This window comes from Leptidea sinapis, chromosome 12, assembly GCF_905404315.1.
Source record: "Leptidea sinapis chromosome 12, ilLepSina1.1, whole genome shotgun sequence".
NCBI classification, from domain to species: Eukaryota; Metazoa; Arthropoda; class Insecta; order Lepidoptera; family Pieridae; genus Leptidea; species Leptidea sinapis.
The window spans coordinates 2,166,519-2,310,697 of record NC_066276.1 but is presented as its reverse complement, the minus strand read 5'-3'; the positions used below and the strand labels follow the sequence as shown (position 1 = coordinate 2,310,697).

At 38.1% G+C, this 144,179-nt stretch overlaps 1 protein-coding gene and 2 long non-coding RNA genes across 3 annotated transcripts; 2 read left to right on the top strand and 1 right to left on the bottom strand.

Moving 5' to 3' along the window:
* Window positions 1-45,566: 45,566 nt before the first annotated feature.
* LOC126967315 (protein takeout-like) lies at window positions 45,567-109,208 on the bottom strand. The gene is given in 7 exon segments (XM_050811778.1): window positions 45,567-45,654; window positions 50,791-50,956; window positions 52,741-52,836; window positions 52,839-52,873; window positions 105,994-106,141; window positions 107,910-107,994; window positions 109,197-109,208. Coding segments are annotated over 7 exon segments (630 nt in total).
* On the top strand, window positions 59,056-63,471 carry LOC126967115 (uncharacterized). Its single transcript, XR_007729930.1, has 2 exons — window positions 59,056-59,261; window positions 63,148-63,471. It is a non-coding gene; the product is annotated as an uncharacterized LOC126967115 (long non-coding RNA).
* Window positions 68,485-96,086, top strand: LOC126967118 (uncharacterized). The gene is made up of 2 exons (XR_007729933.1): window positions 68,485-68,594; window positions 95,762-96,086. It is a non-coding gene; the product is annotated as an uncharacterized LOC126967118 (long non-coding RNA).
* Window positions 109,209-144,179: the final 34,971 nt, after the last annotated feature.

Genomic DNA, 144,179 nt, shown 5'->3' with positions numbered 1-144,179 from the left:
TAAGATGGCCGCCGCACAAAATTATGATTTCAGCAATATGGATATCGTGTCCGAGATTCTCGAGGGTGCAGAGAATGGTTTCGGGATCATTTTTGAAATCCAAGATGGCCGCCGCGCAAATTTATGATGACAACATTATGGGTATCGTATTCGAGGTTCTCTAGGGTGCAGAGAACGATTTGGTGATCATTTTTCAAAGCCAAGATGGCCGCCGCACAAAATTATGATTTGCGCAATATGGATATCGTGTCCGAGGTTCTCGAGGGTGCAGAGAACAATTCTGTGGTCATTTTTGAAATCCCAGATGGCTGCCACACACAATTCAGCAAAATGAATATCGAGTCCGAGGTTCTCGAGGGTGCAGACAACGATTTTGGTATCATTTATGAAAACGAAGATGGCCACTGCACAAAATTATGATTACAAAAATATGGGTATCGTATCCGAGGTATTCGAGGGTGCAGAGAACGATTTTGTGATCATTTTTCAAATCCAAGATGGCTGCCGCTCAAAGGTGTGATAACTACAGTATGGGTATCGTATCCGAGGTTCTCGAGGGTGCAGAGATTGATTTTGTGATCATTTTCCAAATCCAAGATGGCCGCCGCACAAAATTTTGATTTCAACAATACGGATATCGTGTCCGAGGTTCTCAAGAGTGCAGAGAACAATTTTGTGATCATATTTGAAATCCAAGATGGTTGCCGCACAAAATTATGATTTCAGCAATATGGATATCGTACCCCAGGTTCTCGAGGGTGCAGAGAACGATTTTGGGATCTTTTTTGAAAACAAAGATGGCCACCACACAAAATTATGATAACAACATTTTGGGTATCGTATCCGAGATTCTCGAGGGTGCATAGAACGATTTTGTGATAATTTTTCAAACCTAAGATGGCTGCCGCACAAAATTATGATTTCACCAATATGGATATCGTGTCCGAGATTCTCGAGGGTGCAGAGAATGATTTCGGGATCATTTTTAAAATCCAAGATGGCCGCCGCGCAAAATTATGATGACACCATTATGGGTATCGTATTCGAGGTTCTCGAGGGTGCAGAGAACGATTTTGTGATCATATTTGAAACCCAAGAAGGCCGCCGCACAAAATTATGATTTCAGCAACATGGATATCGTACCCGAGGTTCTCGAGGGTGCAGAGAACGATTTTGTGATCATATTTGTAATCCTAGATGGCCGCCACACAAAATTATGATTTCAGCAATATGCATATTGTACCCCAGGTTCTCGAGGGTGCAGAGAACGATTTTGGGATCATTTTTGAAAACGAAGATGGTCACCGCACAAAATTATGATTACAACATTTTGGGTATCGTATCCGAGATTCTCGAGGGCGCAGAGAACGATTTTGTGATCATTTTTCAAACCTAAGATGGCCGCCGCACAAAATTATGATTTCAGCAATATGGATATCGTGTCCGAGATTCTCGAGGGTGCAGAGAATGATTTCGGGATCATTTTTGAAATCCAAGATGGCCGCCGCGCAAAATTATGATGAAAACATTATGGGTATCGTATTCCAGGTTCTCGAGGGTGCAGAGAACGATTTGGTGATCATTTTTCAAAGCCAAGATGGCCGCCGCACAAAATTATGATTTTAGCAATATGGATATCGTGTCCGAGGTTATCGAGGGTGCAGAGAACAATTCTGTGATCATTTCTGAAATCCAAGATGGCTGCCACACACAATTCAGCAAAATGAATATCGTACCCGAGGTACTCGAAGGTGCAGAGAACGTTTTGGTGATCATTTTTCAAATCCAAGATGGCCGCCGAACAAAATTATGATTTTAGCAGTATGGATATCGTGTCCGAGGTTATTGAGGGTGCAGAGAATAATTCTGTGATCATTTTTGAAATACAGGATGGCTGCCACACACAATTATGTTTTCAGCAAAATGAATATCGTGTCCGAGGTTCTCGAGGGTGCAGAGAACGATTTTGGTATCATTTTTGAAAACGAAGATGGCCACCGCACAAAATTATGATGACAACATTTTGGGTATCGTATCCGAGATTCTCGAGGGTGCATTGAACGATTTTGTGATCATTTTTCAAACCTAAGATGGCCGCCGCACAAAATTATGATTTCAGCAATATGGATATCGTGTCCGAGATTCTCGAGGGTGCAGAGAATGATTTCAGGATCATTTTTGAAATCCAAGATGGCCGCCGCGCAAAATGATGATGACAACATTATGGGTATCGTATTCGAGGTTCTGGAGTGTGCAGAGAACGATTTTGTGATCATATTTGAAACCCAAGATGGACGCCGCACAAAATTATGATTTTAGCAGTATGGATATCGTGTCCGAGGTTATTGAGGGTGCAGAGAATAATTCTGTGATCAATTTTGAAATATTCGATGGCTGCCACACACAATTATGTTTTCAGCAAAATGAATATCATGTCCGAGGTTCTCGAGGGTGCAGAGAACGATTTTGGTATCATTTTTGAAAACGAAGATGGCCACCGCACAAAATTATGATGACAACATTATGGGTATCGTATTCGAGGTTCTCGAGGGTGCAGAGAACGATTTTGGGATCATTTTTGAAAACGAAGATGGCCACCGCACAAAATTATGATGACAACATTATGGGTATCGTATTCGAGGTTCTCGATGGTGCAGAGAACGATTTTGGGATCATTTTTGAAAACGAAGATGGCCACCGCACAAAATTATGATAACAACATTTTGGGTATCGTATCCGAGATTCTCGAGGGTGCATTGAACGATTTTGTGATAATTTTTCAAACCTAAGATGGCCGCCGCACAAAATTATGATTTCAGCAATATGAATATCGTGTCCGAGATTCTCGTGGGTGCAGAGAATGATTTCAGGATCATTTTTGAAAGCCAAGATGGCCGCCGCGCAAAATGATGATGACAACATTATGGGTATCGTATTCGAGGTTCTCGAGTGTGCAGAGAACGATTTTGTGATCATATTTGAAACCCAAGATGGACGCCGCACAAAATTATGATTTCAGCAACATGGATATCGTACCCGAGGTTCTCGAAGGTGCAGAGAACGTTTTGGTGATCATTTTTGAAATCCAAGATGGCCACCGCACAAAATTATGATTTCAGCAACATGGATATCGTACCCGAGGTTCTCGAAGGTGCAGAGAACGTTTTGGTGATCATTTTTGAAATCCAAGATGGCCGCCGCACAAAATTATGATTTTAGCAGTATGGATATCGTGTCCGAGGTTATTGAGGGTGCAGAGAATAATTCTGTGATCATTTTTGAAATACAGGATGGCTGCCACACACAATTATGTTTTCAGCAAAATGAATATCGTGTCCGAGGTTCTCGAGGGTGCAGAGAACGATTTTGGCATCATTTTTGAAAACGAAGATGGCCACCGCACAAAATTATGATTACAACAATATGGATATCGTGTCCGATGTTCTCGAGGGTGCAGAGAACGATTTTGTGATCATTTTTCAAATCCAAGATGGCCGCCGCACAAAATTATGAATTCAGCAATATGGATATCGTGTCCGAGATTCTCGAGGGTGCAGAGAATGATTTCAGGATCATTTTTGAAATCCAAGATGGCCGCCGCGCAAAATGATGATGACAACATTATGGGTATCGTATTCGAGTTTCTCGAGGGTGCATTGAACGATTTTGTGATCATTTTTCAAAGCTAAGATGGCCGCCGCACAAAATTATGATTTCAGCAATATGGATATCGTGTCCGAGATTCTCGAGGGTGCAGAGAATGATTTCAGGATCATTTTTGAAATCCAAGATGGCCGCCGCACAAAATGATGATTACAACATTTTGGGTATCGTATCCGAGATTCTCGAGGGTGCAGAGAACGATTTTGTGATCATTTTTCAAACCTAAGATGGCCGCCGCACAAAATTATGATTTCAGCAATATGGATATCGTGTTCGAGATTCTCAAGGGTGCAGAGAATGATTTCGGGATCATTTTTGAAATCCAAGATGGCCGCCGCGCAAAATTATGATGACAACATTATGGGTATCGTATTCGAGGTTCTCGAGTGTGCAGAGAACGATTTGGTGATCATTTTTCAAAGCCAAGATGGCCGCCGCACAAAATTATGATTTTAGCAATATGGATATCGTGTCCAAGGTTATCGAGGGTGCAGAGAACAATTCTGTTGTCATTTTTGAAATCCAAGATGGCCGCCACACACAATTCAGCAAAATGAATATCGAGTCCGAGGTTCTCGAAGGTGCAGAGAACGATTTTGGGATCATTTTTGAAAACAAAGATGGCCACCACACAAAATTATGATAACAACATTTTGGGTATCGTATCCGAGATTCTCGAGGGTGCATAGAACGATTTTGTGATAATTTTTCAAACCTAAGATGGCTGCCGCACAAAATTATGATTTCACCAATATCGATATCGTGTCCGAGATTCTCGAGGGTGCAGAGAATGATTTCGGGATCATTTTTAAAATCCAAGATGGCCGCCGCGCAAAATTATGATGACACCATTATGGGTATCGTATTCGAGGTTCTCGAGGGTGCAGAGAACGATTTTGTGATCATATTTGTAATCCAAGATGGCCGCCACACAAAATTATGATTTCAGCAATATGCATATCGTACCCCAGGTTCTCGAGGGTGCAGAGAACGATTTTGGGATCATTTTTGAAAACGAAGATGGTCACCGCACAAAATTATGATTACAACATTTTGGGTATCGTATCCGAGTTTCTCGAGGGCGCAGAGAACGATTTTGTGATCATTTTTCAAACCTAAGATGGCCGCCGCACAAAATTATGATTTCAGCAATATGGATATCGTGTCCGAGATTCTCGAGGGTGCAGAGAATGATTTCGGGATCATTTTTGAAATCCAAGATGGCCGCCGCGCAAAATTATGATGAAAACATTATGGGTATCGTATTCGCGGTTCTCGAGGGTGCAGATAACGATTTGGTGATCATTTTTCAAAGCCAAGATGGCCGCCGCACAAAATTATGATTTTAGCAATATGGATATCGTGTCCGAGGTTATTAAGGGTGCAGAGAACAATTCTGTGATCATTTTTGAAATCCAAGATGGCTGCCACACACAATTCAGCAAAATGAATATCGAATCCGAGGTTCTCGATTTTGGTATCATTTATGAAAACGAAGATGGCCACTGCACAAAATTATGATTTCAGCAACATGGATATCGTACCCGAGGTTCTCGAGGGTGCAGAGAACGATTTTGTGATCATATTTGAAATCCAAGATGGTTGCCGCACAAAATTATGATTTCAGCAATATGGATATCGTACCCCAGGTTCTCGAGGGTGCAGAGAACGATTTTGGGATCATTTTTGAAAACAAAGATGGCCACCACACAAAATTATGATAACAACATTTTGGGTATCGTATCCGAGATTCTCGAGGGTGCATAGAACGATTTTGTGATAATTTTTCAAACCTAAGATGGCTGCCGCACAAAATTATGATTTCACCAATATGGATATCGTGTCCGAGATTCTCGAGGGTGCAGAGAATGATTTCGGGATCATTTTTAAAATCCAAGATGGCCGCCGCGCAAAATTATGATGACACCATTTTGGGTATCGTATTCGAGGTTCTCGAGGGTGCAGAGAACGATTTTGTGATCATATTTGAAACCCAAGATGGCCGCCGCACAAAATTATGATTTCAGCAACATGGATATCGTACCCGAGGTTCTCGAGGGTGCAGAGAACGATTTTGTGATCATATTTGTAATCCAAGATGGCCGCCACACAAAATTATGATTTCAGCAATATGCATATCGTACCCCAGGTTCTCGAGGGTGCAGAGAACGATTTTGGGATCATTTTTGAAAACGAAGATGGTCACCGCACAAAATTATGATTACAACATTTTGGGTATCGTATCCGAGATTCTCGAGGGCGCAGAGAACGATTTTGTGATCATTTTTCAAACCTAAGATGGCCGCCGCACAAAATTATGATTTCAGCAATATGGATATCGTGTCCGAGGTTATTAAGGGTGCAGAGAACAATTCTGTGATCATTTTTGAAATCCAAGATGGCCACCGCACAAAATTATGATTACAACATTTTGGGTATCGTATCCGAGATTCTCGAGGGCGCAGAGAACGATTTTGTGATCATTTTTCAAACCTAAGATGGCCGCCGCACAAAATTATGATTTCAGTAATATGGATATCGTGTCCGAGATTCTCGAGGGTGCAGAGAATGATTTCGGGATCATTTTTGAAATCCAAGATGGCCGCCGCGCAAAATTATGATGAAAACATTATGGGTATCGTATTCCAGGTTCTCGAGGGTGCACAATTCAGCAAAATGAATATCGAGTCCGAGGTTCTCGAGGGTGCAGAGAACGATTTTGGTATCATTTATGAAAACGAAGATGGCCACTGCACAAAATTATGATTTCAGCAACATGGATATCGTACCCGAGGTTCTCGAGGGTGCAGAGAACGATTTTGTGATCATATTTGTAATCCAAGATGGCCACCGCACAAAATTATGATTACAACATTTTGGGTATCGTATCCGAGATTCTCGAGGGCGCAGAGAACGATTTTGTGATCATTTTTCAAACCTAAGATGGCCGCCGCACAAAATTATGATTTCAGTAATATGGATATCGTGTCCGAGATTCTCGAGGGTGCAGAGAATGATTTCGGGATCATTTTTGAAATCCAAGATGGCCGCCGCGCAAAATTATGATGAAAACATTATGGGTATCGTATTCCAGGTTCTCGAGGGTGCAGAGAACGATTTGGTGATCATTTTTCAAAGCCAAGATGGCCGCCGCACAAAATTATGATTTTAGCAATATGGATATCGTGTCCGAGGTTATCGAGGGTGCAGAGAACAATTCTGTGATCATTTTTGAAATCCAAGATGGCTGCCACACACAATTCAGCAAAATGAATATCGTACCCGAGGTACTCGAAGGTGCAGAGAACGTTTTGGTGATCATTTTTCAAATCCAAGATGGCCGCCGAACAAAATTATGATTTTAGCAGTATGGATATCGTGTCCGAGGTTATTGAGGGTGCAGAGAATAATTCTGTGATCATTTTTGAAATACAGGATGGCTGCCACACACAATTATGTTTTCAGCAAAATGAATATCGTGTCCGAGGTTCTCGAGGGTGCAGAGAACGATTTTGGTATCATTTTTGAAAACGAAGATGGCCACCGCACAAAATTATGATGACAACATTTTGGGTATCGTATCCGAGATTCTCGAGGGTGCATTGAACGATTTTGTGATCATTTTTCAAACCTAAGATGGCCGCCGCACAAAATTATGATTTCAGCAATATGGATATCGTGTCCGAGATTCTCGAGGGTGCAGAGAATGATTTCAGGATCATTTTTGAAATCCAAGATGGCCGCCGCGCAAAATGATGATGACAACATTATGGGTATCGTATTCGAGGTTCTGGAGTGTGCAGAGAACGATTTTGTGATCATATTTGAAACCCAAGATGGACGCCGCACAAAATTATGATTTTAGCAGTATGGATATCGTGTCCGAGGTTATTGAGGGTGCAGAGAATAATTCTGTGATCAATTTTGAAATGTACGATGGCTGCCACACACAATTATGTTTTCAGCAAAATGAATATCATGTCCGAGGTTCTCGAGGGTGCAGAGAACGATTTTGGTATCATTTTTGAAAACGAAGATGGCCACCGCACAAAATTATGATGACAACATTATGGGTATCGTATTCGAGGTTCTCGAGGGTGCAGAGAACGATTTTGGGATCATTTTTGAAAACGAAGATGGCCACCGCACAAAATTATGATGACAACATTATGGGTATCGTATTCGAGGTTCTCGATGGTGCAGAGAACGATTTTGGGATCATTTTTGAAAACGAAGATGGCCACCGCACAAAATTATGATAACAACATTTTGGGTATCGTATCCGAGATTCTCGAGGGTGCATTGAACGATTTTGTGATAATTTTTCAAACCTAAGATGGCCGCCGCACAAAATTATGATTTCAGCAATATGAATATCGTGTCCGAGATTCTCGTGGGTGCAGAGAATGATTTCAGGATCATTTTTGAAAGCCAAGATGGACGCCGCACAAAATTATGATTTCAGCAACATGGATATCGTACCCGAGGTTCTCGAAGGTGCAGAGAACGTTTTGGTGATCATTTTTGAAATCCAAGATGGCCGCCGCACAAAATTATGATTTTAGCAGTATGGATATCGTGTCCGAGGTTATTGAGGGTGCAGAGAATAATTCTGTGATCAATTTTGAAATATACGATGGCTGCCACACACAATTATGTTTTCAGCAAAATGAATATCATGTCCGAGGTTCTCGAGGGTGCAGAGAACGATTTTGGTATCATTTTTGAAAACGAAGATGGCCACCGCACAAAATTATGATGACAACATTATGGGTATCGTATTCGAGGTTCTCGAGGGTGCAGAGAACGATTTTGGGATCATTTTTGAAAACGAAGATGGCCAACGCACAAAATTATGATTACAACATTTTGGGTATCGTATCCGAGATTCTCGAGGGTGCATTGAACGATTTTGTGATTATTTTTCAAACCTAAGATGGCCGCTGCACAAAATTATGATTTCAGCAATATGGATATCGTGTCCGAGATTCTCGAGGGTGCAGAGAATGATTTCGGGATCATTTTTAAAATCCAAGATGGCCGCCGCGCAAAATTGTGATGACAACATTATGGATATCGTACCCCAGGTTCTCGAGGGTGCAGAGAACGATTTTGGGATCATTTTTGAAAACGAAGATGGCCACCGCACAAAATTATGATTACAACATTTTGGGTATCGTATCCGAGATTCTCGAGGGTGCATTGAACGATTTTGTGATAATTTTTCAAACCTAAGATGGACGCCGCACAAAATTATGATTTCAGCAATATGGATATCGTGTCCGAGATTCTCGTGGGTGCAGACAATGATTTCAGGATCATTTTTGAAATCCAAGATGGCCGCCGCGCAAAATGATGATGACAACATTATGGGTATCGTATTCGAGGTTCTCGAGTGTGCAGAGAACGATTTTGTGATCATATTTGAAACCCAAGATGGACGCCGCACAAAATTATGATTTCAGCAACATGGATATCGTACCCGAGGTTCTCGAAGGTGCAGAGAACGTTTTGGTGATCATTTTTGAAATCCAAGATGGCCGCCGCACAAAATTATGATTTTAGCAGTATTGATATCGTGTCCGAGGTTATTGATGGTGCAGAGAATAATTCTGTGATCATTTTTGAAATACAGGATGGCTGCCACACACAAGTATGTTTTCAGCAAAATGAATATCGTGTCCGAGGTTCTCGAGGGTGCAGAGAACGATTTTGGTATCATTTTTGAAAACGAAGATGGCCACCGCACAAAATTATGATGACAACATTTTGGGTATCGTATCCGAGATTCTCGAGGGTGCATTGAACGATTCTGTGATAATTTTTCGAACCTAAGATGGCCGCCGCACATAATTATGATTTCAGCAATATGGATATCGTGTCCGAGATTCTCGAGGGTGCAGAGAATGATTTCAGGATCATTTTTGAAATCCAAGATGGCCGCCGCGCAAAATGATGATTTTAGCAATATGGATATTGTGTCCGAGGTTATCGAGGGTGCAGAGAACAATTCCATGATCATTTTTGAAATCCAAGATGGCTGCCACACACAATTATGTTTTCAGCAAAATGAATATCGAGTCCGAGTTTCTCGAGGGTGCAGAGAACGATTTTGGTATCATTTATGAAAACGAAGATGGTACTGCACAAAATTATGATTACAAAAATATGGGTATCGTATCCGAGGTTTTCGAGGGTGCAGAGAACGATTTTGTGATCATTTTTCAAATCCAAGATGGCCGCCGCTCAAAGGTATGATAACTACTATATGGGTATCGTATCCGAGGTTCTCGAGTGTGCAGAGAACGATTTTGTGATCATATTTGAAACCCAAGATGGACGCCGCACAAAATTATGATTTCAGCAACATGGATATCGTACCCGAGGTTCTCGAAGGTGCAGAGAACGTTTTGGTGATCATTTTTGAAATCCAAGATGGCCGCCGCACAAAATTATGATTTTAGCAGTATGGATATCGTGTCCGAGGTTATTGAGGGTGCAGAGAATAATTCTGTGATCATTTTTGAAATACAGGATGGCTGCCACACACAATTATGTTTTCAGCAAAATGAATATCGTGTCCGAGGTTCTCGAGGGTGCAGAGAACGATTTTGGTATCATTTATGAAAACGAAGATGGCCACTGCGCAAAATTATGATTACAAAAATATGGGTATCGTATCCGAGGTTTTCGAGGGTGCATTGAACGATTTTGTGATCATTTTTCAAACCTAAGATGGCCGCCGCACAAAATTATGATTTCAGCAATATGGATATCGTGTCCGAGATTCTCGAGGGTGCAGAGAATGATTTCAGGATCATTTTTGAAATCCAAGATGGCCGCCGCGCAAAATGATGATGACAACATTATGGGTATCGTATTCGAGGTTCTCGAGGGTGCATTGAACGATTTTGTGATCATTTTTCAAACCTAAGATGGCCGCCGCACAAAATTATGATTTCAGCAATATGGATATCGTGTCCGAGATTCTCGAGGGTGCAGAGAATGATTTCAGGATCATTTTTGAAATCCAAGATGGCCGCCGCGCAAAATGATGATTACAACATTTTGGGTATCGTATCCGAGATTCTCGAGGGTGCAGAGAACGATTTTGTGATCATTTTTCAAACCTAAGATGGCCGCCGCACAAAATTATGATTTCAGCAATATGGATATCGTGTTCGAGATTCTCAAGGGTGCAGAGAATGATTTCGGGATCATTTTTGAAATCCAAGATGGCCGCCGCGCAAAATTATGATGACAACATTATGGGTGTCGTATTCGAGGTTCTCGAGTGTGCAGAGAACGATTTGGTGATCATTTTTCAAAGCCAAGATGGCCGCCGCACAAAATTATGATTTTAGCAATATGGATATCGTGTCCGAGGTTATCGAGGGTGCAGAGAACAATTCTGTGGTCATTTTTGAAATCCAAGATGGCTGCCACACACAATTCAGCAAAATGAATATCGAGTCCGAGGTTCTCGAAGGTGCAGAGAACGATTTTGGTATCATTTATGAAAACGAAGATGGCCACTGCGCAAAATTATGATTACAAAAATATGGGTATCGTATCCGAGGTATTCGAGGGTGCAGAGAACGATTTTGTGGTCATTTTTCAAATCCAAGATGGCCGCCGCTCAAAGGTGTGATAACTACAGTATGGGTATCGTATCCGAGGTTCTCGAGGGTGCAGAGATTGATTTTGTGATCATTTTCCAAATCCAAGATGGCCGCCGCACAAAATTATGATTTCAACAATATGGATATCGTGTCCGAGGTTCTCAAGAGTGCAGAGAACAATTTTGTGATCATATTTGAAATCCAAGATGGTTGCCGCACAAAATTATGATTTCAGCAATATGGATATCGTACCCCAGGTTCTCGAGGGTGCAGAGAACGATTTTGGGATCATTTTTGAAAACAAAGATGGCCACCACACAAAATTATTATAACAACATTTTGGGTATCGTATCCGAGATTCTCGAGGGTGCATAGAACGATTTTGTGATAATTTTTCAAGCCTAAGATGGCTGCGCACAAAATTATGATTTCACCAATATGGATATCGTGTCCGAGATTCTCGAGGGTGCAGAGAATGATTTCTGGATCATTTTTGAAATCCAAGATGGCCGCCGCGCAAAATTATGATGACAACCTTATGGGTATCGTATTCGAGGTTCTCGAGGGTGCAGAGAACGATTTTGTGATCATATTTGAAACTCAAGATGGCCGCCGCACAAAATTATGATTTCAGCAACATGGATATCGTACCCGAGGTTCTCGAGGGTGCAGAGAACGATTTTTTGATCATATTTGAAATCCAAGATGGCCGCCGCACAAAATTATGATTTCAGCAATATGGATATCGTACCCCAGGTTCTCGAGGGTGCAGAGAACGATTTTGGGATCATTTTTAAAAACGAAGATGGCCACCGCACAAAATTATGATTACAACATTTTGGGTATCGTATCCGAGATTCTCGAGGGTGCATTGAACGATTTTGTGATAATTTTTCAAACCTAAGATGGCCGCCGCACAAAATTATGATTTCAGCAATATGGATATCGTGTCCGAGATTCTCGAGGGTGCAGAGAATGATTTCGGGATCATTTTTGAAATCCAAGATGGCCGCCGCGCAAAATTATGATGAAAACATTATGGGTATCGTATTCCAGGTTCTCGAGGGTGCAGAGAACGATTTGGTGATCATTTTTCAAAGCCAAGATGGCCGCCCCACAAAATTATGATTTTAGCAATATGGATATCGTGTCCGAGGTTATCGAGGGTGCAGAGAACAATTCTGTGATCATTTTTGAAATCCAAGATGGCTGCCACACTCAATTCAGCAAAATGAATATCGTACCCGAGGTACTCGAAGGTGCAGAGAACGTTTTGGTGATCATTTTTCAAATCCAAGATGGCCGCCGAACAAAATTATGATTTTAGCAGTATGGATATCGTGTCCGAGGTTATTGAGGGTGCAGAGAATAATTCTGTGATCATTTTTGAAATACAGGATGGCTGCCACACACAATTATGTTTTCAGCAAAATGAATATCGTGTCCGAGGTTCTCGAGGGTGCAGAGAACGATTTTGGTATCATTTTTGAAAACGAAGATGGCCACCGCACAAAATTATGATGACAACATTATGGGTATCGTATTCGAGGTTCTCGAGGGTGCAGAGAACGATTTTGGGATCATTTTTGAAAACGAAGATGGCCACCGCACAAAATTATGATAACAACATTTTGGGTATCGTATCCGAGATTCTCGAGGGTGCATTGAACGATTTTGTGATAATTTTTCAAACATAAGATGGCCGCCGCACAAAATTATGATTTCAGCAATATGGATATCGTGTCCGAGATTCTCGTGGGTGCAGAGAATGATTTCAGGATCATTTTTGAAATCCAAGATGGCCGCCGCGCAAAATGATGATGACAACATTATGAGTATCGTATTCGAGGTTCTCGAGTGTGCAGAGAACGATTTTGTGATCATATTTGAAACCCAAGATGGACGCCGCACAAAATTATGATTTCAGCAACATGGATATCGTACCCGAGGTTCTCGAAGGTGCAGAGAACGTTTTGGTGATCATTTTTGAAATCCAAGATGGCCGCCGCACAAAATTATGATTTTAGCAGTATGGATATCGTGTCCGAGGTTATTGAGGGTGCAGAGAATAATTCTGTGATCAATTTTGAAATATAGGATGGCTGCCACACACAATTATGTTTTCAGCAAAATGAATATCGTGTCCGAGGTTCTCGAGGGTGCAGAGAACGATTTTGGTATCATTTTTGAAAACGAAGATGGCCACCGCACAAAATTATGATGACAACATTATGGGTATCGTATTCGAGGTTCTCGAGGGTGCAGAGAACGATTTTGGGATCATTTTTGAAAACGAAGATGGCAAACGCACAAAATTTTGATTACAACATTTTGGGTATCGTATCCGAGATTCTCAAGGGTGCATAGAACGATTTTGTGATAATTTATCAAACCTCAGATGGCCGCCGCACAAAATTATGATTTCAGCAATATGGATATCGTGTCCGAGAGTCTCGAGGGTGCAGAGAATGATTTCGGGTTCATTTTTGAAATCCAAGATGGCCGCCGCGAAAAATTATGATGACAACATTATGGGTATCGTATTCGAGGTTCACGAGGGTGCAGAGAACGATTTGGTGATCATTTTTCAAAGCCAAGATGGCCGCCGCACAAAATTATGATTTTAGCAATATGGATATCGTGTCCGAGGTTATCGAGGGTGCAGAGAACAATTCCATGATCATTTTTGAAATCCAAGATGGCTGCCACACACAATTATGTTTTCAGCAAAATGAATATCGAGTCCGAGGTTCTCGAGGGTGCAGAGAACGATTTTGGTATCATTTATGAAAACGAAGATGGTACTGCACAAAATTATGATTACAAAAATATGGGTATCGTATCCGAGGTTTTCGAGGGTGCAGAGAACGATTTTGTGATCATTTTTCAAATCCAAGATGGCCGCCGCTCAAAGGTATGATAACTACTATATGGGTATCGTATCCGAGGTTCTCGAGGGTGCAGAGAATGATTTTGTGATCATTTTTCAAATCCAAGATGGCCGCCGAGCAAAATTATGGGTATCGTATTCGAGGTTCTCGAGGGTGCAGAGAATGATTTCAGGATCATTTTTGAAATCCAAGATGGCCGCCGCGCAAAATGATGATGACAACATTATGGGTATCGTATTCGAGGTTCTCGAGGGTGCAGAGAAAGATTTTGTGATCATATATGAAATCCATGATGGGCGCTGCCTAAAATTATGATTTCAGCAATATGGATATCGTACCCGAGGTTCTCGAGGGTGCAGAGAACGATTTTGTGATCATGTATGAAATCCAAGATGGCCGCCGCACAAAATTATGATTTCAGCAATACGGATATCGTGTCCGAGGTTCTTGAGGATGCAGAGAAAAATTCTGTGATCATTTTTGAAATCCAAGATGGCCGCCGCACAAAATTATGATTTCAGCAATATGGATATCGTACCCCAGGTTCTCGAGGGTGCAGAGAACGATTTTGGGATCATTTTTGAAAACGAAGATGGCCACCTCACAAAATTATGATTACAACATTTTGGGTATCGTATCCGAGATTCTCGAGGGTGCATAGAACGATTTTGTGATCATTTATCAAACCTCAGATGTCCGCCGCACAAAATTATGATTTCAGCAATATGGATATCGTGTCCGAGATTCTCGAGGGTGCAGAGAATGATTTCGGGATCATTTTTGAAATCCTAGATGGCCGCCGCTCAAAGGTATGATAACTACTATATGGGTATCGTATCCAAGGTTCTCGAGGGTGCAGAGAATTATTTTGTGATCAGTTTTCAAATCCAAGATGGCCGCCGCACAAAATTATGATTTCAGCAATATGGATATCGTGTCCGAGGTTCTCGAGGGTGCAGAGAACGATTTTGTGGTCATATATGAAAAACATGATGGCCGCTGCCTAAAATTATGATTTCAGCAATATGGATATCGTATTCGAGGTTCTCGAGGGTGCAGAGAACGATTTTGTGATCATATATGAAATCCATGATGGCCGCTGCCTAAAATTATGATTTCAGCAATATTGATATCGTACCCGAGGTTCTCGAGGGTGCAGAGAACGATTTTGTGATCATGTATAAAATCCAATATGGCCGCCGCACAAAATTATGATTTCAGCAATATGGATATCGTGTCCGAGGTTCTCGAAGGTGCAGAGAACGTTTTGGTGATCATTTTTGAAATCCAAGATGGCCGCCGCACAAAATTATGATTTTAGCAGTATGGATATCGTGTCCGAGGTTATTGAGGGTGCAGAGAATAATTCTGTGATCATTTTTGAAATACAGGATGGCTGCCACACACAATTATGTTTTCAGCAAAATGAATATCGTGTCCGAGGTTCTCGAGGGTGCAGAGAACGATTTTGGTATCATTTTTGAAAACGAAGATGGCCACCGCACAAAATTATGATGACAACATTTTGGGTATCGTATCCGAGATTCTCGAGGGTGCATTGAACGATTTTGTGATAATTTTTCAAACCTAAGATGGCCGCCGCACAAAATTATGATTTCAGCAATATGGATATCGTGTCCGAGATTCTCGAGGGTGCAGAGAATGATTTCAGGATCATTTTTGAATTCCAAGATGGCCGCCGCGCAAAATGATGATGACAACATTATGGGTATCGTATTCGAGGTTCTCGAGGGTGCAGAAAACGATTTTGTGATCATATATGAAATCCATGATGGCCGCTGCCTAAAATTATGATTTCAGCAATATGGATATCGTACCCGAGGTTCTCGAGGGTGCAGAGAACGATTTTGTGATCATGTATGAAATCCAAGATGGCCGCTGCACAAAATTATGATTTCAGCAATATGGATATCGTGTCCGGGGTTCTCGAGGGTGCATTGAACAATTCTGTGATCATTTTTGAAATCCAAGATGGCCGCCGCACAAAATTATGCTTTCAGCAATATGGATATCGTACCCGAGGTTCTCGAGGGTGCAGAGAACGATTTTGTGATCATGTATGAAATCCAAGATGGCCGCTGCACAAAATTATGATTTCAGCAATATGGATATCGTGTCCGGTGGTTCTCGAGGGTGCATTGAACAATTCTGTGATCATTTTTGAAATCCAAGATGGCCGCCGCACAAAATTATGATTTCAGCAATATGGATATCGTACCCCAGGTTCTCGAGGGTGCAAAGAACGATTTTGGGATCATTTTTGAAAACGAAGATGGCCACCTCACAAAATTATGATTACAACATTTTGGGTATCGTATCCGAGATTCTCAAGGGTGCATAGAACGATTTTGTGATAATTTATCAAACCTCAGATGGCCGCCGCACAAAATTATGATTTCAGCAATATGGATATCGTGTCCGAGAGTCTCGAGGGTGCAGAGAATGATTTCGGGATCATTTTTGAAATCCAAGATGGCCGCCGCGAAAAATTATGATGACAACATTATGGGTATCGTATTCGAGGTTCACGAGGGTGCAGAGAACGATTTGGTGATCATTTTTCAAAGCCAAGATGGCCGCCGCACAAAATTATGATTTTAGCAATATGGATATCGTGTCCGAGGTTATCGAGGGTGCAGAGAACAATTCCATGATCATTTTTGAAATCCAAGATGGCTGCCACACACAATTATGTTTTCAGCAAAATGAATATCGATTCCGAGATTCTCGAGGGTGCAGAGAACGATTTTGGTATCATTTATGAAAACGAAGATGGTACTGCACAAAATTATGATTACAAAAATATGGGTATCGTATCCGAGGTTTTCGAGGGTGCAGAGAACGATTTTGTGATCATTTTTCAAATACAAGATGGCCGCCGCTCAAAGGTATGATAACTACTATATGGGTATCGTATCCGAGGTTCTCGAGGGTGCAGAGAATGATTTTGTGATCATTTTTCAAATCCAAGATGGCCGCCGAGCAAAATTATGGGTATCGTATTCGAGGTTCTCGAGGGTGCAGAGAATGATTTCAGGATCATTTTTGAAATCCAAGATGGCCGCCGCGCAAAATGATGATGACAACATTATGGGTATCGTATTCGAGGTTCTCGAGGGTGCAGAGAACGATTTTGTGATCATATATGAAATCCATGATGGGCGCTGCCTTAAATTATGATTTCAGCAATATGGATATCGTACCCGAGGTTCTCGAGGGTGCAGAGAACGATTTTGTGATCATGTATGAAATCCAAGATGGCCGCCGCACAAAATTATGATTTCAGCAATATGGATATCATACCCGAGGTTCTCGAGGGTGCAGAGAACGATTTTGTGATCATGTATGAAATCCAAGATGGCCGCCGCACAAAATTATGATTTCAGCAATATGGATATCGTGTCCGAGGTTCTTGAGGATGCAGAGAACAATTCTGTGATCATTTTTGAAATCCAAGATGGCCGCCGCACAAATTTATGATTTCAGCAATATGGATATCGTGTCCGAGATTCTTGAGGGTGCAGAGAATGATTTTGTGATCATTTTTGTAATCCAAGATGGCCGCCGAGCAAAATTATGGGTATCGTATTCGAGGTTCTCGAGGGTGCAGAGAACAATTTTGTGATCATATTTGAAATCCAAGATCGCCGCCGCTCAAAGGTATGATAACTACTGTATGGGTATCGTGTCCGAGGTTCTCGAGGGTGCAGAGAACAATTCTGTTATCATTTTTGAAATCCAAGAGGGCTGCCGCACAAAATTATGATTTCAGCTATATGGATATCGTACTCCAGGTTCTCGAGGGTGCAGAGAACGATTTTGGGATCATTTTTGAAAACGAAGATGGCCACCGCACAAAATTATGATTACAACAATATGGATATCGTGTCCGAGGTTCTCGAGGGTGCAGAGAACGATTTTGTGATCATTTTTCAAATCCAAGATGGCCGCCGCACAAAATTATGAATTCAGCAATATGGATATCGTGTCCGAGATTCTTGAGGGTGCAGAGAATGATTTTGGGATCATTTTTGAAATCCAAGATGGCCGCCGAGCAAAATTATGATGACAACATTATGGGTATCGTATTCGAGGTTCTTGAGGGTGCAGAGAACAATTTTGTGATCATATTTGAAATCCAAGATGGCCGCCGCTCAAAGGTATGATAACTACTGTATGGGTATCGTGTCCGAGGTTCTCGAGGGTGCAGAGAACAATTCTGTTATCATTTTTGAAATCCAAGAGGGCTGCCGTAAGCAATTATGTTTTTAGCAATATGGATATCGTGTCCGAGTTTCTCAAGAGTGCAGAGAACGATTTTGTGATCATATTTGAAATCCAAGATGGCCGCCGCACAAAATTATGATTTCAGCAATATGGATATCGTGTCCGAGGTTCTTGAGGGTGCAGAGAACAATTCTGTGATCATTTTTGAAATCCAAGATGGCCGCCGCACAAAATTATGATTTCAGCAATATGGATATCGTACCCCAGGTTCTCGAGGGTGCAGAGAACGATTTTGGGATCATTTTTGAAAACGAAGATGGCCACCGCACAAAATTATGATAACAACATTTTGGGTATCGTTTCCGAGATTCTCGAGGGTGCATTGAACGATTTTGTGATAATTTTTCAAACCTAAGTTGGCCGCCGCACAAAATTATGATTTCAGCAATATGGATATCGTTTCCGAGATTCTCGAGGGTGCAGAGAATGATTTTGGGATCATTTTTGAAATCCAAGATGGCCGCCGCGCAAAATTATGATGACAACATTATGGGTATCGTATTCGAGGTTCTCGAGGGTGCAGAGAACGATTTTGTGATCATATATGAAAAACATGATGGCCGCTGCCTAAAATTATGATTTCAGCAATATGGATATCGTATTCGAGGTTCTCGAGGGTGCAGAGAACGATTTTGTGATCATATATGAAATCCATGATGGCCGCTGCCTAAAATTATGATTTCAGCAATATGGATATCATACCCGAGGTTCTCGAGGGTGCAGAGAACGATTTTGTGATCATGTATGAAATCCAAGATGGCCGCCGCACAAAATATATGATTTCAGCAATATGGATATCGTGTCCGAGGTTCTTGAGGATGCAGAGAACAATTCTGTGATCATTTTTGAAATCCAAGATGGCCGCCGCACAAATTTATGATTTCAGCAATATGGATATCGTGTCCGAGATTCTTGAGGGTGCAGAGAATGATTTTGGGATCATATTTGAAATCCAAGATGGCCGCCGAGCAAAATTATGGGTATCGTATTCGAGGTTCTCGAGGGTGCAGAGAACAATTTTGTGATCATATTTGAAATCCAAGATGGCCGCCGCTCAAAGGTATGATAACTACTGTATGGGTATCGTGTCCGAGGTTCTCGAGGGTGCAGAGAACAATTCTGTTATCATTTTTGAAATCCAAGAGGGCTGCCGTAAGCAATTATGTTTTTAGCAATATGGATATCGTGTCCGAGGTTCTCAAGAGTGCAGAGAACGATTTTGTGATCATATTTGAAATCCAAGATGGCCGCCGCACAAAATTATGATTTCAGCAATATGGATATCGTGTTCGAGGTTCTCGAGGGTGCAGAGAACGATTTTGTGATCATGTTTGAAATCCAAGATGGCCGCCGCACAAAATTATGAATTCAGCAATATGGATATCGTACCCCAGGTTCTCGAGGGTGCAGAGAACGATTTTGGGATCATTTTTAAAAACGAAGATGGCCACCGCACAAAATTATGATTACAACAATATGGATATCGTGTCCGATGTTCTCGAGGGTGCAGAGAACGATTTTGTGATCATTTTTCAAATCCAAGATGGCCGCCGCACAAAATTATGAATTCAGCAATATGGATATCGTGTCCGAGATTCTCGAGGGTGCAGAGAATGATTTCAGGATCATTTTTGAAATCCAAGATGGCCGCCGCGCAAAATGATGATGACAACATTATGGGTATCGTATTCGAAGTTCTCGAGGGTGCAGAGAACGATTTTGTGATCATATATGAAATCCATGATGGGCGCCGCCTAAAATTATGATTTCAGCAATATGGATATCGTACCCGAGGTTCTCGAGGGTGCAGAGAACGATTTTGTGATCATGTATGAAATCCAAGATGGCCGCCGCACAAAATTATGATTTCAGCAATATGGATATCGTGTCCGAGGTTCTTGAGGATGCAGAGAAAAATTCTGTGATCATTTTTGAAATCCAATATGGCCGCCGCACAAAATTATGATTTCAGCAATATGGATATCGTACCCCAGGTTCTCGAGGGTGCAGAGATTGATTTTGGGATCATTTTTGAAAACGAAGATGGCCACCGCACAAAATTATGATTACAACATTTTGGGTATCGTACCCCAGGTTCTCGAGGGTGCAGAGATTGATTTTGGGATCATTTTTGAAAACGAAGATGGCCACCGCACAAAATTATGATTACAACAATATGGATATCGTGTCCGAGGTTCTCGAGGGTGCAGAGAACGATTTTGTGATCATTTTTCAAATCCAAGATGGCCGCCGCACAAAATTATGAATTCAGCAATATGGATATCGTGTCCGAGGTTCTCAAGAGTGCAGAGAACGATTTTGTGATCATATTTGAAATCCAAGATGGCCGCCGCACAAAATTATGATTTCAGCAATATGGATATCGTGTTCGAGGTTCTTGAGGGTGCAGAGAACAATTCTGTGATCATTTTTGAAATCCAAGATGGCCACCGCACAAAATTATGATTTCAGCAATATGGATATCGTACCCAGGTTCTCGAGGGTGCATTGAACGATTTTGTGATAATTTTTCAAACCTAAGATGGCCGCCGCACAAAATTATGATTTCAGCAAGGTGGATATCGTGTCCGAGATTCTCGAGGGTGCAGTGAATGATTTTGGGATCATTATTGAAATCCAAGATGGCCGCCGCGCAAAATTATGATGACAACATTATGGGTATCGTATTCGAGGTTCTCGAGGGTGCAGAGAACGATTTTGTGATCATATATGAAAAACATGATGGCCGCTGCCTAAAATTATGATTTCAGCAATATGGATATCGTATTCGAGGTTCTCGAGGGTGCAGAGAACGATTTTGTGATCATATATGAAATCCATGATGGCCGCTGCCTAAAATTATGATTACAGCAATATGGATATCGTACCCGAGGTTCTCGAGGGTGCAGAGAACGATTTTGTGATCATGTATGAAATCCAAGATGGCCGCCGCACAAAATTATGATTTCAGCAATATGGATATCGTGTCCGAGGTTCTTGAGGATGCAGAGAACAATTCTGTGATCATTTTTGAATTCCAAGATGGCCGCCGCACAATATTATGATTTCAGCAATATGGATGTCGTACCCCAGGTTCTCGAGGGTGCAGAGAATGATTTTGGGATCATTTTTGAAAACGAAGATGGCCACCTCACAAAATTATCATAACAACATTTTGGGTATCGTATCCGAGATTCTCGAGGGTGCAGAGAACGATTTTGGGATCATTTTTGAAAACGAAGATGGCCACCGCACAAAATTATGATTACAACATTTTGGGTATCGTATCCGAGATTCTCGAGGGTGCATTGAACGATTTTGTGATAATTTTTCAAACCTTAGATGGCCGCCGCACAAAATTATGATTTCAGCAATATGGATATCGTGTCCGAGATTCTCGAGGGTGCAGAGAATGATTTCAGGATCATTTTTGAAATCCAAGATGGCCGCCGCGCAAAATGATGATGACGACATTATGGGTATCGTATTCGAGGTTCTCGAGGGTGCAGAGAACGATTTTGTGATCATATATGAAATCCATGATGGGCGCTGCCTAAAATTATGATTTCAGCAATATGGATATCGTACCCGAGGTTCTCGAGGGTGCAGAGAACGATTTTGTGATCATGTATGAAATCCAAGATGGCCGCCGCACAAAATTATGATTTCAGCAATATGGATATCGTGTCCGAGGTTCTTGAGGATGCAGAGAAAAATTCTGTGATCATTTTTGAAATCCAAGATGGCCGCCGCACAAAATTATGATTTCAGCAATATGGATATCGTACCCCAGGTTCTCGAGGGTGCAGAGAACGATTTTGTGATAATTTTTCAAACCTCAGATGGCCGCCGCACAAAATTATGATTTCAGCAATATGGATATCGTGTCCGAGATTCTCAAGGGTGCAGAGAATGATTTCGGGATCATTTTTGAAATCCAAGATGGCCGCCGCACAAAATTATGATTTTAGCAATATGGATATCGTGTCCGAGGTTCTTGAGGATGCAGAGAAAAATTCTGTGATCATTTTTGAAATCCAAGATGGCCGCCGCACAAAATTATGATTTCAGCAATATGGATATCGTACCCGAGGTTCTCGAGGGTGCAGAGAACGATTTTGTGATCATGTTTGAAATCCAAGATGGCCGCCGCACAAAATTATGATTTCAGCAATATGGATATCGTGTCCGAGGTTCTTGAGGATGCAGAGAACAATTCTGTGATCATTTTTGAATTCCAAGATGGCCGCCGCACAAAATTATGATTTCAGCAATATGGATATCGTACCCCAGGATCTCGAGGGTGCAGAGAACGATTTTGGGATCATTTTTGAAAACGAAGATGGCCACCTCACAAAATTATGATTACAACATTTTGGGTATCGTATCCGAGATTCTCGAGGGTGCATAGAACGATTTTGTGATAATTTTTCAAACCTCAGATGGCCGCCGCACAGAATTATGATTTCAGCAATATGGATATCGTGTCCGAGATTCTCGAGGGTGCAGAGAATGATTTCGGGATCATTTTTGAAATCCAAGATGGCCGCCGCTCAAAGGTATGATAACTACTATATGGGTATCGTATCCGAGGTTCTCGAGGGTGCAGAGAATGATTTTGTGATCATTTTTCAAATCCAAGATGGCCGCCGCACAAAATTATGATTTCACCAATATGGATATCGTGTCCGAGGTTCTCGAGGGTACAGAGAACAATTCTGTGATCATTTTTGAAAACGAAGATGGCCACCGCACAAAATTATTTCGAGAGAAGATGGGAAGCGTAAATGTGACATTGTGCTATTTTTGTTAAGAATAGAATATCAGCTATTTTGCGTCTTTCGTGGAGTGGTAATATATGATATCTCCTGCATCTTGAATCATAATCATTGTCGTATGTCTTGCACTTATATTCAAGGTATTTAACAAATCTGCGTTGGATTGATACCACTATTCAATGAATCCTAAAAAAACATAAATTCAAGTGCTATCGAAATGGACGTTTTGTTCAGGCCTAACATGCACGTGATGATGGCAGACGACTTGAATTTTGTCACTGGTTAAAAGAGCAGATAGATTCAGACAGAATTTTTTTAAGGTACGTAATATTTATTTTGTAAAAAACTGAAAAAAGGCGTAAACTAAGATTATGCATTGAGGTCAAACCTCTATGGTTTTTACAATGTATCCTATTTGTTCACATTTTGTAAAATATGCATTTTGATAAATGAAAAGAAAATCTGATGAGACACAATTTTCCAATAACGGGATGTACAACCGTAAAAATCATCACTATTGGTCTCGTCAAAACCCCTTACGAGTGCATGAAGGACGACGTCAAGTTAGATTTTCATTTAACTGCTGGGTTGGACTTCTTTACGATAAAGTTATGTTCTTTAAAATCTATGATGGGCGTTTGGACAGATTCAAGTACATCGAAATATTAGAAGATGTTTTAGATGTCACGAGAGAAATGTCGGTAGAAGAAAGAGAATGAGTGTATTTTCAAGAGGATGGAGCACCGGCACACAATAGTCGGATTGCCATAGATTTTTTAAATAATCATTTCCAACAAAAATGGATTGGAACAACCGGACCTATCAAATGGCCCTGGCCCGCGAGGTCACTCGATTTAACCCCACTAGATTATTTCTTGTGGGGTTACGTTAAATTTGAAGTCTACAAAACTAGCTACGACACCACTGAAGATCTAAGAATATCCATAGAGACTATTTTAACCCAAATTCACAACTACAAAGTACACTACGGCATAACAAAATTGTAACCTAAACGAGTTGACTATTGCATTCAAGAAAATGGTTGCCATTTTGAACATTTACTAAAATAATTAAAAAAATATTTAAAAAAATAATTTCTTTTAATTTAAGACACTAGGTTTCATAGCAACAATCACGCCTTACAACCTACACTATCAATATGGCCATAAAACAAAAATGTCTTTTTTTTTTCAAAATGACCAGGTTCGATTCCCGAGTCGTGTTTAATTTTTTTTTGAAAATCTATGAATGCAGTTTTTGTTTTCTCTAAAATCGATATCGTGGTTCTTATCTTCTTATATTCTTATATTCTTCTATCGCTAATATATTTTGAAATCCCCATACTGACCGGTTTGGGTGGGCCACCCTGTATATATCGTTAATGAATATAAAATTGTGTACAAAAACTTAACGAATTATATACTAAAATCTTTCTCGAGAACTACGCTATCCATTAGTGAATTTCGCATGACAGACGCGGCGGAGGACTTTGTTTTATAATATGTAGTGATAAATCGCCAAGATAATATTTTTTAATGGTATCACTGATAAAATATAATTTTTACCACTATAGAAAGATAATATCAATGCTAAGTTCCATGATTCTGAGTTTGATTTTAATCTTATTAATTTTAAAATTTTATACACTTCTATAATAAAGTCCCAGCTACTGTTCAGGCATTATCTATTTATTTAACCCCTATAGCCCAGTGGTTAGTGACCCTGCCTACTGAGCTAGAGCTCCCGGGTTTGAATGAAGGTGAAAAAATAAAGGTGCAATCATTTATATGATGAATATGAATGTTTGTTTCCGAGTCATGGATGTTTATATATATATGTGTATGTATGTAGTTTGGGGCAAGATAATTTGTGTAAAAGTGTGTCATTATTATTATTATTTATAGTATAGATAGTAGATTATGATTATTTTATAGCAATAGCAATAACACTACAATATTGTAAATTTTATTAAAAAGAGCGCTCAAGAGTTTCTTGCGCCGCTTATTCTCTCTCAGAGCGCCATTTGTTTCCAAAGTGATAGTAGTATCTAGTAAATTAGAAATGACATCAAAAATAATTCTAAAGGTATCAATTTTAAGAAAATAAATGCCTTTTATGCCGTTTAATATCTGGTTCAATATCAGGGCAGATGTAAAGTAAAAAAATAACCCTGTCGTATTGTTTTATAGAAGTAACAAGCGTATCAAATCCTCCATAATAAAGATTATTTTAGTTTTTTTTATAATTTGATCTTTGTTATGTGATTTGTGTATGTGACTAGACGCTTATATAGGATTTTATGAAATGAAAAGTATGTAAAGGAATCCGGTAAAAGTCAGTGTCTCTTAGAAAGTCACCGATATTCAATACCTTTACAATGTGGACATTTTTATGAAATAAAGGGACGAGAGAGAGAGAGAGCATGACGTTCAGCTGATGGTAATTGATACGCCCTGCCCATTACAATGCAGTGACGCTTAAGATTCTTGAAAAACTCAAAAATTCTGAGGGGCTCTATAATTGCGCTCGTCACCTTGAGACAAAAGATGTTCAGTCTCATTAGCACAGTAATTTCCCTAGCTATGGCGCCCTTCAGACCGAAACACAATAATGTTTACACATTACTGCTTCACGGCAGAAAATGGCGCCGTTGCGGTACACATAATATAGCCAGCATCCTGTGTAAAGGAGCCTCCCACTGGTAAAGCGTTAGATCGTTCGTGGTGAATGTTCTTAGTACATTATCGTTATTATTGGTAGATGTAACATTAGCGATATGGTTGAAATATCTTTGTAGTATTGTTAGAGTTTTATTTTCGGCTTTTTTATTCTTACACTTTCCCAGTAAGGAAAATTAGATGTGAATCTGTATTTTTATTTTAAAGTTGATATTATTTTCAATTACAAATAAACATTTAATTCCTTATTTTTTATGGTTTTTAGAGTGTACAAGGTGGATGGGGAAAGGTAAATTATGCGAATGATATGAGCCAGGTTAAAGATTCAGATTCAGATTCAACACCGACTACTGAACCATTCATCCATAGGAAAGCGTTCGACGGAGATGACGTTCCCGAACCAGCTGATGATGATAATGGTGATTTTAGTTCAATTCAAAAAAAACATATTAAAAGATCTCCACGTGATTATCCACGATCCAACTAATCAAGTCAAAAGAGAGATGACATAGAATGGGAACAGCATTAATGTAATTTTGTTTATTTCTCGTCGCAATATTATATAATAAAGCTTTTGAACATTTTAATGTATGTTTTATGATTTCTGAACCTTTATTATTTATTATTATTTGTAGAGGGTGGCTATTTGGCTAGTCCTAATGAGTCCAAGTAATACCGCGTCCAGAATTGAACTATTGTGTTCGCCACTCATACTTATAGCTCAGCGTCAAGCCCTGCCACATTTGCGAACCGTAGTATCTTCTTGACACGAGTATTGCGAACAGCATCTGGCAGTAGGGTATAGTCGCCAATGATTGTGTTACTATTATGCATTAGTGGGCCGCAATTGCAGAGGAGATAAAGAGGCGTTTCATCGGCCTCAAGGCAAAATATGCAAGTTATTTCGGTTTTATTCCGACCACACTGAGGTGCTTATTTAGGCGACAGTGTCCAGTTAGCATCCTGATGAGTATGCATAGGTTTTTCCTGCTTAATGATAGGACTTCATTCGCGTTTCTGTTATTGAATGCCTTTATCAGTGCTTTGGTTTAAGCCTGTTGATTTGCTCCAGCCTTTAAGTGTTCCTGAAAATTTAGCAGTTAGGAGCGGAAAACTTAACTCTTTATTTATTTATTCATTTGGAAACCCAACAATTACATGCACTACATAAACCACTTACAAAAAATATCTAATTGTGTAAGTAAGTAAGTGTATATATATGTATATATATATATATATATATATATATATATGTATATAAAACGTTCGTACAAAAGTGTATGTAGCTCAGCGTCCGGTGTTGCTTTGTTGGACTGCAAAATAAAAAGTTACTGCTACTGGTGATGATAAGAAGATTTACTAGGTCGACTAGAATTAGAGCCTGATAAGTGATATCTCTCCTCTGTATAAGTTAAATTTATAGTTAAAAAGCTGAAGAGGTTCAACACAGTACAATTGATCAGAGTTATGCTGATTTTAGAGAGGCGCAAGCGTATTATTGCCTAAAATTTTGGAATTATTAAAGTCATTGTTATACTCCCAAATCTCTACTACTGTACTATGTACGGTACTACTGTATGTTCGTAGTAAACTGGACTGTCAAAAGCGGAATATTCGGGGATAACCATAAATGTTGTTTATCAATATTACTCCTGATTGCCTAATAAATGATGATTCCACTGTGGAAGTAAAATCCAATATAACATTGAAAAAGTTAATACGAAAGATGGAATAGAAAATGAAATTACTGATTTTATTACACTTCACAAAAACATGTTCAAATTGAAAAGAATTCACGATTATTCTTTATCATTTTTCATTATCATCATCATCAGTCAGAAGACGTCCACAGCTGGACAAAGGCCTAATGTTTTATCATTTCAGTTATCACGTTTACACAGTCAAAATTCCAATAAATTATTTTATGGAGCCCTAAGGAAATAACTCTATGAAACTATATATAGAAAATATATATATACATTATCGGTTCATGAGTTAAACAATCATAGTCTAACTACTCAAAATTCTACTCCATGTCGCTGATGGAAGCACCTGTGATTAATCAAATACAAGTTCAATTTCGCCCAGCTCCGTGTCAGTGGAAACGCGCCCTTATACTTGAGGTTGAGTGTATAATTTATAACTACATGCTTGTCTATCCGTAGGTAACTTGCATTGATTTATTCTATATGAATTAATATAATGAATCATAAGTCACACACTACATACAATACATCTCACATTCAAATTATCCAGTAATAAATTTTACTAAATCGACAAGCAAACCCATAGTATCCGGGCGATACACTATATATTATGTGCATAACTCATAAGTTAAACTCCGGACTGGCCAACCAACGCCCCTCACCTCCAGCCTTCCCCCGAAGAGTGCGATAGGGAAAAATTCAGCTCAGACCGATTTTACCTACAAAATTTTCACTAAATAGAGGTTTCGTATACAACTGTTTTCCTCTACAATATTGAACCTACAAAAAAAAATTTAATGCAGTATTTTCAGAGAGAACGAGACTGTGTCGGTACGTTTTCCTTTTTTCTTAAAATCCTTTTAAAATTGTTACGTATTCATCTACACAGGGCGGTACTAAAATGGCATTTTGTACGATGTTTGAAGAGTCATATTTTCTTTTGTCGTAAGTTGATTGAAAAAACAAAACGTACCGACATACTATACATATACAGCTTTAGCATATCTTGGTTTTGTGACAAAAAATCTCCTCTTTAGAAGCATTATCCAGGGAGAAAAAAAGGGAATACGTTTGTATGGAATAACGCTGCTAGCGTCAATATACAACTTAATGTTCTTAAGATTGTAGGAAAAATAAGAGTTAAAAAAGATTATACGAAAATAATTGAACGAACCAGTCAATTCTAGAAGATTAATTAAGAAGGACCAAATGTCCAAATACTGAAGTACCGCATTGTCGTCTTTTTCTGCCGCCAAGCAGAATTAATGTACAAGCACTATTTTGTTTCGGTCTGAAGGGGGCCGTGACTATTTTCTTTTACATTCTAATTACTACATCTCATATTATACAATAAATAATGTTACACTCAAAGACTTAAAACGCTCCTTAAGCGAATAACTAGCTCATTGTCACTACAATAATTTTTATCATATGATAAAAATAAGTTCGTTTTCGCTTTAAGAAGGCTCAGACAAACTGTATCCTTTAATGCTGCACTTACTGCATACCACGGTTATATTGCGTCAGTTTTACGGTACGGGTTAATACTATGGGGAAACTCCACTAATATTTCAAATGTTTTTCTGGCACAAAAAATGTATAAGAGCTTTATGCAATGTCAGTCCTCAGCACCATCTGTTAACGCTTACTGGTCTATATATATTAGAAATTTGTATGTTCATTAAGAAACATGGTGAACTTTTTAAACCAGCAAAGGACTATTCCATATTAGGATTAAGAGATCCAACTCGCCTTCTGATACCATCCTGTAGAACAGCGCTTCATCAAAATAGCGCAAATATTATGTGTATTAGGGTCTTTAACCACCTTCCAAAGAATATTAGAGAGATGCCTAAAACATAAATGCATAAAAAATTTAAATTATGGCTAATAGATAAATGCTTTTATAGTTTAAAAGAATTCTTTAGCCAAAAATAATAGTATTTAAATGTAATTTTTTGAGAGGTACCTACAAACTAATGTTTATTTAATATTATATTATAATTAAAACTATGTAATGTTTATTAGCGACATATAAATATAAAAATTCCAATATTAACAATGAAATATTTGTATGCCGATATATTGGCGAATTGTGCTGTACAACAATTAATTGTTAACAACTATGTTACCACGATTCATACAAATAAACCATTTCATTTCAAAAGAAAATGTTTTTTGAAGCGAAACTTCATTAGAATCGCTGGCAGGATGATCCTGTAGCCGGAAACTGCCTCATGGTTTTAAATTAAAAATTGTATTTTTTTTATAATTGCTAATAAAATGGTCGCTGAATACCTTTATTTATTTACGGTGTGTATGGATTTGAGTATTATTGCTGCATCACTTTACATATATTGTAACTGAAATGATTTGTGAGTGAGAGATTGTCACAAAGAGTTTCTTGCCACTTCTTCTTATTAAAGCTCAACCCTCAAAGGAGGTGGATATAAAAAGAAAAGTCATTTCCTTGACCTGTCTGAATAAGGTGATTTTGATTTGATTAGAAAGAAGAAAGAAGAAAGAAAAAAAAAGGTTATTCATGACGATTATAGTAAAATAAAACATAAAACAAAATTGAGAAATATTATTTTCTATACGTCACAAAGTGGTCTCAACTCAGCATATTTGCTGGTTTGAAAACCAGCGCTGGTCTTCCGTTAGGCCATTTGGTGACGTCGCCTTATAGACAATTATATAGTAATTAATGCGTAGACTGAGTAGACAAGATAATATATTAGCTTGTCAATTTCTGAAGTTTCTAAAGTTCTGACTGACAAGTTGACTCTGTCAAATGTCAATCTGAGTTCGAAACTTTAAAGTAATAATATGTGATCACAGATCAGTTTACAATTTACAATTTACCCTAAAGGATTGAGCTTTTGATTACTGTTAGTAAAAATATAATATTAATTACAAGTTTAAGCAGACAACCCAAGTATGGACAACCCAAGATCCAAAAAGACCCCAAAACAAACTAATTCCCCGGCGGAGAAATCCACCGGGACCACACAGACCTCTGGAGCGTGTTCAGCACCTGCTGGCACCCAGAAATTACAGACCAAGAAGCCTAATAGGGAACCGTCTATAGGCACAGACGCCGCATCAGCAGTGTCTGTCCAATCAGTCAGTATACTGGAGGCAGGTTGGACCCTCGTATCTTACAAGGGCCGAAACCAAAACCAACCCCGAATAGGGGAGAGTCACTCGGCACATGACAACACAGATCGCCATCGACCCAACAGGAGGCAAAGGCGCATAGCAGCTCGCCTTCGCAAGGCCAACGCTCAGAAAGCTAGTGCCTCAATGCCCTCCTCTGAACGCGAACCGCAACCCAGCACCTCACGAGGTTCGGATATGCCGGTCAAGCAAGCCCGGTATGATCCTAGGAAGGCCCCAGACAACCGAAGGCCTCCTTCCAACAAAGCAGGCAGAGTAGCCCAACCCTCGACATCCACCAAACGCACTCGCTTGGATGACACCAACTCTCCGAGGGGTGACCACAAGAGGGCCAAATTGCTAAATCGGCCCAAACCGACATCATACGCCAACGCTGCGAAAACCGACCCTGTTGTGGCCATAACATCTACCACTACAGGGCATATTGACGCGAATATGGCACAGCTTATACAAAGCAAGCTTGAAGATAAGCTCATGACAGCCATGATGGCCGCTATGAATGAAGACAGAGAAGGGCCTGCGTTTCTGGGCAAACCCGTCTATGATGGGGGCATCCTAAAACTGTGGTGCTCTAATCTTAAAACATTGGAGTGGCTGAAAACAGCTGTCCCGGAAATCCAACTCCCTAACGGTGACACCCTGGCAGTAAAAAACATCTGGGAAATTCCCAACCGCGTCAGGTGTGGCATTCTACTACCAGGTGAATGGAAGGACACCAAAGCAATCGGCGGGATGCTACGGTTCCAAAACTCTTGGGCCAAAGTAGACAGCTGGTTGTTACACGCCCTTTATCACCACAACGACCACAGCTTCATCGTGGTAAGCATCCCGGAGGACCAAATCCCCAAAATCTTGGAGCATGAGCGCCGGCTATCATTCATGCTGGGCTCAGTATATCTGAAGTTCCAGGGGCCAGGAGGTAAATACCCTCTAAGGATACAAACGGTGAGGCATTGACAACAACAGGGAATAATATAGACGACAGTGATGCACTGCCGGAACCCATGGACGCTCAAACAATTGACCCAGCAGACGGCAACTGCGCCACTAGCTCTCCCTCGGAGGAAGTGCTCGACAGCCTAAAGGAGCTCGAAGAGCTTCTGGCGGCGGGCACCAAAGGCGATGCCGACTGCACCAAGGGCATTGAAGAGCTCTGCATCGGGGATGGCGAGGAGGGTGTGCTATCCAAAGATGGCATCCCCTTCTAAGTGCAGCACCATCCAAATAAACCTCCACCATAGCGAAACCGCAACGGCTCAACTTCGGAAATGGTTGGAGGTTAACCCTACAGCTCTCGCCCTAATCCAGGAGCCGTGGGTTAGGCGGGGCCGGATATGCCATCTCTCCAATATCGGAGGTAAGCTTATACATTACTCAGGACCAGAACACCCTAGAGCCTGTATCTACATTTCTAATAATCTACATGTGCAACCCCTAACAGATTTTTGTTACAGAGACTTATGCGCAATAAAAATACTGGACAGACACATCCTTTCAACTCACCGGAGAGCGATAGTGGTCGCCTCCGTCTATATGCCTGACGGGGAAGACCCACCGCCGGAAGAACTTGTCAAACTGGTGAACTACTGCGAGACAACCAAGAGCGAGCTTATTGTGGCTGCAGACTGCAATGCACATCACCCGCTCTGGGGCATGCAAACAACCAACAAAAGGGGTAAGCAACTCACTGAATACCTTTTTTCTACTAACCTTAATATTTTGAATGTAGGTTCAGAACCCACCTTTGTAAATAGAAGGAGCAAAACAATTATAGACATCACCTTAGCAACAGAGGGAATGTCTGATTATATATCCAATTGGCATGTGTCGAAAGAAGCATCCTGCTCAGACCACAGATGGATACTTTTTAACATGGAGGTAAACATCACTACACCGCCTCCCAAGAGGAAACCCCGCAGAACGAATCTTACTCAGTACAAGTTGCTGATGGAATCGCGTCTAAAGGACGAAACACTCCCAGCCAGGATAATCGGAGTAGATAACATCGAAAACCAAATAGCACAAATATACGAATTCATGACTGCCAGTTATCATGCTACATGTCTCCTCACCAGCCCTCAATCAGACAGACCAAGACCCCAGACCTGGTGGGGACCTGAATTAGAAAGGCTCAGGAAAAAAGTGAGGAGACATCTGAACCGCGCAATGAACACAGGCGATCAATACGACTGGGACATCTACAAAGAGTGTAAGTCTGAATACAAGAAACGCATCAGATACAGAAGATCAGAGGGCTGGCGTAAATTTTGCAGCAGCATCCAATGCCATAACCAGGCCAACAGGGCAAGGAAATTAATCTCTAACCAGCCCAGGCAAAAACTCGGATCCCTGCTGAAACCTGACATACCCCTACACCCCAACCAACACGCATACAGTCAGGGTAAAAGCACCGAATCTGCACTTCACGCTGTAGTGAACGTTATAGAGAGCGCACTTTCGGAAAAAACCTTTTGTCTAGGAACCTTCGTAGACATTGAAGGAGCCTTCGATAAGACAATATTTACAAAAATAAAAGAAGCATTACACCGCCATGGAGTATGTACAACTCTGTCATCATGGATTGAAAACATGCTCAAACACAGAGTGATATTACTAAATGAAAGTGAGACACAGAAAGCATTTGTAGCTAAAGGCTGCCCCCAAGGAGGAGTTATCTCACCTCTTTTATGGAACTTGGTAGTAAATGATCTAATTACCACTCTAAACGAAAATCACTACTTTACGGTAGGCTACGCAGACGACCTAACTATATTAATAAGCGGAAAGTTTGCCAGTACTATATGTGAAGTAACAAATGCAGCATTGAAAATCGTGGAAAGATGGTGCATAGATAACGACCTATCAGTCAACCCACATAAAACGGAATTGGTAATGTTCACAAACAAAAGAGTTCTGGGTAACTATAAACTGCCAAAACTGTTTAACACCGAACTCCAACTAAACAGCGAAGTGAAATACTTAGGAGTTATACTTGACAGCAAGTTAAACTGGGCGGCCCACTTGGAAACAAAAATAAATACAGCTACCGTAACCTTCTGGCAATGCCGTAGAATGTTAGGAAAGACATGGGGACTTGCCCCGAACATCGTACTATGGCTCTACACAGCTGTGATACGACCTATGATATGTTACGGCGCAGTTGTATGGTGGCCACGCACCAAGCTGAACACTACTTGTAATAAACTGCAACGATTCCAAAGACTAGCGTGTATGGCTATCACAGGATGTATGCGAACCACACCTACCGCGGCTGTAGAAGCTATGCTGAACCTTCCGGCACTACACCTCTATATAAAACAAGAGGCGGCCTGCGCCGCAGTAAGGTTGAAGACATTAAATCTTTGGAAAACCACTCAATCCCCACACCCAGAGGTTCTAAATGAGGTGATTGATAAGGAACCTCTGCTGTTGGCAGTAAGTGATAGATCTCCAAAGGAATACATATTCGATAAGAGATACAAAATACAGCTGTATGAAGAACTGAAAGAGGACCTCAGTACAAAAAACCTCAGGATTTTCACAGATGGCTCAAAGACAAGGTCGGGCACGGGATACGGAGTGTTCTCGGATGACCTAAATATAAGAATAGCTGCATCACTAGGAGCTCATAACACTGTCTTCCAAGCAGAATGTATGGGTATCATAGAAGCAGTCACTGCTACTTTGACTCGAAAGGTAAAAGACTACTCCATCCGCATCCTTTCAGATAGCAAATCAGTACTACAAGCCCTACAAAGCCACACTATCACCTCTAAGCTAATATACAACTGTCACCAATGTCTGAGGGAGTTATGCGAAAATAACAACCAAGTAACTCTTCAATGGATAAAGGGTCACAGTAACTCACGAGGGAATGATGCCGCTGATGAATTGGCCAGGAGAGGCTCAGCGATGACAGCAAAAGGACCAGAACCAACTATCCCTCTCCCGCCTAGCTGGCCTACGAAGGTAATACGCCAACACACCAAGGAATTACATAATAAGTGGTTGCGCGGAATATATGTATTTATATTATATATATTTATTTCTTATTATCCTACTCCTCCTTCAGTATCCTCTTTACCGCTTCTATATTCCATTTCCTAATGGCAGCGTACAAGGCCACAGAGATGGCGCTAGTGGTTCGCAAAAGCCTTCAAATCCGCTAATTACGCGAAGTGAATCGAAGGACGATCATTATTGCTTTCGAAGTGCCGCTGGGTGACACCGCTGCGCCGCCGCACGCATTATATTGAGATTCGCGCAATCACCGCACTACCTTTATAAATTAATTAAATACCTGTGTATGTGTCAAGTTTTAGTCATAGTGTTTCCTACTTGGAGATCAGCTGGAGACAGAACGAGCTCATCAAACAAGGTAGGTACGTTGCCTTCCTTCCGCCATATTACAATATAATCCTAATTTAAGTATATAGTTATTTCCTACCTCCTTAATTTGAACCAGCGCATACAGTCCACTAAATTCCGCAACACCATTTTTTTTCTGGTCCTTCGAGCCGGATCGTTACTTTATTAAATACTTAAATTCTCAAATGTAATAGGTTAATATATTGTTCGCGAGTGATCGGTATTTTAACCTACATAGTTGTTGAAACCCGCTATAATCGAATACTTAATTCGCTTCTCGTTTCGTAGGAATATAATCCGCTTTAATACAATAGGTATTTAATTCGCTTCTCGCTTAGTAAATATTTAACCCGCTTAATGTAAAAAGTATTAATTAAGACATCGTTTTCGTCTTAATATAACCGCATTGTCGAAGTAGGTATAAAGTCTCGCCACACGCTGTGAAATACCTACCTACACTCCGCTTCAACAAATAATTCTTTAATATTAAGTTTAAATCATAGCTAAGACACCTGTAGGCTTGGCCTGTAGGTAATTATATTGTCGTAATGTTCTTATCGCTAAGCAATCTACGATTGTTGAATGCATGACCAGTCTAGTACTGACCCGTAGCTTCGTATAGATATGCGACGTCGATAGATCATCTGTAAGTGGTCATTCGTTCTGACTTATACTGTAGGTACTTAGTTAACATTGAATATTAGTTAACGAGTTATGATAGATTGCTCATCCTTTATTGATTGATTTATAGTGTTTACTAAATTGTATTAAACTTTAATATTATTTAGTTTGTTCACTTACGCATTTGTATACATATATATACTTACAAATTTAAAATGGCTAGTGAAAATAAATTGTTGCTTTTACACGCTAAGAAGAATGTAATGTTTTCTCGAGTTCAACAATTAGCAGAGAGGGCTAAGGATTTATCAGCACAATCCGCGAAAGAATGTTTTTTAGCTGATATTGAAACCGTAGATCGTTTGCGATTGGATTTCGAGAACATTTTAGATGAAATTAATTTATTGGAAATGACTATAAACCCCAAGTACACAATTAACATACAACCATTGTGTGCTTTCGAAGATTTGTATAGTCGTGTCAAGCATACCGCGAGAATTATTTCATCGGAAATGCAAGACTTGTCGACAGTGTGTCGCGATCGCCCAAAATTACCGCCTATTCAGTTGTGTCAGTTTAATGGTGATGTTAAAAATTGGCCACTATTTTACTCTGCTTTCAAAAACACTGTCCATGATAACCGCACTCTCACTGACTCCGAGAAATTACATTACTTGTTAGGTAGATTAGATTCAAAAGTACTATCGGTGTTTGCTGGTGTGTCAGCCACTGCCGAGAATTATGGCATTATTCTACAAACTTTAATAGACAAATACGAAGACAAGCGTTCGCTCGCTTCCGCTTATTTAGATCAAATATTCGCATTTAAACCTTTAACTTCTGTTAGTATTACAGGTCTTGAACAATTTCTTGATATGTTCGCTACTTCTGTTTCGGCGTTAAATAACTTGAAGTTCAATCAACTCGCTGATTTTATATTTTTGTATACCGCATTGAAGAGACTCGATCCGGAGACCGCCCGCGCTTTCGAGGTACAACATCGTGGATCTGAAATTCCATCGTTTGAAAGCTTAGTTTCATTTGTTCGCGATCACGCTAAAATATTGCAGCGCACTTCAAACAGTGATTCATTAATTAAGAATCGCTCGCGTAGCGATGCGACTGTAAAACAAAATAAGACTACTCACACATATGTCAATACTAGTGATTCCTCATCGCGCGCTTGTTCACTGTGTAAGTCGTACCATGAACAATTGTACAAATGTACTAAGTTTCAAGAGATGAACCCCACGGAGCGATTTAAATTCGTAAAATTAAATTCTTTGTGTATAAACTGCTTGAGTTCACGTAACCTCGCTTTGAAATGTAACTCTGGATCGCTCTGTCGCAAGTGTCAAGGAAGACACCACACGCTGTTGCATTTCGAAACTAATCGTTATGTAGCTCCCGCGAAAGTCAGCCACACAGCGTCATCGTCATCAAACTTAGGCGTCGACCAATCGAACACACAACGCTCCAACGCTAAAGATGTGACATTGTGCACTTTTTTGAATAGTGTTCATTCCGCTCCGCGTACTCATAGTACAGTATTATTAGCTACCGCACGCGTCGTTGTATTTGACTCTCATGGCAGGGAACATAGTGCTCGCGCTTTACTCGATAGTGCTTCACAAAGCAATTTTATTAGTCGCAGTTTGTGTCAACGATTGGGTTTGAAACCAAACCAGAAGCCCAGGTGTTCCGTAGTCAAGGGAATTGGAGGTCTTACTAAATCGATAGACAGTTCAGTCATGATAAAATTCTTTTCCAGGTTCAATCTAGGTGTATGCTTCGATATGAACTCATTCGTAGTAGATAAGGTAACTGAACGCTTACCTACCGTGTCGGTTAATAATTTAGCCTTAATTAATTTTAATAATTTACCTCTGGCTGACGATAGTTACTCTATTCCAGGAGACATTGATTTGCTAGTTGGAGCTTCAGTCTTTCCTCACCTTCTTTTGTCCCACAAGGTTCAAGGTCAGCCTGATTCCCCTTCACCCGTCGCTCTAGAAACAGTTCTAGGTTATGTCATCGTCGGTTCTGCCCCTGCTTGTATTGATAATTGCTTGTCAGTATCGAATTGTTGCTCAGAAGATCCGCTTGATGCTGCCGTGCGGAAATTTTGGCAGATAGAAGAGATAGATGCTCCGCATCCAATGTGCCCAGATGACGCGGCATGTGAAGAAATTTATAGTAAAACTACTACCCGCCAGGCAGACGGTCGTTACGAAGTCGCACTACCATTCAAAGGAGATGTTTTGTCATTAGGGGATTCACTGCAAAAGGCAACAACGCGCTTCTATTGCTTAGAACGTAAAATGTTATCTTGGCCTAAGCTCAAGGAAGCTTACGATAGTGTCATACTCGAGTATTTAGAAAAGGGGTATATTTCGCCAGTACTTCCAGATACGGACGCAACACAGAGCTTACGGTCGTATACCATTTCGCATCATGGAGTTATAAGAGAGGACAAGGTTACGTCAAGGTTACGCGTTGTCTTAGACGCTAGTGCTAAAACTACTACACAAGTATCTCTCAATGATATTTTATACAGTGGTCAGAATCTTCAAGGAAACATATTTAATATTATGGTCAATTTCCGCCTATACCGCATCGCTTTTTCCGCTGACATACGTCAAATGTTCCTTTGTATTGGGATTCGGCCATGTGATCGCAGATTTCAACGTATTTTATATCGCTTTTCCCCGCAAGAACCTTTGAAGACATATGAATTCAACCGCGTTTGCTTCGGATTAACGTCTAGTCCATTCCACGCACTTCGTACTGTTAAGCAGCTACTTTCGGACGAAGGTGCGTCTTTCCCACGAGCAAAGGAGACTGTCGATACAGGTTTATATACAGATGACTTTGTGTATAGTGTCGATAGTGATGAAGAAGCTATTAGTACCGCAGCCGAAGTAATTGCTCTTTTTAAGGCAGGCCAGTTTGATCTCGTAAAATGGACATGCAACTCACAAAGGGTTTTAGACTCCATTCCGCCGTCTCATCGTCTCTCTTCAGTTAAGGAGTTCGATGATTCTGAACCACATAAAGTACTAGGCTTATGTTGGTCTCCCGCTACAGACTGCTTTGGTCTTAAAATTAGTACACCCGCAGAGTCTTGTACAAAGCGCACTATTTTGTCTTGTGTTGCTAGAATATGGGACGTTATGGGTTTCGTAGCTCCTGTAGTCCTATACGCAAAACTTCTCATTAAACAACTTTGGTTATGTGAATGTGATTGGGATGACATACCACCTGAACATATTCTCCAACAGTGGTATCGTTTCAAAGAGGAACTTCCTTTACTTAGCAAAATAAAGATTCCACGGCATGTAGGCATCTTTGCTGGTGACATTATAAACATAGTGGGATTTGCAGATGCAAGTGAAAAGGCCTATGGTGGCGTAGTTTACTTCCACGTTAGAGATAGTGTCGGTCTGCGTGAGAATGAATTTCATTTGATAATTGCTAAATCGAAAGTTTCGCCTCGTAAAGTCATATCACTCGCACGTTTAGAGCTTTGTGCAATCCTTGTATTAAGTAACTTGATTACCAAGGTAATGGAAGCTTGCAATAATCGCATAAATATTCATAGAATTTTCGCATTTTCGGACTCAACGGTTGCCTTGTGTTGGGTGCATTCTTCGCCCCATCGTTGGGATACCTTCGTGGCTAATCGTGTAACTAAAATACAAAATGACCTTCCCGTGAATACATTTTATCATGTATCAGGTATTGATAATCCCGCTGATTGCTTATCTAGAGGGCTCACCCCCGCACAAATAATCGATCATCCGCTTTGGTTCTGTGGTCCCGAATGGGTTAAATTGAATCCAGATCATTGGCCAGTTATCGCTTTTAACCCATCGACAGTGTCGCATCCACCTGAAGAAAGGAATCATGTTCATGTCACCGCTGAATTTATGGAAGAAAACTTGATCGTGTCGCTTGCAGATCGCTTTTCATCTTGGTCAAAGCTTCTACGCTGTGTAGTTTTTATATGTCGTTTTGCAAAGTTATTACCGCTTCGTGAAGCTATCGTTGCGTCAGATTTAAATTACGCTGAAAATTTAATATGGCGTCAAGTTCAACGCGCTCACTTCCCTAACGAAATAGCTAACTTACAGAAAGGAAAATGTTGTAGTCCGGCGTTTCAACGCCTCAAACCATTTACACAGGATAAACTCATTAGAGTCGGAGGTCGTTTAAGGAATTCTGATCTAAGTTTTGACAATAAGCACCCTATCATACTTCCGCGAAAGGGTCACATTGTAAACCTTTTAGTTGACTACAATCATAAGTTGAACTGCCACGCGGGCCCGGATCTTTTGATGTCTATACTACGCCAAAGATATTGGATTCTATCCGCTCGTAATTTGATTCGTAGTCGGGTGCACAAATGTTTACCCTGCTTTCGACTCAATGCTAAGCCGAGTTTTCCAGAAATGGCAGATCACCGCTCTTGTCGAGTTACGCCAGCTGTTAAGCCTTTTGTACATACGGGAACGGATTACGCAGGCCCTTTTAAGGTGACTATGTCACGCGGTCGTGGAATTCGTCCAACCAAGGCATACGTGTGCCTTTTCGTATGCTTAACCACTCGCGCAGTGCACATCGAATGTGCTACTGATTTAAGCACCGCCAGTTTTCTCGCGGCTTTTAAACGATTTTTATCACGCCGTGGTTTTGTTTCGCGTCTTTATTCTGATAATGGAGGAAACTACGTGTGTGCTAAACGTGTTCTTTCAGAATTACACGACTTTTTAATGTCAAAACATTTCAAGACTGAATTTGGTCATGTTTTAGCTGAGCATCGCATCCACTGGTCATTAAATGTCCCAACTGCCGGTCACTTTGGTGGTAACTGGGAAACCAATATTAAGAGCCTAAAAACTCACTTATATCGCGTAGTAGGCGACCAAATTTTAACGTTAGAAGAGTTTAGCACTGTACTTACCCAAATCGAGGCAGTAATGAACTCTAGGCCTTTGTGTCGCACGCTATCTAATGATCCTTCAGAACCGCTCGCGTTAACACCGGCTCACTTTTTAACGCTTACGCCTCTAAATTACCTACCGGCTAGAGAAATAGAGGAAGGGCCGTTACATTTGCTTTCGAGACAAGATTTTATTGATAAGCTTGTTCAGTCTTTCTGGAAGCGATGGAAATCTGACTACTTACATACCCTTCAAATGCGAAGCAAATGGAACAAGCCAACCAACCCTATCGAGGTAGGTGATGTCGTAATTATAAAGGTTGATAACGCACCGCCGCTTCACTGGCCATTAGGGCTAGTCGAGGAAGTATTTCCTGGATCAAACAATGTTACTCGAATTGTTCGCGTGCGCACTGCTATAGGTTCATATTTGCGTCCTGTAGTACGTCTTTGTCCGCTACCTAAATAATTTTGTTACTTTCGCTTAGTTTAGGATTAGGTTAAGATTTCGATTACTTTTGTTCGCATAATAGTTTTTGAAGGCAAGGCTTCAAGCCCGGGGGGAATGGTTGCGCGGAATATATGTATTTATATTATATATATTTATTTCTTATTATCCTACTCCTCCTTCAGTATCCTCTTTACCGCTTCTATATTCCATTTCCTAATGGCAGCGTACAAGGCCACAGAGATGGCGCTAGTGGTTCGCAAAAGCCTTCAAATCCGCTAATTACGCGAAGTGAATCGAAGGACGATCATTATTGCTTTCGAAGTGCCGCTGGGTGACACCGCTGCGCCGCCGCACGCATTATATTGAGATTCGCGCAATCACCGCACTAACTTTATAAATTAATTAAATACCTGTGTATGTGTCAAGTTTTAGTCATAGTGTTTCCTACTTGGAGATCAGCTGGAGACAGAACGAGCTCATCAAACAAGGTAGGTACGTTGCCTTCCTTCCGCCATATTACAATATAATCCTAATTTAAGTATATAGTTATTTCCTACCTCCTTAATTTGAACCAGCGCATACAGTCCACTAAATTCCGCAACACCAATAAGTACTGGATGAAAGTAAGTGGGTGTAGACAAGCAAAAGAAGCTCTACCTCAAATAGACCCCAAGCTCTCTCGCAAGCTAGTAAAACTTCCACGACCTAGGTTACGGAAAATAACTCATGTACTAACGGGTCACGGCCCTTTTAACAAGCATCTGTTCAATATAGGTGTCACCGACAGCCCACTGTGCAGAGCCTGCACGGAGGCGGACGAAACGGCCGCACACGTCATTTTGGAGTGTAGGAGTGTGGCCTCATACCGGGCCAAACACCTGGGGTCACCGAGGACTCTCCCCGAGGTCATGGGTGACATCAGAGGTTTGATACATTACCTTGAGGAACTGGGGTGGCAGGATTAGCCGCCCTCCTCACCACGCAAAATAGGCGCGCTGTAGTCGTCGAGTTGCGGATAATAGCCCGTGATAACCTATAACCTAAGTTTAAGCAGAATTGTCAAATTGTAAGTAGAGGTATTTGGTGAGTATTGCATGATAGTTGTTTGCTGAGTTCTCGTAACAGGTTTCGTCATGCTTGCTTAAATGTAACTGCTTGTGGCGGCGACGTGGGACGGGTCGTCCCCTTCCCTAAAATATGGTTGAAGGAGGCGATGGCTGGCTCATGCGTCATGCTCGTGAACGGGCGCTGCTTGCGGTGGCAGGATGATCCTGTTACCGGAGACTCGGTTTCAGATTCTTAAAAGTTATTGTGTGTATATCTATGTATGGATATATATATATATATTTATTTATTTATAATCGCTTATAAAATGCTCACAGAATACCTTTATTTATTTATGGTGTATGTGGATGATGTACAATCACTATCTTAGTTCCGGTCTGAATGGGAATTCCGTACCGTTTACTTTAACAGTATAATTATTGTTATTATTTTGCAAACAGGTAAAAATATGTGCTCATGGCGTCAGAATCTTATAGATTGCGCACGACGTATTACTACATAGACACCAGGAGAACATAAATATGGTAGCGATGATAGTAATGTCTTCATAGCGGTTGAAATCATTAGTAACCTAGCAACAAGTATCAGGAGTCAGGACTTCATATTATGCAGTTTAGAGGTTTAATGTAAATTTTGCCTAGGCATACAGCAATACCAGTTATTGAGGTTTGGTACAGGTTTTTTTTTTTTTACGTTTTAATTGTATATAATAATCTCACCTTGATTAAGATAACAAAAACATATACATACAAAAATATGAATATAACGACCTGATCGCATTATAAGTCCCTCGTGCGACCCCAACTAGAATATGCAAGCCCAATATGGAATCCTTTTTACTCTATCCTGTTCACCAGAAATAAAAATATTATCACGATTCATTTTAAGCTCGGCAATCAACAGCTGACTTCAGTTTCTACCATCAAAGATCTGGGTATTCATTTAGACCGCACACTAACCCTCGGCAACCATATAGACCATATTATAAATAGCTCTCTGCGCATGCTAGGCTTCATAACACGTATATCCAAGCAATTTAAAGACAAGTGTACTTACACATATCTTTATAAGTCCCTCGTGCGACCCCAACTAGAATATGCAAGTCAAATATGGAATCCTTTTTACTCGATCCACGAAAAAAGAGTCGAGACTGTTCAAAAAAGTTCTTACGCACATTAAATTATCGTGTAAAAGGAAACCGAGCCCACTATAATGATTTGTTGCTTGAATACAACTTTCTTCAGCTATGTCAGCGCCGCACAATAACAGACTGTGTAACTGTAAAGAAAATATGTACTGGTGAGCTGACATCTTCTGAACTCCTCAGTCTTTCACGTAGGCTTTCACGTCCCTGCCAGGTCCCTCCGCTCATGCATTACTTTTGAGCTATCGTCCCCAAGAACTAACATTGGGTTTCGCGCGCCATTACACTGAATGTGTAAATCTTATAACTATAGATTTCTTGACATCGACATATTTTCGTGCTCCCCTGCTGTGTTCAGACACAGTTTAGAATTAAAATTAAAATCGTTGTTATCATTGCCCCAAGTTTAGTTTTAATTAATTTCATTTGTCTACATCTTTTGTATCAATGCTCATAATCAAATTAGTTACTTCTGTGAATGTTTGCGTTTGTGACCTATAGAACCTTTGATTTTTATTTTTGTCATTATTGTATTTGTGAAATATGTGTTAGGACGCATCTATATTTATATTTTGTATCTCTTTCCTATATTGTTCAGTTCTTGTGATGTGTTTGTTATGTTTCCTTGTAATAATAAATAGATCATAATAATAGTAAATACTAATAACTATAACCAAGTAACACAGAAATTTAAACTCTACTCGTGTAAGTCGGATCCACGATTTAATTAACATTAAAATTGGAAGGAAATTGCTAGAATAAAGGAAATTGTTTTAAAATAATAATAAAAAATAAAGACAAAACAGTATATAAGTCGAATTCACGAAACCTACAATCATTATATTGCTGAACTTCAAGTTTATCGTCAGATATTATACGAGTACAGCTTATATTCGGAAAATACATAATGATTAAATATATTTGTAGCGCGTTACTTGTAACAATGTTTGTGGAAAATGTAAGTTGAATTCTATTCTTAAAATAACTTTTGTAACATTAAATTTTATATCTTTAATTAACATTTAGTAGCAGATTACTGCTAGTTGACTATAAACAGACGCTGTTCTGTCCATATAAAAAAATGTTCCTAAGTATTCTGGATTAAGGTAGTCTGAAGCCATAGGATTTAAATGATTTTATAATATGTAATAATAAAATGATAAGGAACAAGGAATAATAATTTGTGTAAACAACTTTTATATTACTGCTTTATAATTGCCAATTTCTTAAGTATTAAAATGGGTATAGTATATTATGCTTGTAAGATAGACATATGCCATTGGACTTTTCTGTAGAACTATCAATGATACACAATTCCCCCATACATTATTTTGTTTCATCTGAAAGGGTTAAGACAGCGTTTTCGTTGTCGTAAATATATTTATCGTTAATGTATACAAAATTTTGAAGAAAAACTTAACGAATTATAAACAAAAATCTTTCTCGAGAACTACGCTACGCTACGACAGACAGACGCAGCGGAGGACTTTGTTTTATAATAAATAGCCAAGATAATATTTTAGAATGGTGTCATTGATAAAATATATTTTTTACCTTCTTTTTTATGATAAAAGCGATGTTAAGTTCCATGATTCTAAGTTAGATTTTAATCTTATTAATTTTAATATTTATACACAAATAAAATTTGAAAAACAAAATTTTATGAACGATGCGGGATTCGAACCCACGACCTCCGGCGTTCCTTTTTATTCCGTTAGCTCAGTGGTTTAGAGCACCGGCACGGAACGACGGAGGTAATAAATTTTGTTTTTCAAATTTTATTTGTGTATTAATCCTAGAAGTGAGGGTTATCACTTTAAAAACATAACAAATTGTTAATATTTATACAGTTTTATTATAAAGTCTACTGTTCAGGCATTATCTATTGCCTGCCTCTTGAGATAGAGGTCCCGGGTTCGAATGAAGGTGAAAAAATAAAGATGCAATCATTTATATGATGAATATGAATGTTTGTTTCCGAGACATGGATGTATATGTATATTTATGTATGTAAGTAATTAAACATGTTATACACGATATATTCAATATAAAAATATTGTATTAAATATATCGTTGTCATGTACCCTTACTACAGGCTATGCCTAGTTTGGGGCAAGATAATTTGTGTTAAAGTGTGCCAGTATTATTATTATATGATGTATAAATAAATGCTCAGACTCTTCTCATAAGACTCTTTGAGCTCGTTGAAGACCAAGTCCGAGTTCTAGTTCAAGAATCTGTCCGAGAAAGATAATAATATTTTCAAATTACATTTTTAACATACGAAAATCATTTTCTTGAAGTTGTCAAACATAAATTTGTCTCTTGGAGTTCAACTGAACAATATTGGTTTCACCTCAATCTGTGACCCCATAAACACCAGCAGTATTTTCTTACCAACACCAATACTAATAAAAATGTTTCCTGAGTACTCAATAAACTCGTAAAAACGTAATCCTCATAAAGTACCTATAAATACAATAGGAGCAAATAATTCTTTAGCCAACTGTGTAATCTATATATCGCACACCTAGATAAAGAGTAGTACAACTCAAAATACCTCTTTTTTCAGGAACAGTAAAAAACGTTTTACTCAATTTCTATTTGACTTATTTACAAAATTGTTGTATGTTGTTGTACATTATTTTTTATGCTATTTTTTACCTAAATTTCTCACCTTTAAATGCAGATAATAACTGTTTTATTAAGTTTTTTCGTGTTATGTTAGTAATCGTGACTAAATAATTGTTAAATATTTTTATCAACTCAAAATGAGCACATATTTGTGAAACATTTTAAATTAATGTACTCTTCATCTGTATGTTTTTTTTCAAAATCATTTCAGGAAGAGTAGTGTATCTCAATAGTTTTTTTATTAATTGACTATAACTAATGAAATAAAACATTATGTTTTGGTTTACACATATATTTATTTTGTATTAAGAGGACAAACAAATAAAGGTTATCAAAAACACAGCACTTTTCTAGGAACAAAGTAGACTTTTTCTTATAATTTAGATAGTAACATCTCTTTATCAGTATTATAATCGTATAAGTCAATTAAATAATGACAAAATAGTCCGTAAGTATTTTTTTTTGTAACAAAACACAGCCTTTTATGGCTATTTTAGAAGTGACTTCGTCACAAAACAATTACATAGCTTATTTAAAATAACAGGCATGACAATGGAGGTACTACGTACCAACAATTATCTGTTGTCAGTTAACTTAAGTAATAAAAAAACATTATAAAAATGGTAACATGAATAAAGGCATCTACAAAACACTTAACTCTGTTATTATTATCAGACTCATCGGTAGGATTTTAAACTTATTAATTAAATCAGACATTTTTTTTTTTAACTTTTTATGGAGGCATCTAAACTATGTATAATGAAACTATTATTATCAGACTCAACAACAGTATTTTCAACTTTTTACTTAATTAGATCTGACTATATTATTTGAACTTTTTACTTAAATTGTATCATCATTAAACTTACTCAGTCTTTCAAAAGCTACAACGTAGGTCTTAACATTTTAAACTTTTTATTCCATATCTAGCGCATTTTTGTAATAAGAATCAACGTAACTCAGTGGAATAATTTTCTTATCAATTAATTCCGTAATATCTCGCTTTTTATTGACACCCAATGGTATTTTTTGCAAATACGCTTGTTTCAAACTTGGGGAAAATTGGTGTTCTTGTGTTCGCCTTTGATTTCTTACAAATGCTTTTTTATTATTTTTGTCTCTTCATAAGAAGTTTTATAAAAAAATGTCATTGGTTGCTGCTTTTCAACACGAAGTTGTTTGATATCGTGCCATTTTATTTGTTCTCTGTCAACATTAACAGTGAAATTGTTTCCCCATTCTTCTTGAAGGGCTTTTAGATCATAGAAATTTTTATGTGTAAGTTCTTCCACATGGTAAGCTTTTCCAGTCTTTTTAGCTGTTCTTATTAAAGTTGCGTATTGTTGTGGACAGTATATTGGGCCTGATTTAGTATATCTTTTGATTTGTTTTTCGATAACACTATGTACATTATCGCCCTCATTCTGCGAATGCCCACGAATCATAAATTTATGAGTAATTGAGTTTAAAATCATGGTTGCAACAGCAAATGCGTAGGCAGACAGCAGATATTTATTTTTTTGCTGACCACAGCAGTTGTCACTATAAGTATAATGTCCAGTTCGGTACCTGATGTATTTTTCTCAACCAGCATTTGTATATATTGCAATACGCAGGATCCGATTCCACAGCACCACGTTTGTCTTGGATTTCGTCCCAAAAGTAGCATATTACATCTTTTGCATACAAGTCACTAATCGTGAAATTCAGGCAATTAATCCTTGATTTATAAAAAAACAAGGATATTTGCCCTTAAGGCAATTGCATCACGGCTTGGAGATCGTAAACTGCAACAACTACGTCTTTCTTTTTCTTGTCAGCTTCCTTTTCTCATCTAGACAGCACTTTCTCTTTTAAATGTTGGTCATAAGCCTCACTCAGTTTTTGTTTTTCTTCTCCGTTAGCATTTTTGAATGTTTCGCAAAGATCACATGCATCTTTTTTCGGGATGTGAAAGGAAATATTAAACTGTGTATTAAAAATACGGTTAAAAGTTGATGACGAAATAAATGGTAATCGTTCATCTTCGCGTAGATCTTTATAATCTCGGTATAGATCTGTAAGTGACTTTTCGCTTGGAATGAATTCTCTCGTTGTTTGTGCTCGAAGGTAATGAGATTCTATTCTGGGGATAGACTTAATGAAAGCGACGACGCTTTCTTTTATATCATTATCTATGGTGGAGTGCTTGCCGTGCTTACCCCTCTGGCCATCTTCTATGAAACCGCCTTCTTGTCGTTTTGCAAGAGCTGTCCTAATGTACTGGTCACTTATGTTTAGGGTACCTTTGAAAAAAGTCTTGCAGACTCTAAAACGAATATCATCAACTTCAAAGTAAAATGCAGAAGTGAGTGACCTTAAATTTTGGGTACTGCTGTATCTGTATTTAGGCTTAATCTCTTGTGTGTGCCTTACAATGAACTCTTTGTCTTTGGAGGTCGCCTAGTCCCCAAAATTTGTCAAACAAAGATTTGCGTAATATTTCACTTATTTTAGATTTGCATTTCAATTTGCACTTATCTTGGCATGGAGGCTTGACTGTTCTTTCCGGGACGCTCTTATTAGTTGAACTTACGTAAGCCTTTCCGGTGTTTCGACGAGTTTTCTTAACATTTGTTGCCCAACCGGCAGGGTTTCTTGTCCTTTTTCTACCCTTTTGCTTTCAGGATCAGGAGGCTGGTTTGTAATCGGTTGAGAGGTGGAAACTTCAGCAGGTGGATTCTCGCTCAAGAGATTGGCAGGATTTGGCATGGTAGATGGCACAGAGTTACTATCTATGAAAACAAACAATAGCATTTGTTGTTTTGAATAATTTGAAGAACTCCCAAGAAAGAAGACCTGTTAAATCACGAATATCAACAGAACTCAAAATAATTTACGCTTGATTACTGAGGATAGCCACAAATAGAAAACTTAGTCGAAATAATTTAGTATTTGGGCGTATTGACAGCATCTTTCCCGACAGCTGACATGTTGTAACTGGTGATGCGTTACTGTTGTTGGTGGGGGGTATACGTGGTGCCACTCGGAAAGACTGACTTACAGCGCCATCAACATTTTATTTATGAAGATTTGTGCACAGGTGTCTTTGAAGTTAGTGTAATTTTTGACGCAGATTCCGATAGGCGCGAAAACTTGATTTTGGATTATTTCGAGTTGTGCCACCCATTATCTAGGTGTGCGATGTGTAAAAATGAATTGCTGACCGATTTGGCTAATTTTGGTCTTGAATTATTTGTGGAAGTCCAGAGAAGGTTAAAAAGGTGAATAAATACTCGGAATTAAATAAAAACAACAATTTTTTGTCGTTCAGGAGTCATCATCATCATGAACAACGAATAAGAATTTTCATATCTTCTCAGGAGGTAAAAAATAAGCTTAATTTTAGCTAACTATAGTCAGTAGATTAACTACAGTGGTAAACTATCTATCAGATTATTTTAATGTTGATTGATAAATCTTAAGTTTTGTCACAAATTACATTTTTGAACCTAACCATAATATTTGACATTTGACAACCAATATATCGATCCATCCTCTATGACGATTGATACCTTAGAGTTTAGACAAAGAGTGCATCCTTCTATCTTTGTGAGTGAGAGTGCTATCGCACTACGTACGATCCGCATCCTATCCGTACCCTTTAAAACATGTTCCGGAGTAGTCGTAGAACTATTTCTTTAGTAGTTTACGCACTAGATTCAGTTTCCCTCATCCAATTTCGTTCCTTTAACCGTTCCAAATAGTTCTAGACTACTCTGGAACGTGTTTTCACGGATACGGAGAGTGCGAAAGCGCTCTGACGATTACCGCTACGTACGTTAAGGGTATTTTATTATGACCCACCCCTAAATATATGTGTTTTTTTTTTTTTTTGGCAATTATTTTGTATTTTTGTATGATTCAGCTTTAAAAAATACATACCACTTCAAATTTTCACCCACCTACGATCAACACCTATTTTTGTATCGCGATTTTTATAGTATTTTTTTCCATCCACAGAAACCCTATGTCTGTGGATGGAACAGAATAATAATATGCAAGATGGCAATGGAATGTAATAATTTTTGTAGTACAATACATTTTATGTACGGTTTAATAATATTTGGTAGGTCTGTGAATCGGTTGTCATCTATTTTTTATACCCCAAAATTTTAATTATGTAATTTTTTCTTATTACTTTATATGGCAAAATTTTTATGCTGAAAACCAAGCCGGTTTATTTCAGCATTCTTGAATTAATGGGCTTGGTTTACTTAGATGGTACTATTGTGTTAAGATTTAATAGTAATAATATTGGCACATTTTTACACAAATTATCTCGCCCCAAACTAGGCATAGCCTGTACTATGGGTACAAGACAACGATATATTTAATACAATATACTTACTTAAACATACATAGATACATATAAACATCCATGACTCGGAAACAAACATCCATATTCATCATTTAAATGATTGCACCTACCGGGATTCGAACCCGGGACCTCTAGCTTAGTAGTTAGGGTCACTAACCATTCGGCTATATGGGTCGACATCAATCTCAGGATATGCAACAACACTTTCCAAATATATATCGGATTGTTGTTATGTCTAAAGAACAGCTGTAGCTTAACTTTCTTAACCCTCGAGACTTGAGGGACAAAACAATCTGATATTTGAGCCGCCATTAATTTTAACCATTTTGAATCAATTTCCGACAAGCCCCTTACGAAGTATTGAAACCGTAACACTCACAGGTTCATCTGATCCCCCAACCGTTTGTCTCCGTTGAACAGGTTGGAGAAGTGTAGCAGCACTCTCTTGGGCACAAACTTGACTCTGTAGTCCCGCATCCGCATGTACGTGTGTCCATCACGCTCCACTGGCTCGCCGATCAGCTCGTGTTTCACGACCAAGTTTACTGCAAACGTTCACATAGTGTCTCCTCAAAAATTCACAAATTCGCGAATGGCAATTCCAAATGATACAATAAACAACAGCAAATATGATTAACCCATTGAAGTTTTATACATGTTAGTATAAAACTACAAGTATGTATTTTAATACTTTATATATATCAAAAAAACATTTAAATCGAATAGATATATATAAGGATGCAACGAAACTATCATACTATAATTATTTTTGAATTGAGTTTCAAATAAGCAGCGCTTAATTGCATTGAATTTGAAGTTGATGTTATCAAAACATTAAAGACTATTGGACTAGGTATTTGTTATCAATTAGCCTTGATATTTCCACGTGCTGTAGGAGAATAAAATAAATACATAATATATTTTAACTAACTATCTAACTCTTTAAATGCATTTTGCTGAAAAGGTGCGGTTAATCCTTTCTAAAAGGCCGGCAAAGCTCCTGTGATTGCTATTATATTGCAAGAGAGTGTATTCAAATAACTGGATTGTTGTATGCTGAAATTAGGGTTTAGGTCTATGAATTTTTCTTCCAATTGTTTGTTAAGGTCTCTCTGATCTATCTCTATCTGACAACTGGAGCAAATTAAAGTAGAAGAAAAATATTAAAACGACTTCGAATAAAGAAAGAAATGAGAAATAATTTAAAGCAAAAAGGGGCGGATACTGAAAGATTCCGATCCGTGTGTTTTATTAATATTTGTGATAATTTACATGAAATAATTACAATACATTAGAAATAATGTATCGAAATATATCCGTTTATGGGTACTTGATTGGATTTTGGGGAGATCTAGACTGGGAGGGAAAATGCCATATTTGGATGATATTTCTTAACATAAAAATCGCGTCCCAATATCGATCAATTAAAATAACTAGGTTTAACCCATTTTTTTTCCTTATTGAATCGGCAATAAAATGATTAAATTAAAGGGCAGATTTGTATTCTTTATATTGTGGCTTTTGCAGAAAGGTCACCACAATTGTCATGGTGAGGTAAGCTAACAAGTTAAAAATAACACCGTATGTTGAAAAGCATTCCATTTTTAGCGGTAATGACCAGTTATTATATGCAACAGTTTTATTATTTTACTTGAGATTCTGAAACAAAAAGCAAGCTGTTATTTATTATAAAATGACTCAAAGAACATGCGCATAGATGATTGCTAACAAAGAGAATGTAAAGACTACGCAATAAGAGGCGGGACTGCCTAAGTAAAGGTTGAAATTTAGTTTAGTATGAAACGTGCAGTGAGATTTTACATAAGTTAGAAACAGTAATTACAATTGAGCGACGAAGTATATTCCGGCAAAGATTGAAAGCGAACAGTTGCTTAAAACGCAGTGGATTTTGGCTATCTCCGTTTTTTACAAGTTTAGCCGTTATCTGACAATCTATCAATAAATGCACGTTTTCGGTATACAATCGAGTGATTGGCTTTTTTCTTAGAGAGTTTCTCTAGGCTAGATACTAGGTAACGTTAGTGATAGGAGTGATATTTAAAGCTTAATCATATTTTTACAAAAAAATTATACAAATTGAGCAAGAACCAAGAAAATGAGATACTTCAAGGATGTAGGACGGAGAATTCATGAGGTATCAAATATTTATTCAGCACTTTAAATGCCAAACTCACAATCGTTCAAGTTGTTTTACTTAGTTAGATTTTGGTCTCGAAGCGTTTCTGTTTATTAGTCATACCGCCAGGCTTCCTGGATTTATATGGAATTGAATATACCTGCTACCCATCACTTTCTCTATTTAAGTTACCCATAGTAATATTGGCGACGCCCTTCCCGTGGATCGGCAGCACCAGAATACGGCCCTTCATCACGTAGTCTGTGATGAACTCCATTTTGGGCGTAGGGACTCTGTGCGTAGTCTGTAGTGCTTCAGGTCAGCCCTTCAAATAAAAAGTCACATTTTATGTCTTTGTCATTTATCGAAGAAAAAAGTCACTTTAAAATCGAAATTAAAATAATGTTATTTGCCATTGTTTAACATTTTTCCGTTATAAAAACATAAGAAGATAGATAGTCTGTATGTTGCTAAATATTTTCATTAAAAGAATAGCCCTGGGACACCAAGTGAAATTTCGATTACAACTATGGGGTACACCCTCCAACTCAAATATTGAAATACTTCAACGGCTATAATCCAAAATGCTTCGAATGATAGCTAATACTCCATGGTTTATTAAAAACGAACGTCTGCATCGAGAATTAAATATAAAAATTATAATAAAGGAAGTAGCAGACTCACTATAATCTTATCAGAAGCGTATGCAAAATTCCCCAATTCAACTTGCAAGATCTGATGGATAGTTAATAATATTTGAGTAAATCACTAGATTCTGCTCCAAACACGACCCCGACTACAAATACTTAATATGCAGCTAAATGTTTTTAAGATTGTAGGAAAAATAAGAGTTCAAAAAAATATACAAAAATAATTGAACGAGACACTCAATTCAAGAATAGGCTGGATATCCACGCCAATCTGTCCTTCTGTTATTAACTAGCGTAGAGATATGAAGTTGTGATTAATATCCAACGCTTACGTCTGTATTTTCTGAGGATTGTTTATCCCTCCAAACTTCAAGAGTTCTAAAATTGAAATTAAATAAAGTTTTCATTAGCAATGTTTCTAACTGGCCAATTCTAAACATTTTCAGTGTTACCCACCCAATTAGTACCTACATATGACGTGTTTTTGCTTTGATGTTAATTGACTTATTTTCAACCAGGATGCCGCAAAAAGTTAATTGAACCAAGAGCGGAAATTAATAAAATGCCAATTTTTTTATTTAAATTACACATTTCTCCACAGTGATAGTTAAATAAGTTAACTAGGACATTCTTACACGGTACGATAAGGATTATGTATTATTAAGAAGGACTAAGTGTCCAAATAATGAAGTACCACAGTGTCGTGTTTTTCTACCAGCAAGCAGAATTAATTTACAAGCACCATATTGTTTCGGTCTGAAGGGAGCCTTGACAAAAGTCAAGAGTAAATATACATTATAATTACTACTACTCGTATATAATAAATAATGTTACACTCAAAGACTTAAAACGCTCCTTCAGCGAATAACCAGATCATTCTACCTGCAATAATTTATATCGTAAAATTCGTGTTTTTGCTCTCATGAAAACGCTGACCAGACGAAAGCAGATTCGCAGTGAAATTCTCGTCGTGGTGATTATTTTTTTATCATCAATATTTCATATATTTGACATTAATATAAACTTAACAATTAAAAATGTACAAAGGGAACGTTGTTATATAGAATAGGTAACACTAAAACAGTCCATAATTTTCATTCATGCAAAGCATCCACAAAGTAATGATGAAAAGCCCGCATTAGAATACTACACGCAGTCACTGGCGAAATACGTTCTACAGTACGATGCGAGGGTCCAACTACGTAAAAGCTCTTAGAAATTCAAAAAAATGATTTAACTAGCCAGGTCTTAGTTTTATTATATCTTTTCCGAATAATATTAACGTCAATACATCGCTGCAACCGATGGAACCACCGAGAAAAGCACTTTGCCCCCTTGTACTCATCAACAAAACTAGGCGTTTTGTGTATGAGTATCTACACAGATTTTTTTACGTTTTAATTATACTTATGTATACTTACTTCACCTTAATTAAAGTTTACACTTTACTATTATTTTCTTTATTAGAATCTCATCTTATTTAAATTTCACAAAAACAGAATAGCTGTTGCATTATCATATTATATAAATAACTCAACCAAAAATTTGGTTAGCCTGACTGCCTCTTTTCGGCAACATACTAGTAGTAGTTTACAGACATGTATGGAAAATTGTCCAACTAATGATTGCCAAATTGCCTCTATTGGGCAAGCAAATAGTTTTAAGACTTTGGAAAGCATTCCAAACATTTTTTTTAGATAAGTGTACAATAGAGAATGCCTCTAGCTCAGACTTTTTGTTAAATACTTATTCTTGTAAACATTCAAATGTTAAACGAAATACAAAAAATGTTAAACTTATAAACTTAGTACACCAAAATATACAGGGTATGCTAGGTAAAGATTTGGAAATAGAGTTATTCATGAACTGCGACAACATAGATATACTGTGCATTAGAGAACATTGGCTAAAATGTCATCAGTTAATTTTTAATTTAAATAGTCACCAGATTGGTAGTTCATTCAGTAGAGAACAAGCCATACATGGTGGCTCTTTAATACTGATCAGTAATGAACTGAAATATAAGGAGCGGAAAGAAAATAAATTGAAATAGCCTGTGTTGAATTGGAGCAATTAATTATTATGAGCATATACAGACCACCCTCGGCACCATATGACAGTTTTGAAAATGTAATGGAGAAAGCTCTATCAATGATTTGTAATAAAAACAAAAAAGACTATTTTTATAAATAAAAGGCCATGCTTTAGTGACTGGGCTACCGTAGGCATCCATAAAAGTAGAAAACGACTGTATGAATTATATAATGAGAAAAAATTTAACACAAGTGTTAAATTCATTAGTTATGTTAAAAAATATTCCAAAATATTTAAAATTGTATGTAGAACAGCTAAATCTCGTTTTTTAAGTGAAAAGATTAAGAATAGCAATGATAAAATAAAAACCACATGGAGCATTATTAATGCTGAGACAGGAAAGTCTAAATCACATAAGACTGATTATTGCCTACAATATAACGGGAAAACGGTTAAATCAGAAACTGAAATAGCTTCATTATTTGACAATTTCTTTTTGAATATCCCAATCTCAACAAATGAGTCCCTAAATTCTTCACCTCTACAAGCTGAAACTATGTTGAAAGAAAATGTCGAAGAATGTTCTAAATATTTTAAATTTCAATATGTGCACTATACCGAGGTCGTAAAAGTATTTAACTCTTTAAAATTAAAAAATACAATTGACCTCTGGGGTCATTCTGTCAGTTTAATTAAAACTATAATCTCTGTCATAGCTCCACAATTAGCAATAATATTTAATAAATGTATTGACTGTGGTACCTTTCCTGATCTGATGAAATACAGTAAGACAATACCTGTTTTTAAATCAGGTAATACTAGTGATCTCTCAAATTTTAGACCTATATCTGTATTGCCTGTTTTCAGTAAAATCTTTGAAAAACTTATTTTAAATCAAATGCAGACACACTTTAGTACTTTGCTGACGTGTAAACAGTTTGGATTTACGAAAGGTCGCTCAACAACTGATGCGGGTGTTGAGCTTATTCATCATATCTATGATGCCTGGGAGGATTCAATGGATGCGCTCGGTGTTTTTTGTGATCTATCTAAGGCATTCGATTGCGTCCAACACGAGACTCTTAACAGGGAATTACAACACTATGGCATCAGGAACAATGCGCTGACACTTATTAGTTCTTATTTAGAAAATAGAATTCAGACTGTTCATAAAAATGGAAAGCGCGCCCCTGGATCAACCATTAAAATGGGTGTCCCACAGGGTTCAATTCTTGGTCCATTTCTATTCTTTATCTATATAAATGATTTGCCATATGTTGTTAAAGGTAATCATGAAATTGTTCTATTCGCTGATGACACATCCCTTTTATTTAAGATTAAAAGACGTGAATCAGTCTTGGATGATATAAACAATGCTTTGTTCAAAATTGTTCATTGGTTCAATGCTAATAATTTGCTTTGGAATAGTAAGAAAACTAAATGTATTAAATTCATAACCCCAAATGTCAGTCAGGTGAATTCAAATGTACTTGTGAACGGGGAGTACTTGGAACTTGTAGACACCACAGTTTTTTTGGGTATTACTTTAGACGCAAAACTCCAATGGCGTCCACATATAGCTGGTTTGGCAAATAGACTTATTTCTGCAGCATTTGCTGTAAGGAAAATTCGCCAGCTCACAAACGAAGACACGGCACGTGTCGTATAATTTAGTTATTTCCATACTGCTATGTCTTACGGTATATTACTGTGGGGACACGTTAGTGATATTCAAACGATTTTTGTGCTGCAGAAAAGTGCTGTTCGAGCAGTCTACAATCTGTCCACTAGACATTCGTTGAGAGATAAATTTAAGGAGATCAACATATTAACAGTACCATGTCAATACATATTTGAAAACCTAATATTTGGGCATAAAAATATAGATCGTTTTAAAAAAAAACAGTGACATTCATAACTGCAACACTAGAAATAAACATAATCTTGCTCTGATTCACACAAGGCTAACGAAAATAGACAAATCATTCAGAGGACAATGTGTCCGTTTTTATAATAAAATCCCTGAAGAAATTTGCAAACTACAATTAAAAAAGTTTAAAATATTTGTTAAACAGAAACTTTTAAAAAAAGCTTATTATACAATTAAAGATTATATAACAGATAAAAGTGCATGGGATTAAAGCAATGTAAATAATATTATAATAATTTAGCAGTAGGACTGTATTATTCTATTATTTGTATATTTTCTTGACGTCAAAAAGTGATACGGTTATCCTATTTTGAGAAATAAACTATTTGAATTTGAATTTGAATTTCCTACATTTATATATATAAAATATTTATAAAAAACAATGTCCGTTTGATCCAAAAAAAGGAGACTGTTTGGATCCGGCAAAATACATGCCTTTTGCCTCCCCACTCTCCAAACTCATGGAGAGCATAATTAACCGCCAGGTCTTGGTATACCCACAAGGTAACCAGTTGATCAACGGCTGACAGTACGGCTTCCGCCATGGTCAGTCGGCAGGCGATCTTCTGGTATACCTAACACAAAGATGGGCGGCGGCTATCGAAAGCAAGGGGGAAGCCTTGGCAGTTAGCCTGGATGTAGCGAAGGCCTTTGATCATGTATTTGCACGAGGCGCTTCTCACAAAACCTAAAGCATTTGGGCTTCCCGAGTGCTTTTGCAAGTGGACCTCCAGTTTCCATTCCACTGGGCGCAGCAAACAGGTCGTTGTCGACGCTTATTGCTCGAACCCGAAGCCCGTGAACGCTGGAGTGCCCCACGGCTGGATGCTAACACCTACACTGTTTTTTCTGCATATCAATGATATGTTGGACACCGCCAATATACATTACTATATAGACGACAGCATTAGTGGTGCCGTATACACGGGCCATGCAGGTCTCTCTCCGGCAATCGACGACCAGTGCAGGGAGAAACTTGCGTCTACTATCGAGTCCTCTCTTGAGAATTGTCGCGGGATGGGGTAAATTGATCCTTATACAATTTAACCCCCAGAAGACCCAAGTTTGTGTACTAAAAAAAACCATTTGTCGTATTATCGCCGTCAGTATCCAATCACGTGCAACGCAGAGCAGCTCGAATTATCGGGTACCCAGTGCTCTGTGATCGGCTGGATCACTTGGCGTTGCTTAGACACGTTGCTTCATTTGTTAGTCTTCTACCGCATTTATCACAGGAAGTGTCACATCTAATTCCGGCCGCCACAAATTAGGATATCACCACCACCATATGGATGTGTAGCGGTCCTTTACATGCGGTACCAAGGAGTTTTCTTCCACGTACTACAAAACTGAGGAGTGAGCCTCCTTGTTCGGTGTTTCCCACACGATAAGACAGGGGTGCTTTCAAAAAAGCGCCTAGACATCCTTAAAGACCGGCAACGCTCCTGTGATTCACCTGTCTGTGATCACTTAGCACCAGGTGACCCGTGCGCTCGTTTGTCCTCCTTTTCCATAAAAAATAAAAAACAATATTACGTATATAAATATAAAAATTTAGAGTCCAATCGGCGTTGGTTTACTACAATTCCGCCGATGGTTATGGTGACAGACTGAGAAACTTCCGTACCCAAAACAGATGCTTTCTGTAACTTACCCTTAATCCAGTTATTAAGGAACTGGAGACTGGAATTCGGAAACATCTAGATTGGGAGCATTCTGTAGAAATTATCATATTGGATGAAATTATTATTATTATTTATATAATATAAACAAAAACGCATACATACAAATGTAACAATATAATAACCAGATCATAATATTAATAAATACTAATAACTATAAAATAGTAACACAGAAATTTAAACTCTACTCGTGTGAGTCGGATCCACGATTTAATTAATATTATAATTGGAAGGAAATTGATAGAATCGAGGAAATTGTTTGAAAATAAGAATAAAAAAATAAACACAAAACAGTATAAAAGTCAAAGTATCAAAATCTACAAGCATTATATTTCTTAACTTGAGTTAATCGTCGCAAAATACAAAATGATTAAATATTTTTTTATCGCATTACTTATGACAATGTTTGTGAAAAATGTAAGTTGAATTCTATTCTTAATATAAATTTTATTTATATTTAACTACCAGATCAATACTAGTTTATATTAATCATATTTATAGTGTCAGTCTCAAAAACAGAAACAAAGAGGCACCTTTAATGTACTAAATTCCTCTGGATGGCTCACTAGGAAACCCTGTGCACAGCCAACCAGTGATTACCGTCTGCTATGTAATTTTATTTAATGTTAATAATAAATGCACTAGAACTAAGACTAAATTATACTATCTGACTACATCTAAACAATATTATAATATCTAACTTTAAAGCATACCTATCTAATAATAAGAACTTTATAAAATTAAATAGTAATAGATAAAGCAAATAGTCTATATATATAAAAATGAATTGCTGTTCGTTAGTCTCGCTAAAACTCGAGAACGGCTGGACCGATTTGGCTAATTTTGGTCTTGAATTATTTGTGGAAGTCCAAAGAAGATTTAAAAGGTGAATAAATAAGAAAACGCTGCTAAATTAAATAAAAACAACAAATTTGTTTTTCCTTTGATGTGTCCATACATGATTTCTATGAGAGAATTTATTGACGCATGGTTTGACAGTTCTGCTGTGAAACAATTTCATTACGACAGCAGGGTGCATATTTTACGAAGTTATTTTTGATGTAATGATATTATATTATTGACAAATTCATATAAAAACATTATTTTATTTATTATATACAGAACAACGTCTGTCGGGTCAGCTAGTTATAAATAAATATTCATAATTAAAATAATTAATTTTGAGTTGATAATTTTCTCGGTTTCATCATAGCTTAATTGTAAAAGCCACTCTCGTACTGTATAGATCTTACTTTGTAAGAAGAGAGGTCCGCAATTTTTATTTTATTATTTACTTGGTTATATATTGAAGGTCCTAGATAGCTAGCATGATTTCGACACATGACAAGATTGAACTTCGGAACACAGTAAATATTTTTGAATCTACGAGAAGGTAAAGCCAAATTTTCTTTAAGGCGACCGGGCTTTTTGTGCTGTTTGATAGTTAAGCAGTGTAAAAATAATTGTCGAACGGTAAGGACTCTAGTTACTTTGTAGAGCATATGAGAAGGGTACATGAATGGTTTATATGCTATGATTTTTAGAAGCATGCATTTAGCTCTTTCAAGACGTATTAAATGGGTTTTAGTTGCTCCTATCCAGGATATTACACAATACCTGAAAACAGAATCGATGAAGGCATTGTACATTTTTAAACAAAAATCTAGATCACCTAGATGCCTTCGTTTTGAGAACCTTGGCAACTTTTCGGATTCTCCCTGAAAGTGTTTCAATATGTTTATCCCATCTTAGATATTTAATTTGATGAACACGTTCAAGTTTTATGCAACTGCATTGGTCTAAAGATGAGCAACAATGCACTTTAACTGAGATGTTTTTGGGTGTGTTCTGATATGCACTGCGACCACTGTACAGTGTGACGTCACTTTAGTATACTGTGAAGCCGTTCCTTTATAGCCAGCTAAACTGGTTACTATTTAAAACGGAACGCAGTCCCGAATACTGTCAGCCGCATTTTTTGATGCAGCATTCAAATGAGTGTATTAGTTTTCTAGTTCATTAAAAAAAAACTGTTGTTGGTGTACTGTAAAATTAAAAATATTTGGGATTAAACTGTACGTATTGTTTATAAAACGTTAGGCACTCGAGTGGTTTCGACTGATCACGTGATCAAAGTACTGCGAGTACCTTACCACGAAAACGCCAGTGCTAACAGTAGAATATGGCGGCGATTTTTGACATCATATATTTACCTAGGGTACTGCGGCAGTATACTGGCAGTCCATAACGGAACGAATTTTTCTACAGTGATAGCACTGTGCAGTACTCGCAGTGCATATCGGAACATACGCTTTATTTGGTTGTTATTTGACACCTGCAGAGAATGTTATAAATTTTGACTTTTTTAAATTCATTGTTAGAAGGTTTTTTTTGAGCCATAGTGATATTTTGAAGTCCTAGTTCAGCTTTTGGACAGTATCCCATGTTCCAGCTGTGAAGAGCAGACCTGTATCATCGGCATATGATATTATTTTACATTTTGGAATTCAGGGAGCAAAGGTCGATTTATACTATAGTAGGTTATATTTAATTGTTTCTATTAAAACAGACGCTGTTCTTTCAATAGAAAAAAATGATGTTCCTAAGTATTCCGTAATATTATTGTAGTTAAAGCCATAGGAAACTTTGATTTTATAGTAGTAATAAAATGATAAGGAATAATATCGTATTTTTGGAAACAGCTTTTATATTACTGCTTTAAAATTGTCAATTTTTAAAGTATTAAAATGGGTATAGCATTAATATTTTGCTTGAAAGATAGATATATGCCATAGTGGACTTTTCTGTAGAACTATAAATGATACCTACACATTTCCTCTACTCATTATTTTGTTTTATCTCAACGGGTTATGACAGCATTTTCGTTGCAAGCTCCCAAGGATTTCATTAAATGTATAGGAATCCGGTAAAAAACAGTGTCCTTAGAAAGTCATCAAGATTCAATGTCGTTACAATTAGAATTTTTTTATGACATTAAGGGACATAGCGTGCAGGATGTTCAGCTGATGGTAATTGATACGCTCTGCCTATTACAATGCAGTGCCGCTCAGGATTCTTGAAAAAACCCAAAAATTCTGAGGGGCTCAATAATTGCGCTCGTCGCCTTGAGACATAAGATGTTCAGTATCATTTTCACAGTAATTTCACTAGCTACGGCACCCTTCAGACCGAAACACAATAATGCTTACACATTACTGCTTCACGGGAGTAAAAGGCGCCGTTGTGGTACCCATAATATAGCCGGCACCCTGTGCAAAGGAGCCTCCCACTGGTAAAGTGTTAGATAGCTCGTGGTGACTGTTCTCGGCACATTATCGTTATTATTGGTAGAAGTAACATTAGAGTTATAGTTGAAATCTCTTTATTGTATTGTTAGAGTCTTATTTTCGGCTTTACTTATTCTTAAATAGAGACTTTCACTTACCCAGTAAGGAAAATTTGATGTGAATCTGGAATGTCACTTTGATACTTATTTTTATTTGATATTTATTTTTACCTTGCTTATAATATATTTTATCTATACCCATGCTTTAAATCCTCTATTAAAGATTCTGAAACAGTTAGCTTATTGCCAACATTAAAACACCCAATGTTCCAATAACCATTACATCATCCAAACGAGTGTTGTAATGTTGTACTGAATTTCATAACAACTATCCTATGTTTTTTTCGATCCCCTGATGCGCAAAGGGTTTCAACAGACAGCCACATTCTTATTGCTCGATGCGTGGTATCTGTATGAATTTCAAAAAAAGAACATTTTCGTTTACGCGCGTTCCACACTACCAGAAGCCGCGCGCCGTAAAAAAAAGTAGGTTATTCGAATCCCGCCATTTTTATTGTTTTGTTTACAAAAAATGAGCGATTCATTTTAAACGCTGCAAAAGATATTCGAGTGAATTTTAATATTGCACTATACAAAATGTAAATTACTACTTGAATAAATAATTGATTCATTAATACTTACTTTTTTGTATATAATCAGTAATGAATGATATTAGGATACTACTAGGACTGGTGTTTTAATGTTAGCAGTAAGCTTACTGTTTCAGAATCTTTTAGAGGATTCATATTCTGGGTGTAGATAAAGTCTTGTATGCAACTGTTGATAATTAGGTATTTAAACACTCATGTGATACTCTTATCACATGACTGTTAATGTTAATGATAATAGTATAATCCACATTCGAGTTTTAATACCCCTTATTACACAACAGTTGCATAAATTACTATTAATTGCTATTCTTTCTAACATGTCATTCCTTATTTTTTATGTTTCTAGAGTTTACAAGATGGATGGGAAAAGTCAAAAGATGCGAATGATATGAGCCAAGATTTAGAAGCAGAATCATCACGTGATGATATTCAACGATCAATCGACGAAGAAGATGAAGTTCCAGAACCGGCTGATGATGATAATGGTGATTTTAGTTCAATTAAAAAACAATGGAAACGTATGAAAAGATCTCCACGTGATTATCCACGATCCAACTAATCAAGTCAAAAGAGAGACGACATAGAATGGGAACAGCATTAATGTAATTTTGTTTATTTCTCGCCGCAATATTATAAAGATTCATTAAAATAAAGCTTTTGAACATTTGAATGTATGTTTTATGATTTCTGAACCTTTAGCAGTTAGGATCGGAGATTTTAACTTTTTATTTATTTATATATATGGCTCATACCATATATGGCTCATACCAATCCCTAATAGTCTTCGAATTGTCTCATAGGTAATCTGCGGGATTTCTCCAATTAGCCGCTCAACAGAAGCCACATTATTTTCGTTGAAGGCAGTTAAAGGCAGCCCTTCACGAAATCCGTGATGTAAAGAAACCCGACCTCTCTCAAATTCAGCAAACCTCACGGTGCTCAAGCAATGTGCTTCTCTCCCAAAAGCATTTTAAAGACGAGCGGCACAGTCTCGCGGAGAGAGAGAACTTTTAAAATCATAAAAAATCATCACTCTAAAATCTTTTCGATTTAATTCCATTTTCGTTGCGTACGTAGAACATTGATGTGTAATAAAAAACAATTGACAGAAGATTTCCTGCCACTTTTTTTTTATTACTATAAGAAGGTTGCAACATTTCAAAAAACATTCGAAATTCAAATAGCTACGATTAGCTAGAAGTGCAAAACTTTTAGTGTGCCCCATGTATAATGAGGTGTAAATGTGAATGTCTGTTCGTTTGTTACGCTTTTACGCCTGAGCCACTAATCCGACTCTGATGAAATTTGGTGGTAAGCTATAGAGATTGGGAAAGGACATAGGGTACATTTTATCCCGGAAAAATCCATGGTTCCCGCGGGATTTGTGATGAACTAAAATTCACGCCGATGAGCTATACCTTTACCAATAGTAGGTTTAGTTTGCCATAGCAATTTTCCTCGAAATAAGATTTATATAATATGTTGTGAACGGGAGCGAAAACGGGAAGAGGTACTGAAATAAGACATGAGATAATCTTCAATTCCAAACTTGCCTATTATCTTTAAAAACCCTTTTTCTATACGTACAATGTCGCGTGCATAATCTAGTAAAATATTTTTACTAATTATAAACCTATTTCTTAATCTATAATTATTAATCTGCGATCAGACCACTCTGGTCAAATAGCCTCTTTTAATATTGAAGTAAATAAACTTCAATTTAAAAGGTTATTTTTGCAAGAGGCATTGTTTCAGTAAAACTCTCAAATTTGTATTTGAATTATAATATTTATGCAAATTAAATGTATAATATGTTATTTGAAATAATTAAAACAGAGTTTGCTTCTAAATTTGCTTCGAAGACAGTCAACTCAGGTGGTCTTTTGTTCTTTAATTATTGGGCAACAGGTAGTATTCATAGGAGCAGACAATATGACTGGCTATCTTAAGTTTTTTTTTTTATTTATTGTTCAAAATATACAAGAAACAAACTTCTAAACAATTTAAGCCATCCTCATTAAACTTAAGGTTTTATGTGAGGAATAGTGAGTCCACTTATTCTAAACTTAAAATATTTAAATATTAAATAATTATCATTCTAAAATTATCCATACTATTCTAAAGTTATACATACTACCAACTATATAGTGAGAGATCATTATATAATCATGATGTGCATATCTTTACTCGTGTATGTGACAAAATACTTTAAATTATTTAAAATACATAGTAAATTGTAAAGTCGATGCATATTAGACGACCTGTATAGCCGAGTGGTTAGCGATCCTACCTACTAAGCTAGAGGTCCTGGGTTCGAATCCCGGTAGGTGCAAGTATTTATATGATGAATATGGATGTTTGTTTCCGAGTCATGGATGTTTAAATGTATTTATGTATGTTTATATGAATTTATGTATGTTTAAGTAAGTATATTGTATTAAATATATCATTGTCTTGTAACCCATAACACAGGCTATATATGCTTAACTTGGGGCAAGATAATTTGTGTAAAAAGTGTGTAAATATTATTATATTATATTATTAGGGAAATAATTAAAAATGCATCAAATAAAGATAAAAATGACTTGGAAATTATCAACTGGGAATCTGCAAGAATGAAACTGCAATTTTAAATATAATCTAATAATAAACAATACAAAAATCCACTCTGAGCAGGAAGTAGCTTCTGCTTTTGACTATTACAAAAACTTAATATTCGACTAAATGTTTTTAACATTGTAAAAAAACTAAGAGTTACAAAAAATAATTATTCGAAAATAATTTAACAGACCAGTCAATTTAAGAAAAGACTGGATTTCCACGCTAGTCTGTCCGTCTGATATGAACTAGTTAGAAACTTCTTCTCGTGAATGAGTGCCGATTTCAAGTTGTTTTTAACATCCAACGCCTACGTCTGTAGTTTCTGAGGATCGTTTATCTCTGCAAACCTAAATAATTATGACTTATTTTGTGACTTTGAAGTTAATTGACTTGTTTTCAATCAGGATATGAAAAGTTAATTGTACCAAGACCGGAAATTAATAAAATGCAAATTTTTAAATTTAAATTACACATTTCTCCTCAGTGATAGTTAAATTAGTTAACTAGAACTTTCTCACACGGTACGACACAATTATAATATACTAAAAAACATAAAAATACATTAAGACCAAAGAGGACCAAATGTCCAAATACTGAAGTAAATACATTGTCGTCTTTTTCTGCCGCCAAGCAGAATTAATTTACAAGCACTATTTTGTTTCGTCTGAAGGGGGCCGGTACTATTTAACATTATAATTACTACTTCTCATGGGGCGCTTACCAGAAACCTCCAAGTTACCCACAATCTGAATGGAGCGACACTCACCACCCCGGTGCGTCCTGGTAACATTGGTCAGTGATTGATAGTTATTGTGCTCGATTTTCATTAATCGCTGTGCAATGGCTGTCTTTTGCTGGCTAATGGCTAATATCTGCTCTACTACGGTTAGTGGATGCCAACCGGAAGATCTTATAGCGTCCACCTGCGTCTTGGCCTGCGCAGTTGGTCGCCGTACGCGGGGATGACGGAATCCTGGGGAGTTGAGCGGGACAGGGGTCGGGGTTTAGTTACCCCTGTAATGCAATACGCTCTTTTTGGCCCAGATTTCACGCTAAACGGTAGCCCCGTAAGTAGCCGCCACGTGGGTAATGGTCTCGTGTCCCTGCCTCGGCAGGGCCACCGGGCGAGGTTCAGCTGGGATCGGTGTCCGGCCATGCTGACGGGGCAAGAATGGGTGGAGTACCTGTTGGAACGGATCGATTCACCAGCCACTCATCTCGAACTCCTTATGTCGCGCATGTGCATCACCCAGTGGGGCCTATACTCCCGACGTAGCCCTGATGGTCAAGTTGATCATCCCCAGGTGCGGGCTCCGTGAAGGGTGGGGAGCGGCGGGAATGAAACATAACCGGTTTAAGCTATGCAAGCCAAACGATCCTCTAAAAACCCCAATATGGGACCTGGAGGGAAACCACAAGGTACCACTACTGGGCAACACACACTTCCGGAGATTGTTCAGCATCTGCTGGCACACGGAATATACTGGCAAATGAGCCATCAAAACAAAGGTAGGGTGCGACTCCGGTTAAGCCCAGACAACCGTCTATGGGCATAGATGCTGCCTCTGCAGTGTCCATCCAAACAGTCGATAGACTAGAGGCAGGTTGGACCCTTGTTGAGCTATGGGCCGAAAGCAACTAAATCTCCTAGTGGAACCGAATCAAATGAAATCGGTACCCAAACAGACTGTAAACCATCGGCCAAACAGGAGGCAGAGGAGAATGCGGCCCGTCTGCGGAAAGCCAAAGATCTAAGTTCTGGGCCCTCAGCACCTCCTGCTAAGCCTAAGGTACGCAACCTAGTACCTCTAGATGTACTAATGAAGCGAGGAAACAAACTTTACCCATCTTCAGGACGGCTCACGACCACCAAGGGCCTTCCTCCAGCAAAATTGGTGCCGTAGTCCAGCCCGTTGTGTTCTCCAAACGCCCCCGTGTAGACGACTCCAAATCTCCTACCTATACCTAATCTTTGTCATATTTATACTCGTGTTAGCTCTCATTCAAACGCTTACGAGACGTAATAAGCACAGTAGGCATATGTGTATACTGTGTAATAAAGCAAAGAGAGACAGTCGCTTCACATGCGGTGAAATTCGTGTCTTGGTTGGTAATTTTTTTTTTTTTGGATTATCAACTTTACGTATATTTGACATTTCTATAAACTCACGTTAGATACAATTGATATATCTAACAATTAAAAATGAACACATCATACAAATTGAAACAGTGTCAGTGTTGTTAATAGGTACCACTAGTACAGTCCATAACTTTCATTCAAGCTAAGCATCCACAGAGTAATGATGAAAATATACAGTGAGAAAAGCACTTTGCCCACTCGCCCTAAGTTTAGTTTATGAGAGAGAATGAACAAAGAAAATGTTTTTTGAAGTGAAACTTCATTAGAATCGCTGTGATTTGGACCTTGATGAAACGAAAAAGTGAGACGATAGAGAAGTGTACAATCACTATCTTAGTTCCGGTCTGAATGGGGCCGTACCGTTTACTTTAACATTATTATTATTAATATTATTTTGCAAACAGGTAAAAATGTGCTCATGGAGTCAGAATCTTATAGATTGCGCACGACGTATTACTACATAGACACCAGAACATAATAACAACATATGGAAGCGATGATAGTAATGTCTTTCATAGCGGTTGAAATCATTAGTAACCTAGCAACAAGTAACAGGAGTCAGGACTTCATATTATGCAGTTTAGAGGTTTAATATAAATTTTGCCAAGGCATACAGCGATACCAGTGATTGAGGTTTTGTAAACATGTTTTTTTACGTTTTAATTGTATATAATAATCTCACCTTGATTAAGATTACAAAAACATATACATACAAAATATGAATATAACGACCTGATCATAATATTAGTAAATACTAATAACTATAACCAAGGGACACAGACATTTAAACTCTACTCGTGTAAGTCGGATCCACGATTTAATTAATATTATAATTGGAAAGAAATTGCTAGAATGAAGGAAATTGTTTTCAAATAATAATAAAAAATAAAGACAAAACAGTATATAAGTCGAATTCACGAAACCTACAATCATTATATTGCGGAACTTCAAGTTTATCATCAGATATTATACGAGTACAGTTTATATTCGGAAAATACATAATGATTAAATATATTTGTATCGCGTTACTTGTAACAATGTTTGTGGAAAATGTAAGTAGAATTCTTTTCTTAAAATAACTTTTGTTATATTCAATTTTATCCCCCTTATTCGTAATGGTCCGCTAACTTAAAACAGCCGCTAAGAAGTGTTTTTTCAGATTCTGACTTAGATCTATAGAAGAAGACGGAGTGAGAATTAGCAATGCTTTAAGTTAGCAGACTATTATGAATAACGGGGTTGATCTTTAATTAACATTTATTAGCAGATCACTGCTAGTTATAAATAAAAAGACGCTGCTCTGTCGATAGAAAAAAAGAATGTTCCTAAGTATTCCGCAATAAGGTAGTCTAAAGCGATAGGATATTTATGATTTTATAATATGTAGTAATAAAATGATAAGGAATTATATCGTATTTGTGTAAACAGCTTTTATATTACCGCTTTATAATTGTCAATTTTTAAAGTATTAAAATGGGTATAGTATATTATGCTGGAAAGATAGACATACGCCAGTGTGGACCTTTCCCCTAATTCCCCCATACATTATTTTGTTTCATCTCAAAGGGTTTAGACAGGGTTTTCGAAAATATACAGGGTGGCCCACCCAAACCGGTCAGTATGGGGATTTCAGAATATATAAGAGATAGAAGAATATCTTGTAAGGAACCACGATATCTATTTTAGAGAAAACAAAAACTGTATTCATAAATTTTCAAAAAAAAAATCATTCACGACTCGGGAATCGAACCCGGTCATTTTGGAAAAAAAAATACATTTTTGTTTTATTGCCATATTGATAGTGTAGGTTGTAAAGAGTGATTGTTGCTATGAAACCTTGTGTCTAAAATTAAAAGAAATTGCTTTATTTGATATTGTTTCATGTAAGTTGTCGGTTTTACTCGTTAAAAAAATGTAGGCAATAACCAATCGTCATGTTGTCTGGGTATACCAGTAAAAAGATTTTGTTTTGCTGTTATTTGAAAATGGAATGTGAACTTCTAAGATTGCCGTATTTCAATTTTAAAAAATGAATGCTTCATGTCTGCGTACCAGTAAAAATATGTTTTTTGCTTTTATTTGAAAATGGAACGAGAACTTCTGGATTACCAAATTTCAATTAAAAAGAAAACTAATCTACCTACAATCTATTTAGAGAAGTTTTTTTCTTTGTGCTGTGTTGTTTGTTTCTGTGTTATTTCTAAATATACCATTGACAAACGGTGAGAATTTAGATTTATTAGAAGCTTACTTTCAAAATGACAGAAATTATATAAATGATATAAAAATATCGCTCAAGGATTTTACCAACTCGCAAGATATTTCCGAAAATAGTTAACAATTTAAATAATTATGGAAGCTTCAAGAAAGGAAAACAGAGAAGTCCACTAAGTTATGACACTGACATGGAAATAAATGTTTTAACGTTTTTCGAAGCTTCACCAGATGCCTCCACTCGTGATGCAATGAATCCTAAAAAAACATAAATTCAAGTGCTATCGAAATGGACGTTTGGTTCAGGCCTAACATGCACGTGATGATGGCAGACGACTTGAATTTTGTCACTGGTTAAAAGAGCAGATAGATTCAGACAGAATTTTTTTAAGGTACGTAATATTTATTTTGTAAAAAACTGAAATAAGGCGTAAACTAAGATAATGCATTGAGGTCAAACCTCTGTGGTTTTTACAATGTATCCTATTTGTTCACATTTTGTAAAATATGCATTTTGATAAATGAAAAGAAAATCTGATAAGACACAATTTTCCAATAACGGGATGTACAACCGTAAAAATCATCACTATTGGTCTCGTCAAAACCCCTTACGAGTGCATGAAGGACGACGTCAAGTTAGATTTTCATTTAACTGCTGGGTTGGACTTCTTCACGATAAAGTTATGTTCTTTAAAATCTATGATGGGCGTTTGGACAGATTCAAGTACATCGAAATATTAGAAGATGTTTTAGATGTCACGAGAGAAATGTCGGTAGAAGAAAGAGAATGAGTGTATTTTCAAGAGGATGGAGCACCGGCACACAATAGTCAGATTGCCATAGATTTTTTAAATAATCATTTCCAACAAAAATGGATTGGAACAACCGGACCTATCAAATGGCCCTGGCCCGCGAGGTCACTCGATTTAACCCCACTAGATTATTTCTTGTGGGGTTACGTTAAATATGAAGTCTACAAAACTAGCTACGACACCACTGAAGATCTAAAAATATCCATAGAGACTATTTTAACCCAAATTCACAACTTCAAAGTACACTACGGCATAACAAAATTGTAACCTAAACGAGTTGACTATTGCATTCAAGAAAATGGTTGCCATTTTGAACATTTACTAAAATAAGTAAAAAAATATTTAAAAAAACAATTTCTTTTAATTTAAGACACTAGGTTTCATAGCAACAATCACTCCTTACAACCTACACTATCAATATGGCCATAAAACAAAAATGTCTTTTTTTTTCAAAATGACCGGGTTCGATTCCCGAGTCGTGTTTAATTTTTTTTTGAAAATCTATGAATGCAGTTTTTGTTTTCTCTAAAATCGATATCGTGGTTCTTATCTTCTTATATTCTTCTATCGCTAATATATTTTGAAATCCCCATACTGACCGGTTTGGGTGGGCCACCCTGTATATATCGTTAATGAATATAAAATTGTGTACAAAAACTTAACGAATTATATACTAAAATCTTTCTCGAGAACTACGCTATCCATTAGTGAATTTCGCATGACAGACGCGGCGGAGGACTTTGTTTTATAATATGTAGTGATAAATCGCCAAGATAATATTTTTTAATGGTATCACTGATAAAATATAATTTTTACCACTATAGAAAGATAATATCAATGCTAAGTTCCATGATTCTGAGTTTGATTTTAATCTTATTAATTTTAAAATTTTATACACTTCTATAATAAAGTCCCAGCTACTGTTCAGGCATTATCTATTTATTTAACCCCTATAGCCCAGTGGTTAGTGACCCTGCCTACTGAGCTAGAGCTCCCGGGTTTGAATGAAGGTGAAAAAATAAAGGTGCAATCATTTATATGATGAATATGAATGTTTGTTTCCGAGTCATGGATGTTTATATATATATATATATATATATATGTGTATGTATGTTTAAGTGAGTAATTAAACATGTTATACACGATATAATTAATATAAAAATATTGTATTAAATATATCGTTGTCATGTACCCATAATATGCTAGTTTGCTATGCCTAGTTTGGGGCAAGATAATTTGTATAAAAGTGTGTCATTATTATTATTATTTATAGTATAGATAGTAGATTATGATTATTTTATAGCAATAGCAATAACACTACAATATTGTAAATTTTATTAAAAAGAGCGCTCAAGAGTTTCTTACGCCGCTTATTCTCTCTCAGAGCGCCATTTGCTTCCAAAGTGATAGTAGTATCTAGTAAATTAGAAATGACATCAAAATCTAAAGGTATCAATTTTGAGAAAATAAATGCCTTTTATGCCGTTTAATATCAGGTTCAATATCAGGGCAGATGTAAAGTAAAAAAATAACCCTGTCGTATTGTTTTATAGAAGTAACAAGCGTATCAAATCCTCCATAATAAAGATTATTTTAGTTTTTTTTATAATTTGATCTTTGTTATGTGATTTGTGTATGTGACTAGACGCTTATATAGGATTTTATTAAATGAAAAGTATGTAAAGGAATCCGGTAAAAGTCAGTGTCTCTTAGAAAGTCACCGATATTCAATACCTTTACAATGTGGACATTTTTATGAAATAAAGGGACGAGAGAGAGAGAGAGCATGACGTTCAGCTGATGGTAATTGATACGCCCTGCCCATTACAATGCAGTGACGCTTAAGATTCTTGAAAAACTCAAAAATTCTGAGGGGCTCTATAATTGCGCTCGTCACCTTGAGACAAAAGATGTTCAGTCTCATTAGCACAGTAATTTCCCTAGCTATGGCGCCCTTCAGACCGAAACACAATAATGTTTACACATTACTGCTTCACGGCAGAAAATGGCGCCGTTGCGGTACACATAATATAGCCAGCATCCTGTGTAAAGGAGGCTCCCACTGGTAAAGCGTTAGATCGTTCGTGGTGAATGTTCTTAGTACATTATCGTTATTATTGGTAGATGTAACATTAGTGATATGGTTGAAATATCTTTGTAGTATTGTTAGAGTTTTATTTTCGGCTTTTTTATTCTTACACTTTCCCAGTAAGGAAAATTAGATGTGAATCTGTATTTTTATTTTAAAGTTGATATTATTTTCAATTACAAATAAACATTTAATTCCTTATTTTTTATGGTTTTTAGAGTGTACAAGGTGGATGGGGAAAGGTAAATTATGCGAATGATATGAGCCAGGTTAAAGATTCAGATTCAGATTCAACACCGACTACTGAACCATTCATCCATAGGAAAGCGTTCGACGGAGATGACGTTCCCGAACCAGCTGATGATGATAATGGTGATTTTAGTTCAATTCAAAAAAAACGTATTAAAAGATCTCCACGTGATTATCCACGATCCAACTAATCAAGTCAAAAGAGAGATGACATAGAATGGGAACAGCATTAATGTAATTTTGTTTATTTCTCGTCGCAATATTATATAATAAAGCTTTTGAACATTTTAATGTATGTTTTATGATTTCTGAACCTTTATTATTTATTATTATTTGTAGAGGGTGGCTATTTGGCTAGTCCTAATGAGTCCAAGTAATACCGCGTCCAGAATTGAACTATTGTGTTCGCCACTCATACTTATAGCTCAGCGTCAAGCCCTGCCACATTTGCGAACCGCAGTATCTTCTTGACACGAGTATTGCGAACAGCATCTGGCAGTAGGGTATAGTCGCCAATGATTGTGTTACGCTTATGCATTAGTGGGCCGCAATTGCAGAGGAGATGAAGAGGCGTTTCATCGGCCTCAAGGCAAAATATGCAAGTTATTTCGGTTTTATTCCGACCACACTGAGGTGCTTATTTAGGCGACAGTGTCCAGTTAGCATCCTGATGAGTATGCATAGGTTTTTCCTGCTTTATGATAGGACTTCATTCGCGTTTCTGTTATTGAATGCCTTTATCAGTGCTTTGGTTTAAGCCTGTTGATTTGCTCCAGCCTTTAAGTGTTCCTGAAAATTTAGCAGTTAGGAGCGGAAAACTTAACTCTTTATTTATTTATTCATTTGGAAACCCAACAATTACATGCACTACATAAACCACTTACAAAAAATATCTAATTGTGTAAGTAAGTAAGTGTATATATATGTATATATATATACACTTACTCATCATTCATTAATTGTTATCTTTCTAACTATCTTGTATAATGAGGTGTATATCCCTACATAATATTACAAATGTGAATGAACATAAACCACGTACAAAAAAAGAAAAACTATATATTTTAAATCTTTAATATCTTCTAAAATATTCATTTAAATTAAATGCTGTAAAAAGCCATGTTGATCTATATTAAATGCACAATGTATATTACTGATTACTGCTGTATTGATTAAATTCGTAAATAAGCCATTATTTCTCGTAAATAGTAAAGGATAAAAAATGGTTATTGTTGGTTATCAGTATGATACACATATACCTACCATCGCGCACTTTTTCGTCGAACAACAATGTGTTCATTTACGACATCACATTAGAAATCTCTAAAATGATCAGTGTATCTCTACTATCATCATCATTATCATTAAGTTGGAAGACGTCCACTACTGTTACAAACAAATGTTGACAAATTACCTCCACCAAAGATCGCCATGACGATCGGTCCAGCGATGCCCTCATCCAACCTGTTCCGGACCAGGGGTGGCTACCAACACTATATCTCCTATCTATTAAAAACCGCATCAATATCCGTTACGTAGTTTTAAAGATCTATGCATACATAGAGACAGACAGCGGGAACGACTTTGTCGTGATGATGATACAAGAACATTTGACATTCAATCACGAATGTAAAATATATATAAATATTGATATAGTGTATAATGAAAACATAAATTTGTAACAATGTAGAAATACAACGTTAGTGAAAGGAATCTAGGGTAGGTTTCTGTCCAGGAAATGGATATACCCAGCTGTGTAGTTGCAGATGGTTCTCGGGCAAAACGTTCGTACAAAAGTGTATGTAGCTCAGCGTCCGGTGTTGCTTTGTTGGACTGCAAAATAAAAAGTTACTGCTACTGGTGATGATAAGAAGATTTACTAGGTCGACTAGAATTAGAGCCTGATAAGTGATATCTCTCCTCTGTATAAGTTAAATTTAAAGTTAAAAAGCTGAAGAGGTTCAACACAGTACAATTGATCAGAGTTATGATGAATTTAGAGAGGCGCAAGCGTATTATTGCCTAAAATTTTGGAATTATTAAAGTCATTGTTATACTCCCAAATCTCTACTACTGTACTATGTACGGTACTACTGTATGTTCGTAGTAAACTGGACTGTCAAAAGCGGAATATTCGGGGATAACCATAAATGTTGTTTATCAATATTACTCCTGATTGCCTAATAAATGATGATTCCACTGTGGAAGTAAAATCCAATATAACATTGAAAAAGTTAATACGAAAGATGGAATAGAAAATGAAATTACTGATTTTATTACACTTCACAAAAACATGTTTAAATTGAAAAGAATTCACAATTATTCTTTATCATTTTTCATTATCATCATCATCAGTCAGAAGACGTCCACAGCTGGACAAAGGCCTAATGTTTTATCATTTCAGTTATCACGTTTACACAGTCAAAATTCTAATAAATTATTTTATGGAGCCCTTAGGAAATAACTCTATGAAACTATATATAGAAAATATATATATACATTATCGGTTCATGAGTTAAACAATCATAGTCTAACTACTCAAAATTCTACTCCATGTCGCTGATGGAAGCAGCTGTGATTAATCAAATACAAGTTCAATTTCGCCCAGCTCCGTGTCAGTGGAAACGCGCCCTTATACTTGAGGTTGCGTGTATAATTTATAACTACATGCTTGTCTATCCGTAGGTAACTTGCATTGATTTATTCTATATGAATTAATATAATGAATCATAAGTCACACACTACATACAATACATCTCACATTCAAATTATCCAGTAATAAATTTTACTAAATCGACAAGAAAACCCATAGTATCCGGGCGATACACTATATATTATGTGCATAACTCATAAGTTATACTCCGGACTGGCCAACCAACGCCCCTCACCTCCAGCCTTCCCCCGAAGAGTGCGATAGGGAAAAATGCAGCTCAGACCTATTTTACCTACAAAATTTTCACTAAATAGAGGTTTCGTATACAACTGTTTTCCTCTACAATATTGAACCTACAAAAAAAATTTTAATGCAGTATTTTCAGAGAGAACGAGTCTGTGTCGGTACGTTTTCCTTTTTTCTTAAAAACCTTTTAAAATTGTTACGTATTCATCTACACAGGGCGGTACTAAAATGGCATTTTGTACGATGTTTGAAGAGTCATATTTTCTTTTGTCGTAAGTTGATTGAAAAAACAAAACGTACCGACATACTATACATATACAGCTTTAGCATATCTTGGTTTTGTGACAAAAAATCTCCTCTTTAGAAGCATTATCCAGGGAGAAAAAAAGGGAATACTTTGTTAGGAAAAATGATAGGAATAAAAACACTGCGATGAGATTACACTTGATTTTAATACTATGAGCGATAACAAACAAAACAAGTACGTACATTACCAATGACCATTAGCAGAGAACAGGAAGTTAAAGGGCTGACGTCTATTTGACATTACATATGTCACACTGAGCACAGACAAAATAAACTTTTAGGTTGCGTTTACATTTAAGCAATAGCTTCAACACTGGCCCTTAAACGCAAGCTAAACATAAACTACAACTTAACAAAGTTACATTCTAACTTAGTTCAGTTAAAACACAAACATTATAAGTTAACCTATGAACTTGTTAGCAACTGACTTGTGAAATAATTATGCTTTTCTTTACAAAGTGCTTTAGTTAATATGTCTGCTAACATATTTGCAGTTGACAAGTATTTTATTTCAACAACACCTTTATTAACAATTTCTTTAATAAAATGATGACGTATATCAATGTGCTTTGTTCTGGAATGAAATACAAAACTTTTACATAACTTAATAGCAGATTGATTGTCATTATAAATCGTGATTTTAGCCATGGTACCAAAAACTTCAAATAAAAATTTTCTAATAAATAAAGCTTCCTTACATGTGTCTGACAACGCCATGTACTCTGCTTCAGTGCTTGACAGAGCAACAGTGCGCTGCTTGCGGCTCTCCCAAGCAACAACGGACTTGCCCACGGTAAAAATGAAGCCAGTAAACGATTTACGGTCGATGTTGTCTGACGCCCAGTCAGCATCTGCGTAGGCTGAAATGTTCAAACCTGATTTGGAAAATACAAGGTTAAAATTAATTGTACCTTTCAAATAACGTAGTATTCTTTTGGCAGCTTTCCAGTGAGTTTCGCCGAAACAATCATTGAATTGACTGAGGTAGCTAACTGCATGACTGATGTCAGGTCTGGTGCAAACTGCCACATACATCAAAGAACCAATCAAACCTCTGTAGTCGTAGGTCTCGTACTGCTTGGGTTCTTTGGTAAGTTTAAGACCTGTCTCCATGGGTGTTGCAGCTGGTTTGCAGTCCTCCATGCGAAACTTTTTCAGTACCTTCTGGATGTAGTTCGACTGATTTAGGTAAATTTTGTTATCTTCCCTCATCAGCTTCATGCCAAGTACATGCTGAGCTGGCCCTAGATCAGTGATTTCGAATTCCTCCTGTAGTTCCTTCTTTATTTTATCCTTTCCTTGAAAATCTGGTGATGAAAATACAATCAAGTCGTCCACATACAACGCTATGATCATCATTGATCCATTTTCACACTTAAAGAATACGCATGGCTCAGAAGTCAAGCGGCAGAACTTTAATTTGTCACAGAGCACCTTAGTAATTTTATCGTACCAAGACTTGGAAGCTTGTTTAAGGCCGTACACAGCCTTGTCGAGCTTATATACCATATCTTCGCTCCCTTTAACCTTGAAACACTCTGGTTGCTCCATGTATACTGTTTCCTCAAGATCTCCATTGAGAAAAGCAGTTTTCACATCAAGATGTTCCAAATCCAAGTTGTATTCTGCTGCTAGAGCAAGAAGCATTCTTACTGTGGAGTACCTTACTACAGGTGAAAAAGTATCCTGGTAATCTATACCATATTTCTGGGTATAACCTTTGGCAACCAAACGAGCTTTAAATTTTATGAGCTCACCATTAGCACCATATTTCCTTTTAAAAATCCATTTACATTGAACGGGCTTATGGCCAGGTTTACGTTTTGTCAAAGTCCAACATTTGTTCTTAATGAATGAATTATACTCATCTGTCATTGCCCTCCGCCAACTGTCTGAATCCGGTCCCTTCAGTGCTTCGGTTGCAGTCTGCGGATCATCAGGGTAACCATCAGCCAGTGCCACAAAATTAGCAATTAGGCAGGACCCATCAGCTTCTTCGTAGGAGGTGTCTTCCTGCTCTGCTTGAGCCAGCGTGTCATCTCCTGGAACGTAAGTATAATCCAAACAGTTCTCCGTTTCAGAACTTGTGTTATCGCTCTCAGAATCATACAGTGTGATCATGCTGATCCTCTGTTCCTCTCTCTGTGATAATCTCATGTCATCAGATTGATCAGAACTCACAGTGGATGATTCTGATTGCTGAATTTCATTAGAAATCAGACTGTTGATGTCAACAATAGGATGTTGCTTGAAACTATCATCATGTGACATGTCTTTGTTCCAAAATTTATTTTCTATGAACACAACATTGCGAGAATTGACACAGTTTCTGTGGTTCTCAGTATCTATTAGTCGGTAGCCTTTCGACTCTTCATTGTATCCCACAAAAATATATGGTTTGCTTTTAGGATCAAGTTTCCTCCTATTCTTTACCATAGAATAAGCTACACAACCAAAAATTCTTAAATGGTTTAGATTTACCTTCTTGTTTGTCCACTTCTCCTCGGGGGTTTCACCAGGAACGGCCTTGGTAGGACTGCGGTTCTTTAAGTAGACTGCTGTGTTCACTGCCTCTGCCCAGAATTTCTTTTCCAGTCCAGCGTCACGCAGCATGCATCTAACCTTCTCCATCACCGTCCTATTGGCCCGTTCCGCGACGCCATTTTGTTGTGGGCAGTCGGGGATGGTCTTCTGGTGTTTGATCCCGCAGGTCTTTAGGTATTCCTTAAATTTAGAACTCATATATTCTCCGCCTCTATCACTTCTAAGAACTTTTAACTTCTTCCCAGTTTCATTCTCCACAAGGGCTTTGAATTTTTTGAAATTAGCAAAAGTTTCATTTTTTGATTTCAAAAAATAGACAAACTGCTTTCTTGTGTAGTCATCGATGAAACTAAGTATGTACCTAGCACCACTTATAGAGGGAACCTGTATGGGACCACATAAGTCTGTATGTATTAAACCCAGCACTTCTGTCGCTCTACTACTTGATTTCTTAGGAAAAGGGAGTCTACTTTGCTTTCCTTCAACACAAGACACACATTGCTGAAAATCAGAAGTATTAAAATGAACGCCAATTGCCATACCTTTTTGCAAAAGTTGCATACTTCTTAGATTAAGGTGACCGAGCCGCTTGTGCCACACTTCCTGGGATTTCAAGTCTGCCGCAGCTGATGCCATCATACTGCACTCCTGTTCCTCTGCAGTACAAACGCTATCAGACACAGTATCTAGCTGATAGACACCATTGACATGGGTACCTGTAGCTAAAATCTCGTTATTATCATAGATAGTACATGATGTACTATCAAAAGTAACAATATAACCTTTTTTGGTCATGGCACTGACTGACAACGAATTAGTACTTAAATTAGGAACATAATAAGTATCACTTATTGTCCTTACACAGTCTTTCAGCTGCACTTTTACTTGACCTAACCCCGCAGTGGATAGCTTTGCACCGTTTGCAATGCACACATCCACTGTTTTTTTCGGATCACATCCTACCATCACTTTTGCACTGTTACACATATGATTAGTGGCTCCGGAATCAATGTACCACTTGTTACTATTCACATTCACAGAGAGAGCCGTCACAAGCGCCTTGTTTTTAACAGGAACCTTCTTCTGCGAGCTCCTCGGTGGATGCCTCGTTCCCAGGCTGCTACTGTAGTTGCTTGCAGTTGCAATCTTTCTCTCCGGACAGTTCCGAGAAAGGTGTCCTTTGCCGTTGCACTTAAAACATTTGAATTGTTTCTGTGTGTGTGTGGTGACTAAGGCTGTACCACCTTCGTTCTTGTCTTCACGCCTTTGTACCTCTTGTAATAGTTTAGAGGAGATGGTATCGGTCGTCAACTTGGAACTAGAATTCTCAATTGCCATGATGAGCGGGTCGTAGTCTTCTGTGAGTCCACTCAACATTATCACTGCAACAAATTCATCATCCAGAGGTGATTCTATTTCCTCCAGTTGGTGAGAAATCTCCTTAATTTTGTGTAGGTATGACTCCATCGAGGGATTTTCACTCAACTTGGTGCTGAAAAGACTCCGCAGCAGGCCCAATCTTCTGCTCAGACCACGTCCTTCATAAGCCTTTTTCAGTATGTTCCACGCCTCAAACGCGGTTTTGGCAGAACGGATGTACGGTATTACCGTCGGTGCCACAGAGAGCGCGATCCTCGCCAACGCTTTCTCACCTTTATTTTTGTCGCTTTCGTTATTGGTTTCAACGAAGTCCCACAATTCCTCGTGAATTAATAGCATGCGCATAGTAAACTTCCAAGTGGAGTAGTTTTCTGCCCCTTTTAGTTTCTCCATACCTTGTGCAAGCGGGGACGCCATGTTGTTCACCGAAGCAACGAAGTAACGCGTGCGTGATGAAAAATTGGTACGCGTAATCTCGCCGAAATAAATATTTTTTCCTATTCTCCCAACCACGCTCTGCTACCATGTTAGGAAAAATGATAGGAATAAAAACACTGCGATGAGATTACACTTGATTTTAATACTATGAGCGATAACAAACAAAACAAGTACGTACATTACCAATGACCATTAGCAGAGAACAGGAAGTTAAAGGGCTGACGTCTATTTGACATTACATATGTCACACTGAGCACAGACAAAATAAACTTTTAGGTTGCGTTTACATTTAAGCAATAGCTTCAACATACTTTTGTATGGAATAACGCTGCTAGCGTCAATATACAACTTAATGTTCTTAAGATTGTAGGAAAAATAAGAGTTAAAAAAAGATTATACGAAAATAATTGAACGAACCAGTCAATTCTAGAAGATTAATTAAGAAGGACCAAATGTCCAAATACTGAAGTACCACATTGTCGTCTTTTTCTGCCGCCAAGCAGAATTAATGTACAAGCACTATTTTGTTTCGGTCTGAAGGGGGCCGTGACTATTTTCTTTTACATTCTAATTACTACATCTCATATTATACAATAAATAATGTTACACTCAAAGACTTAAAACGCTCCTTAAGCGAATAACTAACTCATTGTCACTACAATAATTTTTATCATATGATAAAAATAAGTTCGTTTTCGCTTTAAGAAAGCTCAGACAAACTGTATCCTTTAATGCTGCACTTACTGCATACCACGGTTATATTGCGTCAGTTTTACGGTACGGGTTAATACTATGGGGAAACTCCACTAATATTTCAAATGTTTTTCTGGCACAAAAAAATGTATAAGAGCTTTATGCAATGTCAGTCCTCAGCACCATCTGTTAACGCTTACTGGTCTATATATATTAGAAATTTGTATGTTCATTAAGAAACATGGTGAACTTTTTAAACCAGCAAAGGACTATTCCATATTAGGATTAAGAGATCCAACTCGCCTTCTGATACCATCCTGTAGAACAGCGCTTCATCAAAATAGCGCAAATATTATGTGTATTAGGGTCTTTAACCACCTTCCAAAGAATATTAGAGAGATGCCTAAAACATTAATGCATAAAAAATTTAAATTATGGCTAATAGATAAATGCTTTTATAGTTTAAAAGAATTCTTTAGCCAAAAATAATAGTATTTAAATGTAATTTTTTGAGAGGTACCTACAAACTAATGTTTATTTAATATTATATTATAATTAAAACTATGTAATGTTTATTAGCGACATATAAATATAAAAATTCCAATATTAACAATCAAATATTTGTATATTATTATATATTGGCGAATTGTGCTGTACAACAATTAATTGTTAACAACTATGTTACCACGATTCATACAAATAAACCATTTCATTTCAAAAGAAAATGTTTTTTGAAGCGAAACTTCATTAGAATCGCTGGCAGGATGATCCTGTAGCCGGAAACTGCCTCATGGTTTTAAATTAAAAATTGTATTTTTTTTATAATTGCTAATAAAATGGTCGCTGAATACCTTTATTTATTTACGGTGTGTATGGATTTGAGTATTATTGCTGCATCACTTTACATATATTGTAACTGAAATGATTTGTGAGTGAGAGATTGTCACAAAGAGTTTCTTGCCACTTCTTCTTATTAAAGCTCAACCCTCAAAGGAGGTGGATATAAAAAGAAAAGTCATTTCCTTGACCTGTCTGAATAAGGTGATTTTGATTTGATTAGAAAGAAGAAAGAAGAAAGAAAAAAAAAGGTTATTCATGACGATTATAGTAAAATAAAACATAAAACAAAATTGAGAAATATTATTTTCTATACGTCACAAAGTGGTCTCAACTCAGCATATTTGCTGGTTTGAAAACCAGCGCTGGTCTTCCGTTAGGCCATTTGGTGACGTCGCCTTATAGACAATTATATAGTAATTAATGCGTAGACTGAGTAAACAAGATAATATATTAGCTTGTCAATTTCTGAAGTTTCTAAAGTTCTGACTGACAAGTTGACTCTGTCAAATGTCAATCTGAGTTCGAAACTTTAAAGTAATAATATGTGATCACAGATCAGTTTACAATTTACAATTTACCCTAAAGGATTGAGCTTTTGATTACTGTTAGTAAAAATATAATATTAATTACAAGTTTAAGCAGACAACCCAAGTATGGACAACCCAAGATCCAAAAAGACCCCAAAACAAACTAATTCCCCGGCGGAGAAATCCACCGGGACCACACAGACCTCTGGAGCGTGTTCAGCACCTGCTGGCACCCAGAAATTACAGACCAAGGAGCCTAATAGGGAACCGTCTATGGGCACAGACGCCGCATCAGCAGTATCTGTCCAATCAGTCAGCAGACTGGAGGCAGGTTGGACCCTCGTATCTTACAAGGGCCGAAACCAAAACAAACCCCGAATAGGGGAGAGTCACTCGGCACATGACAACACAGATCGCCATCGACCCAACAGGAGGCAAAGGCGCATAGCAGCTCGCCTTCGCAAGGCCAACGCTCAGAAAGCTAGTGCCTCAATGCCCTCCTCTGAACCCGAACCGCAACCCAGCACCTCACGAGGTTCGGATATGCCGGTCAAGCAAGCCCGGTATGATCCTAGGAAGGCCCCAGACAACCGAAGGCCTCCTTCCAACAAAGCAGGCAGAGTAGCCCAACCCTCGACATCCACCAAACGCACTCGCTTGGATGACACCAACTCTCCGAGGGGTGACCACAAGAGGGCCAAATTGCTAAATCGGCCCAAACCGACATCATACGCCAACGCTGCGAAAACCGACCCTGTTGTGGCCATAACATCTACCACTACAGGGCATATTGACGCGAATATGGCACAGCTTATACAAAGCAAGCTTGAAGATAAGCTCATGACAGCCATGATAGCCGCTATGAATGAAGACAGAGAAGGGCCTGCGTTTCTGGGCAAACCCGTCTATGATGGGGGCATCCTAAAACTGTGGTGCTCTAATCTTAAAACATTGGAGTGGCTGAAAACAGCTGTCCCGGAAATCCAACTCCCTAACGGTGACACCCTGGCAGTAAAAAACATCTGGGAAATTCCCAACCGCGTCAGGTGTGGCATTCTACTACCAGGTGAATGGAAGGACACCAAAGCAATCGGCGGGATGCTACGGTTCCAAAACTCTTGGGCCAAAGTAGACAGCTGGTTGTTACACGCCCTTTATCACCACAACGACCACAGCTTCATCGTGGTAAGCATCCCGGAGGACCAAATCCCCAAAATCTTGGAGCATGAGCGCCGGCTATCATTCATGCTGGGCTCAGTATATCTGAAGTTCCAGGGGCCAGGAGGTAAATACACCGAGACCCCCCCCTCTAAGGATACAAACGGTGAGGCATTGAAAACAACAGGGAATAATATAGACGACAGTGATGCACTGCTGGAACCCATGGACGCTCAAACAATTGACCCAGCAGACGGCAACTGCGCCACTAGCTCTCCCTCGGAGGAAGTGCTCGACAGCCTAAAGGAGCTCGAAGAGCTTCTGGCGGCGGGCACCAAAGGCGATGCCGACTGCACCAAGGGCATTGAAGAGCTCTGCATCGGGGATGGCGAGGAGGGTGTGCTATCCAAAGATGGCATCCCCTTCTAAGTGCAGCACCATCCAAATAAACCTCCACCATAGCGAAACCGCAACGGCCCAACTTCGGAAATGGTTGGAGGTTAACCCTACAGCTCTCGCCCTAATCCAGGAGCCGTGGGTTAGGCGGGGCCGGATATGCCATCTCTCCAATATCGGAGGTAAGCTTATACATTACTCAGGACCAGAACACCCTAGAGCCTGTATCTACATTTCTAATAATCTACATGTGCAACCCCTAACAGATTTTTGTTACAGAGACTTATGCGCAATAAAAATACTGGACAGACACATCATTTCAACTCACCGGAGAGCGATAGTGGTCGCCTCCGTCTATATGCCTGACGGGGAAGACCCACCGCCGGAAGAACTTGTCAAACTGGTGAACTACTGCGAGACAACCAAGAGCGAGCTTATTGTGGCTGCAGACTGCAATGCACATCACCCGCTCTGGGGCATGCAAACAACCAACAAAAGGGGTAAGCAACTCACTGAATACCTTTTTTCTACTAACCTTAATATTTTGAATGTAGGTTCAGAACCCACCTTTGTAAATAGAAGGAGCAAAACAATTATAGACATCACCTTAGCAACAGAGGAAATGTCTGATTATATATCCAATTGGCATGTGTCGAAAGAAGCATCCTGCTCAGACCACAGATGGATACTTTTTAACATGGAGGTAAACATCACTACACCGCCTCCCAAGAGGAAGCCCCGCAGAACGAATCTTACTCAGTACAAGTTGCTGATGGAATCGCGTCTAAAGGACGAAATACTCCCAGCCAGGATAATCGGAGTAGATAACATCGAAAACCAAATAGCACAAATATACGAATTCATGACTGCCAGTTATCATGCTACATGTCCCCTCACCAGCCCTCAATCAGACAGACCAAGACCCCAGACCTGGTGGGGACCTGAATTAGAAAGGCTCAGGAAAAAAGTGAGGAGACATCTGAACCGCGCAATGAACACAGGCGATCAATACGACTGGGACATCTATAAAGAGTGTAAGTCTGAATACAAGAAACGCATCAGATACAGAAGATCAGAAGGCTGGCGTAAATTTTGCAGCAGCATCCAATGCCATAACCAGGCCAACAGGGCAAGGAAATTAATCTCTAACCAGCCCAGGCAAATCCTCGGATCCCTGCTGAAACCTGACATACCCCTACACCCCAACCAACACGCATACAGTCAGGGTAAAAGCACCGAATCTGCACTTCACGCTGTAGTGAACGTTATAGAGGGCGCACTTTCGGAAAAAACCTTTTGTCTAGGAACCTTCGTGGACATTGAAGGAGCCTTCGATAAGACAATATTTACAAAAATAAAAGAAGCATTATGTATGTACAACTCTGTCATCATGGATTGAAAACATGCTCAAACACAGAGTGATATTACTAAATGAAAGTGAGACACAGAAAGCATTTGTAGCTAAAGGCTGCCCCCAAGGAGGAGTTATCTCACCTCTTTTATGGAACTTGGTAGTAAATGATCTAATTACCACTCTAAACGAAAATCACTACTTTACGGTAGGCTACGCAGACGACCTAACTATATTACGTATATAGTGTGAAGTGAACGAAACGTGTGAAGATAGCTCTTGTCTTTTTAATTAAGTTTAATAGTTAAAAGTGGATATATTATCATTATTATTAGTGTTTTTGTTTTAAATAGTACCTTAAAGTAATACGAATAAATAATTTTTGTGTGTATCTATTAATTTGGACGGATTTTAAAAAATTTGAAGTGAACAATTGTGAGATTTTTTGACGGTGAATCTAAAATACACGTTAAAAGAAGACGCATAACTCGTTTACTACGTTGTAAAGGCATCATACGACTATAAATTTCAAACTAGCTCGTATCGACTACGTAGTCGAACGGTGTCAACTTCAAAGATAACCTTCAGGGGCCGGAGATCGAGTCACCTCGAAACTTTCGATTTTTGGTTTTTGTTTTTTTATAATGGCCCAGGAATGTCCTAAGTGCTCCATATCTATTTTGGTTACGCAAAAAAGACTGAAATGCTTGAGATGTAGTAAACAATACCACATGGAATGTGTCGGATATAGCAGTGATTCACGACCGAGATCTCAGTGGACTTGTCCCAGTTGTTCGCCTTACTCTAAAACGCCGCAAAATACACCACCAACGTCTTCGGATACTCATATCCCACCTAATATAATTAGCAAAATCGAAGACAAAATTGTCACTGCTATCAGAAAGGAACTACAAAATATAATTCACGAAGTTCTGGCCTCTGAATTGCAACCATTAAAGGAGCAACTCCAACTTTTAGAAGATTCCAATACTTTGCTCAATAATCAGTACAAGGAATTATTGGAAGTCGTCAGTAATAAAACGAAGGAGATCGGTGCCTTGTGTACAGAAAAAGAAATTCTGAATGTGACAGTGAACGACTTGCAACAGAGACTTTCTTCTATGGAACAGTTTGCTAGGCAAAGTAACGTTGAAATAGTTGGAATTCCAGAACACCGGAACGAGGATACAAATAAAAGTATTAAAGAAATTTGTAACGTGGTCGGTTTTAGTCTTCCATCACCGCAGGATATTATATTCACCACAAGGGTCGCTAAAATTAATCGGGAATCAAAGAGACCGAGAAATTTAGTCTGCCAATTTTCGAACAAGTTAGTACGTGATAATTTTCTTGCAGCTATCATAAACTATAATAAATCGCACAAGGATAATAAGCTTTCCTCATCACTCCTTGGAATCACGGGCTCTTCAGTTCCAGTTTATGTTAATGAACACTTAACCCCCGCGAACAAATCACTGCATGCTGAAACACGTAAATTAGCCAAAACTAACGGCTATAAGTTTGTTTGGGTAAGAAGTGGCAAAATTTTTGTTAGAAAAGAGGAGACAAGTCCTGCTAAGAACATATTGAGCTCTGAACATCTACATCAATTATTTAAACAACAATAACTATAATAGAACTCATATATTATAGTATTTAGATTTTAATTATTTTAATTTTTCTCTATTTTTTGTGTTCCATCTTATTCTTTTTATGAGTTTTTCTAAACAAACTAATAATGAACTCATTAGCTATGAGAATATGCTATATTACCAAAATATTAGGGGAATGAGAACTAAGCTCGACTATATTAATAAAAATGTTTTAACACAAAATTACAAGATTATTGTGCTGGTTGAAACCTGGCTCAATGATAACATATTAGATGGAGAGATTTTTGATAACCGCTACGAAGTCTATAGAAGGGATAGACAGTCCAATCCATTGCTTGGCCAAAAGGAGGGGGGAGGTGTTTTGATCGCCGTGCATAAATCTATAAAATCGCACAGGGTTCCAAAATTCGAAAGCAAAGCCGAAGACTTGTGGGTGGAGCTAGAGTACTCTAACTTTAAAGGTCGATCTCAAAACATAAAACTATGTGCTGTTTATATACCACCTCCAATAAACACAGTGATACTTGAATCGTTCATGACAAACGCCTCAAATATAGTTAATGACTCGGGGAACCATCTTATACTGGGGGATTTTAATATGAGTAATATTATTTGGACAAGAGAATATAATAATAAGTTTTTAACACCTACGGCTCCTGATAGTTCCATAGGCATCTCATTTATAGATTTTATGGCTCTTTGTAATAGCATGCAATTTAACTCTGTGATCAATTGCAAAAACAGAATATTGGACTTAGTACTATCAAATATAGAGGACGTGACAGTCTGTGAATCCTCGGAACCTATCGCGAGTGCCGATAAATATCATCCAACTTTAAATATCTCTTTGAACTTTATGCGTTACAGTTATTTAAAAGAAAATAGGGAACCAGTAAACAAGATATTTAATTTTTATAATGGTAATTACGAAGCGATAAAACAGACACTATCTTCAATTAATTGGTCAGATATTTTAGGTACATGTCAAGATGTCGATGACATGGTTTTCGAATACTACACAATTTTAAAAGACCTGATTAAACAACATATTCCTAAAAAATACAAACGAAATAATAATTACCCTCCTTGGTTTAATAATAAACTTATACAAGTATTGAATGAAAAAGAAAAATATCGAATACGTTATAAAAAATATAATAATGAAATGGACAAAATACAATACAATATTTTAAAAGAAAGAACACGTAAAATTATAGATAAATCTTATTCGGGCTATATTGAAAAAATACAAGAAAACATTAAAAGCAACCCTAAATCTTTCTGGACATATATCAAATCTAAACGTAACAACACTAGTACCATTCCATCCACGATGCAGTTACATCATAATTCAGCCAATGGAGGTTTCGAAATTAGTAATCTATTTGCGGATTATTTCTCTTCGGTTTATAATAAGCCACTTCATACAAATAACACGGAGTCAGTAAATAAATCAAACACTAATCAAAACACGCAATTTTTTACGGTAAAGGACGTTGAACTGAAGTTAAAATCACTCAATAAAAATAAAGATGCAGGATGCGATGAAATTCCTCCAATATTTTATAAGTACTGTGCTAAAGAATTGTCATATCCACTAAGTTACATCTATAACGCCTCAATAAGTAACGGGTTATTTCCGAGGGAATGGAAAAAAGGCATAATAGTGCCTATTTTTAAAAAAGGTAATAAATGTGATGTTGTTAATTATAGACCGATAACTATTTTATCAACTCCTGCAAAGATCTTTGAATCAATTTTATATCCTCACTTGTTTTGGCAAACTAAGCACCTTTTATCTGACAAACAACATGGCTTTATAAAAAAAAGATCTGCGACGTCAAACTTGTTAAACTTCACTAATAGAATTATAAATGAAATGAGTAATAATCATGAAGTTGACGTCATTTATACCAACTTCAGTAAAGCATTCGATAAAGTGGACCATTTCCTACTAATAAAGAAACTTAGGGACATCTATGGCATATCGGATGAATTACTGACATGGTTAACATCTTATTTGGCTTCTCGACCACTTATGGTTAAGATTAGTGGTTATCATTCTCGGGATTTTTATCAGCTATCCGGGGTACCACAAGGCTCACACTTAGGCCCCTTTTTATTTACCTTATTCATAAATGATGTCACTAAATTAATAAAATCAGAATATGAACTATACGCAGATGACCTAAAATTATACAGGACGGTAAAATGTTTTGAGGACCAAAAAATGCTTCAAGATGATATCGACTATATCTACTTATGGTGTCAAAATAATAGTATGGAACTGAACGAAGGCAAATGCAACTTTTTAAAATTTTCCAGAAAACACATTAAACTTAAAACTAGTTACAAGGTAAATGACGTGTTCATTGCTGAAAAAAAATATTTTAAAGATTTAGGCATTATATTAGATAGTGAACTAAGATTTAACAAACATATAGATCACATTGTTCGTAAGAGTTTTAAAATGCTAGGTTTTATTTTCCGTAATACGAAAGATTTTAGAAGTATTTTACCACTCAAGATACTTTTCAACTCTGTTGTCAGATCTAGTCTAGAATATAACTCAGCTGTTTGGTGCCCATATCACAAAATATATATATCACGAATAGAATCTGTACAAAAAAAGTTTCTTTCAAAGTTAAGTTTTTTTGCAAATAAATATATCCGTAATGATAGCTATGAGAATAGATTAAATACATTTCAAATGAGGTCTCTGCGAATACGTAGAAATGCTTCACAATTGCTGTGTTTACATAAACTTTTAAGCTATGATATGGACTGTCCTTCGCTTTTATCACAAATCGGTTTGCATGTGCCTGCCTTTAATTGTCGGCTTAGTACTTTTTCCCCATTGCACATTAAATTCCACCACAGTAATTATGGCTTAAACTCTCCTCTACAGCTAATGTTAAAATTATATAATTGTATTTTTAATATAGATGAAAACACTGATATCTTCTTTTCAAACTTTCTTAATTTTAAAAAACAAATTTATATTGCTCTCCAAAATTTATAGATTTTAGATTTTAAAATATCACATGTATTTCTTATAGTAATGTTGTGCCTACCTATAATTTAAGTACATTTAAACTATTTTATTATATTTGTTTAATTATTAGTGCATAAGTTAATAAATTGTATTTAGTTGGTAAGCCTTTATAAATAAATAAATAAATAAATAAATAAATAAATAAGCGGAAAGTTTGCCAGTACTATATGTGAAGTAACAAATGCAGCATTGAAAATCGTGGAAAGATGGTGCATAGATAACGACCTATCAGTCAACCCACATAAAACGGAATTGGTAATGTTCACAAACAAAAGAGTTCTGGGTAACTATAAACTGCCAAAAGTGTTTAACACCGAACTCCAACTAAACAGCGAAGTGAAATACTTAGGAGTTATACTTGACAGCAAGTTAAACTGGGCGGCCCACTTGGAAACAAAAATAAATACAGCTACCGTAACCTTCTGGCAATGCCGTAGAATGTTAGGAAAGACTTGCCCCGAACATCGTACTATGGCTCTACACAGCTGTGATACGACCTATGATATGTTACGGCGCAGTTGTATGGTGGCCACGCACCAAGCTGAACACTACTTGTAATAAACTGCAACGATTCCAAAGACTAGCGTGTATGGCTATCACAGGATGTATGCGAACCACACCTACCGCGGCTGTAGAAGCTATGCTGAACCTTCCCGCACTACACCTCTATATAAAACAAGAGGCAGCCTGCGCCGCAGTAAGGTTGAAGACATTAAATCTTTGGAAAACCACTCAATCCCCACACCCAGAGGTTCTAAATGAGGTGATTGAAAAGGAACCTCTGCTGTTGGCAGTAAGTGATAGATCTCCAAAGGAATACATATTCGATAAGAGATACAAAATACAGCTGTATGAAGAACTGAAAGAGGACCTCAGTACAAAAAACCTCAGGATTTTCACAGATGGCTTAAAGACAAGGTCGGGCACGGGATACGGAGTGTTCTCGGATGACCTAAATATAAGAATAGCTGCATCACTAGGAGCTCATAACACTGTCTTCCAAGCAGAATGTATGGGTATCATAGAAGCAGTCACTGCTACTTTGACTCGAAAGGTAAAAGACTACTCCATCCGCATCCTTTCAGATAGCAAATCAGTACTACAAGCCCTACAAAGCCACACTATCACCTCTAAGCTAATATACAACTGTCACCAATGTCTGAGGGAGTTATGCGAAAATAACAACCAAGTAACTCTTCAATGGATAAAGGGTCACAGTAACTCACGAGGGAATGATGCCGCTGATGAATTGGCCAGGAGAGGCTCAGCGATGACAGCAAAAGGACCAGAACCAACTATCCCTCTCCCGCCTAGCTGGCCTACGAAGGTAATACGCCAACACACCAAGGAATTACATAATAAGTACTGGATGAAAGTAAGTGGGTGTAGACAAGCAAAAGAAGCTCTACCTCAAATAGACCCCAAGCTCTCTCGCAAGCTAGTAAAACTTCCACGACCTAGGTTACGGAAAATAACTCATGTACTAACGGGTCACGGCCCTTTTAACAAGCATCTGTTCAATATAGGTGTCACCGACAGCCCACTGTGCAGAGCCTGCACGGAGGCGGACGAAACGGCCGCACACGTCATTTTGGAGTGTAGGAGTGTGGCCTCATACCGGGCCAAACACCTGGGGTCACCGAGGACTCTCCCCGAGGTCATGGGTGACATCAGAGGTTTGATACATTACCTTGAGGAACTGGGGTGGCAGGATTAGCCGCCCTCCTCACCACGCAAAATAGGCGCGCTGTAGTCGTCGAGTTGCGGATAATAGCCCGTGATAACCTATAACCTATAACCTAAGTTTAAGCAGAATTGTCAAATTGTAAGTAGAGGTATTTGGTGAGTATTGCATGATATGTAGATTAGGATTATTTTTATTGTTGTTTGCTGAGTTCTCGTAACAGGTTTCGTCATGCTCGCTTAAATGTAACTGCTTGTGGCGGCGACGTGGGACGGGTCGTCCCCTTCCCTAAAATATGGTTGAAGGAGGCGATGGCTGGCTCATGCGTCATGCTCGTGAACGGGCGCTGCTTGCGGTGGCAGGATGATCCTGTTACCGGAGACTCGGTTTCAGATTCTTAAAAGTTATTGTGTGTATATCTATGTATGGATATATATATATATATATATTTATTTATTTATAATCGCTTATAAAATGCTCACAGAATACCTTTATTTATTTATGGTGTATGTGGATGATGCAGCTACTTCAACTCAATAATTTTTGTATTAATTTAGATTTACTTTTTTGACTTACTCGTGTCATTGACTATTTGACGTTTGAGTGTCTCTGTTGCATCATTTTACATTTTATATTGTAATTTGAAATGATTTTTAAATCGATGTACTTAAATGTAAATCTTGATATAAAAGAGTGGCAATGAGTTTCTTGCTACTTCTTCTCATTAGCGACCCCTTACGAAGTAGCGGTAGATTCAATAAGATAAAAATTTTATTTTTTTGACATTCATAAGTGTCATTTCCGTGACCTACGTGAATAAATTGATTTTGATTTGATTTGATTTGGACTTTGATGAAACGAAAAAGCGAGACGATAGAGAAGTGTACAATCACTATCTTAGTTCCGGTCTGAATGGGAATTCCGTACCGTTTACTTTAACAGTATAATTATTGTTATTATTTTGCAAACAGGTAAAAATATGTGCTCATGGCGTCAGAATCTTATAGATTGCGCACGACGTATTACTTCATAGACACCAGGAAAACATAAATATGGTAGCGATGATAGTAATGTCTTTCATAGCGGTTGAAATCATTAGTAACCTAGCAACAAGTATCAGGAGTCAGGACTTCATATTATGCAGTTTAGAGGTTTAATGTAAATTTTGCCTAGGCATACAGCAATACCAGTTATTGAGGTTTGGTACAGGTTTGTTTTTTTTTACGTTTTAATTGTATATAATAATCTCACCTTGATTAAGATAACAAAAACATATACATACAAAAATATGAATATAACGACCTGATCGCATTATAAGTCCCTCGTGCGACCCCAACTAGAATATGCAAGCCCAATATGGAATCCTTTTTACTCGATCCACGAAAAAAGAGTCGAGACTGTTCAAAAAAAGTTCTTACGCACATTAAATTATCGTGTAAAAGGAAACCGAGCCCATTATAATGATTTGTTGCTTGAATACAACTTTCTTCAGCTATGTCAGCGCCGCACAATAACAGACTGTGTAACTTTAAAGAAAATATGTACTGGTGAGCTGACATCTTCTGAACTCCTCAGTCTTTCACGTAGGCTTTCACGTCCCTGCCAGGTCCCTCCGCTCATGCATTACTTTTGAGCTATCGTCCCCAAGAACTAACATTGGGTTTCGCGCGCCATTACACTGAATGTGTAAATCTTAAAACTATAGATTTCTTGACATCGACATATTTTCGTGCTCCCCTGCTGTGTTCAGACACAGTTTAGAATTAAAATTAAAATCGTTGTTATCATTGCCCCAAGTTTAGTTTTAATTATTTTCATTTGTCTACATCTTTTGTATCAATGCTCATAATCAAACTAGTTACTTCTGTGAATGTTTGCGTTTGTGACCTATAGAACCTTTGATTTTTCTTTTTGTCATTATTGTATTTGTGAAATATGTGTTAGGACGCATCTATATTTATATTTTGTATCTCTTTCCTATATTGTTCAGTTCTTGTGATGTGTTTGTTATGTTTCCTTGTAATAATAAATAGATCATAATAATAGTAAATACTAATAACTATAACCAAGTAACACAGAAATTTAAACTCTACTCGTGTAAGTCGGATCCACGATTTAATTAACATTAAAATTGGAAGGAAATTGCTAGAATAAAGGAAATTGTTTTAAAATAATAATAAAAAATAAAGACAAAACAGTATATTAGTCGAATTCACGAAACCTACAATCATTATATTGCTGAACTGAAGTTTATCGTCAGATATTATACGAGTACAGCTTATATTCGGAAAATACAAAATGATTAAATATATTTGTAGCGCGTTACTTGTAACAATGTTTGTGGAAAATGTAAGTTAAATTCTATTCTTAAAATAACTTTTGTAACATTAAATTTTATATCTTTAATTAACATTTAGTAGCAGATTACTGCTAGTTGAATATAAACAGACGCTGTTCTGTCCATATAAAAAAATGTTCCTAAGTATTCTGGATTAAGGTAGTCTGAAGCCATAGAATTTAAATGATTTTATAATATGTAATAATAAAATGATAAGGAATAAGGAATAATAATTTGTGTAAACAACTTTTATATTACTGCTTTATAATTGCCAATTTCTTAAGTATTAAAATGGGTATAGTATATTATGCTTGTAAGATAGACATATGCCATTGGACTTTTCTGTAGAACTATCAATGATACACAATTCCCCCATACATTATTTTGTTTCATCTCAAAGGGTTAAGACAGCGTTTTCGTTGTCGTAAATATATTTATCGTTAATGTATACAAAATTGTGATGAAAAACTTAACGAATTATAAACAAAAATCTTTCTCGAGATCTACGCTACGCTACGACAGACAGACGCAGCGGAGGACTTTGTTTTATAATAAATAGCCAAGATAATATTTTAGAATGGTGTCATTGATAAAATATATTTTTTACCTTCTTTTTTATGATAAAAGCGATGTTAAGTTCCATGATTCTAAGTTTGATTTTAATCTTATTAATTTTAATATTTATACACAAATAAAATTTGAAAAACAAAATTTTATGAACGATGCGGGATTCGAACCCACGACCTCCGGCGTTCCTTTTTTTTCCGTTAGCTCAGTGGTTTAGAGCACCGGCACGGAACGCCGGAGGTCGTGGGTTCGAATCCCGCATCGTTCATAAAATTTTGTTTTTCAAATTTTATTTGTGTATTAATCCTAGAAGTGAGGGTTATCACTTTAAAAACATAACAAATTGTTAATATTTATACAGTTTTATTATAAATTCTACTGTTCAGGCATTATCTATTGCCTGCCTCTTGAGAGAGGTCCCGGGTTCGAATGAAGGTGAAAAAATAAAGATGCAATCATTTATATCATGAATATGAATGTTTGTTTCCGAGACATGGATGTATATACATCCATGTCTCGGATATTAACATATATAAACATACGGTATATAACATACGGTATATTTATGTAATTAAGTAATTAAACATGTTATACACGATATATTCAATATAAAAATATTGTATTAAATATATCGTTGTCATGTACCCTTACTACAGGCTATGCCTAGTTTGGGGCAAGATAATTTGTGTTATAGTGTGCCAGTATTATTATTATATGATGTATAAATAAATTTAAATGTTTTATTAGAAAATAAAAAATAATATAACCGGCATCCTGTGTAAAGGAGCCTCCCAGTGGTAAAGCGTTAGATAGCTCGTGGTGACTGTTTTTGGCACATTATTACTGGTAGAGGTAACATTAGTGATATGGTTGTAATGACTTTGTAGTATTATTAGAGTTTTATTTTTGGCTTATTTTATTCTCACACTTATCCCAGTAAGGAAAATTAGATGTGAATATGTTATTTTATTTTAAAGTAGAATTTATTTACAATTAGCATTCAAACCGACATTATAATTGCTATTATTTCTAACGTTTCATTCCTTATTTTTTTTATGGTTTTTAGAGTTTACAAGATGGATGGGGAAAGATAAATAAAGCGAATGACATGAGCCAGAATAAAGATTCCTTAGATTCACCATCTGATATTCAACCATATAGCCATTGGAGAGCGAACGAGGGAGATGAAGTTCCAGAACCAGCTGATGATGATAATGGTGATTTTAGTTCATTACAAAAACAAATGAAACATTTTAATAGATCTCCACGTGATTATCCACGATCCAACTAATCAAGTCAAAAGAGAGATGACATAGAGTGGGAACAGCATTAATTTAATTTTGTTTATTTCTCGTCGCAATATTATATAATAAAGCTTTTGAACATTTTAATGTATGTTTTATGATTTCTGAACCTTTATTATTTATTATTACTTGAAGAGGGTGGCTATTTGACTAGTCGTAATGAGTCTTAATCTGCAAGTCCTTTCGTTTTTTATTTCGACCACACTGAGGTGCTTTAGGTTATTTAGGCGACAGTGCAAAGTTAGCATCCTAGTGATTATGCATAGGTTTTTCGTGCTCAATGATAGGGCTTCATTCGCGTTTCTGTTATTGAATGCTTTTTTCAGTACTTTGGTTTAAACCTGCTGATTTGCTCCAGCGTTTTTACTGAACTTGTAGAAGTAAGGAGCGGAAAACTTAACTTTTTATTTATTTATTCATTTCAACAACTCAACAATTACATGCACTACATAAAGCACTTACAAAAAATATCTAATTGTGTAAGTAAGTAAGTGTATATATATGTATATATATATATATATATCTCATTCACTCATCATTCATTAATTGTTATATTTCTAATTATCTTGTATAATGAGGTGTATATCCCTACATAATATTACAAATGTGAATGTAAGTTTGTTTGTTAAGCTTTTACGCCGGAGCTACTGAACCGATTTGGATGAAAATTGGTACAGCGATAGAATAGAGATTGGGAAAGGACATAGGCTACATTTATACCGGAAAAACTATATTTCCCGCAGGATCTGTAAAAAACGAAATTCACGTCGATGAGCTATAACTATACCAATAGCATGTTAAGTTTGCCATAGCAATCTTCCTCGAAATTAGATTCATAAAATATGTTGGGAACGGGAGCAAAAACGGGAACCGGAACTAGAATAGGACATGAGATAATCTTCAAATTGAAACTTGCCTATAATTTTTAAAAACCCTTTATCTAAGCGGACGCAGTCGCGTGCATCAGCTAGTATAATGTAATACTGACACACTTTCTATAATATAGAGTACTAGAGTAAAAAGCTGTATTGATATTGTTATTTATGCAACTGTTGTGTAATAAGGGGTATTAAAACACGAATATATATTTATCTCACGAGGCGAAGCCGAGTGTGATAATAGTACCACATGAGTGTTTTAATACCTAATTATCAACAGTTGCATACAAGACTTTATCTACACCCAGAATTTGAATCCTCTAAAAGATTCTGAAACTGTTAACTTATTGCTAACATTAAAACAGCAAGTCCTAGTAGTAACCTAATATCATCCATTACTGATTATATACAAATAAACTAAGTATTAATGAAATAATTGTTTATTTTAGTAGTAATTTACATTTTGTATAATGCAATAATTAAAATTCACTCGAATATAATGTTCTTTTGCAGCGTTTAAAATGAATCGCTCATTTTTTGTAATCAAAACATTAAAAATATCGAGGAAAATGGCGGGGATTCGAATAACCTACTTTTTTTACGGCGCGCGACGTTCTGGCAGTGTGGAACGCGCGTAAACGAAAATGTTCTTTTTTTGAAATTCATACAGATACCACGCATCGAGCAATAGGATTGTGGCTGTCTGTTACAACTCTTTGAGCATGAAGGGATTGAAAAAAAGGAGTGTTGTTATGAAATTCAGTACAACATTACAACACTCGTTTGGATGATGTAATGGTTATTAGAACATTGTATGTTTTAATGTTGGCAATAAGCTAACTGTTACAGATACTTTAATAGAGGATTTAAAGCATGGGTGTAGATAAACAATTTTACTAATTATAAACGTATTCCTTAATCAAATTATATTTATATTTATTTATTAAGTATAACCACATTACACATATCCTTAAAAACTAGTTTTATGCATACAGGGAAACACGTGTACTTTGTACACACGCAATGTTTATTTTTTATGGAATAGGAGGACAAACGAGCGTATGGGTCACCTGTTGTTAACTTACAATCTCTTGCAACCCCAGAGGAATCACAGGAGCGTTGCCGGCCTTTAAGGATGGTGTACGCGCTTTTTTTGCAGGTACCCATGTCGTATCATCTCGGAAACACAGCACAAGGAAGTTCATTCCACAGCTTTGTAGTACGTGGAAGAAAACTCCTTGAAAACCGCACTGTGGAAGACTGCCACACATATCCAGATGGTGGGGATGATATCCTAACTTGTGGCGTGTCGTGCGAAGGTGGAATTCGGCTGCACGAATCAGGTTAAACAGCACTTCGGAACACTCCCCGTGATAAAAGCGGTAGGAGACACACAATGAAGCGACATCTCTACGCAACGCCAAGTGATCTAGCCGTTCACAGAGCACTGGGTCCCCGACAATTCGAGCTGCTCTACATTGCACGCGGTCAAATGGATCGAGCTGATACTGGGGTGCGCTAGACCAGAGATGGCAGCAATACTCCATGTGTGGCCAGATCTGCGCTTTGTAGAGCGCTAGAATTTGGGCCGGCTTGAAGTATTTCCGTGCTCTATTAATGACGCCCAAATTCTTTGAAGCCAATTTGGCTTTGCCCTCCAGATGGCCACGAAATTGGCAATCACTCGAGATTTCGAGACCCAGTATTCCGATACTAGGCAAGGCTTTAAGGGAAGTGCTGTCGAAATGCGGTGATACGACAAATGGCATTTTTTTGTCGTAAACGCGCAAACTTGAGTCTTCTGGGGGTTAAATTGGACAAGGTTCAATTTACCCTATTCCGCGACCTTCTCAAGAGAGGACTCGATAGACACAAGTTTCTCCCGGCACTGCTCGACGATTTCCCGAGAGAGACCTGCATGGCCCGTGTATGCCGTATACACGCCAGTGCTGTCGTCTGCATAGCAATGTATGTTGGAGGTGTCCAACATATCATTGATATGCAGAAGAAACAGCGTGGGAGATAGCACACAGCCTTGGGGCACTCCAGCATTCACGGGCTTCGGGTTCGAGCAATATCCGTCGAGAACGACCTGTATGCTGCGACCAGTGAGGAAGCTGCAGATTCACTTGCACAAGCTCTCGGGGAGCCCTAATGATGGAAGTTTTGAGAGGAGCGCCTTGTGCCATACACGATCAAAGGCCTTCGTTACATCCTCATATTATATTATGTAGGCCTTCCCCTTGCTTTCAATAGCCGCCGCCCATCTATATGTTAGGTATACCAGAAGATCACCTGCCGACCGACCGAAAGCCGTATTGTCGGTCGTTGATCAACTGGTGACCGCCTAGGTATACCAAGAGCTGACGGCTAATTATGCTCTCCATGATTTTGGAGAGCAGGGAGGTAATAGCAATAGGCCTGTAGTTTGCCGGATCCGAACTGTCTCCTTTTTTTTTGATCGGATGGACAAGGGCTGACTTCCATGAGTCAGGGACTACGCCTTTGGAATAAGAGTGCCGAAATAAACGCGTTAGCACCGACGTCAACTCAGGGGCACACGTTCTAAGCACGTCCAACGAAAACAGAGCTCGTCTAACAGTTTTCTGTCTGAACTGTACTTCAGGCATAGACCTCTGACACTGTGGGGTGGTCGGCGGTGTTTTTCCGTTGTCGTCAAGAGTCGAGTTGTAGGCAAAAAGAGTGCTCAGGAGATCAGCTTACTCTTTTGCCGTATGGGCCAGGGTGTCATTTCTCATGTGCAACGGCGGCAGGGACGGCTGGTTGAAGTTACCAAGACCAGCTTTCGACAACGACCAGAACTTGCGTATTCCGGTCGGGTAACTGGAAAGCTGCTTGCCGATTTTGACGACGTGCTTCGAATACGCACGGGCGATTTGCCGCTTAAAAAATCTGGAGGCACGGTTATATTTCCTCTTAAGAACTTTGCAGTTCGGATCCTTTGTACCTACCGCCGCAACCCAAGTTCGATACGCCTATTTTTTGCAGTCAGATGCTGCTTTAACTGACGCATCGAACCAGGGCTGTGATCTGCCACCGGTCGGTACTACAGAGCTTGGTATAAAAATATCCATGCCCTGTAGTATCACATCCGAAGGGAAACAAACCTTGCTCCAAGGGTAGGATGCAAAAAAGGAACACATCCTATCCCAATCAGCTGACTTGTAGTGCAAACCGCGGCAGGTCGCTGGTGGATGGCGACATTGGCGTCGGAAAGGCACTACACTCCTGACCAGGCAATGGTTGGACGTTCCGAGAGGGGCGTCGACAATGACCTGGTAACCATCGGGATGTGAAGTCAGCAGAAGATCTAATAAGGACGGCATGTGGCTATCCACATCCGATAGCCGCGTTGGCGACTCAACAAATTGGGACACACCATACACCCAAAGCAAAATTATGCACAGATCACCCTGCGTAGTCTGTGGTGCGTGATCCAAGCCATTCGGCATTGTGCCCGTTGAAATCACCCAAGACTACGATTTCAGCGGAGGGGATCTGTGCAAGCACGTCGTCAATTGCCGCTTCAACGCAGCCGATGAGATGATCGGTTTCTACGTTACCACCTGCAGATACACGCATAGATGCGGACGCGGTCCTCTAAATCTACGCGCAGCCAGAGAGTAGACAGGTCCCTACCCTCAAAATTGCCGAGACGGCGACAGCAGATATCCTCCCTAACGTACACACATACCCCGGCATGAGGAAAAAAATTGAGCACAATTTTGTAGTCGGGGTACGTTAAATATGACGTATCGCTAGGTCGAGATATCTGCGTCTCCGTAAGGAAACACAAGGCCGGCTGCGCCGTCTCCCTGATATTGCACAAGGCCACGTTGAGCGTGGAGCGGGGTCCCGTGGTGTTACTGCCTCGTTTGTCCTCGGTCATGCGCGGTTCCGTGCCCTCCCCAGAATACGAAGGGCAGCCCGTGCGAGAGTGCTCAGGGAGGGATTCTCCGGCTCTGGTAGAGCCGGTCCCCTCCTGGGGTAATATCTTTTTTCGGACCTGTCGGAAGTGATGGCCTCCGGTCCTCGACTAACCTATGCGAAAAATAGCGGCGCTAGGCCGCTACTTCACGCCGGTATTCTGTGCGTGTGTGGTAATTAACCCTGACGAGTCTGGTCCGATTGTGCTGACGTCATACGACGGCAGCGTGACTCTCCCACTTCTAAAAAGCCCTTAGTCGCCTCTTACGACACCTATGGGCCTGGGACTCCCCTATTCTTTTTCTTTAGTTTTTAGTTTCTTCTTCAGGCGTAGTCCCGAAATTATGCAAGGCGGCTTTAGTGCACCCGATCCCTAATTTAGGTGTACGCTCGGATTCGTCCAACTACCACCCCATTGCCATAATCTCCATTTTCTCCAAAGTAATGGAATCGATCATCAACCGCCAGCTCTTGGGATCAGCGACTGCCAGTACGGTTTCCGTCAGGGTCCCTTAACTGTTGATCTTCTTGCATACCTCACCCATAAATTGAGTCGAAGGGAGAGGCGTTGGCGATGAATTTTGACATAGCGAAAGCCTTCGATCGAGTGTGACATTAAGCGCTTATAGCGAAACTGCTATCCTATGGGCTTCCCCAGAAGTTGTTCAAATGGGTCTCTAGCTTTTTGGCCGATCGGAGCGTCAAGGTTGTTATCAACGGTGCATGCTGCGACTTAAAACTCATAAACGCTGGTGTTCCGCAAGGCTGCGTGCTATCCCCTACACAGTTTCTTCTGCATATTAATGATATGCTGCAAATCAGCAGTATTCATTGCTATGCAGACAACAGCACAAGGTATGCTTCCTACACCAGCCCTGCCAACATGTCCCGGGATAGCGTCGACGAGAACCTGTATATACCCTGTAGAACCAGTATTTACGCCCCGTTCCGGGGCTCGACGTGTCCGCGTAAGCGGACGCCCCATACCGACTAAAACCTCCTCTGTGCTGTTAGCAGCCCTGGCTTTCACAGCGAAGTAGGACGTGGGCCGTGGAGGCCGCAAAGACTACGCAACAACAGCCGCGGGGCGTCTCCTAAGGAGACTCGAACCTCAGACCGGCTGTGTGCTTGTGGGAAGGAGAGAGAATGAAAATGAAGATGAAATGAGGATGAAAGATGAAAGGTGAGAAGAACACACTCGCCGGCGAGTGTGGTGATGTTTTGTGTAATGTATGTAAGTGTGTATGTATGTGTTTATGATTGTTTGTATGTATGTTTGTATGTATGTAAGTAGTGTTCCGCAAGGCTGCGTGCTATCCCCTACACTGTTTCTTCTGCATATTAATGATATGCTGCAAATCAGCAGTATTCATTGCTATGCAGACAACAGCACAAGGTATGCTTCCTACACCAGCCCTGCCAACATGTCCCGGGATAGCGTCGACGAGAACCGGAACAAACTTGTGTCTGAAATCGAGACTATGCTTTGCAAAGTCTCGGAATGGGGCCGACAAAATTTAGTCCAATTCAACACCAAGAAGACCTTGTGTCTTCTTGTGGTCACAACCGCGCGTTTTGTTCGAAATTTCTTGCTTCGCACAGCCACTTTGTGGAATCAACTACCGGCGGCGGTCTTCCCGAACAGATACGACTTAGGGACCTTCAAGAAAAAAGGATACTCCCACCTTAAAGGCCGGCAACGAATTTCTTGACACACCTGTTGTTGCGTATGTCCAAGCGCGGTTGCCTCACCTATGCCCATACCGTTTGCCCCCTCTCATATAAAATATTAAAAAAAAAGTTGTATTGAATATAGCGTATTTCATGACCTTCTAAAATATAGTAAAATTACACCAATATTCAAATTGGGACAAAATTCTGACCCGCATAACTATCGTACTGTTTCTGTACTACCGACGCATAGTAAAGTTTTTGAAAAAAATAATATTAAGCCAAATGCATACCCTCTTTACCAGTGGGAGGCTCCTTGGCACAGGATGCCGACTAGATTTTGGGTGTTTCTGCCGTGAAGCAGTAATGTGTAAACATTGCTGTGTTTCGGTCTGAAGGGCGCCGTAGCTAGTGAAATTACTGGGCAAATGAGACTTGTCTTATTACGTCTCAAGGTGACGAGCGCAATATTTTTTTTTTGGGTTTTTTCAAAAATCCTGAGCGGCATTACATTGTAAAGGGAATTGCGTATCAATTGCCATAAGCTGAACGTCGTGCTCGTCTCGTCCCTTATTTTCATAAAAAACTCGCTAGAAACTCGGTGCGCTTTTTTTTTCTTCTTAATTTAGTTACAACATAATAATTGTGTAGTATCGTACAATACAATTTATAACTAAGTAACCTGTGGTACCATTATTATGACTGTGTGTGTGTTTATGAGCATAAATAAATTTTTATTATATTATTTTAAATTTTGCTGTTAATGATTCTTTAGGACCTAGGTTATAAATAGCGCGAATAGTCCTATTCTGCAGTACAAGGATGGTATTAATATTGGCTGCACTGCCCCATAACAATATTTCATAGGGTCTTAGATTAAGGATTGGTCTCCGCTGCGCTCCAGGTAGATACCGCACTACCCAAGAACAATAGCTTTTTTATTACGGCAACGATTAGATGCTTGTGTGTGTGACATCTTGACACTCAATGGCATCTTTCAAATTTTGTAAGTAATATACGCTTCGTGTTATTTTACATTGAAATAAATAAAATAAAAAATACTTACTGATGATATGTGATCCCAGTGTCTTTCATACATAAGATGTTAAGTCTCATTTGCCCAGTAATTTCGCTAGCTACGGCGCCCTTCAGACCGAAACACAGTACCTTCTACACTGCTTTAGGGCTTTTTTTTTTGAACATTGCGCGATTGTTAACGCCTACCATAATATTAATAGCAAAGTGATCAATGTACTTTTCAACTGACTAACAATTAAGGAGAAATTTTTCGTTTTTAAATGGCAGATATACTCACAGATTTGTCCCATTAAAAAAACCGTTAAAATATAACGTTTTTGGTTTATTTAACAACAAACCAAGCATATTTTCTGTAGATATAGAAAATAGCATTTGGTTAAGTGGAATGGATGATAAAAATGCAAATGGTCGCCGGAACCTTTTAAAAGTAAGTATAGTTTACAAGGTTTTAAGATAGTAGAGAAACGAGAGATAACGGAAGATAGCATCGTAGATGGGAAGATGATATTCAAAAGTTGGCAGGAGCGACTTGAATGAGGAAAGCAAGAGATAGATCTTTGTGTTGAAAACTTGGGGAGGAATATGATGGAAAGCAAGACAATCTAGAAACCGATATCGTATACAGTAATAGGTACTTTTATTTATATAAAAAAATAAAACAGTAGGTTTAACTTATGAAATGTAACTGTACTTATCTATATATATATAATTCTTCTGTACGTGTGTTGACAGTGAACTCCTCCTTAACGGCTGGACCAATTTTTCAAATTTAAGACGTGTCTAAAGGACAACGTCTGTCGGATCCACTAGTATTATAAAGATTGTTAATAAAGGCTATTATTATTAAAGCTTACAATGTTAAGCGACTTTTACCAAATTTGAAGGGGATAAAAATAGCGTCACATCATTAGATCTCTTGATGAAGCTGGAAATTAGGCATCTGAACTTATTGATAGAAGCATGTATCAAAGACACATAGACGTCATAGGCTGAGATTTACAGAGAGTACTAAGACTTTGCTCGGGTTTTACCTAAAAAAATTGTAAATATGTCACGTTTTAGTTCAGAAAATTAACAATTGATAGATTATAGACATTGTAACACAAACTGTGAAATTGCCATCAAAAGCAATCCAGAATCGTACGTTTGTAATTGTACGTTCACCAATTGTTTTGATAATTAAAAGATTTATGCAATACATTTTTGTTTTTTCCTCACGAGTGTGTTGAATAAGTGCGTATGAAACTCATGAGCAACTCTCTCAGTAGACACTCGACTTATTTACGCCATCGACTACGGCTCGGGCTGCAACCCACAGCCTCGTGTATAATGAGCAACTTAGCCCACTTGTATGATAATATAGTATTAATCCATATAAAGTGATTTTTTAGTTTTTCAAATCTTTGTGTCCTGAATATATTTTAAGACTACATACAATCAAATATACAAACATTCACGCCTGGTTCCCATCGGGGTAGGCAGAGACAATAGAATGCAACATGCTTCTATACTTACAACCCTCACGCGCTTCCCATACATTCATAACTCTTTTCATACATGTTCACCGGTTCCTTCTGACCTTTCTTTTTTTTTCAATACGTCCCCAATTTGGTCGACGAATGTTCTACGAGGTCTTCTGCGAACGACTAGCCAACACACACTTGTCTTATATATTTGACTAGCTGACCCGACAGACGTTGTTCTGAACATAATAAATAAACTTATAACATCAAGAATTGTTTAGTAAAATATACTCCTACTGTTGTTATAATAAAATTATTTCACAGCAGAACTGTCAAACCGTGCGTCAATAAATTCTCTCGTAGAAAATATGTCCATACAAAACAAATATTGGAAATAAAAATAATCATGGGTCCCGAATCAAAATAAAAACTATCATATCTCTCAAGTTGGACTAAAATGCACTCCGTTCGTTAGTTGATTCCACTGGAAACAAACATCAGGACGCTGGATTTATATATATTAAGATAAGTCATTCTTTCTTCACTCATTCGCTGCACGTGTCCAAACCATTTCAGTATGCCTTTCACAGTCCTTGTCACACCATCTTCTTGCAGACCAAAAGCACACTAGTATTACTACTTTCGGACTCATATTTTCAGACTGTGGCAACAAAAACGATTAAATTTTTGTGATACATACATTTGCTATTGAATTATGTTTTAAAAGATTATAAATATTACTCTCATTTAAGCTTTACTTTTAACCAAACGAGGACGAGCCGAGTATGACGTTCAGCTCATGGTAATTGATACGCCCTGCCGATTACAATGCAGTGCCGCTCGGGATAGTTGAAAAACGCAAAAATTCTGAGCGGCACTACAACTGCGCTCGTTACCTTGACACATAAGATGTCGAGTCTCATTTGGACATAAAGGACAAATAATAATTTATTTGACTTATTTTAGAACTAAACGAGATAATGTTTAAGAAGTTACTTGTAGGTAGTTAATATGGAGTCTGTAAGTCCATGCAATCTGATGTTCTTGTAGCTCTGTGTGATGACCACGGGGCCGGCTCCAGACTCTATCTCCATGCTGGACACCTGGAGTGGTTCCAGAGGTGGCACCGAGAGCTCGGGAATACCTGGAATTATGTGAGTTTTGTATGAATAGATTATCATTGAATATGAATCAATTTCACTACACGTTTAGTTTTGGAGATCCAATGGCCACCTACCAGCACCACCCCGAGAATTCATCTACCATAAGAATATTTGGCAAGACAAAATAAATGAGTAAAAACTCGAATAGTATATCTTATATTGTTTAAAAGTTGGCAACCTTCCGGCTATAAAATAAGACTAGCTCTCATCGTCATCATCATCAGCAGCCGGAAGACGTCCACTGCTGGATAAAGGCCTCCCCCAAAGATTTAAACGACGATCAGTCCTGCGATGCCCTCATCCAACGTATTCCGGTGATCTTAACCAGATCGTGGGTCCATCTTATATATGGTGGGCCTACCAACACTGCGTTTTCCGGTAAGTGGTCACCATTCAAGGACTTTACTGCCCCAACGGCCATCTGTTCGTCAAACTATGTTCCCTGCCCACTACCACTTCAGTTTCGCAATCGTTTGAGCTATGTCGGTGGTTTTGATTCTCCTACGGATCTCCTCATTTCTGATTCGATCTTCTAGGGTAACTCCGAGCATTGCCCTCTGAGAGATCATGAGCTATCTCATCAGGCCCATAGATAGCAACCACGTCTGCGTAGACTGGCTCTACGGTACCATATTATTGCATTGTCACCGAATATACTATTTATATGTATAATACATACAGGTAATGTAACCGTTAAGTATGACGGTTATTCCGTCAATAATACATATATCAAAACACTATAAACTGATATCGAAAGCGTGTTACCTAATGAGTAAAATAACATCATTAGCTTTTTAAAAATCATACGAGAAATATCCAAAATTTAGATATTAATCACTCCCATACAAGTAGTATGAGATTAACGATTACACTTTGTATGTGGTATTAAAAATTTAAACCGAATCGGACGTAAGGAATTTAGCTTCCGAAATTTTACCCACATACTAACATACTTATTAGCTTACACACTCACAGGGCAAGTTATGTAAAAGCAGGTCCGTTGGTCATTCCACACCAGTTTGAAGTTACTAGATTTGTGTCTTTTAAGCTTTGAAGTTATAAAACCTCACACTGGTACTCTTACAACTGCAGTAAGCGGCAACTCGCGACATTTCTCTTCGTAGTTTTAGTGCGAGCAACATTACAAGATGAGCGATAGTGACGAGGATTTGATCATTATTTATTTATTAAATGCAGAAGAAAAACAAGTTATGGAAGAGAAAAAAAACAAAAAGAAATGGATTGCTGACTGAATATCACTATTAATTTTCTCGCTGTCTTAATGGCTGCACGATTTCACACTTAATTCAGAATGTCGTAGACAAAATTCTATAAACTTAACAATTAACAGTACGCATACTCAATCGGCGGGCCGCTTTCTGAACCATTCTGAAGTTAGTGTGATATCGTGTAGATATCCGCCTTCTTGCTAGCGTGACCCTGGTATGTAGGCAATCTAAATGGATGGAGGAGGAACGAATTATGGAGGAAGATCTCTTCCATTCTTCATTCTGCACACAACAAAGAAATAATGACCAAATCCTCGTCACCATCCCTCATATTGTAGCGACAGCTACCGTCTAGCGACGTGAAGCGACGCGCATCGCAGCGCTGCTCTAGTGCGGTCCAGCCTTTAATGCGTTCCGGCCTTGACTCAAAAGAATGTTTTACTTGCTTGTAATTAGTACTTACCAAGGCGCGCTCTCAATTTAAACCGATAGAAAACAGCTGATATTTCGTGATACGAACCTTTCCTCATCTTGCGCAGGGCATCCGGCACGGCAGCCACCAAGCAGTCGTTGAGGTGGGCGTCCTTCTGTCGACACCGAATAAACTCGTCCGTTGAAATGTGAACAAACGTGAGAAGACGTCCTCGACCGGCGCACGTGACAGACCTTTACTTGGCCAATCTATGTATGTCTTAACTATTTTTATTAAAAAAGGGGGGATTTCATCTATTCCGAAAGAGTTTTTATTCTTAAGATTTTTTATTATGTTAAAGATGTCTTTGGGTTCAAACGAATTTAGAAATAACGAATTAATTAATTTATTAGAATTTATAGCTATATTGTCGTTTTTTACTTTAGGGCTTGATGAGATGGATAAATAGAAACTATTAAATGTATTAGCAATAATTTTTGGATCTACTATAATATTATTCTCTGAAGATTTAAGACTTATGTTTTGCTTTATTCTTATAGTACTTTTATTTGTTTCATTTTTTATTATTTTCCACATGGATCGTGTTTTATTATCAGCTGAGCTGAATTTACGGATATTTATAATTTTCTTAGATTTATTTATACAACTTTTTAAAACTTTGCAATATCTCTTATAAAAATTTGTTAATACTTTATTTTTGGTTTGTGATACAAGGCGTTTTAATAATCTTTTATTTTGACATGATTTTTTAATTCCTAGTGTTAAATAAGGTTTATTTTGGTTTAGAGTAAATTTTGTTAGTAATTTAGATATGAATTCATTCAGGGCAGTAACAATTATATTTAGGAATATCTTATAGTTTTCGTTAACGTTATTGTTAGGCTTAAATTGATCATCCCAGTTTATATTCGCGAGTTCGTTTTTAAATTTATTTATATTAAAGTCATTAAATTTACGTTTTAATTTAATGAAAGACTGTTTATTGTGGAAGGTAAAAGGTAATGTGAAAATGATGCCCTTGTGATCTGATAATCCAAAATCATATACTTCAATTTTTGAGCCTTCTAGATAGAAATTTGTAAAAATTAGGTCTATGCACCTTTTAGCTGTAGGAGTTATTCTAGTAGACTTTGAGACTTTTTGATGGAAGTTATAACACAACAAGAGGTTATTGAGTCTGCTTTTTTCCTTTGCATCTAGAAAATCAACATTCATATCTCCCATAATAATAATGTTTTTATTCATTTCTTTTTTATTAATGTTAATGAGGAGATTTTCTAATAAGTTGTAAAACAATTCTACTTCTCTACTACTATTAGGCCAGTACAGATTAATCAGTAGTAGATTATTTTTAGGTATCTCTATTGCACATACTTCGAATACCATTTCGTTAGAGATAACTGACATATCAACACGTTCTAAATATTCTAAATTATTTTTAACAAATATGCAAACACCGCCGCCATCATGATGTACACGACAGAAGGAAGCTGCCATGATATAATTATTTATGTGTAATGTTTTTTGTTTTTCAATAGATAACCAGGTTTCCGAGATACACATAACTTGTAGATTAGGTAATTCAATAGTTAAATGGTCAAGTAGATGTATTTTATTGCAGATGCTTTGCATATTTTGAAAAAAGATATTTAACTGTTTTGACGATCTGTTTGTAATATTTTGTGTGTTCATGTCTGAACTAGGTCCGAAAGTTATATCTATTTACCATTTTACGCTCATTTCTTAATTCACGATCAGTTCGGCGTTGTACATTACCTATATTTGTAGCGGGACGACGTCGAGTTGAATGCTCGCCCGGCGATTTATTGAAGGTAGATTTAGATTTCACGCCATCGGTAATATTGCATTTCTTATTGTTTATATTAATATGCTGTACGTTCTCTAGCGATGAAGTGCTATGTTCTAAGTCTGTTGAAGTGTTGATTATAGGTTGTGGTGTATTTGTTGAATTGTGCAATTTAGATTGAGGTGTCGGGGCCGCCTCAGTGTCCGCGAGATTCGAACGGTTTCCTTTCTGTTGATTATATATTTCAGGCGTTAAAAACTCACTGAGAGATGTTCCTATTCTATACATATCTTCTACGTAGCCATGTATGTCCACCCCATATGTCTCGTAAATGTAGTATCCAATGTCATCGAACAGACTTTGTTTATCATACCGATGGTTTATGCGTTCGGGGAATCCATAAACGACGAGTTTCTTGCTATTTATGTCCCGATTTTATATTTATTCCGATAATAAATTTTAACTTCACCACTTCCGACTTCAATACGATATTTTCGTTTTCTATATTTGAGAGTTTTTTGCCACCTACAAATTCTTCGAAATTTTTTTCAAGCTTTTCTAGCTTGTTCAACATAATTTCAATTTTGTCATTCATATTTAATAAACTTTTAAACACTTTAAATCACTTTTAAACACTTAGGATAACTTTGATTATTAAATTAGTAAAACGTTAAATTAGTAACCACACGCGTTCCTTCGACTTATTCTAGAGGGTGCAGAGAACAATTCTCTCCTCGCAACCGCGGGGGGCCTGGTCAGTGTCACAGATGCCAGTTATACGGGCACTCGGCACGCAACTGCGAACACACCCCGAGGTGTGTGAAGTGCCTCGGAAAACACGGCACGCCGGAGTGCCCTCGACCAGCGCAATGCGCGGAGCCCCCGGCCTGCGTCTTGTGCGGGGAGAAGGGGCACCCCGCGAGCTATCGCGGGTGTCCCAAGGCACCCAAACACAAGCGTCACTCAGGGCGCCGCCAGCCACAAGGCAACAGGTTACCAAGGCGGCAGCACCTTTGCCTTCATGTTCGAACTGTCAGAGCTGTTCGACATAGATGAAATCATAGCCCTGGCCAGCAGGCTCGAGGCTGTCCGGGACGACCCGCCGTCGCTCCTGCAAGTTATGGCAGACAACGCCAAAATATTCCGAGCCCTCACCGATATAGGGCGAAAGTATAAAAACATTCGCGATGCCTAATTACGTAAGCGGACGGGTTAAACCACATACGCTCCGTATAGCGTACTTTAACGCCCAAGGCCTTAAGCCTCAAATAGACTTGGTGAAGGAGTTCGCTCACGAACATCAATTGACCTATTCTTAGTGCAAGAGACATTTCTACATCCACGTATACGCGATCCGCGTATCGCTAATTATAACTTAGTCAGGAATGATCGCACCACCCGCATGGGCGGCACCCTCATTTATTTTAAAAGTCTCTACACTATATATCTATAGATCCTCCGGTCCTCACTAACATCGAGGCCTCTGCCATCCGGGTCAGTATGGCGAATCACCAGCCGATCACTGTTATTTCATACACAGATATAGAAGCATTACTCGGCCACGGGGCCCCAGTCATAGTGGGCGGCGATCTTAACGCCAAACACTCCAGCTGGAACAGTAGAGCCACAAATAGAAACGGAATCTTATTAGATTCGCTGACAGACACGCTGAACTTTTCAGTAATAGCACCCGACGAACCAACACGTTATCCGGATAACGTCGCGCACCGACCCGACATTCTAGACGTTGCGTTACTTAAAAACGTAACGCTCAATGTAAATTCAATCGAGGTTTTTCACGAATTAGAGTCAGACCACCGGCCCGTCGTCCTAAATCTAGGCCCACCGGTTAACTTTCAACCACCGACGAAAACAGTGATCGACTGGCAACGGCTGGAAAAGGATCTCGAGTCTATCAAGTCCGACGACCTTGACCTTATACCGGACGTCATCGACTCGGTCGACACGGCTCACAGTGCTATCTCTCATGTGACTTCACATATACAGAATAGGATCAAGGCCTGCTCCAGGCAGGTTCCGACGATGCAACCGCATCGCCTAAACCTGCCTCCAGAGGTCAGGAACTTACTCATACAAAAGCACAGAGCCACTAGACTTTACGACAGGTATCCGTCGGTCGAGAATAGGCGCCACCTCCGCTACCTACAGCGGGTGGTACGGGAACATATCGCGGAACTCCGCGGCGAACGTTGGGACCGCTTGCCCGGCAACATTAAGCCATCACATGTGGCTTTTTGGAAGCTGCCAAGCGCGTTCAAACAGGAGCCGCCCACTGTCATGCCTCCTTTGGACAGACCGGGACTGCAGCCGGCGCTCGATGACGATGAGAAGACTGAATGCCTCGCCGATAGTCTCGAGAGTCAGTGCTCTCCAAATGCAGCAGCCGACCCGACACACATTGACGAAGTTGATCGTGAAGTTGAACGTCGCTCCGCTCTGAGCCCTTCAGGCGATGTACTAAAACCCACCTCTTAAAAAGAGAAGAAGCTAATCATTAAGGAGCTTCACTCCAAGAAGGCCCCGGGGCCCGACACTATAAACAATAGGGTTCTTAAAATCCTACCCTCGACTCTTATTACTTTATTGGTTACCATTTTTAATATTCTATTGTCTAATAGCGCGTTCCCCGAACAATGGAAAGATTCCATTGTTATCGGTATCCCAAAACCCAATAAACCTAAAGCTAATCCGAGTAGCTATAGGCCTATTAGCTTAATTAACTCGATCGGGAAACTTTACGAAAGATTAATTCTCGCGCGTCTTAATCATTACATCGCGGAGCTCAACCTGATACCCGACATACAGTTCGGATTCAGAACCGCTCACTCGTGTCCCCAGCAGGCGCACCGACTCACCGAGTACATTCTCGTACGGCGTCAACTTCACGCTACCACGGCAGCCGTATTTTTCGATGTCGCGAAGGCATTCGACAAGGTATGGCACAACGGCTTAGTATTCAAGCTGTATCAACTGGGAGTGCCAGACAGGCTCGTGCGCATCATACGAGCCTACCTTACTGATCGCTCCTTCCGATATCGAATAGAGGGCACCCTATCCTCACCCAGACCCATCAGGTCTGGCGTGCCACAGGGTTCAGTCCTCTCTCCTACTCTTTTCTCGCTCTTTACGAGCGACATTCCCAAGTTTCCGAGTGTCCAGCTCGCTCAGTACGCTGACGATACGGCACTCTACTTTGGCTCCGCTCTATTGAACCGCTCAACCTTGAGCAGGAACATTAAAGTGCTTCAAGCCGCCGTCGATGAACTAGGCAACTGGTTCAGAAAATGGCGAATTGAAGTGAACCCCACCAAGAGTGCAGCGGTACTCTTCGGTAACGCGAATAGCATCCACGCTAAAAAACGACCGACCAACGTCATTAAATTGTATGAAACACCCATACCGTGGGTGAAGGATTACAAATACTTAGGAGTCACGTTCAACAGCAATATGAACTTCAAGAAACATATTGATACGGTATGCAATAGAGCCCGATTTGTCCTCAGTCGCCTTTATCCACTTGTGTGTGGGCGAAGCAAACTTCCGCTCAAACACAAAGTGACGCTGTACAAAACCATCGTACGGCCCATACTGTCATACGCAAGCGTCGTTTTCGCGCACACCCGACCGAGCTTCTTACGTCGTTTGCAAGTAGTTCAAAATAAATTCACGCGCATGGCAACCGGAGCCCCGTGGTTCATCCGAAACGTTGACCTTCACCGCGACCTAGAGCTTCCGACGATAGCTCAACACTTTAAAGAGATCTCGCGACGCTTCTTTGACAAGGCGCCTAACCATCCCAACATCTTGGTTAGGAAGGCATGCGGGTACACCCCCCTTCACCATAGTCTCAACCCAATAAGACGTCCCAGACACGTAACGGTAGACCCGGATGACGATATCACCATCGCGAACGCGACACCCACACAAACACCGACACAAACACGCACACACCGCCTTCGCAGGCGTAGGCGCGGTCAACCACCGCAAACCACTGGCACTCGTTACTCTGACGATGGCCAGCGGCCCGCACCCTAGATTCACCACATATTGTTTTGATACCCGACGAGACGTTAGTCCTCGGCCTGTAATCGTTTCACTACACTCACTAACACACGGACTGACTGACGGACTGACATACACCACTTACACAACCACAAACACACTCCACAAACAGACACAAACACAAACATACATGCACACTAACATTTACACTACTTACACACATACAAACATACATACATACAATCATAAACACATACACACACACTTACATACATTACACTTAACATCACCACACTCGCCTTGCGTAGTCTTTGCGGCCTCCACGGCCCACGTCCTACTTCGCTGTGAAAGCCAGGGCTGCTAACAGCACAGAGGAGGTTTTAGTCGGTATGGGGCGTCCGCTTACGCGGACACTCGAGTCCGACATATTACGCCCCGTTCCGGGGCCATAACTGGGGGTTGTCTGCCATAACTTGCAGGATCGACGGCGGGTCGTCCCGGACAGCCTCGAGACAGCTGGCCAGGGCTGTGATTTCGTCAATGCCGAACAGCTCTGAAAGCTCAAACAGGAAGGCAAAGGTGCTGCCGCTTTGGTTGCTTGTTGACGCGGACGCGGGCGCCGGTGGCCTCGGTCGCGGGACCGTCGCCGCCGGGCGGGACGCTAGCGGTGGCCGGAGTAGGCGCTGGTGCTGTCTCCTTGATAGGAGACTTTTCCCAGGCGTTCGTCTTGGGCGGTGGGGCCGGAATGAAGGCCTCTGGCTCCTTGTTCGGCCCCCGGGCCTGACGCAGCCTAGGCGGACCCTTGCGCTTCGGTTTGGGTGCCTTGGGACACCTGTGGTAGTTTGCAGGGTGTCCTTCGGCACCACAGAGCACGCATGCCGGAGGCTCCGCGCACACTGTAGGGCGGGTGCACTCAGGAGATCCATGGTTGCCAAGACACTTGACGCAGCGAGGTTTCTCCTCGCAGTTGCGGGCAGAGTGGCCGTATAACTGGCAGCGATGGCACTGCCCTGGACCGCCGCTTTTGTGCGGAGCCTCCACTTTGATGCCGTGTAGAGAGCACACGGCCTTCAGATTGAATATCGCCTTGCCCTCCTTAGTTAGGTCGAGAACGACCAGCACCAGGTTCAGCGGCGACCTATCAATTCAAGTTAAAGAGCGGTGGTCCGCAATTGTCTTCACCTCTATCTTAATAGAGCTGGTATAGGCCTTGGCCGTGTATTGAAGCGATGACGGTATCGCTCTGCGTACTGAAAGCCACTGGGCCCTGTCGCTTATGAAAACTTATTTCAACAATATGGATATCGTGTCCGAGGTTCTCGAGGGTGCAGAGAACAATTCTGTTATCATTTTTGAAATCCAACATATAATAAATCTGAAGAGATCAAATTTCTTTACAAAGAAAAAAAATGCGAAAATCCGAGTCAGGGGGATGTAAGAAGAGAAATAGAACAAGTCCCAATTTTTTTCGCATTTTTCTTTCTCTGTCTGTTTGACTGTTTGTACGGGCTAAACTCTGAAACTACTGGACCGATTTAATTGAAATTTTGCATGATGATACCTTATATACCCGGACAATATCTTAGATACTTCTCATCCCGGAAAATTAAAGAGTTCCCGTGTATACAACATCTTATGCACATTATTTGGCTGGAGGGGTTATGAATCTTAAACGCGTGCAGTTCCTATTAATTTGCACTTTCAATGACTATCAACAAATCGCATGGTCAAACTATTACTATCAACCATCATATACATACATTCATACCTATCTATCCGTACAAACTATAGCGTTTATAATAGCTGAGAAATTTTATATTTACCTTGCTTTAAAATACTTATATTTAAAATGTTTGATGTCAGTATTATAATCTGTAAATATTTTCCGAGTTAATTAATTAACAAATTAATTAATCAAAAATTATAATTTTTTTTAATTGGAATGAATTCTGATAAACGTATTTTGTTTCTGGTAATTAAAAACGGGAGGTATATTTTTTAATTATATATACATAAACAATTTATATTAAGGAAAAGTTAATTTCAGCTAATATAAATCAAATATAGATAATTGTCACCTTTACAGAGAATGTAGCTGTAATAATTGACATAAAGTATGATTCGTAAACTAATGGCCTATTATGAACTGTATAGCGATTCAATTGACGACCTAAAATGAATTTCTTTGCTATTTCATACCACGACGTCATTTGAGCGATCGAATTTAGGTTGACGTTGTATAAAAACCTCTAAAATCATAATATCAACTAGTTTTGCGATGCATATGGTTCGAGTAAAAGAGACAGTGAACGGTGCTCTGTGAACGTAGAGACATCGCTTCATTGTGTGTCTTCTACCGCATTTATCACGTTCGAATGAACGAACAACGACAACGAATCAGTTTAGGTACCTAAACTGAATTGCGTTGGAATTAAAAGGCATAAAAGGCATTTATTTTCTCAAAATTGATTCCTTTAGAATTCTTTTTGATGTCATTTCTAATATACTAGATACTACTACCGCTTCGGAAACAAATAGCGCTCTGAGAGAGAAGAAGCGGCGCAAGAAACTCTCCCAGCATTCTTTTTTTGCGCTCTTTTTAATAAAAATATACAATATTGTACTTTCATTGCTATTGCTATAAAATAATCATAATCTAGTCTCAGGCTGTACGATCACTTAGATATTCAGGTGTGGAATTGAATGGCTAATTGAAAGTTGATGGTAGGCCTTCTGTTCGAATAATAAACTATAATTAAACACAAGAGTGAAGTCAAACTAGAAATGTTTAGCTCACATTACAGGAATATTCATGTGTATTAATATTCATATATGTGAGCCACGTTCATTTATTTAACGTCACTGTATATGCATTTTTACTTATTCTCCACGACACTTCAACAAACATGACGTAAAGTTTGGAGCGTTTGTCTTTTCTGTCGCATTATTTTGTATACATTATTTTATTTTCTCCAACTTAGAATTGTTACAAAAATACAAGGCAAACTAGTCAATTTTTGTTTGTACGAAGTACGTACTAGTCTATACACGAATAATATAATCGTGAATTATTTTTGTTTTTCTTAGAGTGTAATATTCTTATCATATTGACTGAAGTCTATAATTGTTCAGCTTGTTTGTCGAGCGTATTGGCTTAGTTTTAATTATGATAAATATTACTTAAATACTTTATTGGTTTTAGAAAATAGGTATAAATAAGGCCTCATTCGCATTGGAACTTTATCAACAGCACTCGAATGCGTGTTCACACGTCAGCGCTTATAAATAGCAACGCTTTTATCGAGTTGTGTTATTTAAATAAGCGATAGGCGGTAAAGAGTAGATTTAGGTTATGCTTTTTTTAATTATTGTGTATTAGGCCTGTGAGTAGATTATATTCATGAATAATAAATGAAAACATTCAATTTTTAATCAGAATTCGAAAGTTCTTCAATATTTTTAATTGCTGTAGAACGTAGAAAAGTGGTTTGATCCAACTGTCATTTAAAATGAAGTTCATTTTTAGTTCATTTGACTTTAAACTAGCTGTCAATGTTTTTAGAACATGATCTCCTAAAACGTGCAGAAGTAATGTGTTAAGATATTCAAAATAATTGTTAAAATACGTTTATATGGTAAAACTTACTGTACTATAAATGACTTTCTTAAGCATACAGTCAACCTACTAGAGCGGACGCCCTCAGGCTATTTAATTATATTTTTTTTATATAAGGGCTATGTGTGTAGGGTATTAAAGCTAGAAGACTTAATTGAAATCTTTCCAGTTGCTTTTCCGTAATGCACGCACAAATGAAAATCCCTATAATTTTTTATATGGAAGAAGAGGTCCGTTTCTTGCGCCTGCTCTTCTTAATTCTGTGGCATATATTTTCGAATAGGTGGTAAAATTTGACGTAAGAAAAGTGCTTTAAAATCCAATTTTGAATTAATAATCATCGCGAATTTGAATTTAAATTGATTAAACCTGACCATAGTTTTAATAACTAAAAAGAAATCTCGTATTAATATTACTACTAGTATAATTTGAGATTATAGCTATGCTTATATTGTACATGGGGGGTAAGGGGGAAATCGATGATAGTATGTAATCGGCCCCAACTGCCAACCTCACCTGCTCGTGGTACCCCCTGCTAGACAACAGACGAGGCTATGGCGACCGACCATTGGAGGTATATCCATACACCTGGCCAGGAAACTGGCTGGTAGAGGTTACAGTGACCTTGGAGTATAAATTATCCCAAAAATATCTGGCGCAGAAGGCAACGGGAAACCACTGCGGCTACTGTCCCATGAGAGTTGCAAAGATGAATATACAAGTTGTCAAAAGAGAATGTTTGCCTAGCAACCCGCGTAGCGACCGGCGTCCTGAATTTTCCGGGGCTCAGGATGGGAAATTGGCTACCGGCCATGGTGGAGCAGGCAACCAGGCTGCCCGTGGAAAATATGTTACTGGAAGAAACATTAACCTACGCAAACAACTAAGCTTTGGTACCTGGAACGTTAGAGGACTCCTAGACGACGGGAAACTCCACATTCTGGAAAATGAAATTGAGCGCTATAATATGACAATAACTGGAATCAGTGAAACGCACTGGAAAAACAGTGGCCACCGTGACTCCGAAAAATACACCTTCTACTTCTCCGGAAATGAAACAAGCAGTTACTCTGGGGTAGCCCTTGCAATTCCAAAAAGACTGAATCGGTCTGTTCTAGGATATAACCCCGTCAGTGATAGAATAATATCCATGAAACTATATGCATCACCAGCTCCACTGAACGTAATCCAGGTCTATGCTCCTACAAGCACTGCCAACGATAATGATGTTGAAAAGTTTTATAATGAACTCGAAATCTGTATAACTAAGATACATAGACGAGAACTGCTTATCATCATCGGAGACTTCAACTCAAAAGTTGGAACCACCATAAATGATTTTGATCTCCAAAATATTGTTGGAAAATATGGACTTGGTGTTAGGAATTCAAGAGGAGAACGACTGATAGAGTTTGCTGCGAATAACAACCTGACTATTATGAACACCGCTTTCAAGCATCACGCAAGACGGTTATACACGTGGGTCTCGCCTGATGGTAAGCACCGAAACCAAATCGACTACATCCTAATAAGATCTAGATGGAGGAGCTCAGTTACGAATGTACATACCTTGCCAGGTGCTGACTGTCACTCGGATCACCAACTATTAATCGGCAAACTGAAATTGAAGTTGCAGAATGCGAGACCAGCTAAGCATACAAAGAGAATAGAGATATACTAGATAAAAGATTATTCACAGAATCACTTGTACCAAAGCATAGCACGTGGCTGGCAGAAACTACAGACTCAATGGACCCCAATTCTTTATGGCTATCCGCAAAGAAATTTATCAAAGAGGTAGTTAGTTACTGAGACACAACCACAAAACCCTAACGCCAAACGACAGCATTAGATGTCAAAAGAGACATGGAAGCTAGTGGAAGATCGTAGAAGTTTGGAAGCCAGTGGGGCAACAGTATCTGAATTTAATAAAATAATAATAATAATAATAATAATAATTTAAAAAATGTAGACGCGACCGAAACAGTGCTTTAGCAAAGATATGTGAAGAACTTGAACAGCACTCCATTAAGTATGAAACAAGGGATCTCCATAATAAGATACGCTTTCTAACTCGCACGTTTAAGCCAAAAACCTGGGCAATAGAGAACTCCGTTGGTGTAACAATAACAGAAATAAAATAAATTGTTACTATGTGGAGGAATTACTGTAAATCACTGTTTTCCGATGGCAACACTGTGCAGAACGACATCGGCGCGGTATTTTGTGTTGATGAGCAAACCTTCAATATTGAAAGATGAAGTACGTGCTGCAGTCGTGCGTCTTAATAGCAATAAGGCCGTGGGAGTTGATGACTTGCCTATAGAAGTTCTTAAGGCCATGGGAGAAACGGGGGTTGAGGTCTTACACACCATCTGCTGCAAAATTTGGGAAACAGGGTGTTGGCCAATTGAATGGTCACATTCCTTATTCATTCGGCTGCATAAGAAAGGCTCTACGAAAAAATGCAATAACTATAGACTGATTTCTCTTATATCCCATGCCAGCAAGGTACTACTCCACATCTTGAATACAAGACTTCAGGTCTATTTGTCACATCAAATCGCACCCGAACAAGCTGGTTTCGTTAAAGGTAGAGGAACACGAGAGCAAATACTTGTGATCCGTCAAACCACAGAGAAAGCCAGGGAGTTCAATACCCCTCTATACATCTTAAATGGACAAAACTTTGGCACGTACTTTGGGCGTAACTATCACAAATGGGAGTACCTCTGCATTTGACACAACTCGTCAAAGCTGAGCAGCTGTTCGGGTGGACGAAATAGATTCGACAAATTTCAAAACAGAGGGTGGCGTTTAACAGGGGTGTATCGTTTCACCTTTACTATTCAACATTTACACCGAGCACATAATGCGGATTGTTCTCGAGGACTGGGATAAAGGCATATCTGTCGGAGGGCGCAAAATTTGTAATCTCAGATATGCGGACGACACTACACTACTTGCCCAATCAAAGGAGGATATTGAAGAACTACTAACACGTTTGGATATAACCAGCTTTGAATTCGGACTGGCCATCAACAGAGTTAAAACCAAGATGATGATAGTAGACCGCGTAAATAACAACAGGGTAGAATTTCAACACATTGCCAACTGTGAGGTGGTGCCACCTCACTACTACACCTATCTTGGTTCTACTATCTCCAATACCGGAGGTTGCGAGCTGGAAATCCGAAGGCGATGTGCTATAACCAGATCTGCGGTAGAAAAGCTCAATAAGATCTGGAAGGACAGAAGGATCACCAAAACCACCAAGGTTCGACTTATGAGGTGTCTTGTGTTTCCAATCTTCCTCTACGGGGCTGAAACCTGGTCCCCTTGACTTCAAGACCGCCGCAAAATTGATGCCTTAGAGATGTGGTGTTGGAGACGACTCCTGAAGATCCCTTGGACGGCTTTCCGAACCAACAATTCCATCTTAAAAGAACTGAAGATAAAAGAAAGGCTATCGTCGACTGTGTAACTACGAATTCTGAAGTTCTTTGGTCACATCTCCAGAAATGAAGGATCGATTGAGCGGTTGATAGTGCAGGGGAAGGTGGAGGGGAAAAGAGCGAGAGGACGCTCACCCACACGATGAACGGACCTTATCAAAACAGTGACTCAGACACCTATTGTGGAGTGCTCTCGCAATGCTGCAAACGTCAAAAGTGGAGGAGCATCGCGAGGGAGGCAGTGCGACCCATAACTGTGGAGACCAACGGCGACTAATGTTGCGTCATCTTGGCAACCACGACCACTCTGACAAGAGTGAACGATTGAGAAGAATATTGTACATGAGTCTATATCGATTTACGTCCAGCATAGAACACGGAGTACCTAATGAAAGGAATATTCGTAAATAATACGTGTTACCGACAACGTGACGAATAGCGCACGACGTGACATGGAAACAAAATACTCCATCCTGCCCAAGTGAAAGATTACCCACACTCATCGGACAAACTAATCCAATCTACCTTCCACGTAAGATTATTTTTTTCCACGTAAGAGAAATTTCATGCAGAAATCAAATGATCAAGGTTAAATAAGATAAATAACAAATATATTAGTTCTATTAAGCTTGCCCTGTTTGTTTTCTGGGTGGTTGCTTATTTAATAAAGGAAAGGAGAGTTTCCTGCGCTGCTTCTTCCCTCTCTGTGCCATTTGTTTTCTAAGCATTGGTAGTGATTAAATTGACTTCAAAGAGAATTCAAAACGAATTAATAATTATAGGTTTATCTGATATTTGTGCACTCCATTAAGTCTGATAACAGTATAATTAAATATATTTGAACGTGTCGGTGGCGCAAAAATTGGAATCGTTAACTCTCACCACTTCGGCCCAGTTCGATTCTCGTCCTCCACGTCCCGATATGTTTTTAATTTTCGAATTTATAGGTATGTTTATTCGATTCTTTAAAATTTAAACCTCTTCTGAAACTCCCCGCGATGAATGCGCTATTAGACACATAATGAAACGACCTCTACTCAACGCCACGTGATCTGACGTTCACAGAGCACTGGATCTTCAACAATTCGAACAGATGACTATTAATTTTTGAAGTGTCTATCTGGATCTGACGTCATAAATATTGCGGCCAGTCCCCATCTCTACGCGCGGGAGATTACAATATTGTGATCTTGACACGCCTTTACGTAGCGAATCATAAAAATATATTTATAAGAAAACACAACGCACAAGTCGGTATCTAAGGCATTTGCGAAAGATGTAAAGGTTTGAGTCAACACCTCTCAATCACCAGTCATCGACAAGAGAATTTTGTCTTTGTGACAGAAACCTTAAGGTCGAATATCGTTTACGATTCATGTTTATTGATAACATGTTACCATTTTATTTTGATTGCTAAAGGCTTATGGCCGCGGATCTTTGTAGATATATCTCATTGCATTGCCAACTTTCTCAGGCCCGGATTTATATAGGTAGTTTTCCAATTACAGAGCATAATGCGACTCAGTACCGCACAATACCGAATTGTGCTGATGCTTAATTGGAACGTGAATTAGTTTTAAAATGAGCACCATCACAACCAGGAGAATACGTGTGCCCTAAGTTCTGGGTTTATAAAAAAATATTCATGGAGTTAGCAACCTTATAAGAAAAGAAATCAACTAAAAATCATCCGACTTCAAACTATTCCAAAACAATAGATATTATATCTGTACGACTCCAAAAATAATGATAATTGTTACAAGAATTAGATTGTATAAAAGTACGCAATTATTTTTATATTTTTGAGTGCATATTATATCTATTGTTTTGGAATAGTGTTTTTGAAGTAGGTTGTTTTTTTTGTTATCTTTTTATTTTATTTTAAGTGAATCTGATGTACACTTACTAAATACTCTCACCAAATTACCTTTGAAGTTTATCCTTTCTTATAAAAAAGAATCATCAAAATCGGTTGGCACATACTTTTAGCAAATTTAAGACTTTTATGGTTTTCTCAGGAATTCCCTTGTCAGACCTGGACTAAATTGCAATGGAACCATACGGGAAGCACCAGCTTTCATATATAAAAGAGAATTATCAAAATCGGTTCTCCCATTCGAAAGTTCTGCGGTAACAAAGATAAAAAAAGAACAAACCGATGGATTGAGAATCTCCTCCTTTTTTATAGTCGGTTAATGAGATGTTGTATTCTTCATTTTAATAAATATGTTCATTTCCATGAAAACATTTATGATTGTCTGCTTCATTAAATGATTCGATCAAGCATTGCAATGTTGACAAAAGTAAATTTCTGTAAAATAATTATGTTTATACTTAGTTTTGAATTCTAAAATGAAATTGTATTCTCATTTTCAATGCAGAATATAAAAAAACAGTCAATGTTTGTACCTTCATTAGTTTTAGTTTTATTTATTTAGAGCATTGGTAACAAGACTATCAGCTCAAACCAAAATAATAATTTAAACGAAGAATGTTTAATTCATTTTTCGGTAAATTTTGTACCTTCATGAATTCTCATTTTTTTTAACACAGTCTGAATTAACTTTTATTATTTTCAATTTGTAGACACGAAAGGAAATAGGACCTCAATATACCTATCGTTTTTCCCCCGAGTGATGCAAAGCGCTTTATATTACACTTACACGGAGGTAATAAAAACAAATTATAAAAATTTTACTCAATAAATTGTAAATATCAATGTTTAAATTGAACTCAAAAGCCTATTGAAGTCTGTTTGAGAGAACCTATTACCTACTTACGTGTCATACTAAAAGTTTATGGATTCTCATTAATAATACATGTAATATTTATCATAATATATCTACATGTAATATTTATCATAATATATTAACTGTTGTTCATTTATATTCCTTCATTATAATACATACTATCGAATTCTTTAAAAACATTGTATAAAACTTTAGTCATAAAACAGTTGTTTCGCAATTACGAATGTAACGCATTCACTTGAAAGCTTGTATATCGAATATACCTCATAGCTTATTACGAAAATCCCAAGGTGCAGACTCCGAACTTTATGGTGGATACGTCATAAGTTCTATTCTTGAGACCTGCATAAGCTGATTTGTCGCCTAAGTGGAATGTGAGGAGGCGTTATTTTAATAAGGGTCTGATTTACTGCGAACTCTTGTCTAACAAAAACTCTGTACTACTTACATACCAACAAGTATCTTTATTTTTCAAATGTTACACTAGTGCAATGTCCTTGTTTGCGGAAAAAAATTGCAACCATTTCATTTTCTCATAAAGCTTCGACTTTACTAACTTAACATCAGCTCATTCCGCCGATTAGCTTTTTCTTTCAGGTTCAAAGCTATTAAGTACTCAGGTTTCTTCAGCGTTGACAAAATTATACACTGCCAATGACCGTCCTCCGTCATATTTTTAGTCATTCTACGGCACTACTTTATACGCAGACGGTGGTGGTCATCCGTTAAATAATGCGGTATCCATCAAGTCCGAGGATTCCGAACCTTCAGGACGTGTATGATACAAATTTGCTGACATTTTCTTATCAGTTTCGATCAGTTATATACGATATCAATATTAGCTTCGGCAACAGCAGACCTTCAAGAATATCGTCACAGATGTAATTATATCCACGTCTGAATTCACTGAATCAGGAATACTGATGATAGAGCTTCATCACCAAATGCCAATTTGTCTCTGGCAACTTAATTGTTGTCTTGAGCCTCAGTGAAAATCATAACATATAATGGCGCATATACAATCATACTAACAAAATCTTAACATAGTCTCGGAGTGTTCCATTTGCAAATACCGTAATTATCTTTATATAATTGTACTAGCCGCTCCCGTCCGCTTCGCTGGGCGAATTTTAAAAGGAAATAAATTAAACAACAAAAAAATAAGTAACCATAAACCATCTAGGACAAAATTTCACATCGAATGGTGGTAGTTTTATGTCGATACAATCAGTGGTTTAGGCTTGTAAGAGCATTTTCATCATATATTTATAAAGACGAGCCGTTCCCGCCCGCTTCGTTGGGCGAATTTTAAAAGGAAATAAATTAAACAATAAAAAAATAAGTAGCCATAAATCACCATAGTTTAGTAGTTCATGTTGATACGATCAGTGGTTTAGGCATGAAAGAGCTTCAAACAAAGACCATTTTCATTATATAAATATTCATATGATATATTATGCTTGAAGTGTATCAAGATATTTTAATCTAATGATAATGTGTATGTAATTTGATCGATTTAACATACATTTATTCTTAATCTTACCTACAGAAATGCTGACTCAAGATTGATTGACGCATCTTAGATGAAAGAAAGGATAATGAATTTTAGATGAAAGGCCGTTACTAACAAGTACTACAAACAGGCCACAATCATTCATCATCAGTTCATTTTATTGTTAACTAGTAAGCTGTCCGTATAAATCAATGTCATATTCCATATTGATCACATTTCTTGAAGAATGGCTTGTCTTACAAAGCCCCACAGACTGAAGTCAGAGCTATTTCAAGCACTTCATACTTAAAACTTTGTGAAAACTTTTGAAAATACAGCTCAATCCGATCAGAGCAATCTCTGTGAAATCGTGACGGTAAACTGGGGAGAATAAATTTGTTTTGGTTCTCAAGTTTTATTAACAGCTTATAGCTACGAAACTAGAACGTTTTGTATGTAATGTTTAAAAATATATTTATTAATATACTTTGTACAATTGAATTAACATATTATTATTGAAGTACACATATTTTGTTATTATATTTTCTTGAATTTTCTTTTCAAAAATTAAGATAATTAAGTAGCTATTAGATGTCTAGATTTATTTTACCAAAGCGCATATTTGGTGCATTTTGGTTTAATAAATTAAGCTAAATTACACTTATTAAAAAGATTCAAAATGTCCATGATGACGATTAAAACACAATTTATTTTTATATAACTACCTAATCCCTTTACCGTATCTATCGTAGTTTTAGCTTTTTGTAAGAATTCTCAAAAGTTGATTCTTCTTCAATTCAATTAGCCTTTCTGTATATTAATTATGTCAACTATCAGCAAAATTTTTCGAATTGTCGGGGACCCAGTGCTCTGTGAACTTCTGGAACACTTAGCATTGTGTAGAGACGTCGTTTCATTGTGTGTATTTTACCGCATTTATCACGGGTAGTAACCCGTACGCTCGTTTTTCCTCCTTTTCCATAAACAAAATAATAATTTGTAAAACGATAAACATGTAAGTGTTGATTTAAAAGAGCAACAACGAGTTTCTTGCCACTTCTTAAAGCTCAACATTTTCCGAATTTGTGGTAAATACTAAACAGTATATTATTTGACATTGATAACTGTCATTTCCTTGACCTAAATGAATAAAGTGATTTTGATTTTATTGATGTATATTAAATACTAGCTGATCCGGACTGCCTCAATCGATAAATAAAAGACCTAAACTGTATAAAATAAACTTAAAACAAACAAAAGGAATCCTTTTTTTTATTAAAACAAATATTATTATTTTCAATTTATTTCACATGATGTTGTTTTACTTACAAAACAGAGTTTTCCTGAAATACTGGCTATTTATAAGGTTTCAATTTTATATTGACACACACAGTTATGATATAGTCTGTGAATCAATTGAAAGCTTTTTGATAAATTATATTTTTTGTTTTATTGGTGCGGTTAGGTTCAGAAAATTTATGTTTTGTTAAATCTTAAGATTTATCTATTAAGTATATAGTTTGTTGTCAAATGTCAAATAATATTGTTTGCGTTCAAGTTTGTGACAAAACTACGGATTTATCAATCAATAGGTTAATCTGCCAACTATAGTAAGCTAATATTAAGTTTATTTTTACCTCCTGAGAAAGTTAGAAAGATATAAAAGTACTAATTAGTTATTTATTTTAAACAAAGTATTATTTTAATTTGATTTCTGAACGACGGGGGGCACACCAAAGGAAAATCAAAATCGTTGTTATTATTTGATTCCGAGCATTTTCATATTTATTCACCTTTTAAACCTTCTCTGGACTTCCACTATTAATTTAAGACCATTATTAGCCAAATTAATATAATAATATAAACTAAAGCGAGACAAACGAACAGCAATTCATTTTTATATATATAAATAAATTTCAATATATTCTTATAAGATTTCCTAATCTTATAAGAATACACAAAAACCTAGTATTCGTAAGCGGAAAATGGTGTTACGTGGGAAAGTCATTAAATCTTTGGATCACTATATTGAGTGTGACGTTCCGTATCACTTAGGAATGTCTTTATTTTCGTGTTCTGTAATAGCTGCTTTCCCAATTTATTGCCTATTTCTGTATTTATTATTGAGAACTCCGTGTTCGAACGTGATATACTTCGAAAGTATGTTGGAGATTACAAATTTCTATTGAACCTAATATGAATATTTTAATATTTAGTTCTTATCTCACTCGATGAGAAATATTACAGTTGAAGGCGCACCTTATTCTAACTTGAAATGCATTTAGTTTCTTTTTAAAATAAGGGTCCTAACTGAACTTTTCCATTTGGTGAAACTGTGATTAACGTCAAGTGTGATATTACTCCTTTTTTTATTTTGCATGAAACTGGCGATGGGAGTGTGAGAAGTTTTAATCAATAATTTTTAAACTATACTTCTGTTGTTTGTTTAATTAATATGTAAGATTTAATAATCTTAATTTTTTTTTTATATGAGAGGGGCAAGAGGCTCACAGGATGGGGAGAGGTGAGGCAACCGCCCATGGACATCCGCAACAACAGGTGTGTCAAGAAATGCGTTGCCGGCCTTTAAGGTGGGAGTATGCTTTTTTCTTGAAGATCCCTAAGTCGTATCTGTTCGGGAAGACCACTGCCGGTAGTTGATTCCACAAAGTGGCTGTGCGAGGCAAGAAATTTCGAACAAAACGCGCGGTTGTGGAATGCCAGACATCTACGTGATGCGGATGGAACTTTGCACGTAATGTCCGATGGTGGAATTCGGCCGCTGGAATCAACCCGAACAGCTCCTCTGAGCACTCCCCGTGATAAATGCGGTAGAAGATGTAGAGAGAACCCACATCTCTACGCAATGCTAGAGAATCAAGCCGATCGGAGATGACTTGATCGTCGATAATTCGAGCCGCTCTTCGTTGTATGCGGTCAAATGGAAGAAGCTGGTACTGGGGAGCACCCGCCCAGAGGTGAGAACAGTACTCCATGTGAGGCCGAATTTGCGCCTTATAAAGTTGCAGGCGGTGGCTTTTAGTGAAGTACTGTCTCGCCTTACTGAGTACACCAAGCTTTTTAAAGGCCAGTTTGGCCTTCTCTTCCAAGTGACCACGGAACTGAACGTCGCTCGATATATCGACGCCAAGTATGCCAATACAGGCTGTGGCAGTTAGAGGAGTGATCTCGAATCGAGGGGATACGACAAAGGGAGACTTTTTAGTGGTGAACGCACAAACTTGTGTCTTCTTGGGGTTGAATTGGACTAAATTATGTCGGCCCCATTCCGAGACTTTGCAAAGCATAGTCTCGATTTCAGACACAAGTTTGTTCCGGTTCTCGTCGACGCTATCCTGGGACATGTTGGCACGGCTGGTGTAGGAAGCATACCCTGTGCTGTCGTCCGCATAGCAATGAATATTGCTGATTTGCAGCATATCATTGATATGCAGAAGAAACAGCGTAGGGGATAGCACGCAGCCTTGCGGGACACCAGCGTTTATGGGTTTTAAGTCGGAGCATGCACCGTTGATAACAACCTTGATGCTCCGATCAGCCAAAAAGCTAGTGACCCATTTGCACATCTTCTCGGGAAGCCCATAGGATGGCAGTTTCGCTATAAGCGCTTTATGCCACACCCGATCGAAGGCCTTCGCTATGTCCAAACTCACCGCCAACGCCTCTCCCTTCGACTCAACCGCTTGCGCCCATTTATGGGTGAGGTATGCAAGAAGATCACCCGCTGAGCGACCCTAACGGAAACCGTACTTGCAGTCGCTGATCAGCTGGTACCCCTCTAGGTATCCCAAGAGCTGGCGGTTGATGATCGACTCCATTACTCTGGAGAAAATTGAGGTAATGGCAATGGGGCGGTAGTTGGACGGATCTGAGCGTACACCTTTCTTACGGATCGGGTGCACTAAAGCCGCCTTCCATAATTTCGGGGCTACGCCTGATGAGTAGGAGAGCCGGAAAAGACGGGTAAGGACCGGCGCCAGTTCCGGAGCACATGTCCGCAGCACTATCGGGGGAATGCCATCGGGCCCGCTCGATTTGTGAATGTCCAAGGTGAGAAGCGCCTTAAGCACGGCACTATGCCGGATTTTTTCCTCCGGCATATATGAATCGCACCGCGGAATATGCGGTGGTGGTGCACCTTGGTCATCCAGAGTCGAGTTGGACGCGAAGAGGGAGCCCAGGAGATCAGCTTTCTCTTTCGCGTCATGGGCCAGCGAGTCACTATCCCTGTGCAGTGGCGGAATGGCTGGCTGGCAGAAGTTTCCTTGGACAGCCTTGGCGAGCAACCAGAACGCACGAGTTCACTGAGTTTTGAAGGACCTGGAGGCATGATTGAAGTGTTTTTTAAGTTCGCTAGAATTTACAACCTTAGATACCACCGCATTGACCCAAGCCTGATAGCACTCCTGCTTTCGGCGAGAGGCCATTTTGCAGGAGCGGTCAAACCATGGTTGGGATCTGCCACCGATAGGCACAGAGGAGGATGCAATGAAGAGTCCCATACCTTGCAGTACCACATCAGCAACAGCGTCAGCAGCGGCATCTGGATCTCCCAGCGAAAAACAGATCTGCCTCCACGGGTAGGTTGCAAAAAAGCACCGCATCTCGTCCCACTCTGCTGACCTATAGTGCACACACGCGGCGACAGCCTAAGAAGCGGGGCCGTGTTAGGCGCGTGATCGGCACGGTGCTCCAGATCAGGGAGTGGTCCGACGATCCCAGAGGAGGGTCAACGGAAACTAGGCAGCCGTCCGGATGTGAGGTCAACAGAAGGTCCAACAGTGAAGGTGTATGATCTTGCACATCTGCGATTCGCGTTGGCGCAATAACCAGTTGCGTCAGACCATATGCTAAGGCGAACTCGTAAACAGATCTCCCTGCATGATCGGTGGTACGTGAACCTAGCCATTCGGCGTGGTGGGCGTTAAAATCGCCAAGAAACACGACCTCTGCAGTGGGGATCTGCTCCAACACGGAATCTGTGGCCATTAGGATGTGTTCGAGGATTCGGTCAGTCTCTGCGTTACCGCTATGGGACCTATACAGGCATGCGTAGATTCGCGGATGGTCATCGCAGTCTACACGCAGCCAGATGATGGATAGGTCCTGTCCTTCAAGAAAACTCAGGCGTCGAGAACAGACATCCTCCCTGACGTAAACGCACACGCCAGCCCGTGGTATAAAGGAGTGTTCCAAATTATACCCCGTAGGTAGGAAATCTGTGTCTCGGTTAAAAAGAGCAGGGCCGGCTTCGCCGTCTCCAGGTGAAAGTGGACGCCATTTAAATTTGATCGAAGCCCCCTGATGTTGCAAAAGTCCACAGCGAGTGTGGAGGAGGGTGGTTTGAGCCTCCTGCTCTGTTTGCCCCGAGTCAGCGCAGATTTGCCCCCTCCAGAATACGCGGGGCAGCCTGGGCAACTACTGTTAGGTACAGGCCCTAATTGTGGACGCCCAGGGATGGATTCTCCAGGGCTGCATAGCCTGGTAAAGTCCTGGAGTAGTCTCTTTTTAGTCTGTGCTGCCATTTGTATTTGGGAGGGGGGTGTAGGCCTCCGGATACCCCACCCACCGGACGAAACACAGCGCCATAGCCGCTATTTCACGCCGGTTTCGAGTGGGGGAGTGGTATTTCTCCGGGCGTGCCGGCCCAATTCGGTTGTGTCCGTGAGGACCCAACATGGCACTACCACTACTAAAACTTATAAAATACTTCTTTCATGTGTACAAGAGGAAGCCAATTATTAGCTCGAATGAATTATGTTTTATTTTTTATTTAATGTAAGTCCAACTTTATGAACCGCATTAACATTTTCACACAAAAATAGAAAGGATAGGTATTCAAAAATGATATGGAGGTTTCTAATATCATTTTTTTCTAAACTGAATAGTTAAGAACGCGCGTTAGACACTTCCAAAGTGGTAAAATGTGTGTCGCCCCCCCTGTAACTTCTAAAAATAAGAGAATGATAAAACAAAAAGAAATATATGATGTATAATGTGCATCCACCAAAAATTGGTTTGAACGAGATCTAGTGAGTAGTTTGTCTTAATACGTAATATAAATGATGAGAGCTCATTTGCTCTGTTTGATTTTGAGCTAAGACTTTTTGCCTTTTCCATTTAAATAATTTAATATAATTTTCCTTTCTATATAACTTTTATACTATGTTACTTGCTGCTACGGAACCATAAATTTTTTGCAATGTCCTTTAAAAGTTATATGTTCTCAGTAAAACGGTTTATGGGGACATCCTTATGTCCTAAATGCTGTCTATAAGTTTATGTAGACGTGTGCCTGTATTTGTTTCCGTATAAAAGTATTTTTAAAAAACTTTTACATAAAAATAGCTTTTGGTTGTAAGATCTAATTTTATGTATTATTTAAGACTTTCAATAAGTTTTACATTATACATGAAGATATTGTTAATTGATTCTGTATAAATAAACAATTAAGACAAATATTAAATGGAACTAATTAAATATGTTTACACCAGTAATAGTTATATCAGACGAGCTTGTAAACTTTTAAATGAAAAGTTTTAATATTTAGATATTTTTCACATGTCTTTTGCAAAATTCAAAATTATGACTAGAGAAGCCATAATCAACTTAGGTACTGTGCGATAAAATATTTGAATTGTGAATTGTTTAATTTTATATTATATATTATATTTATATATATTATATTTTTTATTATTTTATTATATTTTATATTATATTTATATATATATATATATATAATAAAAGTATTTAATACAAATTATCTTAAAATGTGATCACACGACAATTTTACAATGGACATACATTTACAAGTCTGAAATTTTTCTAAATACTCTTAAGTTTCCGAGCACAAATGATCCATTTTTTTGATAACAATGTCGTAAAAATACGGTTTTATAGATTCTCTCAGTAGTGACACGCTCGAAAGGGATTTAGGGATCTAAGGGATTTGCAACACAATGCCGTCTCACTATTTTCCGCTCTGTAGATTACAATCAACGTTTAATATCAAATAGTTTTGACAAAAATTTATTAAAAATAAGTAAGTCCACACATATAAACATTTGCATGCGTAAGTTTACTACCTTTTAAGTAGCGCGAACAAGTAATAGCAAATTAGTAGGGAGATAGAATCATCATAATGTGAAGAAAGGGACAATAAGTTTTTAAGAATATGGACAAAATATCAATTAAATTCTTAAATAAATTTGGATCACAAAATTTTATTGTATTCCTTTATATGAATACCATTAATTTTATCATCTTGTTCACCTTCAAATAATCAAGTTTTTTTTTTTTATTTATTTGCTTATTATCTAGTCTGCTAGGTTTTTGTGATTCAGAAAAAATATTAAAAATAAAATAATACTTTACAATCGTTAAATTTTTTATATTAATCTCAATTCAATCCCGGATTATACAATCGAATTCCACTACTGTGACTGTAAAGGGAGAACCTCTTTGTAAAATATATTTAAAATAGTAACATTATGTTTCTTTAATAACATGTACATAAGTTTCTACAAAATACACGCTTTAATAGAAAGCTATAAGTAAAGTAAAAAGTAAAATATAATGTTCAATAATTAAAAATTATAAATAGTGTAAAAAACAAAAAAAAATGTTTTTTTTTGTAATCTGAAAAGCATGGGGTGCTTGATGTCAATAAAAGAACCATTTTGATTCATCTCGCTAAGTAAATAATCACAAAACAAATAACAACACCAGCACTGAAAATTAAAATTAATTAGAATACCAATCGCTTACAAAACATTCAAAAACTAAATACGAGTTTTCACTTACTAACACGCCGATGCCGACCTTTTAATTAAAAACAAAGGAGTGGCTGAAATTTGCATTCGGCAACTACAAACTTGCAGCATGTATATATACGTATATCAAAACGATATCTACTTTCTATTTTATTCTAAATATGGAAGCATGATTCTATCACCAAGTGATTACGAGCACGCTGCTATTGTGATAGTATGTTCTAAAGATCACCTCAGCCCAATCCGTTATTACATGCACGTTTCGATGATCGTGTTTAAAATAACTTTGTACTTAAGTAAAAAAGAGGTTACAATGCGTAACTTATACGTTAATGGACAGTGGTTTACTGAAAAAAAATATAAAAAAAATATAAGAATTAAATATACTTATACCACTATCCCGCGATAATTTTGACATTCCTGCTGCGAACCTTTGCCTTTATAAATTAGGACAATCACTGCCTTCATCCAATCGTCTGGACTTGGCCCTGTTTCCATCATAAATTAAATAGGTGATGCAGCAGGCTCACTATTAGTCCATCGCCAGCCTTCAACATTTCAGTCGTCACTCGATCATACCCAGCAAACCTATTAACGCTTTCATAATTTCATCCAAACCAATTTCATCAGTCGGGTTCACAAACATATTTATTATCTCTTCTTGCTCTTTTTCACTTACATGTGAAAGCAAAAGTTATAGAATATATAGAGAAGAAAAGGAATGAGAAAAGGTGAAATATAAGGAACAATTCGGCGCAAGTTTACGAGTTAATATAAAACTGTTTTGGAATCTCGTGAAAGAAGCGCAGGGAAAAAATATAAATTCATCTATGAAACTGATTAGGAATGAACGAGGTGAGGTCATAAATGAAGAAAGTATGATACTAGAGTGCTCGAAGAATTATTTTGAGAGCTTATTCGAGAAAGATGTAAGTGAAAAAGAGCAAGAAGAGATAATAAATATGTTTGTGAACCCGACTGATGAAATTGGTTTGGATGAAATTATGAAAGCGTTAATAGGTTTGCTGGGTATGATCGAGTGACGACTGAAATGTTGAAGGCTGGCGATGGACTAATAGTGAGCCTGCTGCATCACCTATTTAATTTATGTTGGAAACAGGGCCAAGTTCCAGACGATTGGATGAAGGCAGTGATTGTCCTAATTTATAAAGGCAAAGGTTCGCAGCAGGAATGTCAAAATTATCGCGGGATCAGCCTTCTTAGTGTTGTTGGAAAAGTGTATGCCAGAATATTGATTGAAAGAGTAATGAATGTGACTAATGACAAGGTATGGGATGTGCAAGCGGGATTTCGGAAGGGAATGGGATGTAAAGAATGACGCATCAAATAAATAAGGCAAGTTTGTGTGGGCAAGTCGGTCGCGGGAGACCTCGTAGAACATTCGTCGACCAAATTGGGGAAGTTTTGAGAAAAGGAGAGGTCCGAAGCACCCGCAACCGGCGAGCATGTATGAAAAGAGTAATCAATGTAGAGGGAGCGCGTGAGGTTTGTAAGGATAGAAGCAAATGGCATTCAATTGTCTCTGCCTACCCCGACGGGAACAAGGTGTGAGTGTGTATGTGAATTTTTTTTGTTCAAAATGAGGGGAAAAGATATTAAATGCAATAATTGTGTTTCTTGTGTACAAAATACATTAAAATTTCAGTGAATAATTTAAATTTTCTCTGGACGAAAACTTAATTAAAAACGATTACTAATCTAATGCAAAGAGATAATTTAAAAGTTAAATGTGCTTTCAAAGCCATGAGTGAGTATATTTTCATTTGCTCAAATTGTATAGCAAGCTTTAATTAATAACAGAGGACTGGCTGAAATTTCAATTTGCATTTGGCACCAGCTAAAATCGATTGTCACTTACGACCCTGCCACGAAACTATCGCCACATTTGGAGCGTCAAACTGGTACGAATTTCAAATATTCGCCTTCAGCGTTTGCTGTGGAGGGAATTTGTTCAGTTCATTGTGAGAGGGCCCCATTGCTTTAATTTAACATCATGTCAAGAAATTGCTTACAAAAATATTATTTTTAAGGTACTTCTTTTAAAAAAGCATAGGAAACGTAGGATATAGTTTTTTTAAACCGATTTACGAATTAGTACAGTGTATAAGTGTTTATAATGTTTATATTTATTGTATAGATACGCGTATATGTAAGTATTAGTGTTTGATATGAGTTAGGGCTTCTGAAAGTTTTCACGTTTCAAATATGAATGAGCCGCCCCGGGGATTCGATGGTCAGCCTGGGGGCAAATTTTATTACAGTATCAAGTTATCAAATTAATCTGAAATGGACACGAATAGTTTCGTTTCTAAGCCACAGGTTACAATATAATTAAATATAAATTGCAATAATGTATATACTATTATAGGAAAAAACTTCAAAAGGGTTTTTTTATACGAATTGTAATACCACCTGCAAAAAATTTGCAAACAAGCTAACACCTAAATAACTGTTAAATCAAATAGATCAATTTGTTAAGCTTCTAAGAATGAATTATGAATAGTGAAACAATGACTTACATTCGAACAGTTTTATTCGTTAACGGTGGCAGCGGAAGTGTGTCGGCGCCTTTTTTTTTCGCCCAGACAAAGGGAAAGGGCTACCCTCCGGGATAACAACGGGAGGGACGTGGTGAATGCACATGGATACCAACGCAGCCTAAGTCTGCGTTGGTATCTATGTGATACCACAGCCTGGGAATGAAGCGGACACCCTCAGGCTCTTTAATTATAAATGTTTATTGTACGACAAACGTTTATTATATTACATTGTAATATAATATAATTGTAATAATTGTAAGTAACAAAACCCGATGAGTTTCTTGCGCCAGCTTCTCTCAGGTTTGAGGCACTATATTTTGAATGGGTAGTTTTTGACGTTCAATAAGTGATTTTGAATCCTATTTTGAATAAAAATATTAGAATTTAAATTATGAGTACGATAGCGTATTTCACGATGGCTTTTGAAATCATGATCAAAACCAAAATCGTGACCTGAAATATGAGATCGTGAAAGCCACTTGATGACTTTAATATATTAACCGAGGGCCATTGGAACTTTTGTAACAAATTTCATTTATCTTCTAGTCTCCGAGGAATTTCGTTAAATCGATTATTATCGAGGTGATTTAGAGGCAATTTATAATGAAATTATAAATGCTGATTACATCTCTAGATATTGGAGCTTAAGTATAATCTGTTATTAATAAAACTGATTGCTTAGGAGCACTATACTAAGAATGTCCTTAATACATAATATATTTGTCATAAACTTTGCGAAAATGTTAAATAAATTAAAATTGCTGCCAATTTTTGCTAGATGAAGATAAAGTTGAAATTTTGAATAATCAAGTTATTCATTAAGACAAGGTAAATATGAAATAAAAAATATTGTTGTTTCTTATTCATAATATTGTAACACATACAATATAAGTATATAATTATAGCGTTCCCTTGGTTGACTCAATCCGACATACCCTAAAGAGCGTGTTACATCCGAGCATGACAGCTTGGGCTTATTCGGTAACAAAGTTTTTACTTCAATAAAATCAAATCAATTCATAAAAAGCCGGACTTTTTAAGTAAGTAAATAAAATACAAAATATGCATTAACTGATAATGATAGAGTTATCTCTGCTTATGTGACCATTATCTATGAATGAGTATCGAGTATACCTGATTAAGGTAAGTAATAAGAAAAATTACCAGTGGGTTCTTAGCAGCGGATATATTTCGTAGCTTCTAAAATTACTGGGCTAGTGATACTTAAATTTTTTTCTTGTTGTTGGTGAAACTTAAATGTCTTTATGTAAGCGCCATTGAGATGCTGCTAATATATTGAGATTTTCAAGAATTTCCAGCGGTACTGCATTCTAATGGGGTATTAATAATAATGTTACCGCTTAGATTAAGGCTTGGTCTCTGCTGCGCTCCAACTAGATACCGCACTACCTAAGAACAATAGCTTTTTTCTTACGGCAAATATTAGATGCTTGTGTGTGATTTTGACACTAAATAGCACCTTACAAATTTTCAAACATACGCTTCGTGTTATTTTACAGTGACCTTTAATAAAACACAAAATACCTACTTATGATATTATGTGATCCCAGTGTCTTCCTTATTTCTTGTGGCATTCTTTTTACAAAGTTTTACTACAGATACCGGTATTTTAGTTTCAATTATTATTCAAATTTTAACAGAACATGTGGCACGTCAACATCACACATTGTTCGAGACTGGCTCGAGTTCGCCCACTCGTAGGCGTAGTATTAGTTGCCGCGCTGTGCGACTACGCCTGCAGTATCGAGTTGGAGCGCAGCGAAAACCATCCCTTAATTTAAGTGTTACTGTCATTTGCTCATTTCATTACTTCGTCTCGTAAAAATATAGCTATATCGGGTATATATTTATTATAATCGGGTCATCCAGTCATATATACTAGAAAACTACAACACCTTAAGTGAGTTACCAGTAAATAAAGTAAATGACTCGTTGTTAGCTATTGTTAATTGACCAGGTCGGTGATGTTAATATAACACCGGATTCCTCAAACTACTTTCACAGTTTTAAATCATTTCGGACCATTTCACAAATTACTTAAGATATGAACACGTATTATGAGGGATAATTATGTTAGAAGCACAAACTGTTGTAGCTTTATGTGCAGACATATTTCTGTGGGTTGTTTATACATGCAGGTGATTCACTTATTAGTGTTAAGTTCTTTATAAACAACAACGTAGCATTTATAACAGATATCATCCTGCATATTTTGTTATTTAAAAGTCCTTTATATGTTATTACAGATGTTAATCGAAGTCTGTACAATTCACTTACTTCTACTAAGTCACGCAATTAATTTTAACTTGAAAATAAATTGTCCAACATCAGTTGGACAATTTTTAGACTGTCCGCGTCCTCCCTGTAAATAAAAGATGGCGCCTCGACCCAGCTCGGTTTAGTCGTTACATGGACGTTACAATATTAATAACTTTTATAAAATTAATAATAATTTAAACCTATGGATCAGTCCAGGGAAACTCTCTAAGAAAAAAGCGATTCACGCGACTGTATGAAATGTGCAGTCATAATCTTGTAAAAAACGGTGATAGCCGAAATCCACTAGGTTTTAAGCAACTGTTTGCTTTCAAACTTAGCCGGATAATACTTTGTCGCCTCTTCATACATTGTAAATTTAAATTTTTACTTAGTTAGCCTCTTATTACGTAGTATTTACATCCTCTTTAATAAGTAAGATTTTTAAAAGTAATAAAAGATTCTATCAAATTTTTTTGTGCGCACGCAAACCATTATCAACACGGCTCATAGCTTCCTCCGATATGTAAATAATATTATGCAACAAAGCCGCCAAAAATTAATTACTTTTATTAATCACATTTATCTTATCATAAGAGGCACATAAAATCATATGCTAGACAAGTGTAGAAATTCATAAAAAATCTGCAACAAAACGATGCCACAGTAAAAATTCTGTCATTAAGGCTGGGTTGTATTGTATTAGTTGTTAAAGGTTGAAGTCAAATTTAACTGTTAAAGTTATGAGATTTGTAAAATGTTGCAACACATTTTTTGTCTAACCGGAATTTTAACATGTTTATTATTGCTAAAGTTTTTTGGTGCAACTCAGCACTTTGTTCAAATATTTCGTAGGATTTATCTTTACCGAAACAAAATATATCTGCGACATCGACGTAAAAATTATGTGATGTAAACAATTTCCAAATATTGTGTTTTAAGTTACCGCCGAAGCGCCATACAAAATAAACGGTCACGGGCACAAACTACAATAAATTAAAAATTAAATAGATATTATATAAAATGTTATAACGTAACAGTACACTTAATGTGCTGTTGCAAACAGACGTAAGATCCATACCTTAAGCTGTACTCAAGATGTCGGTACTCCATGAAACGACGAACTTACAACGGCAAACTTTATGTACGGGGCTGAACTAACTTCTCCATTGCAATAAATAAGGATTTAGGAACAAATTACCCGCTCAAAAGTATGTTAAAGTTCAGATGTATTTAAATTGTTATATGGAGCAATAAATCCAAGTCTTTATAAGCCATTGTCTTCGCCGTATTCTGGGAATGTATACGAATACTGGGATTATGTACCTAATGGTCCGAGAAAATTACAAACATACATCTGTGGGGACCCCGATGGTAGTCCACACTCATCTAAGGGGTGGGGCATCCAAGGCAAGTCCTACGTTATAATTTCCCAAATCGTAATGTTGCCATACAATACGTACCTATTTATATTTATTTGTATTTTCTGTATTTTCGTAAGTGATATTTTTTTTTAAATTATAATTCAAGAATTTATAATTGCGAAAAGTCTTAAATGTCTCATATATCGTTTTAATGAAACTATCATGGGTCAAGTCAAACTTTAAAATTACGACATTCAATACTTAATGTACTGGACAATACGAAATATACTAATTTTAGGTAGTAATTACCACCAACTTTAAAATGTTTTACAGAAAATTAATTTTTTAGGTTTTTTTTTATTTCACACATAATATAATGTATGTAATGGCAAAAGATTAAGGATAATTGTTTTTATAGATAATTTAGATAAACTTATAAAAAACATTCATACACTATAACGAGTAGTAAATGTAACGGGGGAGTACCATATTATATAGTCAGACCAGAGCGGAGGCCCCTATATTTTGGTACAATTTAAAATTGTATACTTTTGTCCAGAAAAAAAGGAATATTAATTAAAAAGAACAAACTGTTCAGATTTGAAAGAGCGATATCTCAAGTCAATTTATTAATATGCAAATATTGGGGATGATCAGGTTATTAATTGTAGAGTATATCCTGTAGATGGAGCCACAGCTCGAGAGATGAACAAATATACCAAGACTTACGAATCATGCGGCATGCGGATGGCTGGCTTAGTTGGTAAGAGCGCTAGGCTGTCCCCGATAGGTTCGAATCTCGTATCGTCTAAAAATTTTGGCACAAATTAAACTTGAAAGTACTATTAAAACAGTGTTAGTTAGGCAGTTATGAAAACAGTTTCAAATCACTCCTTGAAAGGCCTTCGAGGTAGCAAACACAAAAAAATATAAAGTTGAATGGTATACTATCTCCTTTTTCAAGTCGGTTGAAATTTATTTTATCATGGGACGGGAAGCCGTTGAACTTATTCCAATTACTCAATTTCACAACTGCACCACACTCAACGTATAAAAATATCACCCTAGTCATCTGGATGTGTATCATTTCTCGAGAATGCGGCATAGATAGAATTCAATCCACGTACAACTAAATAATGGAATCAGCTTCCTTAGTTGGTGTTTACTAGTTAATACGTACGTACAACTGACTCCAGTGATTCCTCTAGTAATGCAATAGAGTATGAGTGGCGGTAATCACTGATATAAGCGCTCTATGACAGCAGATAAAAGCGATAAACTGTTTTTTTTCGGAAAAGTGGTATTAAAGTAAATTAGAGGTATACCGCTTGAAATACATCAGATTACAAGAGGGAAGACTAACATATAAATTAAAGGTAAACTGAATCTCCAACTAACAGCAGGCCCAACTTTGGGACCTCTAAGTTCAGACAAAGCTAAATGCTTCATTTAGCAACTTTATAAATACGGAAAACACTGAAAATTGTTGATAATAATGTTGCTTGTTATACTCACATACAATTACTAGCCATACATATATATATATATATATATATATATACATATAGATATACACATCATTATGAAAAGTAAATACAGTAGGTAAAGCAGCTAATTATTGGCAACATAATTACCTCATTTATATTAATTGTATACATTTACACTTTCAAAACGTACTATGTTGTATATTTCCTTGTAAACTTATAATTCAAAATATAGTTAAATTCTGAGCTTATTTGATAACTATATTTTTTTTCTATTCTTGTATAAAATTTTATATTTTCTTGCTACGTCTTCTCATAAGCTCAACCTTTTACGAAGTACCAATAGATTCAATAAGATTTTTTTGACATTCATATCTGTCATTTCTATGAATAAAGTGATTTTGATTTGATTTAAATTTAATGTGAATAAATTTCTTGTTCCCTTTGTTCATATTAAAAAAACATTCTTAAAACTAAATAACAATAAATTATATATTAAAAGTAGATAAATAACAAGGTATAATAATAATATAAATTTCCATTTGCCGCTCTAATAATAACTTAGTGAGTAAACCCTGGATTCGTTGGTGTCCCGTAAATCATATGAGCTTCCGACTTAATTTGGAGTGTAATCAGTTAACTTAGAATCTTACAATCTATACACCCTTTTAACAATTTTACGACCGTTTTACATTCTTACAGTTAAGCATTACAGCGGAGCAATGTTAGAAACGTATACATTTAAGGGTTAAAGCAATTTTAGCGTTTAAATGTATTCCTTTAGTGTTTTATTATAAAAAATATGTGAACACCTACAAAGGTCATACAATGTTAAAGTGTAGGTACAGTTTATGATATGACACGGCATGACTACTACTTGCCGCTTTTATCTCATAGAAAAGTATTCGTGCTAATTACGACTTGAACCCGCGACCGCTCGGGTTCCGCCCGAGCACTCTTCCAACTGAGCCAACCGTTCAAATTTAATTTAATTTATACCAGAAGTGAGGGATATATCACTTTAAAAATAACTAATTGTTTAGATTAATAAAAATGTTTAACATACAATATGTGAGCGCGCCTTCGTTTTGATGTGACAACCAGGCTGAAAGTGCGACATTTATTCACCACCAAATATGCGTTGTGGCGTTTTTTTGTTTATGTATTGAACAATTTTGGGCTACGATACTGTTCAGCAACAATTTACATACAAGCTGTGTCAGCCAGTGAAAGCCTTAATCTTTTTTATAAAGTGGACCACAAAAATTTTGATTTAAAATAGCCATATTTTATCAACGCACGTATAGATTTATGTCAATTGATAGGTGGGCCATAGTAAAAAGTTTCTGGACTGGCCATTTGTAAAACAATTAATTGAAAGTTAATACGGTATTTGAAAATGAAACACTCTCAGAGTACTTAAATTTGTTATGATTATTGATTATCATTTATTTTTAAATTGTGGCATCTTTTTGCAAATTGTGTGGTCTGCAACCACACTTATGTGGAATTTAACCCCGAGAAAACATTCACCTTTCGCACCATGTATATTTATGATTTTCGCTGTGGTTAAAGTCAACAAAAAAGTTGCCAGAGATTTGAATTGGCATTTGGTGATGAAGCTCCATCTTGTAGATCAACTCAGACGTGGTGATCATCTCTGTAGTATGTTTCGTGAAGGTCACGCGGCGACTGCGGTTACTGTAACTAATAAAAAAATATTATAAGGGAGGATAGTTATATAAATATATATTGTTATTGGTGACAAAATCCAGGTTTGAGAAACGCGTCCTCGCTGCTAAGTCATAACTCATCACAACATTTTTTGAAGATCTCAAATATAGAACTGATGACGCATGCACTATACAGTTCAGACCAGCTAGCACCTTAAAGTTTTATTTTTATTTTTGTAAATTCAAGTTAAGGTAATAGGTGTACATTTACAAGTCCTGAATGGACGGTGAATACTTTCTTTTTTTTTTTTTTTTGTTTTGAGAGGAGGAAATACTGTTACGTATTTACGCCCCGGGACTAGGCGTAATATGTCGGACTCGAGTGTCCGCGTAAGCGGACGCCCCATACCGACTAAAACCTCCTCTGTGCTGTTAGCAGCCCTGGTTTTCACAGCGAAGTAGGACGTGGGCCGTGGAGGCCGCAAAGACTACGCAACAACAGTCGCAGGGCGTCTCCTAAGGAGACTCGAACCTCAGACCGGCTTGTGGGAAGGAGAGAGAATGAAAATGAAAATGAAGATGAGATGAAGATGAAAAGATGAGAAGAACACACTCGCCGGCGAGTGTGGTGATGTTTAGTGTAATGTATGTAAGTGTGTGTGTATATGTTTATGATTGTATGTATGTATGTTTGCATGTGTGTAAGTTGTGTAAATGTTAGTGTGCATGTATGTTTGTGTTTGTGTCTGTTTGTGGAGTGTGTTTGTGGTTGTGTAAGTGGTGTATGTCAGTCCGTCAGTCAATCCGTGTGTGAGTGAGTGTAGTGAAACGATTACAGCATGAGGACTAACGTCTCGTCGGGTATCAAAACAATGTGTGGTGTATCTAAGGTGCGGGCCGCTGGCCATCGTCAGAGTGACGAGTGCAAGTGGTTTGCGGTGGTTGACCGCGCCTACGCCTGCGAAGGCGGTGTGTGCGTGTCTGTGTCGGTGTTTTTGTGAGTGTCGCGTTCGCGATGGTGATGTCGTCATCCGGGTCTACCGTTACGTGTCTGGGACGTCTTATTGGGTTGAGACTATGGTGAAGGGGGGTGTACCCGCATGCCTTCCTAACCAAGATGTTGGGATGGTTAGGCGCCTTGTCAAAGAAGCGTCGCGAGTTCTCTTTAAAGTGTTGAGCTATCGTCGGAAGCTCTAGGTCGCGGTGAAGGTCAACGTTTCGGATGAACCACGGGGCTCCGGTTGCCATGCGCGTGAATTTATTTTGAACTACTTGCAAACGACGTAAGTAGCTCGGTCGGGTGTGCGCGAAAACGACGCTTGCGTATGACAGTATGGGCCGTACGATGGTTTTGTACAGCGTCACTTTGTGTTTGAGCGGAAGTTTGCTTCGCCCACACACAAGTGGATAAAGGCGACTGAGGACAAATCGGGCTCTATTGCATACCGTATCAATATGTTTCTTGAAGTTCATATTGCTGTTGAACGTGACTCCTAAGTATTTGTAATCCTTCACCCACGTTATGGGTGTTTCATACAATTTAATGACGTCGGTCGGTCGTTTTTTAGCGCGGATGCTATTCGCGTTACCGAAGAGTACCGCTGCACTCTTGGTGGGGTTCACTTCAATCCGCCATTTTCTGAACCAGTTGCCTAGTTCATCGACGGCGGCTTGAAGTTCTTTAATGTTCCTTCTCAAGGTTGAGCGGTTCAATAGAGCGGAGCCAAAGTAGAGTGCCGTATCGTCAGCGTACTGAGCGACCTGGACACTCGGAAACTTGGGAATGTCGCTCGTGAAGAGCGAGAAAAGAGCGGGAGAGAGGACTGAACCCTGTGGCACGCCAGACCTGATGGGTCTGGGTGAGGATAGGGTGCCCTCTACTCGATATCGGAAGGAGCGATCAGTAAGGTAGGCTCGTATGATGCGCACGAGCCTGTCTGGCACTCCCAGTTGATACAGCTTGAATACTAAGCCGTTGTGCCATACCTTGTCGAATGCCTTCGCGACATCGAAAAACACGGCTGCCGCGGTAGCGTGAAGTTGACGCCGTACGAGAATGTAC